Source organism: Eubalaena glacialis, chromosome 9 (assembly GCF_028564815.1).
Source record: "Eubalaena glacialis isolate mEubGla1 chromosome 9, mEubGla1.1.hap2.+ XY, whole genome shotgun sequence".
In the NCBI taxonomy this organism is placed as follows: domain Eukaryota; kingdom Metazoa; phylum Chordata; class Mammalia; order Artiodactyla; family Balaenidae; genus Eubalaena; species Eubalaena glacialis.
In genome coordinates this window covers 26,109,504-26,253,682 of record NC_083724.1, presented here as the reverse complement: position 1 = coordinate 26,253,682, position 144,179 = coordinate 26,109,504, and the positions used below count along the sequence as shown (strand labels likewise).

At 42.7% G+C, this 144,179-nt stretch overlaps 1 protein-coding gene across 1 annotated transcript; it reads left to right on the top strand.

Moving 5' to 3' along the window:
* Window positions 1–32,874: 32,874 nt before the first annotated feature.
* LOC133097291 (signal peptidase complex catalytic subunit SEC11A-like) lies at window positions 32,875–125,165 on the top strand. The gene is made up of 5 exons (XM_061199185.1): window positions 32,875–33,024; window positions 33,178–33,394; window positions 122,770–122,817; window positions 123,251–123,374; window positions 125,012–125,165. Exons 1-5 carry the CDS (start codon window positions 32,875–32,877, stop codon window positions 125,163–125,165), a joined length of 693 nt encoding a protein of 230 aa, XP_061055168.1.
* Window positions 125,166–144,179: the final 19,014 nt, after the last annotated feature.

The following is a 144,179-nucleotide window of genomic DNA, read 5'->3' as shown; positions in this document are numbered from 1 at the left end:
GAGGGTTGTGATTATGAATTCTTAAGGGAGATCCTCCCCTCTACTTTCTACCAGAATATGAGATGTGCAGTTTTCTTTGCAGTCCTCTTTGAAGCCAAGTTGATGGAATGGAAGCCAAGTGGATGTCTAGCTCACCAATGAAGGTGAGACATCTGGAAGCCCAACTTCATGGATTTCTAATAGACTCCTTAGAACCCTAGGCTTATCTTCTTTCATTCACTTACCATGAGGCAGCAAAATGATGCTCATATTCATCAGGCTTGGCAAATGCCTTTGAAGTGAAAGCTGGTTCCAGGGCTCTACCGGTCTTTCTGAGTTTCCACCTTTATTCAATCCCTGATATGAATATTCCTTTATTTCTTAACAGCTCATTTACTGGATGTCCTAGCCAGAGCAATTAGGAAGAAAGGAAAGAAAGAAAGAAAAGAAAGAAAGAAAGAAAGAAAGAAAGAAAGAAAGAAAGAAAGAAAGAAAGAAAGAAAGAAAGAAAGAAAGAAAGAAAGAGAGAGAGAGAGAAAGAAAGAAAGAAAGAAAGAAAGAAAGAAAGAGAGAAAGAGAGACAGAGAGAAAGAGAGAAAGAAAGAAAGACAGAAAGAAAGAAAGAAAGAAAGAAAGAAAGAAAGGAGGGAGGGAGGGAGGGAAGGAAAGAAGGAAGAAAGAAAAAGAAAGAGCGAGAGGGAGAGAGAAAGAAAGAAAGAAAGAAAGGAAGGAAGGAAGGAAGGAAGGAAGGAAGGAAGAAAGAAAGAAAGAAAGAAAGAAAAGAAAAGAAAGAAAAGAAAAGAAAAGAACGAAAAGAAAAGAAAAGAAAAAAAGGCATTCACATTGAAAAGGAAGACGTAAAATCATCTCTGTTCTAAACAACAGAAGAAAAATAGACTGAAAAAGAAAATGAACAGAAGCTCTGGGATGATAACAAAAGACCTAATTGGAGTCTTGTAAGAAGTGTCAACACAGAATCCTATACTCTGCAAAAATATCCATCAATCAACATGTTGCAATTGACACTTATAGAATGATACACATTCCTTTCAAGGGCCCACACAACATATGCAATAAAGATCCTAAGACATAATACAAACCTTAAAAAATTTAAAAGAACAGAAATCATATAGAATGCATGCTTTTACCACAATGGACTCAAAGCAGAAATCAATGACAGGAAGAGTAGAGGAAAATCTCCAAAAACTAAACTACACACTTCTAAATAATCCATGGGTCCAAGAAGAACTCTCAACAGATATCTTAAAAAATACTTTGAACTGAATGCAAATGGAAATGCAACATATCAAAATTTGTGGGACACAGCTAAAACAGTACTGAAATGAAAACTTATAACACTGATGTACAAATTAGAAAAGAATAAGAGGCTCAGATCAATAATCTAAGCTGCCATCTCAAAGACCTAGGGGAAAAAAAGCAAAATAACTCCAAAGCAAGCAGAAGGAAGTAGATAACAAAGACAATGGCAGAAATCAAAGAAATTGAAAACAGAAAAATGATAGAGAAAATCAATGGAACAAAGAGCTGGTTTTTTGGAAAGATCAATAAAATTGACAAAATTCTAGCAAAACTGGCAGAGGGAGAGAGAGAGAAAGAGAGAGAAAGGAGAAGATTCAAACGATCAATATCAGGAGTGAAACAGGGGGTAACATTACAGACCTTGCAAATAACCAATGAATAATAAGGAAATACTACAAACTATACACAGACATCGGACAATGTGGATGAAATGGACCAATTCCTTCAAAAATACAAAGCACCACAACTCACTCAATAGGAAATAGATAATTTTAGTAGCTTTACAACTATTAAGGAAATTTAATTTGTAATTTAGAAACTAAAAAAAAAAAAAAAAAATCTCCAGGTCCAAATGGTTTCACTGGAGAATTTTACCAAACATTTAAAGAATTAACACCAGTTGTACACAACGTCTTCCAGAAAATAGAAGAGGAAGAAATACTTCTCAATTCATTTTATAAAATATGCATAGTGCTGGAATTCTAGCCAGCACAGTAAAAAAAAAAAAAAAAAAAAAGGAAATAAAGGGCATACACATAGAATACGTGGAGATACCGATCTCTCATATTTTGCTGGTGAGAGTATAAAATGGTACAGACACACTGACAAACATTTTGGCAATTTTAAAAAACTTAATATGGCAATACTATGTATCTCAGCACTCCTGGGCACTTTTCTCAGGGAAATGAAGACTTATGTTCACCCAAAAACCTGTAGACAAATGTTCATAGCGGCTTTATTCATAATGGCTCCAAACTGGGAATAACCCAATTGTCCTTCGACAGGTGAGCTGTTAAACAACCTATGGTACAACTATACCATGGACTACCCAGCAATCAAAAGGAACAAACTACCTATACATGCAACAATGTGGATGAATCCCCCAGAGTATCACACTGAGTGAAAAAGCCAGTTCCAAAGGTTATATACTGTTTGATTCCATTTATCTAACATTCTTGAGATGACAAAATTATAGAACTGGAGAATAGGTTAGCGGTTGGCAGGGATGATAAAAGGGGTAGGGGCAAGAAGGAGGTGAGTGTGGCTATAAAGGGGCCACATGAGGGATCCTTGTGGCAGTGGAAATGTTCTGTGTCTTGATTCTATCAAGGTCAATATCCTAGTTGTGATACCGTACTATAGTTATTCAAGATGTTACCATTGAGGGAAATAGCGTAAAAAGTGCATTAGAGATCTCCCTGTATTATTTCTTACAATTGCCTATGAATCTACAATCTTCTGAAAAGAAAAAAAAGTTTTTAAAAAAATTAGATCAATTAGGATACCCAACTTCATGTGACAAAAGGACTTGCCAGCTGCTGCTTGACAACAAGTACATGGACCGATCTGACAGTGCCAACAGATGTCATTTGTGCAGCCTGTTTGGTAATTATATATACTTCATGGGTTCCATCGTAATTACAGTGGGACTCACACTATATTTCCCATGCCAGAAATCACCATATTCCCTGAGTAATTACTCAGGGTCAAACACCTTTGGCAGTGAAGGGTTTGCAACAATTGATGGCTGACAAACTGTCAAGAAATCAAAAACTCAGCTTAATTTGGAGGCAGGGTTGGGCAGTGGTCCACATTCCTTATATGTCAACTAAAATAGCTGGGGGAAGTGCAAAGAGTGTTCTAACAATAAGTGTGTAGTTTGTTTTCAAGAATGATAGATCCCAGATAGTGCTTAATTTCCCTATTTATGGCAAAAAAAAAAAAATAGCTCAAGGAGGACATGATGATAACTCATTTGCATATGGTCATTGCCCATCTTCACTTGTCTCCCAAAGCAGAACTTCGGCAGGAATCCTTAGCACAGAGTTCTCCAGAAGAGAGGCACTGCTTGGTTGACTGCCCGCTGGGTTCAGAGTATGTCACAGACTTCATTCCACTGAAGCCTCACTGAAGCCTATTATGACATCCATTTTCCAGAAGGAAAATCTAAGGCTCCAGGAAAGTAAAGCGACTTCCCTGAGGTTGCAAGTGGAGTTAATGAGAGCTGAATTTTGATCCTAAGTCGTTCTCACCACAAAATTCTATTGGTCATTTTTTTGCCCCGTGGTAGCAGGTGTTGCTCCAACTTCTCTAAGACATTGGTCTCAGAGCTGAGAATAACAGCAGGTCTATGAGCACCGTCAGCATTAAATAGAAAGGAAGCGCCTTGTATTGTGAAAAGAGCACTGGATTTTGAGATCTAAATCTCAGATTCTTGTACTGCCTTCAGCTCTGAGGCTTTTACATAGAGCCCTTCACTTCTGTGAGCCTCAGTTTCTTCGTTTGTGAAATACTTATTGCAACAATTAAATTAGGTAACAAATGAAAAGTATAGTATAGGGCTTGGCCCCTAGTTTAATACATGATGGATATTGCAGCTGCTGTTAGGAATTCCTTGAGCTTAGGACAGGGCAGGGCAGACACTCTGGCTCTAGCTAATCATTAACCCCTAGCTTGCAACAGGTACCTCTAGGCCACCTGCTTCTCAGGGATCTGTTCCAGGAACACACGGGGTAGGAGCCTCCGCATTTCCTCTGTGGAGGTTGCAGCCTCAGAGCCTAACGTAGCTCTCTTAGGTTCTGCCAATCCATGTTCTCCAAAGGGAACCTCACTGACCTAAATGTCATCTTCTCCAGAAGCCTTCCAGAGCTGGGATCCCTCAGCTGTTTGCTCCTCTCTCTCTCAAGCCAAGCTCACATGGCATTCATTGTGTGCCTGCCCCCCTATAAGGATGCCAAGGCCCTGAAAGCCGTTGTTGGCTTCAATGTTGTGGTTTTAGGCCAAGCACAGGGCCTAGAAAAGCGAAGGCAGGAAATGCATGTTTAAAAAGAAATTGACAAATGACAGGCATACGTATGATCTTCCGGAGGCTGTGCTGGCTGTGGACCGGTACTGGTCTGCGGCCTGTTAGGAACCGGGCCGCACAGCAGGAGGTAAGCAGCAGGCAAGCAAGTGAAGCTTCATCTGCCGCTGCCCATCGCTCCCCATCGCTCGCATTACCACCTGAACAAACCCCCCGACCCCAGTCCACAGAAAAATTGTCTTGCATGAAACCAGTCCCTGGTGCCAAAAAGGTTGGGGACCGCTGCTTTAGAGTGATTAATGTAGGTACTCACTGCCCTGGTGGTGTTTGATGTCAGAGGGAGAATGGGAATGTGGGTTGGCCCCAACTGCAGGCATTTTGTGTTGGGCAAACAGGAACCTTTCCAGCAGAGCCGATATAATCTTATCACACCTGTTAATTTTCATATTTGGCATTGAGTATGTAGAACTTTTCACATGAGACTCAAAGTGCTCTGACACCTGGGCTCACCTCTGTAACATTCTCTTGTGTTGTTAGCATCTATTTTTTATTTCCTTCCTAGAAGCAGAATCACAGCCTGCTTCTCAGCTTGAGCTCCTAGACTGTTGGCAGGACCAACAGTAGTGGCAGAGGAGGTCTTAACTCAGTTACTTCCACAATTTTCCGATGTCTTGGTAGAAGACAGAGGCCATGCTGGTTGCGGTTGCTGGTGGGGAGTGTGGATCTGGGAGAGTCCAGTATGGTAGAGGCATCCTTTACCTCTTCCTCTTTCCTCTCTTCCCCGCTGAGGAGACACTGTGGTTTTGAATCCCAGCTTGGTCACTCTCCAGTTATTGACTTTGTGCAGAAAAGTCTGTGAGTTTCTGAAGCCTTAAAATGGGGATAATAACAGTCATCCTTATAGGGTTGGGGAGAGGGTTTATCTATCAGCTCTGCAGTGTCTATTGACACTGCTACGTGCCTGCTATGTGCCAGGCACTGCTGTAAGTGATGGGAATACTTCAGGGAACACATTAAACAAAAATGTCTGCCCTCATGGTTCTTACATTCTAGAAGGGGGAGACAGGCAGGGAACAACACAATAAGTAAATTATATAGTATATTAGAAAGTGATAAGTGATGCTGGAGAAAGTTACGGCAGCAGGGATATGAGTACTGGGAAGAGGGGGTATGCAGTATTAAATAAAGTGGTCAGTGAGGCACGGGGCTCACTGAGATGACATTGCAGCAAAGACTTGAAGTTGGTAAGGAGGTGAGCCATTCGGATACCTGCTGGAGAGCGTTCCAGGCAGAGGGAATAGCAAGTGCAGAAGCCTTGGGACGGGACTGTCCCTGAGTGTTTGTGGAACTGCAAGGAGGCTTACAACTGCATATGAACGTACAATTACCTAACCCCCAAAATTTTAAAGATATTTTTAAAGTTCAATTTAAAAACTCAGATCAATTAGGATACCCAAGTTCATGCAATAAAAGGGCCAGAGGCAAGGTAGTAAAGGGAGAGAAGTGAGACATGAGGTCCAGGAGGTGGGGGGCAGAATGCATAAGACCTGCAAGTCATATGAGCATTTTGGTCAGAAGAGAGAACTGATCTGACTTGAGATTTAAGAAGACTCCTTTGATTGCTGCAGTGAAGGAGGCTGTAGGCTGACAAGTGAAGTAGCAAGGAGGCCACTTAGCCGGTGAGGGTTGGAAATGATCTGTGTAGAGAATATGGTACAGTGCTGAGAATGGAGCCTGGCAGGTGATGCGGTATCAGTAAATGTTAGTGTGACTATTCTACTGTTGATAACAGACCACGTTATGATTCTATTGTTAATAAGAGACCACTACCTGGTGTACCTGGTCTCCATCCAGGTGATGAATACACTCAACCACTGGTTCACCTTGGCCATGGAAACCTGATGTGCTCTTTAGAAGAACAGTCTCCTTTGCCAGTGGGGCAAAGTAATAAAACAAATCCATGATTTCTGTAGTTAGACAAGTCTATACTAGAATCCTGGCTCGAAAACTTTCTCTATGACCTTGGGAAAGTTCTTTCACATCTTCTTGAGCTACAGTCTCGTCTCTGGCAAACTGAATAATAAAAGTCCCCTCCATATAGGGTTATTGTGAGCACTCATTATAATGACACATGTAAAGTGTCTGGCAATAGTATGCACCCAAAATGCTAGTTCTATTCGCCATCCCTCATGCTCATTCATGCTGAACTTACTTAGAGTCTATATTTCTCTAAGTGGTGCTTATTTCTTTTAAGTATTTTCTGATTCAGAGTCCTTCTGAAATAAAAAGTCTTTAATGTTTACTAAACTTTCATGTTCGATAAAATAGTCCCTCTAATTTTAAAAGGATGAATGTTGGAGGTGTGTACTAATCACTCCTGGCCAAATGTCTGTGGGAAGCTTGTTTGTTCAGATTACAAGCCTGACCCAGCACCTGAGTGCTGGGCACATATTAGGTGCTCAATAACTGTTTGTTGAATGAATGTGTCAGGCTATGATCAAGGACCCACTACTCACGTAACTGATGGCATCTTACCCTAATGATAGGCAAAAGGGAAGCTAAGAGATAATTAGAATAATGGTACTTTGTACCCCTAGAAGTTTTCAATGTATTCATTAGATTGATTCTTACAGTTTTTAAAAAATTGGTCTTTTAAAATATGTTTCTTACATACACAATTCTTACATTACACAATTTTAGACCCTCATGAGAGGGTCTAAGAGCACTGAACATGAGAGCACTGAATTTGGAGTCCAAAACTCTGGGCTGCCATTGAGGCTTCTCTCTTGGTGCCTGCTGTGTGGCTTTAACATGTGACCTATAGTGTCTGGAAAAATAATTAAAATATAAATGATCCTACATCACAGTGAAGCTGAGAATATCCCAGAAGCGAATGGTCTATGAAAGGCCTTTATGGATCCAAACCAGTGTGTATGCGTGGTTGAGGGGGACCACTGAAGCAAAAACCACTCTTCCCCTTTTCATTGTTTAACACTGAGGTGAAGCTATGTGGGCAACACATAACTGTGGGAAATATTTATTTATTATAAATCATTTTCTTCATTTGATTGTTTCCTAGTATGAAAGAGATACATGCTTGTCATAACAAGACCAATGCACAAAAGCTCTCTTTGCCCACCCTACTCTCTCTTTTCCGTGCCAGACAGCCAAGGTCAACAGACCAAGGTGAATCCTTCCATTATTTTCTCTTTTCTCATTCATACACAAATATAAAGACACATATATAGGGCTCTATTTTTTTCCTGAAATAGAATCATACTATGCTTGTTAGTATGTACATGAATATATACGCACATATACAGATAAGAGGTTTATTTCATTGGTAAACAAATGTGGGATCATATTATACATACTTACCTGTATCTGGCTTTCCTCACTCAATAAGATCTCTAGAAAACTCCCTTCCTAGCTCAACTGGTATAGTTTGAATTTACTCTTTGTAATGACTGTTAGTTTATGGCTGAGAGAAACCATAATTTACTCAACCATTTCCCTACTGATGGGTATTCTTTTAGTTTCTAGTTGCGAGGCAAGTTACTTCGATTCTTTATGCCATTTCTTCTTCTACCTAATCCAGCTTAAAAGCTTTTGCACAGCAAAGGAAACCATCAACAAAATGAAAAGACAGCCTATGGAATGGGAGAAAATATTTGCAAATGATGCAACCAGCAAGGGGTTAATATCCAAAATATACACACAGCTCATACAACTAAATATCAAAAAAACAAACAACCCAATCAAAAAATGGGCAGAAGACCTGAATAGACATTTTCCAAAGGAGACATACAGATGGCTAATAGGCATATGAAACAATGCTCAACATCATTAATTACTAGAGAAATGCTAATCAAAACCACAGTGAGGTATCACCTCATACCTGTCAGAATGGCTATCATCAAAAAGTCTACAAATGTTGGAGAGGGTGTGGAGAAAAGAGAACCCTCATACACTGTTGGTAGGAATGTAAATTGGTGCAGCCACTATGGAAAACAGTATGCCGGTTCCTTAAAAAAACTAAAAATTAGAAATACCATATGATTTACCAATTCCACTCCTGGGTATATACCTGGAAAAAACAAAAACTCTAATTTGAAAGGCTGCATGTACTCCAATGTTCATAGCAGCACTATTTACAATAGCCCAAGACATGAAAGCAGTCCAAGTGCCCATCAACAGATGATTGGCTTAAGATGTGAGATAGATAGATATATATATAAGATGGAATATTACTCAGCCATAAAAAGAATATCACCATTTGCAGCAATGTGGATGGACCTAGAGAATTATTATGCTTAGTGAAATGTCAGACAGAGAAAGACAAATACTATATGATATCACTTATATGTGAAATCTAAAAAATAATGCACATGAACGTATATGCAAAACAGAAACAGACTCACAGACATAGAAAACAACCTTATGGTTACCAAAAGGAAGAGGGAGTGGGAGAGGGACGAAAAAAGAAAAGAAACTTACAGTGTTTAATGAATAATAAACCCATTGTTAAAGTCCCCCCAAAGTGGGGTTACTAATAGAGCCTAAGTATTAAATAAGAAAATGCATGTAAAACACTTAGCAGAATTCTTGGCACATTCTAAGTATTTAATAAATATTAGTTAATATTATTATTTTCCACAAAATGCTTTAATAGAGCCAGCAATCCTTTTTTTTTTTAGATTCAAACATTGAAAGACCTTGATATTTTGGCTCTCTTAGAGTTCTCATACCCAATTACAGGTTTCTCTTTTCTTATGTTTCCCCTATCCTTTCAACGGGACTCCACTGAAGTCTTTCTCTGTGGCTATTTTAATCGCCCCTTTTTCCTGTTATCTTGGCTTCTCCCTGGGGCATGGCAAATCTTCAGCTCAAAGTTTCTATTTGTCCTTATTGAGTAAAGTTTGTCGGAGAGGAAGAGGCTTCCTGGGCAAGGCAGAGGCCAGGGGGCAGCCTACCTTCTTAGTTGGAGGAAACATCTAAGGGTGCGGTCTACAGTCCAAAGGGGCAGACTAGTCTAGGAGGGAAGTTCAAGTCAACATGTGGGGAAGGAGGGCTATGGATGCTCAGGTGCGATGCTTCATTGAATGCTCAGTCACAAGAGCCCTTGGATCAGGCAATTACAGTATCAGCTGGAAGGTTCTTGGTCACAAACATTTGGCAAGCAGAACCCCATCCACTCCTGGGGCTCTCTGGAACAAGTCTTTACCTCTGGCCTGAGCCAGGTAAATTGGAAAAATCCAGACACATAGACTCCATGGTAACAGTGAAATAGCATGCTTGGCAGGGAGACTGAGATAGAAACCCAGTCATGTGGACCAGACTAATGCACAAGGGCTGAGGCACAGGACGGGCAGGCACGGGACACAAGAGTATGTCACCTTCCCTAGGGTTCCCTGAGGCTGGATCCAAGGCTCTCGGGTGTTCTGGGCTGGGCTCAGAGACAGAAGGCAGAGGTCACTGTAGCTGGGTGGGTCTGGAGAAAGAGGAAATAGTGCCATTGTCTTAACCAAACAATGCACACGGCTGTCTGTCGCCAGGCTGTACCTTCCAGACAGGTAAAAAAATAATGATACCCAGTGTGACACTTGCTGTAATAAATGTAAGTGTAGGGATTGTGGTAGCACAGTGCAGAGTTTATACTAGGCCCTCAGCAAATGTTTGTGAATTGACTACTGAATGAAGCCTCTGTGCTTCAGAAACAAATAGGAGAGAGCCTTTGCCTTTCCCTGGAGGAGTCAGGAAATCTTCCAGAATAGTTAGGATGGAGAGGGTCTTAGGGCAAAGAAGAAAGAAAGGAAATTTTCTGCAGAGGGGGCTGTGCCCCTGGGTAAGGAGATAAGAAGGAGTACGAGTGTCTGGAAAAAACCAGAAGTTTGACGTGGTTGGATCACTGTGTGAATGAGACTGAGAGGAAGCAGGAGAGAGAGTTAGAGAAGTAGGTAAGGTCCTGCTATAAAAAGCCTTAATTGACAAGCTAAGGAATGTGAATTTTAGAGCAAAGAAAATCACTGTCACCAAGAGAAGACAGTGAGAAAGTCAATCACATGGTCAAATACATCAAGCATGTATTTCTGAGAAGCTAAGTATGAGTCAGATAGAGACATATCAAATTATTTTTCTGTTCTGTTGCGGTACAATGTTTTTATCTTTATGGCTATTTGAATAAGTTTGACTCCTAACACTTTAGAATTTCATTCCTTGGTCCTTGCCACCCTCAAATACTACCAAAATAGTAGGGTGGTCATGACTTAGTATAAGAAAGCCTACCAATGAGGCCATCAGAAACTAAGAAAGGACTCAGCATCAGAAAGATTCAGAACACATCAATCAGGAGAGACGTAATACCACTCCTGGGGGCCCCTGAAAGGTTTAGCATTTTTATTGGTTATTTATACCCTGTGGCAAATGAATTTTGTGAGGGTCAGATTTGACAAGGTGGCAGGAGAATGCTAAGGATACTAGCTAGGGAATCAGAAAACTCGAGTTATCCTAATGCAAATAACCCAAGAGTAACATGGGACTTGGGCCCCATGCATTGAGAGACAACATCCTGGGAAGTTTACTGAATCCAGAAGTTTTTGGAAAATGTGTAAGTTCTCCTCTTTTTTTCACCAGAGTTGGGAACTGAAATGCCACAACAGGATGAGTAGATCATGAGGTGTCCAGTGCCACCCCTGGAGCTGGTGGTCCATGAGATGATATTTTGGCTACTAATTAGAGCTCACTTCTGCACATCAGGTAATATGGATACTTAATGGAGAAAGAACTATTTGGTCTTTTATATGCTAGGCTCATGGAGCTTTCATCTCCTCTTTCTGTTTTGTTTGATTATTTATTTGTATCTACTTTTGAAAGTAGTTCACTCTCACTATTTAAAAAGAGCACAACAAAATAGAAAGTAATAAAAGTAGAAAGAAAAAGGACAATTTTTTTTTACCTTCATACCAGAGACAAGCACTGCTGACATTTTGTAGTATTTTCTTCTTGCACTTTTCCTGTACAATTTTCCTGTAGTTGAGCTTATAAAACTCCCGTACGGTATAAGAGGACACCTAGAAAGAACAAGCTGAACATAAGCATAAGATATAGTAATAGCATATCTTTTAAAAAATTATGAAAATATAGGAATCAAGATAACAGTTGAGTCTAATCTAATAAAAATCAATAGAAACAATTACATTTGTTTTCCCTTTTTTATTGGCAGAAGCTAAGATTTATTTAGTATTCATTGCCTTAGTCCTAGAAATAAAACCCTGGGAAGTAGGCATTGCGTTGTCACTTTTCAGGTGAGGCTCAGTGAAATTAAGTGACTTACAGAGATCAAACAGCTGATAAGGGGCAGGCCTGGATTCAAAGCCAGGTCTGGTGGGCTCCAAAGCCTGTGCATTCCACCTCACCACTCCTGCCACTCTTTATACACTATGTGGCTGCTTTTGACTTCTAAAGTTTAAAAAAAAAAAATTCCTCTTAGGGGGACTTTTAAAATTATCAAGTTCCGTTAAGTTTTATTCTGAAATTCTATAATATATTTTAATAGTGGATGTTTATTATATCTGTGGCTGTCCCTCATCTTTTTTTAAAAATAGACTTTAATTTTTAGAGCAGTTTCAAGTTCACAGCAAAACCGAGCAGAAGATACAGAGATTTCCCACAACCCTCCTGCCCCGACACGTGCACAGCCTACTCCATTATCAGCATTCCCCGCCAGAGTGGTACATTGGTTACAACTGGTGGACCTGCACTGACACATCATTATCATCCAAAGTCCAGAATTTACATTAGTGTTCAGTCTTGGTGTTGTACATTCTGTGGGTTTGGACAAATGTATAATGACATGTAGCCATCATGATGGTACACAGCGTAGTTTCACTGCCCTAAAAGCATACTGTGCTCTGCCTATTCATCCCTCCCTCCACGTCATCTTTTGACTAGCCTTTCTCTGGGGGCATTCTCCTGATTCCCAGTGTAGTGATCAGAGATCAAATTTTCAGGGGCCCTGGCAGCTAGGTCACAGTGTGTTCTTGGTTTCATCAGCTGGATACATCCATACAGGACTTCAAATTGGCAGTGAGCATTTTGAGGAAATGGAATCTTCCCAGGCATCTCATGTACTCATGTGAGTGGTGGCAGAGGTGCAAAGTTTTCAGGGGAGCCAGTGATTGCTCGGGTGAGTCGGCATCAGGAATGCTGAGAGTGGAGGTTGCGATAAAGCTAAATTCTTGGAGTTTCCTCTTTGGTATTGGCAGTGGTGACAGTAAAGATCATCTACCCATCAGCCTTTCTATGGAGAGAGTGTGTGTATGTGTGTGTGTGTGTGTGTGTGTGTGTGTTACAGCTTTATTGAGCTATATTCACATACCATACAATTCACTCATTTAAAATGTACAATTCCATGGTTTTTTTTTTTTTTAGTATATGCATAGAGTTATATATCCATCATTGTAAGTTTTAGAACATTTTTATTAGCCCCCCCAAAAACTTCACATCTCTTAGTTGTCACCTCCCACTTGCCCATCCCCCCAGCCCTAAACAACTATGAATCAACTTTCTGTCTATTTGCCTATTCTGGACATTTCATATAAATGGAATCATACAACATGTGGTCCTTTGTGACTGGCTTCTTTCACTTGGCATAAAGTTTTCAAGGTTCGTTGATGTTGTAGCCAGGATCAGTACTTCATTTCTTTTTGCTGCCAAACAATAATCCATTGTATTGTGGTTTTGAACACTGTTCCTGGAAGTACAGCCACGAATCTGTTTCTCTAGCTTTTCTAAGGATTCTTTGACATCCTTTTAAATATCTTTTAATAAATCCATTTTCTGCTTAAATTAGCCAGGGTGGATTCTGTTGTTTGCAACTAAGAACCCTCACTGACACATTTGGGGTCTATTAAGATTGTGATTTAAAAGTTACTTAGACCAAGCCAACCATAAACTATATAGTCTCTAAGGGCCATTCAAGCTCTGGTGTTCTACGAGTCTATAAACTTGAGACCACATGAAATGGTAGCTGGCCTCTGAGAGGAGGCTCTCTTAAGACTGAATTTGGTTAGGACAAGAACTTCTCCTCCCTTTGTGCTGACTCCTTGCTGCCCACCTTCTTCCCTAGGAGATCCCAGTTCCCACTCATCTCCACACCTAGCTCCTCTACCTTTGGCCAGGGCTCTCTTCCAAGCCCCAGCCTCACATCTCCAACTCCTCAGTCTCTCTTGCCTTACTTCAAATCCCACTTGGCCAAGGCAGAACTCTTCACCTTTCCCTCCATACAGTTTCCTTTCTGCCCTCTTCATTTTCTTTGGTGGTGCCAGCATTCTCTTGGCCAAGGATTGAAATCTCACAGTCAGCTTTGCCTCTTCCTTTTTCTCTAGTAACTTGCTCTTTATGTCCCCAAATTACTAAGTCCTGCCTTTTCTTCCTGTGTGATAGGTTCCTTATATTCTTTCCTTTTTGTTCCCATTTAAACCACTGTTATATCCAGGCTTCCATTAGCTCACCGCAGATGCCTTAAAAGAATTTTCAAACGGGATTCTGCATCTAGTTTCTCTCTTTCTAATGCAGTGAGTGGACTCCAAACTTTAGATCATGTGCCCCTATCAGTAAAAATTTTGATATCTTTCTGTCTCTCTTGCTCTGTCTCTCTCTCTATATGAGACAGAGAGAGACACACACACACACACACAGAGAACATAAATATAATACTTTAAAAATATATTTGCCTTTAAAACATATACACAAAAATACTTTTTACAAGGATGAGATTTAGAAAATAGCAAGGAGATGTTATAAACATTTTCTTCCCATGCCACAGTGGATAATCTTGCCCATCAGCTGCCAAGACCGTTGCTCTCATTGGTTCTCTATGCTGGTGCCAGAGCAATCTTCACACTGCAGATCTGTCTAGGTTGGTTCCCTCTTCAAACCTTCTGAGGCTCCCTTCCGAGGTGAAATGAACTTCTAATCGCCTATTGCACTCCTTTCCCTCGTAGCCCCTTCTTCGGTTTTCGCTCAAGACAACTCTGCTCAGGCTGGCTGGTTGGTTTCTCTGCACAAGCCCGAGACAGTGCAGTCTCCAGGACCTCCTTCCTGCTCCTGCCCGCCCACCGCAGAGAGCCATCCCCATCCGTCCATACCTGAGCCTCACTCATCAGAACACACAACCCATATTGTGTCAAATGTCTGGTGAGTTTTAACAAAAATCTCTTAGATCTAGTTATTGAAACTTCCAATAATCAAATGACTTTGACATGCACGTGACATTTACATTTCTTATCATCAGCCCCCTTTCCCAAGGGAAAACTGAATTTCACAAAAGTTGAGGGACTTGCCCAAATTCACAAAGCTGTAGAAGCCTAGCTAGATCTGGTATCCAGATTTGGCTGGTTCCAGAGCTCATGCTTTTCCCACCATCCACTGTTCCTCTGGTAGAATAAGAAACAAAAATGACTATTCAATTTAGTCCAGCCCCTGGGGCCTCTCCTCAACCCTGCACGAGTCACCAGCCAGAGCCCCTTTTCCCTTCAAATTCAAGGTTCCCAAGTGGGGATAAGACATTCACACTACCCACTTCACAGGGCTCCTGGCGGTATTAATGAGCTAATGTTTGCAAAATACTTTGAGCTTCAAGAAAAGCCAGGCGCCAGAGAACTACAAAGGGTTATTAAGACGGTAGACTTTAAATCCCCTTAACAAGCTCCCTCCCCTCAGAGCTAATCTGCTGTGGATCCTCCTTTCCCTCCTAAAGCCCTGGATAGCTGCTCACCTCTGTATCTTGAGGGTGAGAGTCATGTCTTTTCTGCTTTCTCCAACTTTCTTCGCTTATAAATCCTTGAGCCACAGGTATTTTAATATGGCACGTGGAATCCTTCTAATGTTTAGAATCTTATCATTATAAGGGCCCTTCAAGAACAGGTAGCCCATGCTTAGATCAGGACAAAAGGCTCAAGGCGAAATAGGTGCATGCCCGGAGATCATGGCAGGATCGGAGGCCATGAGCCTTGAGTTACACACAGCCCACGCACTCAGGAGCGAGATTGGAGAGGCTACACCATCTGTCCCTCACTCTTTTCTCAACTCCATCAGTGGGATCTGGGATTGGGTCTAGGCTGGCAGGGTCCCCAAAGACATTTAGCCAGTCCTAGCCCAAGTCTAGATCCCCAGATGGGGAAGAGCAGTGTGTTGGAGGGAAAGAACACACACTGGATCTCACACACCCCTGAGTTCCTTCTCCAGCTCCCTCTCTTTTTCACTGTGGAATGTTGGGCTGGAATTGGTTGAGCGTGTCACTTCCATGCTCAATGCCCTTCAATTGTCCTCCCATTGCCTGCAGGGATCAGAGCTTTGGCAATACGGATGTTCTCTGCCTCATCGCTTGCCTTTGGCATTTCTGCCAATCCCTGGTGATTCTTCGAACACGCATGTTTGCATGTTTTCCTCATCCCTGCCTCTTGTCTTCTCACGTACAGCTCATTCGTTTCCTCAGAGCAAACTTCCTCATCTTATTGGCTTGGAGAACTCTTTTACTCAACCCGAAGTTCAAAAGTTCCCTTCTTTGTTGACCTTTCTAGAGATTCCTCCACCTATAAGTTAATTCTACAACATGCGTTGTGTGTCAGAATCCAGGGAAGCAGGGATGGGTGCGACCCGCCGCCCTCCCGGAGCAGATGTGTAACTAGGTGTCTGTAAGAGTGCTGTGACAGAGGAGAGGACAGAATGTGGGGAAAAACAGAGGGGCTGGGCATAAGATGAGTGTCAAGGAAAGCTCCCTGAAAGAGGTGGAGACTAAGCCGGAGTCTGAAAGGCATATAGGATTTAGCCAGAAGGAGGACAGAGGATGAGAAGTAGAGTGAATCAGACAAAGCCAGCAGCACATGTGTAGATGAAGGATTCTTGAAAGGTTTTTAAGTCTGTATGTCTCCCCCAACAGGATAACAATTCTTCCTTATTCACTAATGGAGAGACAGCACAGCTTAGGCTGTCTTAGGGATCAACAAACTATGGCCCAACACCTGTTTTTGTATGGTTTGTGAGGTAGGAATGGTTTTACATTTTTTTAAATGGTTGAAAAAAAAACTCAACAAAATATTTTATGCACATAAACATTCTATAAAATTCAAATTTCAGTGTCCATAAAGATAGTTTTATTGGAACACAGCCATGCTTATTGGTTTTCGTACTGTGTATGGCTGCTTTTATGCTACAACAGCAGAGTTGAGTAGTTGCGACAGAGACCAGATGGCCCATGAAGCGAAAATATTTACTATCTAGCCCTTTACAGAAAATATTTGTCGACTCCTGGCTTAGGCTGTGGAATCAGACTGCCTGGGATCCAATCCTGATCCCTCTTCCTACTGCTTGTGTGACACTGGGAAAAATTCTTAACCTCTTTGTGCCTCTGTTTCCTCATTGGAAGATTAAAAATATGGCTGTTATAAAACAACTGAGTTAACATGTTATTAAACATAAAATATTTAGAACAGTGCCTTGCATGTAGTAAGCACTCAATAAATGTTAATTATTATCACCACTGTGGCTCCAGAACCCAGCAGTGGGCTTGGCACACTCTATTATTACTCAAAGGACTTCTGTTGAAAGAATGAGTGAGTAAGTGAATGGAGGTGTGTTCTGCCTCATCTGATTTGTGTAGCCTTTTAAAAAGGCAGGGAAGGAAACCCTAGCCTCCAAATGCCTTATTCCACTTGCCTTTCCCCTTGCCAGCACCCACAGAGCATCTGCTAGTAATCTGGGTCTTGTGGCATTTTCCTTCTTGTGCTGTTAATTTTTAAATGAATTTTCAGGCTGTGGATGATGGAGGGAAAAGCAGAGGGTGTGGGGAGGGAACCCATAAAGTATGGACAGTAAGGAGCCATAATTGTGGGGTGTATGCATAAGAGATCGCGTTTCCAGAGAGTAAGGGGCCCCTAACATAAACAATTTCTACAAGGAAAAGAAAAGAAATAACCATTTCTCGGAGCCCCCTTGTGAGTCCCATAGGGAAATGGTCCTCTTTAGCGTTTGGAACTTGTTGCAGCCTCCTAGGGAAGCCAGCACCGGGGCCATGGAACAGAAGGGCAGCATCGCTCATTTGTAAGCTGAATGCTTTTGTGGCTGCAAGGCTCTCTTGTGGTTTGGAATAAGGCTCCTGTCCTTGGCGGGGCATTTGTCCTTCAAAAACTAGCCCAGAACGCTTTGAACACCTCCAGTGAAGCTCTGAACTCTTCCTTCAGGGAAAGTTTTATCTTTAAATTGACTGAAACTCCGATGAATCTGAGCCAAGCCTTTTGGGTCATTGCAGACCCTGCTTCTAACTGGTTTCATTTTCCACATTCACCCTAATATTACTTTGGGAGCTCCACAAAGGACAGAGTGTGTGGATTCATGTCTGCCTTATCTATGTATTCATAAAAGTTACTAGCATGGACCAGAAGAGTAAGTGCCACCAAGTATGTGTTGAGTTGGAAAACACACACAGACACACACACAGACACATACACACACACACACACACACACAGACACACAGACAGAGACACACACGCACACACATACACGTACACACAGACACATACAGACACACACACGCATACACACAGACACACATGCACATACACAGACACACATGCACACACACAGACACACAGACACATACACACACACAGACACACATGCACACAGACACACACACAGACACACACGCACACACAGACACACACACAGACACGCACACAGACACAGACACACACGCACACAGACACACACACAGGGCAGCTAAAGCATCCTTGTCAATGTACTGAATCCGCATAGGCTGAGCCCTGTCAAAGGAGAAACACCACAGCCGACTGGTGGGCCGACTGGTGACCCTACTGTGTTTACTTCCCTTGTTTTCAGCCCAACAGCCTATCCTGAGATGGGAAAGGATTCAGCGTGTAATTCTTACTCACTTACCTCCTGGTAAATCGAGAACTGGAATCTTGCTTCAATAGTAATTACTATGATTACAGTTCCCTGTGGAACTCGTAGGGTGAGCTCCAAACACAATTCCTCAAGCTTGTCAAATCATTGCATCGATTTGCTTATGAAAGGTAGTTCTAATCAAAAGGGGTAATTACAATATTAAGTACCAAGCCTTGGTGTGCAAACTCTTGAGTCATAAGATATTAAGCTTAATTTAACTGCACTGAAGGAGGCGTGCAGCATCATGCACTCAGCTTTCTGAACTGAGGTGAGCCCAAGCTGAAAACTTCACCCCAGGAAAGTGGACAAATTACTTGATCTATTAGCCACTCAACTATCACATATTATACAAGCCAGCACACCTGCCTTAGGGAGCTGTTTCCTCTCTGAAGTCTTAATACTTTAGGGGTTGCTGAACAAGATCCCACACTGCCTTACAGCCCTTTTGGGGCTGTAGCCACACTTAGACCCGGCCCTGCACCCCAAACCATCTATTCACTCATTCATTCATTCAATATATGTTGAGATTCACAGTATGCCAGGTCCTGTGCTGGGCACTGTGGATGCTGAGATAAACAAATAAGACATGCTCTGGGTCTTCAAGGAACTGACCATTGGTTTGGGAAGTTAGGCTTATAAACAGGTGATTAACCTACAATGTAAAAGTGCTATAATTAAAAAAATGTTCAGGAAGAATAGAAAAAGGAATGCCTCCACCTAACTTGAAGAAGTCAGGTAAGGCTTCAAGAGGAGGTACCACCGCAGCTGATTCTAAAAAGATGAGTGAGTGTGAGAGATTGTCCCGTGTCCCAAGCAGAGGGGCTAGCACAGCCAAGGTGTGACAGAGTGAAAGAGCACTACATACAGTATTTCAGAAATTGTAAATAGTTCACTGTGATTTTTAAAAATACTATGTACACATACATGTACATATAACACAAGTGCTTGGACAGAGGCTGTGACGAGAGGGAAGCTAGTAATAGGAGAGGGAAGCTAGTAATAGGAGAGGGAAAGCTAGTAATAGGAGAGGGAAGCTAGTAATAGGACGTCTGTCATATTAGTACCATCCAACCCCCTCCCCCCAGAAAGAGGGTCAGGAACCAAGTGCTATATTTTGAGGAATCTACACAAAAATATGGTGGCAATCAAGCAGACTCCACAAACCCAAACCCTGACACACGTCACACACGTAGACACAATCACCTTGCCCCACAAAGCACGCAGGTCCTCCTGCTGGGTGTGCCAGCAATCAAATGAAGTGTACCCTTTTACACATACAGAAAATGACCCTTGTACCCTCAGGGACACACCCTCATCTCACAACCAAGTCTGATCTGGGGTTCATTAGCAGCAAGGGAAGCTTTCCCATACAATAAGTGGAGTGATCAATCATACTAGCTGATAGATTGCCTAGCAGATAAATGTGCCGTGCTGCTTTTAATCACCTGTTTTCATTAACAATTGAATCATCCTTCAATTTGGCTAAGACACTAAAAAAAAAAAAAAAAAAAAAAGACGCTAAAAACAAAGACAGCACACATTTGAACCCATTTAGTTTAGGACGTCTGTGTTTTTGTTTTTTGTTTTTTTTAAAAGAACATGAAACCAAAGATTTCAGGAGGAGTGGAAAGAGACATTACATACTCTTGATGTTCCATGCTCTTAACATTTCTTAAGCTAATTTTCAAAGTAACACTTAGAGTGGAGAAACTACTGTTCCATTTTAAAAATGAAGACATGCCTCCATGTCAGAGAGACATGCCTCCTTTAATCAGAGAGCTTAAAGAATTAGCCAAGATCACCCAGAGAGTGGATCAAGGGCTGGAACCCAAGTCTGACCCCTACACCTGGACTCTTGCAGTAACATGCTGCTCTCTCTTCTGATGAGAACGAAGGAAGATAATTACATTATTTATTTATTTATTTCCTTCAGACATTTATGTGAAATAAATGAGCCTCTAAAAATCGGAAATGGTTAGCTACCGTATTCACAGTTCATTGAATATTTTGAGTGCTCAAGTGAGAAACGACACAACTTTGGAAATGACATGTCTTGTTTTTTCTCTGTTTGAAATGATTCTTTTCTCACTGTCTTCTCTCATTCACACATTTCCCTAATACACACTGAAAACTTTCTCTCTGTTCTCTGCTGGACAGCAATTCTTTTTTCTTGAAGGTCTCTCTTTCATGAAGTCACGGCAGGCAAAGCACATTATATAAGAATCTCAGCAGTGTGTAAACAAAAGAATTGCAAGCTCTAGCACTTTGAGCAACAGTGTAGAATCATAGAATTCTCCAGGTGAGAGATACCTAACCACGAACGTGTAGTGACACAGTAGAATTTGAACACGGGTAAAACAGAACCTCTGGTTGGAGTTCCTTAAGACCATTAACAATATAATTACATTTAAAAAATCAAATAAACCATTTAAGTAAATCATTCAGTATCTCATCGAATTAATAATTTATTTATTTTCATCAAATAAATCAACCATGGGCCTGACTGAGACATGGCCCATAAGAACTGCAGAAGAGCAGGTACGTGTCATTGCCTTCCTTCCGCTAGAACCCAAATGAGACATGTTTGAACCAGCCAATATGTTTACCACTGGTCCTGAGCCACTCTGCTTACCACCTTAACTGATACACAGCGACGTTTAGAAAGGAGACCCGCTGTGGATCCTTGGCTGGGGAGGTTCTGTGGCTAAGAAGGCCGAATACATGATAAGCCTGATCTTCTCTTCATCCAGTCAGCCTCACCATGTTGTTCCTTTGCTAGATTGCAAGAGAGAGGCTGGAGAGAAAGTATACTGTTGTGCCCAAAGCCATCCATCTACATGAATAATCATTCTGAGCTTGAGGTCAATGACCAAGATATTAGCCCCCAGCACAGGCCTAATGATTTGAGACAGAGATGTGGACCATCTGACTAGTTTTCAAGGCTTGAGACTTCCAAAGTAAAACTTGGTAGTCTTTTGCGTCTCTGATGTTAGGAACAATTGGAGATGTTTTTTGGTTTGATCAGATTGGAAGGATAAGAGTTCATTTCTTTAAGCTCTTCGAATGAGTAAATAATTGCCCAGAAATCTTTTTTTTTTTTTCTTTCACTTGAGACTTTCCTTTTGTTACCAAATGAACAAAGGCAATAATTACTGGTGCTTTCATTACTTCCTAACATCACAAGCAATGCTAATATCTGTCCTTATTTAGAACCACTTCTATTCCTAGGCAATGTTAAAAAAACTATGAACTTTCATTTGATTTTTCTCTATTTCAATTCAAAATGAGTTGGAATATGAGGAGAATATGTTCTTGTTCCTTCTGACTCAAGTTTAAAAACCTGACAAGTATAATTCCATCCTAGGAATGTTCCAGTACTGTTGAGCTTTTCCTTGGGAGGTTATCAGAGAGGCTTAGAGATTTGACAACAAGGTTACACTGGGTCACATCATTCAGACCTTTCTGAAAGCAGATTTTCTGAGAGGCTGGGATCTCAGATTGGCCTGTCATTTCCGGGCTTTAATATATAGTATGGAAAGAGAAGCGGGAGGTTAGTCAAGTGACAGTGTTTCCAGATTCAGGTCTGCTCCAGTCACTAACTCAGTGACCCTGGATAATTCATGCCCACTCTCTGGACTTCAGTTTCCTACTCTGTAAAGTAAAGGAGCTGTGCCTGATAGAAAACTCTCATAGTTATGACATCATAAGTTTAACAATATGGCCAACATTTACTTGAGCATCTACTATGTTTGGGACACTGGGCTAAGTGTCACAAATAAAAAGATGAGTCATAAATGGTCTTATCTCCTGAGCTTTCTGGATCTAGAGGGAGAGGCAGATATAGTTAGCATTGACATAATATGGATTTGAAATTTATACAATCCATTAGTCTATGAAATGTTCCCATTATATCCATTTACATGGACAAAATGGCTTTTGAATCAGTGGAGTAAGAGGAGATTACATTACAGAGGTGTTCAGGAGGACGGCTGGAATGAAAGCTTAGGGAGAGATTGATTTACTGGGGGAAACTCATTCAGTTCTCAAGGTTGTTTTTATCCTCATGCAACAGTGTCTCCTGCATAAAGGCAATGACAAGCTCTGGAGATGGAAGCTCCATAAACAAGCCTGCTATTAATCATTATCATAATGATCTGAACCAACCTGCTGAGCCTTTTGATGTTTGCTCAACTCCAAGGATTAAGATGCAAATTTGGGTGTGATCTCTATCACCACTGCATTAGGATCTGTGGTCCATTAATCTCAGGCTACAAATGAGCAGAGGTAACCTCAAATGAACACATGGCATTTCACCTTCCACCCCAGGGAGGGGACTCTATGCACCACCCCTGCCCGCTTGCCCTGGCTCCCACAAAACCTGGGGAGGGTTTTCTGAGTGGAATCCAGCCAGAATGGTATACTTTCCCTCTATTCCAGAGTCATCAAAAATATTTTCCTAGTGCTTCCCTTCAAGTTGAAACCCCAGTGGCCATGGGAACTTGCCAAACAAGATACTTTCCAAGAGGAACATCTCCACAACAAAATCTGTAAAAGATGAAAGAAGAGGGGGGAGGTACTCAAACATCAAAACTCCAGGCATGAACCCAAGATCTAAACACATGGCAAAAGGATGTCAGGTGATTGCTTTAGTCCTTTAGGAAAAGAGACCTGGGTTCGAGTCTTAGTCCTGCTCCTGCTTCATGTATGCCCAGATGGTGGGGCAGTTAGGACCACAGGATTTAGAAACAGGTAAATATCCAGGTTCTGTTACGTGCTCTCTGACCTGGCTCACGTAACTTGACTTCTCCGTGACACCTCTGTAAAACAAGAATATTAATATATACACCCTCTGTAGGGTGGTTGTGAGAGAACAGTATTTCTCTAACCATTAAGTATAAATTGTAAGGAAGGTGTCTCACAGATGGGAGCTGTCTGTGAGCTCAGAGCAAAGATAAAGGGAGCAAATGCATCACACTTATAAGTCTGTCACCTCTGCCCACTCTTTAGGCTCCCAGGAAGGTTCAGTAGGGTTTCCTCCTCCCCAGATTCGATCACCCAGCTTCACTCGCTCTGAGGATGTGACCATGCTGATGGGCTAGCCTGGGGTACATGGTCTGGCTTAAGTTTTGGGCTCCTTGCCGGGGGGGGGGGGTGATGATGTGAGAAGGTCAGATAGTTAACACTCCAAGGGTCTTTCCCAATGTAGATTCCTTGACATTTGCTATCTAGATCAAAGTATTTGTTTACCTCTATTGCTTCCCCATTAAAAGCTTCCCTGAGTGCCCTGGCTTTCCTTTAGGCTAAACATCAGCCAGTAGTTGGTGGGTATCAGTGATTTTGCAAAGACTTCTGGAATAGTCACCCTTGTACCTACCCCACAGTCATGTTTTCTTATGTCTGGCCTTTGTTTTTGAGGCAAGCTGAGAAACAAACCACCACAACAGAACAACCCTGAAACGGCTAATAGGGTAGCAGCCAACACAGTTTAATGAGAAAATGAGAGGAAAACATAAAGGCTATGCAAACCAAAGGTTAAAGAAATATTCTACCTCATAATGTATAAGAAAGTTTTGTAAACTGTTGAGTGTCTGTCTGTGCAGATAGATGTCAGGGGCGGTTGTTTTACCATTGTGATGTAGGCACTTTGGGTCTCATATTTTGGCAATCTGAATGAATGCGCTGCTTGCGAAAACCCTGAAATTTTAATGAACAGCCTGATTGTAAGCTGTCTTGGAACTAATTGAAGGAAGATGACTCAGTTCAGATAAGCAAAAGGTATATCCCCAAGAAATTCCCTTTTTGCATCTATCCCACCCTTTTCCCAGGCCTAGTAGAGTACCTGACACAAAGTGGGCACCCTGTGAATTAAGACTTTATCTCATTCTGTCAGTTTATCTAGGATACTTTGTAAAGATCCTTCACATTATCTTATATTCCTCTACTCCCACTAACCTTGCTTAAACATCCTTTTTGCGATTCTTTCCAACAGAGCAACACTACAGCTCACTTTTGAGAGAACACGGACTATGCAAGCTATGTTATGCCTGGTGGTTCCTTTAAGACAACCAAGAATTTATTCTGGCAGGTCTGTTCCCTTAAAGGATGTCTCCCTTTAAAACTCCCAGAATACAGACAGTGCGTGTGTGAACACATGCTCAGGTCCCTACATTTTATGGAAATGACACTGAATCATTTTGCAACAAAGGAAGGGCTTTAGATGCTTTCTGGAGGTGTGGCCGAGTGGCAGGATCTGGGCAAACCAGTCAAATGGGTGCGCCCCTAAGCAGCCAATGGCCTACCCTGGAAGGAATTGGGTTCAAACTGTGATTATGGAAGATCCTAAGCATTCCTACCTATAATCCAGGGATGTTATATTCTTCATGACCATGTAAGGAGGTTCCTAACCAGTGGATAGCCTGTTGCTCACCAGGCTGAGAGCTACTCATACCTTCGCACTTGGAGTCTCTTGGCCAAAGAGCCCTTTACAGAACTTCCAGCCTAGTAATTTTGGGTCTTCTTTCCAAGGAGCCCTAAAGTTCCCCAAAGCTGCCTTTGTGTCAACTGCAAGGGCAGAGATGGGACTACGTAAATTCTTGAAGTCCCTGCTTCACCTACAACAGTTCTGATTTTGTTCTCTTTCATATCTTGGGATCCTTTTAATGATTTATTTTAAGAAATGGAGTAGTTCTGCTTAAAAAATGCTTGAATACAATTTCATTTTTTTTTTGACATAGACAAACTGGGTCCAAGAGATGAACAGTGAAACTGATCGCTTCAAGGTCACCAAAGACTTCCGTGTTGCCAAATCCGATCCTCTTCCCAGTTGACCTCTTGGCAGCATTTGACCCAGTTTACCACTCCCTCCATTTCGAAATGCTTTCTTCTCTTGGCTTCCATGACAACATACTCTTCTAGAATTTGGCCTTTGATACTGGCTGCTACCTCTTGGTCTCTTTTGTGGGCCTCCAATACTTCATTTCCAAATGCTGTTCTTTCCAGGGCTCTGCTCGGGGACTATATCTCTTCTTCAACTGCATGTGCTTCCTGGGTGATCACACCTACTCCCATTGTTTTAAATGCTGTCTGAATGCCACTGATGCCTACTTGCATATCTGCAGTCCAGACCTCTCCCACTGGACTCAAGCACTGTACATCCAACTTTTTGTCTTTTGCACTCGGGTATCTGCTGGGCATCTCAAACTTAACATTTTGAAGACCTCTTGAATCTCTCACCTCCAGTGTGTACCTTGTCCATCTGTCCTATCCAGTAACTGCAGCCTTCCATGTCACCTTGTATATGGACTAGAGTAGTATTCCTGGCTGTGGAATGTGTGACCAACAGGATTGCCTCAAATACTCTGGACAAAAACTTAGTAGCCATCCTGGATTCTTCTCCTTCTCTTGCTCCTACATTCAGTTGATCAGTATCAGGACTCTGGTTCATCAAATCCTTCTCCACAGATGCCATCTGAACTTATGCTATTCGTTTCTCACCTACACTAATGGAACAGCCTCTTAACTAGTCTCATTGCCTCTTCTCATGCCTCTACTTCCCTCATAATCCATTATCTCTACAATAGAATTTTCTAAAAGTGTAAATCAAACCATATTCCTCTCCTGCTCAATACCTGTCAATAACCACCTGCTGCACTTAGTATAAAATCCTCATTCTTTCCTCTGGCCTATAGGGTCCCTGCCTTCCTCAATGACCTCAGGTGGTACAACTCTTATCCTCACTTCCCAAGTTCCAGGCACAAAGACTTTCTTCTGATACCTGGAGCACTCCAACCTCAGTTTCACATTGAACCCTTATAGTAGCTGCCCCTTATACCTGGAATGTTCTTCCCCTAAGTCTCAAGCTCAAGTCTAAATGTTATTGTTGACCTTCGGAGAAGCCTTCCTTGACTTACTTTTCAACTGTAGCCTTCCCAGACACTTTCTAACACGTTTTCTTGTTTCATTTCAATCATAGAACTTACAACTCTCCAACTTTTCTTTTTTCTTTCTCTTATTCATTGTTGAATGCACTTTCTCTCTCTAATCAAGGTCTATGAGAATAGAAACCTTGCCTATCTTGTGCATTGCTTTCTCCCCAGCCCCTAGAATAGTGCCTGGCACATGATTGATATTCAGCAAGAATATATTGAGTGAATGAATGAAAGTGACTTGTCCAAAGACACACAGCCCTAGTAGAAAAAAGACTCTGATCAGGCTTCTAGACCCCTACTTCACAGAGGGACTCATAAGATTAACTTCAAGCATCTCTGTTCAGGATAGTGTTTTATGGATTTACATAATGTTTTCTTTCTATAGAATGAAAGAAAGAAAGAAAGAAAGAAAGAAAGTAAGTTCCTTGAGTTATAATCTATGGAGTCATGAGGATATTTTACCACCTAGAAAATAATCAAAGTATTCAATAAACATTTATTGAGACGCTAGTACCTAGAACTCTTAGGCACGAAGAATAAAAGAATGAATAAGAAATAGTCCCCACTCTGTTCTCTAGACAGGGAGAGAGAGACACCTAAACAGATGATGACAGTACTAAAATTTTAGTGGACATAATAATAATAGCTAATACTTACTGAGCACTTATTGTGAATGGGGTACTCTTCTGAACGTTTTAAGAGCTTAATACATTTACTCCTCATAGCAATCCTATGTAGTATTTACTATTATTCCCTTTGTTTTGCAGCTGAAGAAATTGAGGCATAGATTAGGTAATTTGTCCAAGGTCAGAGAATGAGCATGTGTAGAGCCTGTTAATCTACTATGGAGTGCATCCTGTTAGTGGATGCACTATGCACTATGCTATACTGCCTCCCTCATAGAGCTGTGTGGAAAGTGATAGGAACATAGGGAATTATTCCCTCCATCCTTGGTGGAGGAAGGGAAATTCAGTGAAGGCTTTACTGTGGAAATAACATATGAGCTTGGATCTTGAAGGAAGAGGGGGATTCCCCCAAGGGTGAAGTTGTGGGAGCATGAAAGGTAAAGAGAACTGCTCGTGCAAAGCCACTGAGTTGTGAAAGGGCCTCTTTGTCTCAGAAACTGTGAAATTCAGTGTGGCTGGCACATTGTGAGTAGCAGAGGAGGGATGGGAGGTCAAACTGGAGAGACATGCGGGGGCCAGGATGCAAGGTTTCTTCTATTGAAGGTTAAGGAGAATGAGTTTTCCACCCAATGAGAGCAAGTGGAGACTTTTAAGCCAGTGAATTACACATTCTAAACTTGCTTTACAAATGCCACATCCTTCATGCAAAGGGTGGACAGGAGAAAGGGAAAAATTAGTAGACACTATTTAGGAAGTACTTGCAGTGGTCCAGACGGGAGATGCAGAGGGACTGCAGGGCATCGTGGCCCCTATCTCCTGCAGGTGAGCAAGGTGTGTCTGATGCTACACGTGGAAGGAGAGGAAGAGCAGCTGCTTGGGGCAAGCTAAGCATGTTTGCCTAAGGCGTGTCTGGGGCCATTTCTCCAGCAACCAGGGTGGTCAGCAAAGGCTCAGCTGCCCCACCCTCTGACTCCAGCCAGATGTTGCAAGGGCTCTGGGGACAGAGCCTCTTAGACACTGCTGTGGCTTCAGGCCTTGTTAGGAAAAGGCTGCTATCTTCTTGGTAGTGCCTGTGCCTCAGCCCAGGCGCAGAGTGAGGTCAATGCATTTTTCTCCTGCCTGTCTGTCACTGTTCTTTCACAACAGGTTTGAAAAACATGCTGAGGTCATAGGAGAATGTGTTAACGTGTTTGGTGGATTATTATCCTTCTGTCATTCCTGTAATTGGTTAGAGGGGATGAGTTCTTTTGGTATTTAGACAAGCAAGCATGGGAATTACCATTATCTCTCTCTACAGCTGATGCATGGAAATGATCCGAGAAGCAAATATCAGTATCAACTGATATTTCATCAGTTGTCTTTTCATAAACTTCCCTCACCTCTCTTCACCTGAGGATTTCACAGACCCTTATCTACATCCCCATTGCCCTCATGGTAAAACATTTGAGGACAACATCGGAGAGTTTAGAGGAAAAATGGCTGAAGGTGATTTGCTCCCAGTATCCCTTGCTGGTTTTGAAGAAATTATATATTTTTTCTACTAAGCACCTGGAAGACTGGATATTAGCTTTATTTCAACTCTTGATCACAATGTCTAAAAATATAGTAGCTGCTACTGATACAGTGATCATAGCAAAATCTCTCTGTCATTGACTTGGTTGTTTTTGTGCTTCAGTATATTGTGATTTTTATCTACATAAAACATGCTTGTAGATAGCTGCAAATGTTTTTAGACTTAGAGATATTTTACCAGCCTGGGGACTCCACTGATTTTGCCACATTAGGAAAGGATGTGAGCTATGATGTTGGAGGATTCCAGTACATTGAAGGACTGTCACATAGATTAAATATGTTAAAAGGACTGTGGTTAGGATTGTTTAGGGCAGAACTTTTAAAAATTGCGTTTGAAACACAAGTTATAGGAGTCATTTTAAGGAGAAAAAATTCCATTATGTACTAACTTTGGGATGTGGTGGGTATTTTTTTGTCTTGGAGATTCATAATATTACAGAGAAACAAAGGGTGGACAGGAGAAGGGGAAAAATTAGTAGAGGCACTATTTAGGAAGTACTTGCAGTGGTCCAGACGGGAGATGCAGAGGGACTGCAGGGCATCGTGGCCCCTATCTCCTGCAGGTGAGCAAGGTGTGTCTGATGCTACACGTGGAAGGAGAGGAAGAGCAGCTGCTTGGGGCAAGCTAAGCATGTGGCCAAACTTAGTAACCCAGACACGCCTTAGGTAAAACAACCAGGATCTGGGCAAATCAGTCAAATGGGTGTGCCCCTAAGCAGCCAATGGCCTACCCTGGAAGGAATTGGGTTCAAACTGTGATTATGGAAGATCCTAAGCATTCCTACCTATAATCCAGGGATGTTATATTCTTCATGACCATGTAAGGAGGTTCCTAACCAGTGGATAGCCTGTTGCTCACCAGACTGAGAGCTACTCATACCTTCGCACTTGGAGTCTCTTGGCCAAAGAGCCCTTTACAGAACTTCCAGCCTAGTAATTTTGGGTCTTCTTTCCAAGGAGCCCTAAAGTTCCCCAAAGCTGCCTTTGTGTCAACTGCAAGGGCAGAGATGGGACTACGTAAATTCTTGAAGTCCCTGCTTCACTTACAACAGTTCTGATTTTGTTTGGCCAAACTTTGATATGGTTTGATGTACACTTTTAGAAAAGTCTATTGTAGATATAATGGATTATGAGGGAAGTAGAGGCATGAGAAGAGGCAATGAGACTAGTTAAGAGGCTGTTCCATTAGTGTAGGTGAGAAACGAATAGCATGTGTTTTGTCCAATTTGGTTTAAACATAGCATTTGCTTATGCTTATAAAGACCATGGGGTGTGTGTGTGTGTGTGTGTGTAAAACAGTGCAAGGAATTTGTAATGAATGATTTTCTAATGTTTCTAAAAAATGCAAGGCACATGACCACAACCAATACTCTGTCCTAGGTATGGATTTTCCATTCAGGTTCTACTGACATTAGCTCTTTTCTTAGAGATCTTTCCAAGCTTTGAGTGGTCGGTTGTAAGTTCACTTTCATGACTTTTTCCAGTCTCGGGTCTCCCATACCATGTATCACAGGTGTGGGAACAATGTTCTAGGTTTTATTCTACCTCTTGTTCGCGTTCCACTTGCTAGTTAATTGGAGTACACCATCAGCAGGTCCCCTTCACACCACTTTCTCAGGCCATAATTAAGAAATTCAAATGTCAATTGCAAAGATTTTTCTCACATGCTTTTACCTTTTTTGAGCCAGTTGATAATTGTTTCAAAATCACTTCACTCTGGGAATGCCAACTTAAGGTTTCAGGGTATTAAAATACCAAAGTTGTATTCCTAGTATCTCAACCACCACTTCTCTGCCTCTATACGTCCCCCTTTCTTTCTTCCTCATCCAAATAATAAATGAGCTGCTATCTATTAAACATCTACAATGCACTTTATAGATTTTATCTCATTTGACCTTTATAATGGAGATTGGGAGCAGTAGCCCCATTTTACTGTTGAGAAACCAAGGCTCAGAGAGGTCAAGATACCTGCTTAAGGTCACAAAACTAGTAAGTGGCAGGATAAGAAATTGCATTTGGATTTGTCAAACTCCCAATTTTGTATCACTTTCTGTCCTCCTGTATCTCAAACTTGGGTATGGGTACCCCTGGATGAGAGCACATGTAAAACTGTTAGCAGTCATGGGGAATCTACTAGACCATCCACACTACACACTACCTAAACATTATGGGGAGGAAGTAAATATTTTAAAATATTCTCATGGTAAAACAAACTAGCTCATAATATGGGCTGGAATACATATTTTCAAAAGAATTTTTAAAGATGGAACTGAAATTGCAATGAAATCTGGTGCTTTTTGAGGGAGCTTTGAGCCAAGTTCCTACACTCCTAAGAATATCAGTTTGTTCTATATGGTTCTGTATACCATTAGGGTTACACCATGGAAAAGAAACTTTGCTTATACCTTGCTACTCCCCCTTGCAGAAAACATTATGTAAAATTCTAAACTCAGTTCTTGTCTAATATTTTTCTAAATTTTATTATAGTGGTTTCCTTCATTCACATGGTCCTATCTCTAGCTTCCAACCTCTCTTTTGATACATACCATTGATTTGCTTATTCATTAGTTCAAGAACTTGACTGTGCACCTATTAATAACCTACAGGATATCTCTACCTCCATGTGTGTCTAGAAACATCTAACAAAACACTTAAAAATGAAATTCCTTATTCACCCCTTCTAAAATGTTCCTTCTCAAAATATTTTACTGCTCTTTTTCCAATCATTCATGCTTGAAACATGAAAATTCCCTTGGACTCCACGTTTGCCTTCTTTATGACGTTTGTAGAGTTGGAAACATCAGCTGCCTAGTTGCCACCCTCCTTTTCCTTTGTGGCTGCCCCAGGTCAGTCCCTTATTGGTCCTTGCTTAGATCAGTGGTTCTCAGATGGGCAATTTTGCCACCCCCCCCCCCCACCAGGGAACAGTTGGCAATGTCCGGAGACACTTTTGTTTGTCACAACTGGCATCTAGTGGGTAGAGACCAGGGATGCTGCTAAACATCCTGTAATGTATACGACAGCCCCCTACAACACTGAGCCCCCGAAGTCAAAAGTGTTGTGGTTGAGAAACCCTGGCCTGGTCCATGGGAAAATCTTGTTCACTGGCTTCCTCCTCTCTGCTTCTGCTTCATCTTCCATGCAGCTGCCACCTTAAGGTTTCTAAAGCATATATCTTCTGATGTCATTCCACTGCTGACACCTTCAACGGTTCCTAGCAAACTTCTAAGCCTGTCATTCAAGATTCTCCAAAATAGGTCTAGTCTTAGTTCCCGCTCCCTCCCTTCATGCCACACCATCATACCACACTTCTTACACCTGGTCTTCTCCCCGGCGGTATCCTCTACCCTTGAAGCCTTTATTGTTCTCTTCCTCACCCTCACCCCTCCTATCACTGTCTATCAAAATCCTGCCCCTCCTTCCAGCCCAACCTCAAAGGCTATCTTACTTTCTAAAGCCTTTCTTGATTCCCCCAAATGGCATTAACTCTTCCCAACTCTTCTCTCTATGGGCTGCTGTCATCGCCAAGTTGTATTCCCCTGAGGACAGCAGCTGCACCTGGCTGCTTACACTCAGATCCCCACGACACGGAGCCTCACCTGGCGTGTTTCAGAGTGGCCATTAAGAAGGGAGAATTGGGAGGAATGCGGAAGGAAGGGGGCATTCACTCAAGGAGGGGCAGAGGGGAGCGTGCAGGGGCACAGGGGGTCTGACCACAGTGCTGAAAGCTGCCGGCTCAGCTTCATCTGTTTTCTGAACTTCCATCTTCCATCATGAGGTCACTGCAGCTGCCCCAGTTCACTCCTCCTCTCCCCCCTCTTCTTCCTTCCCTCCTTCTTTCCTTCTCTCCCTTCCTTCCTTTCTTTCTTTTAGAACATTCATTCTCAAAGAAAGGAGCAGTGATATTACTACCAAGGGGATAAAAATTAATTCTTAGAATATGAAAAAAACCTTAGCAATTACAATGGTGTGTGGCCCTCCAAAGCTCCACCCTACCCAAAGAAATCTTATTAATTTCTCTCGTTAGGGATAATTTACATTTTAAGTTATGTTTTCTCTTTGCAGGGGATGGGGTGGTGGCAATAATTTTATTTAAAGGTTGAGAAACATTGTATAAGGTGAAGGGTATAAGCATAATGTGCCTACACACACATATGTTTTTAAAACCCATGGGGAAAAAAATAAAACCCATGGAAAACTTTTTAAAGGCTCAATTCTTTCATTTGTAAATAATTAGAGAAAATATAAAGTATTGCAACTTTGGTTGTGATTCACTCACATACTACTCTCTCCGTTTTGTCAATAAGAAAAACGAGGCGCAGAGAAATGAGCGTATTCATTCATCAAGATCTCAGTGGAGGGGGTCCCGTCTAGTGTGAGCCTGGCCCGTGTGCCAGCCGTTCCTCCCGCGGGTCACATCTCGCCCTCTCTTCTGTCCGTGTCCCCTCGCCGGCCCCGCCATGGTATCTCTCGATATTTTGGACGATGTGCAGCGGATGAACAAGCGGCAGCTCTATTATCAAGTCCTAAATTTTGGAAAGATTGTCTCCTCGGCACTAATGCTCTGGAAGGGGTTAACGGTTAGAACTGGAAGTGAAAGTCCAGCTGTGGTGGTGTTCAGCGGCAGCATGGAACGTGCATTCCATAGAGGAGATTTTCTCTTTCTAGCAAATCGAGTTGAAGATCATCCCGTAGGAGTGGAAGAAATTGTTGTTTTTAGGATACAAGGAAGAGAGGTTCCTATAGTTCACTGAATCTTGAAGATTCATGAAAAGCAAAATGGACGTATGAAGTTTCTGACCAAAGGAGATAACAGTGTGGTTGATGACCGAGGCCTGTATAAACAAGGACACCATTGGCTAGAGAAGAACGATGTTGTCAGGAGAGCGAGGGGATTTGTTCGTTACGTTGGGATTGTGAAGATCCTCATGAATGACGATCCTAAATTTAAGTGTGCAGTACTCTTTTTGCTGGTCCATTGTGAGTAAGAAGTCTGCCTTGCTGTTCCTGGAAGATGCTGTACTTTTTGTTCCTGAATGTTTGGAGTAGATATCGATCTGTGGTTGGTGGAATGGAGAACACATGTTGGCGCTTCTTGGTAGCACTGGTTTGCATTAAGTTTATGTTTCCATGCCAGAGTACGTGTGGGCGGGTGTATGTGCACCACAGCGTGCACTCGAGGGGACTTTCAATCACAGAATTCCATATGTTGTCATTGTCACACTTTCGCATTTTTGTACATCAGTGAATTTTTTCTATTAAAAGGTTGAGCCAAAAAAAAAAAAAAGATCTCAGTGGAGTGTCTATAAAGTCATAGGGTTTTCAAGGTTTAAGAGAACTAACTCGAGTAAAGTATTGATACTTAGGAGCAAGACGGCACATGTTAGGCATCAGTAATATAGCCACTAGCATCAGCCTCATTATTATTGTTTTTACTACATTCCAGGCTCTGTACTGAGGTGCTGGGAATAAGATGATGGTGGAGAAACAGACATAGTCTCCACCCTAATGTAGCTCACACTCTAGTGGGTGAGACAGAAAATCACCAAAGGATGTATAATTGCAAACTGTGGTGAGTGCAGGGAGCCATGAGAACATATAACAGGAGGAACTGATTTAGTGGTGGGAGGAGGGGGGAGGAGGAATGAGGAGGGTTCCTGAGTGCAATGATAATGAACCGGGATCTGAAGAATGAGTTAAGCGGGTGAATGAGGATGTGAAAAGTACTCCCCTGGGAAGGACCAAAGTATATGGAGGCTCCTGGGAGGAAGGGAGCATGGAGTGCTTGAAAGACAGAAACACCAGCGTGCCTGGAGCCAGAAAGCAAGGCAGAAAGTGAGTCAGGATGAGTCTGCAGAGGCCTAGACCATGATAGGCGATTTAGTTTTATCCTAAGATAAATGGAAGCTGTTGAAGGGTTGTTTTTTTTTTTTTTTTTTTTGAAGGGTTTTTAAGTCAAAGATTGATGTGCTATGACTTAGGCTGTTGTGGAGAAAATGGATTGGGAGAGGATGAATGGAAAGGGGGTGATCAGTTAAGAGTTCTTGCAATAGTTCAGGTCTAAAGTGATAGCAGTGAAGATGGAAATAGGAATACAAATTCGAAGATACTTAGAAGGCAGAACCAGTAAGAATGGATTATATGTGGAGGGTGAGTGAGAGGGAGGAGTCATGGACGACCCCTGGGAGTCTGGCTTAGGGAACTGCATGAACAGTGGTAACATGACTGAGGCCACTAGTTAGTAAACAGCAGAGCCAGGCCTATAATCTAAGGCTTAGATCAATGTCCTATAACATCGTAGCTGGTTCCCAGTGGCTGGGCTTCATTTACTTCTGCCCAAGTTCCTGTTGAAACATTGTACTCTTGGATATGAACCTCTTAGAAAAGGTCTTCCAAAGTTGGAAGCATCTAACAACCTCGGATTGGATTTAGGGAAAGTGAATTAAAATTCCTGTAGCATGGGCAGGACACTCAATATTGCTAAGCTGACATCCTCATTCTGTTAAATACAGATAGTTAAAATACCCACTTCAAAAGGTAGTTCTGAGGTAGGGGTTAGAAGAGGTAGCGTCAGTCTCCAATGGGTACATCTGAACTTGGATCCTGGGCACCACGTTCCACCTTGCTCCTCAAGTCACAGTTGTGTCTTTTTCTTTGTAGGTTGTTCCTGTGACATGTGGGCCAAGAGGAACTTTGGGCTGGGTGTCTTTTAGTTCTGGTGTCCCAGGTGAAGTCAGCTGCATTTTCCTGCATGTTAGAGGCTCAGGAAATCTGTCCCTCACCATCACCAGGTGGGCCACCAGAGTGTTCTCTGTGCTTGAGGTCTGAAATCAAAATGGTAAGTTAAGAGCCTAAGGCAGATGGGTCTCAAAGTTTATAGTGCATAAAAGTCACCTTCACCTGTGATGGCTTTTTAAAATATAGATTCCTGGGTCCCACCACCCTAGATATTCTAATTCAGAAAGCCAGGATGAAGCTGAGGAATCTGTATTTTCATAAGCTCCCAAGGGTGAATCTAAGCCTGGAAAGTTGTCCATTTGGCTGTGACTCTTTGAGGGAAGAAACTCTGTCAGGTTCACTAACCCAGGGCCCAGTAGGGTACTAAATAAACATTTGAGTTCAATTGAATAAACACTGAATTTTGTCAAATTGCATTACTGTGTTGTGGCCCTATTTTCCTTCCCATCGATCCCAAGTCAATTGCTGAGGAATTTGCTAAGATTTCAGGAACGATAAATTTTAGAGAGAGGAGTGAGGTTCAGGAAAATGTGTGTATATGTATATGTGTGTGTATGTATATGTGTGTGATGATATGAGGAGTTACAGCAATCCGCAAGTTACTACCAACCAGGTTAAAAGGATTTGGGATTCTCATTTTTTTTTTTTTAATTAATTAATTAATTAATTAATTTATTTATTTTTGGCTGTGTTGGGTCTTCATTTCTGTGCGAGGGCTTTCTCTAGTTGTGGCAAGCGGGGGCCACTCTTCATCGCGGTGTGCGGGCCTCTCACTATCGCGGCCTCTCTTGTTGCGGAGCACAGGCTCCAGACGCGCAGGCTCGGTAGTTGTGGCTCACGGGCCCAGGTGCTCTGTGGCATGTGGGATCTTCCCAGACCAGGGCTCGAACCCGTGTCCCCTACATTGGCAGGCAGATTCTCAACCACCGCGCCACCAGGGAAGCCCGGGATTCTCATTTTTAAGGACCTGCTGCTGATGGGACTCCATTTCATTCATCCAATATTTTTGTGAAGCTATGTAATTAAAAGTAAATTAAGTCAGCCCCAGGTGGAACAAGGCACGTTATCTCACCCCAAGGCATCCTCCCTGGAGCCAGGTGGCTAAATTCCAGGGGGCCCCTATGCCCTGAAGGCAGCTGCTTGAGGGCTGTCCGGCTTCTTCTTGACCACATAGGGTTTCATTCCCTTCCCTATGCCATCTCTTCCACAGCAGCCCATCCATACATCCCCCCCGCCCCCTGCCCTGTCAGTATTGAAATCTTTTATTGCTTGTGAGAGTGAAATATTCCAAGACCTGGAGCAGAACATCCCTCCAAGCTTGCTCTTACTACCCCCACACACGTGGCCCCTGACCAGCTTTCCTATATAAACTCATGTCCTGATACATATTTGAAAAGCAAAACTTAAATCATACACTTGGTAGACATATGATTTTAAAATACCATGAACAAGAGGATGTACTTATAGGGAACTCAGGGTGATGAGCAAAAAGGCCTTTGAAAGGACAATGAAAACAACTCTAAGTAACTTATCTTTTTCCTTTATCCCAAACAAGCTACCACTAATGTTGATTCTCATCACTTACTCCTTTATTCCCACACTGTTCCACTTCTTTCTTCCAGACTGGTCCATGCTTTCTGAAGGAACCTGATTTTGCCTGTGACCTTTGATTGATCACGGGGTCAGTGTTGGATTATAGAAGGCCACCAGATGGATTGGAAGAAATTGAGAGCAGAAAGAACCAAGTTTGAATCCTGGATCCCATACATGAGTGACTATGGACGAAATCTTCCACTTTAATAAATACTTGTGTTATGCTCCATGCTTTCCAGATGTGGAATGAACATTAGGGCAGAGAGAAGAGTTTAGAACTGAGTCTGTGACTCAGAGGGGGCTGGAGGCCTGTCTTTTTATTAGAGGAGACGCTATGAGCAGGAGGTAGGCTTGCTGGCTTAAAGGAGTTGTTTGCTAAGGTTTATTTTAGCATCAGAATTCCTGCTCTCCCTTTAAAAAAATCTGTGTTTAAATAAATGTGTTTGTTAGTTTTTCTCAGCTGTATTCTGAAACTTTAGAACATACCCCATTGTACATCTGAAAACTCTTTCTAGAGACATTTGTCGGGTGGGCAACTCACACACTCACACACTCACACATATGTGGAAAGCCATTGCATGCAGTTTACAGAGCAAGTGAGGGAGTCCTAGCCTGAACTGAAGGTGCACCAATGGTAACAATCTTTCCTAATATGATGTTTCCCCTTGCATATGAGAGAGACTTGGTTCCCCAAACTGAAAGTCACTCAGCAGAAGTCTCCTGTTTTTCTAAATTGTGGTCAGTCTCTGGATGAATATAAAGCAGTTCTGAGATGCCATAGAGAGAAGTAAGAACAAGTACATTTCCACTGGCAACTTTTCTTGGAAATACAGTCCACTTCTATCTCCTCCCCACCCTCAAATTTCCCTGTCTGAATCCAGCCCATGCTCAGAAAACGCCCTCTCCTCTGTAATGTACTTTAGAACATGAGTGCTTTAGGAAAGGAATGACCAATCTCCCAAAGGTCCAGAGGTTCTATTTGCCAGAGAGGTTGGATTGAAGAACATTCTGGGCTCCACCCAACCCCACATGAGTAAGAAATGCAGTCTCATATAGGACAAAGGGAAGGCATCTTATCATACAGGATTTTACTGACTAGGAGTAAACTAACGATTTAACACAGAGAGGGTGACCTGAGAAAAGAAACTACTACTCTATCAACCTGTAAACCCTATTTCTAACATTCCAGCACCAGCTATACTATCCAAACATCCAGATTCCTAAGAGCACTTGTTCGGCCTATAACATGAGTCATTTATTGAGAACTACTCTTGCCTTATGCTATGTTAGGCACAAAGAAAACTGAGAAAATATATATTAATACCTTAGAATTGTTTCAAGGTCTGGGACATAGTAACCATTTAAAAGTGGTATTGTTGTTGTTGTTATTGTTGTCGTTAGTACTGTTCCTGGGCAAGTTTTCTGCCATGTACCAGTAGTGTTTGACATTATTGATTATTGTCTTTTTAGACCTTGCTTGTATTAGGTTCTCCTCCTACTTCTTGATCCATGACTTCTTTCATTTGTTTTTATAATAGATGTATATCTTTATCTATCTATCTATCTATCTATCTGACATCTCCCATATATTATTCCATTCTTTTCTCTCTGATTTTACTATGATGTAGGCTGGATTATAGCAGAAGCTTCTTTAATCTCTCTCCCTCTAGTCCGTGAGTTCATTGAGGGCAGGGGCCAAGGATTGTATCTTTCATATACCAAGTCTGATAGGAATTCCATAAATATTTTTTGAGTGCACATATGACCAATGAATTGATAAATGACTGAATAAACTAGCATGCTAGCCTTTCCACCACTAGTCTTTCTGTTTCTGGCTAGTCAGGCCCACTGCAAGCATACCGTCTCCTGAAAATTCCATCTTTATCTTGTAACTCCCTTGCTCAAAAATATAAGTGGCTCTCCATTATCCTTTAAGCCAGATTTCAAGCCATCCCCACCCTGTTATCTTGCTCTATCTGATGTCCTGTCCAATGCCCTCTCCTACTCTTGTGTGCATAACTCCAAGTGCCTGGCAGGTTGGACTCCTCTCAGGCACTGAATTTCTGTATACTCATTCTTTCCAGATCCTTGCTCATGACTTGGCCACCTTTCTCTTTGAATATCCAAACCTGACCCATCATTTAATGCCCACATCCTAGACCTTAGCAACAATACAGCCCATATACACAGAGCCCCTACTCAGAACTTCCCATACCCACATGGTTTCTGCTTGGCTCCTTGCCGAATGCTACCCTGTATTACTATCTGACGATCAATTTATAAGGTCCTGAGAGTAGGAGCCATGCCTTATGCTTCTTTGGATCTGGACCATTTTTAGGGAATCTTGTCAAAGTGAACTAAGTGCAACATGAATTTTACAGAAGAGAATTCTCTGAAGTATAAAGCTGAGCTTGGTCCTTCTTGTTTCCATCTAACCACTAAGTTTACTACTTTAGATATAGAGTGGATCAAAGTCAGTTCTTTGGGTCCCCAGTGTATATTGTATAACATGTACGTCCTAATAATGGTGACAAAATGGTAGCTAACATATGTGAGTACCATGTGCATATTTCAGTACTTAATACTCTCTGTGCAAGGCCCTGTGCCCAGTATCTTAATATTTTAATTTAATCATCAAATTCCAATGAAGTAAGTTCTATTATCCTACTTTACAGATGAGGAAACAAATCAAAGCTTCAAATATCATCAAGCCCTGACTCAGTTTCAGGCCCAGCACTAGATTCTGGGGATATAGGTATCAATCAAGCACAGTCTCTACTCTCAAAGAGTTTAGAGACTAGGAGAAAAGAGGAAAATGAATAATTATGATTCAGTTTAATAAGTGCAGTATCTGAACTAGTATTAGCCTTTTCTCTATCAGATGAAGGTGGTGACCAACCCTCTCCAATGTCCAAACAATTCCTTAAATTTCTTAATATCAGCATTTAACTTCTGCAGTCTTCCTCCTAATAACTTAAACTCCCAGTTTAGTCATGAGAAGACATCAGTAAATTCCAAAAGAAGGATATTCTAGAATATACTTGAGCAGTACTCCTCTAAATTATCAAGGTCATCAAAAACAAGGAAAGCCTGTGGGATTGTCATAGTCAAGCGGAACTAAGGAGACATAACGACTAAAGGTGATGCGGTATCTCGGTTGGGGTCCTGGGGCAGAAAAAGGATATTATATAAAACCTAAGGAAATTTGAATAAAACATGGACTTCAGTTAATAATTATGTGCCAATATTAGTTTATTAGTTGTAACAAATATACCATACTAATAAAAGATGTTAATAATGGAAACTGACTATGGGGTATAAGGGAACTCTCTGTACTATCGTCTCATTTTTTTTTTTTGTAAATCTAAAACTGTTCTAAAATATAAAGTCTACTAAAAAATAATAATGTTAACCCTTAAAATAAAGGTTGTGAGTGATTGTCAGGATAATGAGTCTAGGAAGGCAAGGAATCTGAGCAAAGGAGTCCATTTATGGTGGGAGGTAAAGAGGGGAAGATGGTGAGTTTGGTTTTGGAGCTATTGCCTTGGAGAGTCTGGCGGGAAGCCCAGGTGCCCAAAAGGCAGCTGAAGAGCTTGATTTGGAGTCTAGGGGAGTGGAAGAGGAAGACCTGGGTTGAAGACGCACACTTGGGAGTCATCATGCACACAGGTGAGAGTTGAAGCATTTGATATTCTAAACACCATTCTGGAGATCAGTAGCCAGCGAGTCTGTTATTACTGTGTGATGGATGGGCCAGGGAAGGCGGGGGGAGAGCCAGTTTGATTATAACTACAGAGCAGCTGCAGCTTTCATCCTAGGGGGGAGCCAAAGCAGCCTTGTGGGCACAGATGCTATGTTTTCCTTATTCTGGAAGGCAATTTCCCGAGATAAACTCTGGATATGATAATTATATTGGTGAGTAAGTTGATCTAGCCTCAACTGCATAGACAGGGATCCCACGACAAAATGCTTCCACGTTATTCGATACATTGGCTTTTCTTTAAAAAAAAAAAAAGGAAAATTTTAATTCTTTCTTCCATTGCAGGTTCAGGGTAATTATCTTAGTTGAAACTATTTTGATAACCATCTTTCTTGAGGACACAGCACCTCAGTAGTTTTAAAACCTAAGTTAATTAGCTATCTGATGTTAACAAAAGCTTCCATTTAAAAAAAAAAAAAAAATTCCTCAAGAGCTGCACCTCCCAGACTCTTGCTACAGCAGAAGAGTCTATGCTAAGTACAGTTTTTCTCATCAAACTGGCACTTTAGTGTAGTTAATCATAGTTGTCTGAAGCCTCTGGGATGGAGAAGGTACACCCCCCCAACGCTTACCCCCAAGGATGAAAGACTCGTCACCATGGTAAAATCCGTGTTTTTCACATGACAATCCTAGCGAGCTGGGTCTTACATACACTAAGATATTAACTTTGCTTATTGTCTAGTTTGTAGGAAAAGGACATTTCTTGGAAATTTAAGGGGGGATAGTCTTAGTTAACGCTAAGATAAGTATCCCAATGAGCATGAAAAGATGAGTAGAATTATCTTGATGGGGGCAAAATGACAAGGCTCCTAGAAATGTTCCTAGCAATAAATTCCCAGAAATGTAAACTCTCCTGACTATAAGGAAATGAAGTTTAGAAAAGACTGCTATATCCTTTATAATCTTTCTACCCCACCCCAAACACGCAAGCGTGTTTAAGGGGACACGTACACACATGCGCACACACACTTGACTTCTAAGCAGAGCAATGCAAGGGCAATTTCATCAGCTTTCTTTAGGTCAGAGAAAGAAAAAGTTGGTAGCTGGAAACGCTGCAGCTTTGGCACTTGGCAAAAGGCAAAGGGTGGGATCTGTGGCCACAGGCAGCCTGTGTCTGAGCTCCTGCTCTGTCTCTCACGGGCTCTGTAATCCCAAGCATGTTGTCTAGCTCCTCTGAGTCTCAGGTTCCTTCTTTAAGAAATGGGGATAGAGATGCTCATCTCAATTCAATGAATACACATCCAATGTCTTCCAAGTGGCAGGTACTGTTCTGGGGATACAGTCATGAACAAGAAAACACAATTGCCCCACTCAGAGACAAGTGCATTTCTGGGAGGTTGCTGTGAGTATTCAGGGATTCAGGATACTCGGCCTGCTTGTGGCTTGGAGCCTGTTCACTGAGTACACAATATTACTGTGCTTTTCTCCCACCCCGAGATGAGAAGTTGAACTTGAGTAAAAGGACAGTCGAACTAAGGGAATTTAGCAGCACCAGGCCTAGGACTGAAGGGTGTTAGTTTATGGAGCTTCAAAATACTTTAATAGTAAATACATTGAAAATCCAATGCGCTTTGGAGTCATAAAGAGCTGGCCCTGAAATCTCTGCTTTGTCCTTCACTACCTATATGATATTGTGCAAAGAGATTCTATCGTCTCTTTGAGGCTAAATTTCCTCATTTGTAAACTGGAGCTATTGTTAGCGATACCTACCTAAGGTTGATGTTACAGGTGATAAAGGAAATATTATATGTGAGAAGGGCTGGTTTTATGGCAAAGTGATATCCCCATGTTAGTTATTATTGATTATGTTCATTGTTATTAATGATTAAACTCCATCTATGACAACAGCCCCCATGTGGTGCCTTTGGGGCTGACGTATTGCAGCAGCAACGTTAACACATTTCATAGGCTCCAGGATGACATCCAATTACTGGAAAGATTTGTAAATAAGTCCCAACCTCGTTAGGAGCAGATCCAAGGGCTGTGACTTTCTTCCAAATAACAGCAGCAGAGACCACGGCACAGAGAGAAGGCCTGGGTACAGCCTTTCCCAAGTTCTCAAGAGCAACCTGTGGCTCCTACCTGGTCTCTTCCCCAGTTGACTTGATCCCTCTCCACATCAGGGATTGGGTGGAGAGCATTTAAGCACCACAATTGTACATCAATCTTAGAAACACCCCTCACCGGCAGTCAACCAGAATTCTAATCCGAGGCCAATTTCTTTTACTTCTTACGACCCAAGATGAGTTCCAGGCTCACCTGAGGAACCACCACTGAAGCACTTGGGGAACCTTCATAATGTCCACAAAGTAGCATTTTAATCCTGATAGTCCTGGATGCCTGAGTCAGTGTGAAGAATCGGTTTCACCATGTCTTGTAAGAGGCCATGTAAAGCTCATGCAAATAGGCTCTTGGAGAGTATCTCAGATGTTCCAGAGTTTTAAAGGTAGGCTTGCAGGAATTCCTCTGTGTTAGGACAATATGAAAGGACTCACTAGGGCTTAGTTATGCCAACTACCTTAGTTTCATGAATTCATCATACAGTTTCATACCCCAGTACCTTTGCACATGTTTTACTCTGCTTGTGGGAACAATTCCTCTTCTGCTTGCCTGTACATTCCCTATTCATCCTTTAAAACCTAGCTCAAGCATCCTTCTGTGAAGACGTTCCTGATTCCCACTCTCTCTCCACTTCACCAACAGGCCTGGCTTCAAGTCCCAGGACCAGGCCCATTTAGTGAGTTCTCAGGAAGCGATTATTGTTTTCTCAAATTCTTGGAGTTGACCTGGTTTCTTCTCCAGTCTCTGACAATTAGACCAAGTGCAATGCGAGAGGCTGGAAATCAACTATGCAGTTGTGAAACCTTTGATTGGAAGCAAGATTCTAGGTTGCTCAAATGTGAGTTATGTAACCTACACATTGTGCAATGGGCAGGAGGACCTCACTGTGAGCACAGATTTGGAGGTTATTTCTGTTATAATAGCACCTCTGCCTAATTTCTACTGAGGCATCACACCTCCCAGCCCCAGCACAGCTCCTGGTCCAAAGCAGGAACTTAACACAGATTTGCTATTTCTGGGGGACAAGAAAAGAAGCTCAAAGGGGAGAGGATCCTGGGAGTCCTTCCCTCATCTTCTCTAAAAGACTTAGTGACCTACTTGCGGAAACCCACGTTGGCTGCCCTGGAAGCCATTTCCCCATTCTAAGACAGTAATTAGGACAGAGGCTGCAATCTCATTACTGATGATGAGGTTGACTCTATGTAGCACTATGTGTTTGGATGAAAAATGCCATCACAGTTCAAAGTAGTCATTATTATCTTATTATGTTACTAATCAAAAAAAAATTTTTTGTGTGTGCTTTTTTATGGTATGAAAATCACTATTTTAATATTCTTAGAAAACAATTCCTGTTCCATATTCATTCCTTCTACTTTTTCTATTTGGATAGCCTTCTGCCAAAGATTTCTACCAGAAGAAAGAGCTGAACCAAGCACAACTAAATCTAAGACGGCTACACAGCAGTCAGGCTAAAGGAGATTAGGGCTATGGTCACCCCAAGATGTGGAGCCATCGGGGGGCCGTGGTTGTCAATCCATCTCAACCCTGCTCAACACTTCCTTCCCCTGGAGGACTCCCCTTGCTCCTCAACCAGAGGTGGCCTTTCTTCCTCCACACCTTGTTTCTCTGAAGACACTTACCATAGCTGTTTGTGTGTCCTAACACTCTTAGTAAATTAAGAACTCCTTAAATTTGAAGACTGCGACCACATGGTTTGGTGGAAAGAAGATACACTCTGGAGACAGACAACCTTGGGTTGATTATTTGGTTGCTGTTGATTAGCTGTGTGACATTAGATAAGTCACTCAAAGTTTCTGAATTGGCTTTATCATCTCTGAAACAGGGATAACACCACCTACTTTGCAAGTTAGTTGTGTTGATGCAGTAAGATCACGTAAACACAGGGTTTGGCAGTACAAGTGAGTGCTGTGGGATTAGACAGCCTCTCCCACTATCCAGCTCATCAGCTCTGTCAAGCTACCTAACCCGTGAAGCCTCAGTTTTCTCTTCTGTAATATAGGGCCAACAGGACCCTCCTCATAAGGTTTTGAGAGGATTAAATGAGCTAATACATATGAAAAAACTTTCCAGCTAACTTGACACAAAGAGAATGCTCAATAAATGTTGGCTATTATCAGTGCTTCACCCAGTGTCATTTCTCTCCCTTCCTCCTTGCTCTTCTGACGCATCCTACACGGTGCCTGGCAGAGAGGCAGGAGATACTGCTGAAGTGAAATGATGTTAGGATGCACAGTTCATCACATAAGCTTGGGTGTTCATTTCCCCTGTTCCAATATTTTACAGTCTCAAGGATTTTTCCTTGAAGTTAATTTCCACATTTAGAAGGAAGACCTCAGCTAAAATGTCCAGATATAGTTAGTTTAGAGGGGAAGGGAAATAAGTGTTATAAGAAAAAGAGAGACAGAGAGAGAGAGAGATTGGAGGAGAGGAGCGACTAAAATGGGAAGGGACAGAGAACATTCTGGAAGACAATTGCTAGGTTAACCTAGCACAGGTCACTATACTCCTCCTACACTCATGTGTCTTGGATTTTGGAGATATGCTCATTGTCGCTAGAGTGGGGATGGCTGGAGGATGGTTGGAGGTTGGCACATTTATTACCTAAACCAGGAAAGTTTAGCATCCAGGAATCTGTGACCAGGACAGACCCAGCCCCATAAGCATTTCTCATAAGAAGTGCAGTGAGGTCCCTGTTAGCCCCGCAAGCTGGTGGCCCCAATGGCCCAGAGCGTGCTTCCCCAGAAACCGAGTGTGTCATTCTTAGTCAGGGTTGTTCCCTCTCAGAGTCCTCTGGAGTCACGGCCAGGCCCCTCCACACCTGGTCTAGCAGCAGAGACCAATCCAGGGCAGCTGCTGGGCCGTGGGCCATGCTGTCCTTGGCCAGCTCCCTCTGCTTCCAGTGAGTCAAGCCTAGCATGCAGCCTGCAGAGTGGTTAGAGCCCTGGGTCTCTGCTACAATTAGAGCATGTGATTATAAATTCCAAGATGATTCTATTTGGGACAATTCTCTTTTCACCAAATCCCAAACAATTCTTAAAAACCACCCAGAGATCCACACCTGCAGCAACATTTCCTTTGTCTCAGAACCATCTCTGGGGGTGCCAGGGGCCAGGAAGAGAGTACCATCTTCCTTTTGTTCTTTGATTCCTGGATGTGAATAGAAACCTACGCTAATCTGGGAAGGGCTCCGAGGTCTAGGACATGGGGTGTTTACACAGGAGGTTTCACCATATCCAAACTTTCTATCAAAAAGTTAGGTAATGGCATGGACATATATACACTACCAAACGTAAAATAGATAGCTAGTGGGAAGCAGCCGCATAGCACAGGGAGATCAGCTCGGTGCTTTGTGACCACCTAGAGGGGTGGGATAGGGAGGGTGGGAGGAGGGAGGTGCAAGAGGGAAGAGATATGGGTACATATATATATGTATAACTGATTCACTGTGTTATAAAGCAGAAACTGACACACCATTGTAAAGCAATTATACTGTAATAAAGATGTTAAAAGAAAAAAAAAGTTAGGTAACGGCTTTGGCCCAACCATTGGACCCGATAACATTTCCTTAAGGATCCTGCAGGAGACCCCATCTCCTTATCCACACAAGAATGCTCCAGATTCTGGAAATCATGCTTTAGGGTAAAAAGCGGTTTAACTTTTCTAAAACTTGTAAGTACATTAGGTCATGTTTCACTTCCTTCTTTGACTTGTAACTCTCCCTAGAAAATATGGGGGCTTGGCATCCTCCCCCTCCCCAGGATGTTTAGGAAATTGTATATTTGTGGTTTCCTTATGTTAAGGAAAATTTCCTAATTTCCTTTCTTCCCTCCATCCCATCCTGGGGTTGGGCTTTGCTTGGCACACTTTTACTGAACAGAAGAAGGTCCTCATCCTATGGTCTTGCCTCCCACGTTTCTTGACTATTCTCTTCTCTACAACAAAAGCTCACAAGGAATATTCTTTTTATGCTCATGCTTCCACATAGCAGTCCCATGCTGGAAACAAACACTTCCGAATGTTTCCCCCCCTCCCTTTTTCTTCAACTATAACTTAAAAAAAAAATGAGATGTAATATACCTGCAATAAAGCTCACCAATCTCAGATGTACAGTCCAGTGATTTTTTGCATATATATATATATATATATATATATATATATATATATATATATATATATATATATATATATATACCTGTGTAACAACCACTCTGATCAAGACATAGACCATTTCCAGCTCCTGGGAGCCTCCTGTGTGCCACTTGCCTGTCAATATTTCCCCACCAAAAGCCATCACTATTCTGACCTTAATTTTACCTGTTCTTGAACTTCATATAAATGAAATTGTACAGCATGTACACTTTTGTGTCTGGTTTCCAATGCTTTTCTACTGGGAATTCACCTTCTTTTTTGACACGTGAGGGGCGTTGAACAAATATTCACTGAAATAAATGTATAGAAGATCCAAGTATGAATCTGATTTTTAAAAGAACTTGTATTATAAGGAAAAGAGTTTCAGGGCCAGATAAGATCTTCTCTAATAAGGAAAGTAAGGGCATTAGCAAAACCATTGCTCACAGGTAGTATTACAAAAGAAGAATATGAAAGATATTCTTCACATACTTCCTCCTCCTCAGCCCCCATAACGGTAAATTCTTTCTGCTGTTAGGTTCACATTGGATTATTATTTTTGGATTATTATTTTCGAGGAGGAGCCTGACCCCAGGGAAGGGGCACAGCTCTGAGTCAGAGCCTGGGTTGGCACCACTATGAGGATGGCACAGTGGAGAGAGTCGGGGGACCTGGTCCAGATGCTTACTGGTTGTGCGTGCTTGGAGAATCACTCAGCATTTCAGCCGCAGTTTGCTACCATAAAAAAACCTATTGAGTGGATTAAAGAAAATGATGGCTATAAATGTGCACTGAAAGCTACAAAGCACTAAGCAGATTAGTTCCATAAACTAGTTGTGATGGTTCATTTTATGTGTTGATCTGGCTGGGTCATGGTGTCCTGATACTGGGTCAAATGTTATTCTGGATGTTTCTGTAAAGGTGTTTTTTTAGATGATGTTAACATTTAAATTGCTGGACTTTGAGTAAAGCAGATTGCCCCCCATAATATAGGTGGTCTTCATCCAGTCAGTTGAAGGCCTTAGTTGAACAAAGACTGAACCCACCCTGAGCAAGAATGAAGCCTGCCAGCAGATGGCCTTTGAATTTGAACTACAAATCTTCCCTAGGTTTCCAACCTGATGGCTTGCTCTGCAGATCTCAGACTTAATAAGACTCCATTATCACATGAGCCAATTCCTTAAAATAAATATCTCTCTCTCTCTCCCTCCCTCCCTCTTTCTGTATGTATGTGTATATTTGTGCATATATATATATATATCTCCTGTTGGTTCTGTTTCTCTGGAGAACCCAGACTAATGTGCCATTTTTCATGTACTTTATTGATACTAATGATTTCTTATTTATTTTGCTGCTTCTTTCATTCCAGATGCTATCTAGTTTATTGTTTCTTTTCTGTATCACTGAAGAATATATTTAAATCACATTTTCTTTGTTTTGCTTGTTGTTAAATCTATTTCAAGTAATAATTTTTCTCATCCATGAGAGAGGAAGGTGGAAGTCACTTTTTTGCAGACACACTACACGTTGCACTCTGAGCTGGGTTGTTAGTGACATTTAGAGACATTACTTCTTACCACCCCATTAATTTCAGCATGCTATGCTTATTGGTCATGTATCTAGACCTACTGGCTCACTGCTAGGCACACTCCACCCTCTGTGACACCAAAGTCATGCTAAAATTTCCCTAGAAGTTTCAATGTAAACGCCAGTATTTGAATTGAGTACACCCAGCTTTGTCTGACACCTAGAATCCTTCTTCCTTCCCACCATAGTGAACTGATCAAATCAACACGTGAAACTTTCTGACATCTCTTTGGCCCTTCCCTAACACAAAGTTTCAATCCAGAATTATTTCTTCTAGACCCCTCCTTAGCTTTTCTTGAGGGCCTCCCAGGCAAAGAGTACACCCAGTCCTGGCTTACTTTCTATAGGACCTGAGGAAAGGGAACTAATAGGATTTGGGGGAGAAATTTTATCTTCTTCTTCCTTCCTAGTGAGGGCCCCACCCCAAATAATGGCCAGTTGTGTGTCTTTGATGACCACAAAGCGGGTCAGGGTGCTGTCAGACAAAAGGAAGTGGGGCCATTGTGGTCTGTGTCTTTTGTCATTAAAAATCCTTCTCTTGTTCTTGGATTGCTTCACCGATACATGCATAATTTCAGATTTTAAAAATTCCCATGTGATCAGATATCTTTAGCTTTATTACTTTCATCTGACTTTGTTGAATCATGACTATATGCGAATATGATGGGTAGAATTTCAGTTTATATCACTGAGTTCATCTCAGGTCTCTAAGAGCTCTCTTCTTCCTCCTCTTCTTCCTACCTCCTATCCCTTTCTTCTTCTAAAAAAAAGTTATGGGGGGGGGGAACTATTTCCCAGATTTTAAATATAGTTTTTCCTGATATGTATCAGTTCTGTATAAGCATTTCCTCTTTTATTAGTAGGAGACGTTCTTCAGGTCTTTGATCGCACACTGGTTTTATATCAATAGATTTTGAGACATGCTCATTAAGCCATTCAGTCATGTATTAATAGCCGAAAACGGCATCATTTGTTGCTTGGTCTTAGATGGTAACTTATTCTCTCCATGCCTCACCTTCTTCATCTGTAAAGAAGGGACAATAATATTCATCTTTCAATGGGTTTGTGGTGAGGATTACAAATAATGATTATTTTTCATTTACAATAAATGATTATTTATATTATTATCAGCTTTGAAGACTACAGATCCATTACATATATGCTTTTGTCTACATCAAATGTTTTATTTAAGAGAAAATAAATAATGTTTATGAGGTGCTTGATGTGGCGCTGGATATAACAGGTACTCAATAAATGGTGGTTACCATTGTAGTTATTACAAGTTCAAAATCATGGGTCTACGTATGAGAAGAAATATCTGAAACAAGCATTTAAAGCACTCAGTTCAAGCCCTGTGTGAGGCATCATAAGACATCATAAGCCTAAATAGCAACTTCCCACCCCAGGGGAATAAGTTTATAATCTAGCTGTGGTAGCACATAAACATGGCTGGCAAATGAAGGCACAGGCCCAGTCTGTGCTCTAGAGCAGTGCTTCCCAAACTCTTTAATGTCATATCACACAGAGGAAATAAGAATATAATAAGGTTGAAGGCGACTGGAAGTGTCTATATGGAGCTCGATTTTTAAAAAGTCACTAATGTTTTCTTTATATGATAAATTATGATGAAACAAAGTTTTAAAGAATATATTTAATATTACATTTATATAAAACTCCCAAATAAATGTTTTTAAATTTTTCAGTGAGTAATTCAGCTTGTGTTCATTAGCATAACTTTTAAAAATCTCAGCCCTTATGCTTGAAATGACTGCACAGTCCCTGACCATGAAATTTTAATAACTGTCTCTTCAAATTCTTGACCAGAAACTTTTCACATAGATGTGGTTCAAATTATAATACATTTGCATAACAATTAAAACTTTTCTACAGTTGAAATTGTATTTAAAGAACCTAACAACTCTTCTTCTTTTATTGGTAATAATGGATTGTTTATAATAATGCAAATGGATTTCAAATCCAATTGAACTTATGTCAAAGTTTCAAAATAATGATGAAGCTCTAATTTGTAAGACATGCAGGCATTCTTCGAGCACACACCTTTCAGCCAGCTAGTAAACCACTGTCAATGGAAACATCTTGCTTTACGGCTTTACTCTGATTCAGGGTATCTCAACGTTGGCACTAGTGACATTTGGGGGCAGATAATTCCTTATGTGGGGACTCTCCTGTGCACTGTAGGATGTTTAACAGCTTTCTAGCTGCTACGTACTAGAAGCAATAACCCCCCGCATCTCCAGACATTACCAAGTGTCCCCTAGGAAGCAAAATTACCCCGTGTTGAGAACCACTGCTCTGCGTATTAAATGAGAAACTTGTAAGGCACCTGCTTGCACACAGCACTGTGGTTATGACCTGGGTTCAGACCCATCTCTTTCCCTTGCAGGCTGGATGACCTTGGAAAAGCCACTCAAATCCTCTGAGCATCATTTCTTCACTTTAAAATGGAAGCATCATTCCTACTGGGTCTGTCTCACTGGGTAATTAATGAAAATCAAATGAGATCTCAGATACAACAACGCTAAGCCATCTAAGCTGTCAATACCGGCCTTGACACACTAGAACTGTGTGAGGGATAGTGTGGCAATGAGGCCTCATGGCTCAACTAAAATCCCTTCAAAGTGACTTGTGACGTCAGAGCGCTCAATACATTTTTGCGTCTATTGTTATTATCCCCATTCTTCAGGCGAAGAAGCTGAGGCTCTAAGAGGTAAAGGAGCGGGCTTCCCTGGTGGCGCAGTGGTTGAGAGTCTGCCTGCCAATGCAGGGGACACGGGTTCGAGCCCTGGTCTGGGAAGATCCCACATGCCGCGGAGCAACTGGGCCCGTGAGCCACAACTACTGAGCCTGCGCGTCTGGAGACTGTGCTCCACAACGAGAGGCCGCGACAGTGAGAGGCCCGTGCACGGCGATGAAGAGTGGCCCCGCTCGCCGCAACTAGAGAAAGCCCTCGCACAGAAACGAAGACCCGACACAGCCATAAATAAATAAATAAATAAATAAATTTATAAAAAAAAAAAAAAAGAGGTAAAGGAGCTTGCCCGATATTGCACAGCTCAGTGCATGGAGACAGGGTTGAATTCAGAAAACATGAACTCCAAAGTTGGTGTGTGTCTACGACATTCACGTGTTTCCCAGTGAACCCAAGCGCCATGATTAGAAATAAAAAGCAGCTCCTTCTGTGAGCAAAGGGGGGGTTGCCACTTATAAAATAGATCTCTGTCTTATGGTAGGGGTTGAAGGAAGTACCACGGGACAACAGGATAAGATAATTTAGATACGTTTCTCCTGCTTTCAATTCAGAAAAGCCAGATCTCCTCAAGAACTGCTTGAAGGAAGTTGAAAATGAAACGGCAGAGCCAACCCTACCTCCGTGCTATGAATCATTCACTCGGAGGGTTGAGTTGTGCCTTCCGCATCTGGGCTCTTTTATTTTTAACTTTGCAAGCCTCGGTTATTCTGGCTTCCTAGGGGAAACCCCTCTGGTGCCAGCAGCTTCACTTCAAGCCCTGGTCATCCTGTGAGCATCTGGCTGGCGGAAGGGGAGGCACAGAGGACGGCTGTCCTCTTAGCTGGCTTCCCTGAGGGAAAGTTCCTGATCTCTGGAGTTCTAAAGCCTGAGCCCAACCGCCACCATCACTGCATCCCCCTGTGCTCAAACACATTCAGTTCAGCTGCCTTGTAGAGGGAATTCTCCCCTCTGGGTCTTGCCTGGCCTTGCAAATTACACTGAGCTAGGGGTGACTTCTCAAGCTCCCAATTCGTGGTTTGTGGTTACAGAATCATTAGGAGGGCAGCCTCTGCAGGGTGCAGGTTACATCCAACCGTGCACCCCTTCTCTCCTAAGCCCCTGCTCTGGACACAGGATTCCCGGATTCCAGGCAGCCGAGGGTGGGGACAGTGCACGAAGATCAGCTGCAGCTCTTTCCAACAGAGTCCCAGCCACATGAAAAAAGAGAAAGTTTCGATTAGCTTGGGTACAGTGCCCTCCAGGAAGATGCCTGGCAAAGTCCTAAATGTATGTCAAGAGGTGGGATGTAGGGAGGGGAGCATCAGGTTTGGAGTCAGAGAAATCTGGGTTTGGAATCCCAGATCTGTCATCCATGAGCTGTCTACCTTCTACTAATCATTCAAAAGAATGAGCTTTTTCTCCTTTTTTTTTTCTTTCCAGATGCATATACATATTCAAAAAGACTAGTTAATTAACTTCTTCAACTCTGTACAATCAGGTAATTCTCTCAAACACAGTTGAGGTGAGAATGTACAAACAACACAGCACCCAGCACAGATGGGCGTTCAATAAGTGTTGCTTCATGTCCTTCCTTCAGCAACTCTTTGTTGAGCACCTGCTATGTGCCATTGTCCTGGGCCCAGTCCCAGATGGTCACTACTCTGCACTTTATAATGCTGCAAGTGTGGAATCTGCAGTCAGAACCCAGCCTTCACTCTAGTTCCTCTTCTTACCAGCCTGCAACGCCAGGCAAGTCATTTCCCTTCTCTGAGTCCACATCTCCTCACTTGTAACACGGGGAGAACACTTACAGGATTGTTGCGGTGATGCCATGAGATCACACACCTAAGGCGGTGCCTGGGACAGTGAATGAGTTAATACGTCTATCTTTTTTTTTTGCTTCTTCCTTTCTACTCATCTGCTAAGTACTTGAAACTGCTCAGAGGTGGGGAACTTCTAAAATGCTTCTGATTTTTGCCTAAACAGGTACAAATATTGCCCCTCACACTAGCTGACTGAATATTAGTAAGACTGGGTGTTCCTCACGCCAGCTGATACATACAGGTTACCCTTTCTGCCTCTGTTTTAGCAGCACTAAACTCTATTAAATCATCTGGAGAACTTTAAAAAATATCAGTGCCAAGGCCTTCCTGTGGAAGTTTCTAATGGACAGCCAGAAATGAAAACCACTGTTTCTTTTCCAGTTGTTCACTTTTCATTTCAAAAGGTCAAAGCTCAGAGAGGTTAACTGAGTTGCTGGAGGGCAATCAGCTAATATGGAGCCTGAATAGGAGTCCAAGCTAGTTGTCTAGCACAATAATCTTCCCATTACTTTATGTTCTCTCTCGTTGTCTCAGCAACCTTTAGGCATCTGGTTGGCTTTTCTGCTTTAAACTATAAATGAGGCTTGAGGAGGGCTCCCCAGAGTTGGTCTCCACAGAGCAGAAAGAGTAGGCCTCTCTGCCGGGCTTGGAATTTCATGGAGTATCTTCATTCCACAGATAATTCCTGAGACATCTGCCATGACCCACAAGCTGGGCTAAGCCTGATGATGCAGTGTGAATGAGACACAGCACCTGCTCTTGAGGAGTTCATGGCTGGTTGTTATGGGCTGAATTGTGCCCCCCTCAAATTCATATGTTGAAGTCTTAATCCCCAGTGCTTCAGAATGTGACTGTGTTTGGAGATAGAGCCTTTAAAGAAAAAATTAAGTTAAAATGAGGTCATTAGGGTGGGCCCTAATCCAATATGACTGGTGTCTTTTTAGAACAGGAGATTAGGTCACGGATACACACAGAAGGAAGCACATGTGAAGACAAAGGGAGAAGATGGCTATCTACACGACAAGGAGGAGGCTTCAGAAGAAACCAACCCTGACACCTCTTTGATTTCAGGCTTCCAGCCTCCAGAACTGTGAGAAAATAAATTTCTGTGTTTAAACCACACAGTTTATGGTACTTTGTTATGGCAGCCTGAGAAAACTCATACACTGGTTCTAAAAGGGAGACAGACAAGTAAGGAATTAGTCAACTAAAATACCCTGTAATAAACATCAGGATGATCATGAGCTGGGGTTGCTATAAGAGCCCAGGGGAGGTCCCCAACCCTGGAGGAGCGGTTGGGAGGCTGGCAGAGATGGCTCCACTGGTGAAGAAACACAAGCTGTGTTTTCAAGAACAAGGAGGAGTTTGCTGGGGGAAGTGGGAGAGTGTAATGCAGGAAACCAGACTAGGGAATGTGAAGGTGCAAAAGTAAGAGACAGCATGGCCTGCAGTGCCTGTGGGGTCAGGGGATAGGGGCATGCGTGGTGGTGAGAGATGAGGCTGTGAGATAGTCAGGGGTAGGTTATCCAGAGGCTTGGGCATGTCCAGCTAACAGGCCAAGGCTGGGTGAACAGGAGCCAATGAAGGTCATTTCCACAGGGGAGCACCAGGTAAAGTGGCTCTGATGGTCACATGGAGGCTGGATTGGAGGGGAGAGACCAAAGGCAGGGAGACCATCAAAGAGCTGCTACAGCAGTCCTAGAGAGAAATGTTAGGGGTCAGAACTAGTGCACAAGTCCAAGGTTTGGAGAGAATCTAGTGAGTCCCCTGGTGAAACAATGGTACAGAAAAAAGAAAGTGGAGAATTTTGTTTTAAAGACATTGTGATTGACTAGGTGAGAAAGAGAAAGGAGTAGGAAAAGTCAAGAATGACTCCCAGGTTTCTGGCTGGGACAAGTGGGTAGATGATGGTGTCAACTGCTAGAGTAGAGATCTTTTTCCCTCCTGTCTTAGTCAGCTTGGGCTGCCATATCAAAATACCCTGGACTGCGTGGCTTAAGCAACTGAAATTTATTTTCTTGGTTTTGGAAGCTGGAAGTCCAAGGTCAAGGTGGCAGCATGGTTGGTTTCTGATGAGAGCTCTTCCTTGTTTGTAGATGGCCACCTTCTCATTATGTGGCCTTTCCTCAGTGAGTGCTTACAGAGAGAGAGAGCGAGAACAAGCTCTCTGGTATGTTTCCTTATATGGCACTAATCCCCCCAGACCAGGGCCCCACCCTCATGATCTCATATGACCCTAACTACTTTCCACAGGGTACGTCTCCAAACGCCATCACACTGGGGTTAGGGCTTCAACATATGAATTTTGGGGGATACAGTCAGTCCATAACACCTCCCCACTGAAAAGAGATGACTAATGGTGCCATATATTCCAGCCATCTCCTTGTGCTGATTGATTTGAGCCTCTTTGATGATTTCAGGAGGAGGCTTGCAAGCATATTTGTTTACATTCATTTATCTATCCTTCCATCCATGGGGGAAGGTGGTGGAAAAGGAGCCTCAGTTGGAAAGTTTGGGCTAAACTGTGAGTTAATAGTGAAGACTTTGAGATAGCCTCATCCACCAGAGGGCAGACAGCAGAAGCAAGAAGAACTACAATCCTGCAGCCTGTGGAATGAAAACCACATTCACAGAAAGATAGACAGGATGAAAAGGCAGAGGGCTATGTACCAGATGAAGGAACAAGATAAAACCCAGAAAAACAACTAAATGAAGTGGAGATAGGCAACCTTCCAGAAAAAGAATTCAGAACACTGATAGTGAAGATGATCCAGGACCTCACAAAAAGAATGGAGGCAAAGATTGAGAAGATGCAAGAAATGTTTAACAAAGACCTAGAAGAATTAAAGAACAAACACCTAGGAGAATTAAAGAACAAACAAACAGAGCTGAACAATATGATAACTGAAATGAAAAAATACACTAGAAGGAAGCAATAGCAGAATAACTGAGGCAGAAGAACGGATAAGTGACCTGGAAGACAGAATGGTGGAATTCACTGCTGCAGAACAGAATAAAGAGAAAAGAATGAAAAGAAATGAAGACAGCCTAAGAGGCTTCTGGGACAACATTAAATGTACCAACATTCTCATTATAGGGGTCCCAGAAGGAGAAGAGAGAGAGAAACGACCCGAGAAAATATTTGAAGAGATTATAGTGGAAAACTTCCCTGACGTGGGAAAGGAAATAGCCACTCAGGTCCAGGAAGTGTAGAGAGTCCCAGGCAGGATAAACTCAAGGAGAAACACACCAAGACACAGAGTAATCAAATTGACAAAAATTAAAGACAAAGAAAAATTATTAAAAGCAACAAGGGAAAAATGACTAATAACATACAAGGGAACTCTCATAAGGTTAACAGCTGATTTCTCAGCTGAAACTCTACAAGCCAGAAGGGAGTGGAATGATATATCTAAAGTGATGAAAGGGAAGAACCTACAACCAAGATTACTCTACCCAGCAAGGATCTCATTCAGATTTGATGGAGAAATCAAAACCTTTACAGACAAGCAAAAGCTAAGAGAATTCAGCACCACCAAGCCAGCTCTATAACAAATGCTAAAGGAACATATCTAAGTGGGAAACACAAGAGAAGAAAAGGACCTACAAAAAACAAACCCAAAACAATTAAGAAAATGGTAATAAGAACATACATATCGATAATTACCTTAAACGTGAATGGATTAAATGCTCCAACCAAAAGACACAGGCTTGCTGAATGGATACAAAAACAAGACCCATATATATGCTGTCTACAAGAGACCCACTTTGGACCTAGGGACACATACAGACTGAAAGTGAGGGAACAGAAAAAGATATTCCATGCAAATGAAAATCAAAAGAAAGATGGAGTAGCAATACGCATATCAGATAAAATAGACTTTAAAATAAAGAATGTTAGAGACAAGGAAGGACACTACATAATGATCATGGGATCAATCCAAGAAGATACAACATTTATAAATATATATGTACCCAACATAAGAGCACCTCAATACATAAGGCAAATGCTAACAGCTATAAAAGAGGAGACCAACAGTAACATCATAATAGTGGGGAACTTTAACACCTCACTTACACCAATGGGCAGATCATCCAGACAGAAAATTAATAAGGAATCACAAGCTTTAAATAGACCAGATAGATTTAATTGACATTTATAGGACATTCCATCCGAAAAGAGCAGATTACACTTTCTTCACAAGTTCACACCAAACATTCTCCAGGATAGATCACATCTTGGGTCACAAATCAAGCCTTGGAAAATTTAAGAAAATTGAAATCATATCAAGCATCTTTTCCAACCACAACTCTGTGAGATTAGAAATCAGTTGCATGGAAAAGAACGTAAAAAACACAAACACATGGAGGCTAAACAGTACATTACTAAATAACCAAGAGATCACTGAAGAAATCAAAGAGGAAATCAAAAAATACCTAGAGACAAATGACAATGAAAACACGACAATCCAAAATGTATGGGATGCAGCAAAAGCAGTTCTAAGAGGGAAGTTTATAGCTATACAATCCTACCTCAAGAAACAAGAAAAATTGTAAATAAACAATCTAAACTTACACCTAAAGGAACTAGAGAAAGAAGAACAAACAAGACCCAAAGTTAGTAGAAGGAAAGAAATCATAAAGATCAGAGCAGAAATAAGTGAAATAGAAACAAAGAAAACAATAGCAAAAATCAATAAAACTAAAAGCTGGTTCTTTGAGAAGATAAACAAAATTGATAAACCTTTAGCCAGACTCATCAAGAAAAAGAGGGAGAGGACTCAAATCAATAAAATTAGAAATGAAAAAGGAGAAGTTACAATGGATACTACAGAAATACAAAGCATCCTAAGAGACTACTATAAGCAACTCTATGCCAATAAAATGGACAACCTGGAAGAAAGGGACAAATTCTTAGAAAGGTATAACCTTCCAAGACTGAATCAGGAAGAAATAGAAAATATGAACAGACCAATCACAAGGAGTGAAATTGAAACTGTGATTACAAATCTTCCAACAAACAAAAGTCCAGGACCAGATGGCTTCACAGGTGAATTCTATCAAACATTTAGAGAAGAGCTAACACCTATCCTTCACAAACTCTTCCAAAAAATTGCAGAGGAAGGAACACTCCCAAACTCATGCTATGAGGCCACCATCACCCTGATACCAAAACCAGACAAAGATACTACAAAAAAAGAAAATTACAGACCAATATCACTGATGAATATAGATGCAAAAATCCTTAACAAAATACTAGCAAACAGAATCCAACAACACATTAAAAGGATCATAGACCATGATTAAGTGGGATTTATCCCAGGGATGCAAGGATTCTTCAATATACACAAATCAAACAATGTGATACACCATATTAACAAATTGAAGAAGAAAAACCGTATGATCATCTCAGATGCAGAAAAAGGTTTTAACAAAATTCAACACCCATTTATCATAAAAACTCTCCAGAAAGTGGGCATGAGGGAAACTACCTCAACATAATAAAGGCCATATATGAAAAACCCACAGCAAACATCATTCTCAATGATGAAAAATGGAAAGCATTTCCTCTAAGATCAGGAACAAGACAAGGATGTCCACTCTTGCCTCTATTATTCAACATAGTTTTGGAAGTCCTAGCCATGGCAATCAGAGAAGAAAAAGAAATAAAAGGAATACAAATTGGAAAAGAAGAAGTAATACTGTCACTGTTTGCAGATGACATGATACCATACATAGATAATCCTAAAGATGTCACCAGAAAACTACTAGAGCTAATCAATGAATTTGGTAAAGTTGCAGGATACAAAATTAATGCACAGAAATCTCTTGCATTCCTATACACTAACAAGGAAAGATCAGAAAGAGAAATTAAGGACACAATCCCATTCACCATTGCAACAAAAAGAATAAAATACCTAGGAATAAACCTACCTAAGGAGGTAAAAGACCTGTACTCAGAAAACTATAAGACACTGATGAAAGAAATCGAAGATGACACAAACAGATGGAGAGATATACCATGTTCTTGGATTGGAAGAATCAATATTGTGAAAATGACTATACTACCCAAAGCAATCTACAGATTCAATGCAATCCCTATCAAATTACCAATGGCATTTTTTACAAAACTAGAACAAAAAATCTTAAAATTTGTATGGAGACACAAAAGACCCTGAATAGCCAAAACAATCTTAGGGGGAAAAAAACGGAGTTGGAGGAATCAGCCTCCTTGACTTCAGACTACACTACAGAGCTATAGTAATCAAGACAATATGGTACTGGTACAAAAACAGAAATATAGATCAATGGAACAGGAAAAAAAGCCCAGAGATAACCCACGCATCTATGGTCAACTAATCCATGACAAAGGAGGCAAAGATATACAATGGAGAAAAGACAGTCTCTTCAATAAGTGGTGCTGGGAAAACTGGACAGCTACATGTAAAAGAATGAAATTAGAACACTCCCTAACACCATACACAAAAATAAACTCAAATGGATTAAAGACCTAAATGTAAGACCGCACACTATAAAACTCTTAGAGGAAAACATAGGAAGAACACTCTCTGACATAAATCACAGCAAGATCTTTTTTGACCCACCTCATAGAGTAATGGAAATAAAAAGAAAAATAACCAAATGGGATCTAATGAAACTTAAAAGGTTTTGCACAGCAAAGGAAATGATAAACAAGATGAAAAGAGAACTCACAGAATGGGAGAAAATATTTGCAAACGAATCAACGGACAAAGGATTAATCTCCAAAATATATAAACAGCTCATGCAGCTCGATATCAAAAAAACAAGCAACTTAATCCAAAAATGGGCAGAAGACCTAAATAGACATTTCTTCAAAGAAGACATACAGATGGCCAAGAGGCACATGAAAAGCTGCTCAACATCACTAATTATTAGAGAAATGCAAATCAAAACTACAATGAGGTGTCACCGCACACCGGTCAGAATGGGCATCATCAGAAAATCTACAAACAACAAATGCTGGGGAGGGTGTGGAGAAAAGGGAACCCTCTTGCACTGTTGGTGGGAATGTAAATTGATAAAGCCACTATGGAGAACAGTATGGAGGTTCCTTAAAAAACTAAAAATAGAAGTACCATATGACCCAGCAATCTCACTACTGGGCATCTACCCAGAGAAAACCATAATTCAAAAAGACACATGCACCCCAATGTTCATTGCAGCACTATTTACAATAGCCAGGACGTGGAAGCAACCTAAATGCCCATCGACAGATGAATGGATAAAGAAGATGTGGTACATATACACAATGGAATATTACTCAGACATAAAAAGGAAAGAAATTGGGTCATTTGTAGAGACGTGGATGGATCTAGAGACTGTCATACAGAGTGAAGTAAGTCAGAAATAGAAAAACAAATATCGTATATTAATGCATATATGTGGAATCTAGAAAAATGGTACAGATGAACTGGTTTGCAAGGCAGAAATAGAGACACAGATGTAGAGAACAAACGTATGGACACCAACAGGGAAAGCGGGAGTTGGGGTGGTGGGGTGGTGGTGTGATGAATTGGGAGATTGGTATTGACATGTATACACTAATATGTATAAAATAGATAACTAATAAGAACCTGTTGTACAAAATAAATAAATAAATTAATTAATTAAATAAAATTTTAAAAAAAATAGTGAAGACTTTTTCTGACACAAGCATGGAAAACTACGTTCCTGAGGACCCACTCTATGTGAGGACACAATCTATGTGGGATGTCAGCTGAATTTCATGCACCCCTGTCCCAAAGATCTCATTTTGTAGATCCAGGGGAGACTTTCTCAGGAGGTCAGCTTCAGGTTATGGACATCTTGCTTCTGGATATGAAGGTCCTTAGGGATGACCCTATCTCTCTCCTATCTGGGACAGGTCTGCATCTAATTCCTCAGGCAAGGGATGGTCTGCTTACCTGACTTCTAAGTAGTTTGTTAGGATGAATCATGTCCCAATTCTCTAAGAGGGTTTACTTTGTTGGAAAGAGTGTTCTCTTTGATCTCACGGCTTAGAGTGTATAGGTTTTGTTCAGTTAATCATGTAACTGGCGTCAAGCTTAGTCAGACTTCATTTTTTTGAGGCTATATGGCATTCAAAGGGTTTGGGCACTGGCCCTATAGCCAACATGGTTTCACTTCAACAGCAACTGGAGCCTGAACCTTTTTTCCAGCTCTTTGATAATAATTGATCAATCAGTCTGGTCTATTCTAAAGTGTCCCTCAGATGTAAGAGGTGACTGAAAAGGTGGGCTTTTAAAAGAACACACTCTCTTCTGAGTGATTCCCACATGGTTGAAAGAGCCATCCTGATAGACTATTTTGCCTAATGCTTTCCAGTTACAAAGCACGTTCATTCTACCATCACCTTAACCTCTCAAATCAGCTCTGAGAGGCAGGAAGGGTGAGGTAGATGGGCTTAGTTTTGCAAAAGAGAAATTCTAACACTGATTAAAGGATTTACCCAATATCTTATGGGTTAGGTGTTATGAAACAAACTCACATTTCATAATGTGCCAGATTCTTTGCATACTAACTTAGTTAATCCACAAACCAACCAAGTGGAATAGATATTATTGTGCCCATTTGAAAGACAAAAACATTGAATCATGGGAGATTTAAATAGTGGTTTCAAAGTCCTCCAGACCATGGGTAGCTAAGGCAACAGTGATTCCCTAGTCTTCTATTAACTAATCCAGTGTTTTCATTGGTTATCCTGCATTTAAACTCTCCAAGCCTGACTGTAATGAGGAAAATGGTATTTCCACTTAGTTGGATTTGGGGTAAGAAGAACCACAAGTAGAAAAGTGGGTCATCCTCCCTATTTATAGATAGATTTTGATGTTTTCTTTCCTTCGTATATAAAATGAACAAGGCTCAGAGACATGAACCCACTGTCCCATGCACTCTGTCAGAAGTCTAGCATTCCAACAATCAGACATCGTAAACCAAGCGAGACTCCCCGAGCTTGATTGCATCGTTCGAGACCACAGGCCAGGGTAGCAGCCCCTACGTGGAGAAGACCACATCTTCTCTGATTATTGTTTATTTTCCTCCTCTCATGTGCTCTGTGGTCTGGCAAGGAGCTGGGTACCTCAACAGTGAAGCCACCACAGTGGCAAGCCTCCTCAGTTCCTGGTCCGAGTAAGCCCAGCTCAGTTTCTCAGGCTGACAGAAATTGTAATCTAAATGAACTGAAAACATTGAACTTATCTGACAGAGCATTTGTTAAGTCCAAAGACATGCAGACTCAAGGTCACAGAACAGGAAGACATTCTTCTGAAAACTGAAAGAATGGGGCAAAGGCTTTCACCTCAGCAGCCTCTGGCCTCTCTTCCTGACGCTCGCTCTTGGGACCTACAAGTGTTTGCTCACAGTTATTCGTGGGGTCACTGGATCTCAGCTTTTACTGGCTGTGAAAGGGAGAGAGGCTAGGGCTACCATAGGTCAAGAGCTCATGTGCTCCATCTCATTTAATCTCCATTTAACTCCTTTTCTGTGAAGTGGCTGTTGGAGCCCATCTTATAGTTGAAAAAACTGAGGCTCTCTGAAGTGCAGTACTTTGTCTAAGGTAATTGGCTAAACTTGAATTTGAGCCTGAATCCGGTTGCCTGCTAAACCTGTGTTCTCTCCATCATTCTACATTACCTGTCGGCACACACATAGCACTTTTCTATTCTATTCTATTCTATTCTATTCTATTCTATTCTATTCTATTCTATTCCATTCTATTTTTATCCTATTCTACTGTAAGTCATGGCTATTTAGAGCCAAACCTTTACTCTCCAGTAGAAATGAGCAGTTTAAAGGCAATTACCCTCTTGCTCAACACTTCATCCCTCACCAGACCCAGAAGGGGGGTGGAAATAGTTGGTACCCAATAATTGCTTGTTTTTATTGATTTAAACACTTAGATGTGCATATACACCATGATTGTTTTTGCCTAAAAGCCAAAACCCACAGGCCATGGGTGGGATTTTCCTGTACCCAGAGCTGATTACTCTCTCCACTCTAACTAGATTCCTTGCCCATCCTCTTGGGTAACAGAAGCACCACTCAGGCAGTGAACTCTTTTACCCAACATAGCTCTAATCAGAGGTGCGAAGGGAAGCTAGGTTATCTGGAGCAGGTTATATAGGATAGTGGTGCTTTGGACTCTACAAATTCCCAAATCCATGTTGCAAGGTCTGTTTTCAATCTTCAGGCATTGTAGGCATCTCCTGGGGCTATAAGAAGAATGCTCTCATTTCAGGACAGAGTATATCCAAGAGCCAACTTGGCAAGGGCCAGAGGGATATAAATTCAGAGTGACAACCTAAGGAACATGGTTTTAATAGAAACATACTTCTATTTCTTCTCCGATCACATGTTGACTGTCTGTTTTCATGGGGAGACCTGAACTAAAATGAGGATTGTCAGAACTGGTAATTGAGGGGCTCTGCTTTTCCCCTAAAGCTTCCCTGCCCTCCAGATGACAACTGTGAGAGATCGCGTGGGTGGCTGGGGACTTGGTGAAGTCAGCATTACAGAGCAGCCAGGGAAAATGTAGGTATGATTTGCTTTTTACCATGGGGTGCAATCCTGACAAAATTCATTCAAGATCATGTTAACAAATACACGGACTGCATTGGGCACATGTTAGGTGGCAATGTTTCAAAGGTGAACAAGATGCCTTCTGTGGAGCTTGTAGTCCCATGGAGAAGACAGACATGTAAAGAATTACTTATATTAGATATACTGCCTGTGTCACAATACACATCTTTGGACATAGGGTGGGAAGTGGAGAGAAAGCAACTTCACAGAGATAGCCTAGAAAGGCTGAACAGGAGTTTGCAGGATGAACAAGTGGGAAAAGAACATTCCAGAGAGATGGAGGCATTAAAAAACAATGGAATGTTTGGGGAATTAACATAATACAGTTTGTGAGGACCAAGGTTGTTTTTGGACATGGTAGAGAAGTAGAAGTCCCTGGGGAATTATATGGAGGCGAGATTATGAATGGCCTCATACACCACACCAAGAAGCTCAGACTGTCCCCTGTGGCAACAGCATGGGAGAGACATGGTCAGAAGTGCTCTGTGGAACAATTGCCATGGCGACAGCGTGGTAGGGGAAGGAGATGGGGATTCAGGAGACAAAAAGACCAGAAATGGGGCTGATGTGGCGGTGTAAGCAGGAGGTGATGAGGGTCTGAATCAGGACAGAACAATGGGACTGAAGATACAGGAAGGATTGGGGAGATAGCTAAGAGGCATCCTTCACAGATTGCTGTGATGTTATCCTGCAGAGAAGTCACTTATTGCCTACCAAAGACCTTGCCAGGGTACCAGGACCTCAGGATGGCTACTCCCCTTACTCTGAGATGCTTTGGTAAAGAGAAATGCAGAGTTTCAGAAAGGAATAGATCCTCACATACACACAGGGTTTACTGTTTACAGGGCTCCTTCATGTGCATTATCTTATTTGTCATTACAGGAGTCCTGTGAAGCACACATTATTAGTATTTAAAATTATGTTTTTGTTTTTCTGATTATAAAAAATTATAGAAATAATAATCATAGAATGCCTAAAATACCTAAAAAAAGAAGTAGAAAATTAGAATTGTCCTAGTACCCAGATTGATCATTAGTTAACATGTTGGTAAACCAGTTGCTTATAATACAATGTTAAGTGAAAAAAAAATACAAAAAATATATTTCAATTCCAATTTTATAACAATAACAACAACAAGAGATTTCTTTTTAGATTTTGTTGTGGTTACAAAATTGGGATTAAAATATAAATAAATTTTTTTTTCTTTTCTTAGCATTAAATTACAAACATTTTTCTATGTTGATAAATCAAATTCGCATGCCTAATTTTTCATTGCTGCATAGTATTCTAACACACAGGTGTGCTGGAATTTATTAATACAACTATCAGCTGATAGTTGTTGATGGACATTTAGGTTATTTCCATGGATGGGAATTTTTGCTCTCATGAATATGTTTTGCTGAATACCCTCTAACGTACATTTTCCCCTTTCATTTCTAATTATTTCCTTAGAATAAATTCCTAAAAGTGGAATCTCCAGGTCAAAGGATATGTGCATTTCAAAGACGATGTTAGTTGTCAAATTGTTCCCTGGAATTGTTTATTCCAATTCACTACACTTACCTACAGTGAATTAGCCAGCCTATGTTATCCACCTTCATCAGCGCCAATCATTCTTTTAAAAAATCTTTGTCAGTCTGATACACATAAAATGATATCTCATTATTGGGTTAATTTGAGCATACTTATCAGGTGTGTGGTTGAATTCTTTTTCTCATTTCATGGATAAGGGTTACTGACTTGCCTGTACCACGGATTCAGTAAGCGTCTGAGAATGGACTCCTCCGGCAGTGTTCTTCCCACTGTATGATACTGCCTGTTTGGCATGGGAAGGGTCGCCCTGACTTCTCCACGTTGATGGGGCTTCCTTTCATTGGGGTCACACCCTCAGGAGTCCTGGCCTGCATGTCAAGGCCAGAACATGACCTTCCTCCTGAGGGTCAGCAGCTCCCTCACCCTGTCAGAGGACCCACCACCAGGGTCAGTTCATGCCGTGCTCTGCGTGGAGGCCACAGGTATGGTGTGCGCTTAGGTGGTGGTTCCCATCGAAGCTGAGATGGAAAATGACATGAGGAACTGAACCCCATGTTCTTTCGGGAAGGAAAACTTGGGCTATTAGCCGTCTCTCGAAAACCCATCCTTGTTCCCTCACTGCTTTTAGGATCTGGTCCAGGCTCTGTAGTCTGGCACGCAAGGCCCTGAGAACCTGGCCCGGACTGCCTCTACCACAGGGTCCATGCCATGGTCTCTCACACCAGCATTGCATCGTTTGTCTACACTTCACGTTTGCCTAGAACTTGCCTGTTTCTTGTCCTTCAGGCCTCAGTTTCAATGTCAACTTATTCAAGAAGCTGTTCATCTTTTCTTTGCTACCAGAGCCCTCTGAGCTTTCTCCACCTATAGTCCTCCCCTGGGGATAGAACTGTCTGCTTACATGTCTGCCTCCCTTCTCGAAAGAAGGGAACGTGTCTTACTCATTCCTGAGCCAAACACCTGCACAGCCTTGGCCAGAGGTGGCACATCTAAAGGTGCGTGGACTAAATGGACCTTAGTCCACATAGAACTTACAGGATTCCATTTGTGATTGGTCATAGATTCCTTCATTCACTCAACAAGTGTTCACTGAAGGGCTTCAACAAGCGAGATGCTACTGGGCACAGCGATGTTAACGGACGCTCCTGTTCCAGCATCGAGGTGCTCATGTTTCCAGCAGTTCCAAGTGTTGGCAGCTCTCAACTGACTCTCTCTTTGGGAATGTCCTCAGCTGAAGAGAACCACCGAGCCCAAGGTTTCACCTCCTTCCTCAAGGCAGCCTTCATCCAAGACAGGTCAATGGGAGGGTGTCCATTGAGGCCCAACCCACTTGTCTCAATCTGGGACAACTCTGAGGGTCCATCCCCAGCTCCAGAGTTCTCCACAGGGCCAGCTGAGTCCTTTGTGGCCACTGCATTGCAGTTCAACTTCTGTCTGCCCAATCCTGTTTCCCCTACTCTCCCATCCCAATGGCCTCCCCAGTAAACTTCTTGGATGCAAACTTCCCTCTCAGAGTCTCCTTGCTGGGGAACCCACCTTGCAACAGTGATAAGCAAAACAGAATGATACCTGTTCTCACAGAGCTTTGGGGCTGGCTTTGTCCATTATACCCACCTTTGTTTCTCCCCAAGGATAAACCAAGGACATCCAGCCCCAGTACTGCTGTGCTCATGGTGACACCTGCCAGTGGCCCAAGTACAGACCCATGTAGCCACACCATTCCCTACGGCCATCACTAAGTCAAGAACGGGGCTGACTCTGCAGCTTGCAATCATCCACGTTTGTTCCATAAATCTGTCATTTAGTGTCCTCTGAGTCCCAGGTCCTTATGCTGGTGCCAGAGACAGATACTTAAGAGGTAGCTCTTGACCTCCAAGACCATTGTCTGGAGGGGAAGATGGGCAAGTAACCAGACCATTGGGGACACATGGAGTTAAGTGCCCCGGCAAAGACCTGCAGAGCGTGGTGGGAGCTCAGAGGAGGACGTGATGCTTACTTAGGGGGCATGAAGGATTCCCAGAGAAGTAGCAGGAGGAGAGCAGGGTAAGGATGGTATTGACAGGAAAGAGAGGGGAAATGAATTTCAGTTTGAAGACATGTGTGTGTAAAAGCATGACTAGCAGTGAGTGAAAAGCAAAACCAGGCATTACTTTATGGAGCTCCACAATTGAATGAGGTTGTCTGCAGGGACAATTATCCCTATCTTACAGATAGAGAAACTGAGACCCTGGGAGGATAAACAGCTTAGACACAGCCATTGGAAGGGGGTTACCTGTGACTTGAATCTGAGTCTTCTGACACCAAATCAATGGCTCTGTCTAGTGCCCTTGTTGGTGCCAGAGTTTTTCTTTAGCAATCAGCATTGTGCCCAATGAGGATTAAAAGCACTATAATGTCAAGGCTTGGCTCTTGAAGCGCTTATATATGGCATTAAAAAATTGATAATAACATGGGACAAATGCAGGAGTACAGGCCCATGCAAATGCCCTGGGGTCAGGGCAGAGTTATGCCCCAGAGAACTGTCCTTAGCCCTGCTTAATATTTGGTACCAGTGATTTGGACAAAGACATATAAAGTCCGCTTATCACATCTGTGGCTGACACACAGCTGGGAGGGATAGAAGAAATGATTGATGACAAAATCAAACTTCTAAATGATCTCAGTTGGCTGGAACGATGAGCCAAATCCAGTGAGATGAAGTGCAGCAGGGGTCCATGCGAGGGCCAGCATTTCCCTTCAAACAGTCAATTGTGCTAGAATAGGAGAGGGGAGCCCAGCCTGGCCCCCAGCTGTGAGGGAGAGATCCAGGGACTTCCTCAGGCCTCAATCTAACTTACCAAGTATTTAAGTTAAAAGTGTAACAAACTAGCACATCCATGGTCTGTGTGAAGATTATAATTATAGCTGTGGCTCACATTTAATAGGACATTTTATGAATTACCTCAGAGATGACTTAATGGGACATTTTATGAATCCCTCGGGAGGTGGCCTGGTGGTGGGGGACAGCATCTTCAGGTGGAAGAGGAAGTTACTTATGCATTGCTTCATCTGGACAACACTCCCTGTGAGCTTACCCTATGCCAGGTCCTGGACAACACAGAATATTAGCCTAGGAAGTGCTGGGACCTGGCAGAAGGACTTGCCCTTGCATTCTCCCACTTACCAGTTGTGTTACTCTGGGAAAGTCATGGAGCCTGGCTAGGCTTCAGTGTCCTCATCAAATGGGCCCACTCATTCAACCTCGTAGGGTTTTGTGAGCAGTGAATGAGATTATGTGTGTAGAATGCTGGACACAGAGCTTAGCCTGAAATTACTATTGAAAAATGATGCTTACTGTTAGTATCCAGGCAAATCCAGAGACATCTATTAATAGTCAGTGGGATCCCAGGTCCCTTGGACTTGGGTTTAGGGTCAGGTCTTCAGTCTTCGGGTGGGTTTCAGGAAAGGATGATTTTTTTCTGTAATTATGCCTTTCCTTTATATGTGTGTGTATGTGTGTGTGTGTGGTACATTTCAAGACTGAGGAAGAACTCAGACCCCAAATCACTGGGGCATTAAAAAGATGAGAGAGAGAGAGATGGTAATTCACTTACCAAAATGGTGTCCCACCATGGGCATGGGACCTCAGGCACAAGAAAGTATCTGAATTAGGGTCAAAAGTTAAAAACTATACTGTCAGCCAGGGACACACGGGGCTGATTTCCATAACTCTGGGCTGGGGTGTCCTTAATCTACTTTGTTTCAGGAAAGGTTGATCTTCGGGCCTCTGGGTCTGTTTCCTCATCTGAGACATGAGAGGGTTAGACCAAATTAGTGGTTCATAAATGAATGTGCGTGGAAAGGTACTGGCCCATGTTGAAGTCAAGTCCATGACATCCCACTCAGATAAATTCCCAACTGCTCCATGGTGGGCTACCAGGGAGATAGAGTGATTCTTGCCGTAGGGAGCCATGCAGAAAAAAACACTGGCAGGTCTTTTCCTGCCACCTTCACCAGCCAGACCCTTGGGCTACCTTGATGAGTGTTTTTCCCAGCTCTGAGGGAAGAAGGAGGAAGAAGCTGGGGGTTTGGTGAAGTTGAGTTGCTCACCCACTTCTCTGAGTATGCCCAGGATATTGTGAATTGAGTGAAGTAGTGAGAGTGTATACTTTCCATTTCCATCAATAAATCTCTTCAAAATTTTGTTTTTGATGACAGTATTAATAATGAAATTACAAAACTACTTGGAGACTCAAGTTCACTTTGTATTGTAACAATATTGCATATCTATACTATCTTGATTGACTTCTACCAAGTAAAATATTGTCTACAGCATAAATAATAAAGTATAATTTTATATTCTATTTTTATTTTAAGATTCACAGAAACTTCCTTTAAAACAACAGTGTTAGATTGTTAACTGTCTTTTCCTGGAAAAGATGGTTTTTTATGAGATTTCATCTTTCTTTTTTTGAGGGGAGTGAATGTTAAAGTTCTCATCCTTTTTTGAAATGTTTATAAAAATTGATGGACACTGTTATTTTTGTTTTTTATTATTTTTAATTGTATTACTTAGAAGAGTAAAAAGTTAATAACGTTATGATTTTTCCCCTCTTTTAAAAATTTCCTTGGTCTATGAAATACAAAAAAATACCTGAAAACTGATTTAGGAAGAATTTATGAATTTTATTCCTAAAGTAAGGAGGTAACTCTCCAGTGTGGCTTGAGAGGGAGTCTCAGTTCTCCAGAGTCTAATGTTGAACTCTGTGTCTAGCAATAGGCTGGGTACAATATGGAAGATATAAAAGGACAATCGCTGACTCCAGAGCTCTTGGCATCACACTTGGAAGATGAAACAAGGGTTGGAACAATTTGATGTCTAGATGTGGCAGTGACCCACAAGGGTTGGAATAATTTGATGTCTAGATGTGGCACACATATAAAGGAAAGGCCTGTTAACTACAGATGGATATACATGCAGTTTAGCTCGGCATTCAAGGCTCTTTGTGATCGTACTCCAACTTGCCATTAGAACCTTATTCCTCTTCCTCTCCCTTGTATCCTTAAACTCTGTGCTGGGAACTTCTTTGGAAGTCTGGAGAAATATATATATATCTCCTCCCCCCAAAATCTATAAGACCATATAGCACGTTACCACCACTTCTTAGAATCATGTTCTGCCTTGTTGTGCACTTATCTGTATATTTCTCTTGCTTCCTTTCCCTTTAGACAGACAGATGGCTGCATCAGAGCCGGAGCTAATGTCTTTCTCTCATCCTTCTGGTTCTAGCACAGCTAATAAATATGAGATGAGTTGAATGGAATTGAATGCTTCTCCCTAGTTCATCTGACTCAAATAATCCACACTAAATTACTGGGTCTTAAATTTGATCAGGAAACCTCAGAACATCAGATGTCACCTCCTACTTGCTGTCTCCCTACTTTAGACTCAGAACAAGCCTGAAATGGCCTTGTCTGAATTGGTTTTCTTTGGCTGAAGCCATGACGAGACCTGAGGTGTGAGTGGGAAGAAAAAATAAAGTCAAGTTTTCAAATCTGAAAACTGTTGGCATGGGTTTTTCTGATGTTAGTGAGGAAGACATAACCACCCGCATTTTACTGACTCGGCAAGCTCCTTCTTTTCGTAAGACAGTCCAGCATGGAGCTGCAGAACCTGGGGGCTAGACAAGGCAGTGGCCCTGGTTACCTGCTAATAATAGATGGATGTGCACATAGCTTAGCTTGGCATTCAAGGCTCTCTGTGGTCTTAACCCCAACCTTACTTCTCATCTTCTTCAGTTCACCAACTTCAGCTCAGTGCAGCTCAGCCAATATTTGCCATTCCCTGCACAGTGACAGGGAACCGAAAAGGCACTGGGGATATTAGGATGAAGAAGACCCAGGCCATTCCTCTGAGAGGAACAACGTTAAGTGCTTCTCAGAAAGGTGTGAAGTTAGCCAAATAGGAAAGGGAGAAGGCAGATGCAGATAAGACTCTGGATCACACTGCAGAAATTGGTGATGCCAAAACAGAACTGGACTTGTTCGTTGTAGGTCCCGTGGATGCCAAGTTAGTGCACTTTTTCATATAAATTTATATTTGTTTTCTAGTAATAATCATCTTTGATAAAATTACAGCGTTTGTTTTAATTATTTAATCTCTCCAAGCCGTGTTTATTCATCTTTAAAATGGATGTTAACATACATACACAGTAGCTACCTCAAACAGTGGCATCAATAGCGGATAAAAAGTGCTTCACACATTACCAGATATTATTTTATTTTCACCAGTTTCTGCATACGTGGTATAAAGTAGTGTTAGATAGGCTATAGGGAAAAGGAGTGGTGCAAAATAACTAGGACCTCTTCCAAGTCACATTCACGAATTGCTCGGTGACCCCACATAGATCACTTTATTTTTCTATCCTTCCCTCGTGCCTGATATAGAAGACAGGGGAGATTGTATCTGCCTTATATCTACCTCCTCCAGAGATAGAGAAGATGATTTAGAGTCCAGGAGACAGTGAGTACCTATGGGAAAAATGGAAGGCAAGATTTTTTGTCATTCTCTCTCTTCCTCTTGTTCCTTTTTTTTTTTTTTTTTTCGGTCTTTGCCAAAGGCAGTTTCTCATAATGTTTTTATTTTCTAAGGCTGGCAAGACCTCCAGCTTGGAAAACAAGAGTACTTAACTGTTAGAATGACCTGGTTTTGATTTCAAACTTGGAGAAGCATGACAAATATATTGAGGACAAAGGATGCATGTCTACCTTAGAAGTAAGCACAGCACTGGGCAGATGGCTGGAGTGGAAAGAGCATTAGGACTGGGGTCAGGACACCTGGGTTTGAATTCCTGTTCTGTTTTTCATTAACTATTTGACATTGAGCAAATCAATTTATTTCTCTGGGTTCTTACTTTTCTTATATATGAAGTAATAATAGCACTATCTATCATAGAAGGTTTCATGTCCACATAGGTACGCTGTATATTTGCTCTTGTAGCTCATGCATTTGGAAGATGATGCTGTGTAGAAGACTACTTAATCTCTGTAAATCTTTGATGCCCAATGGGGAAACATCACTGCCTTTTATTCTCGATCTTCACTCACTCCCATGATGATCTAGTGTTTCATGGTCTTTAGTATCATCTCTATGTTTATGACTCCCATCTACCTGGATACTCTGTGCTTCCACTTGAATGTCTAATAAGCATCTCAAACTTAACCTGTGCAGCACTGAAAACCCAGTCTGCCCTCACCAGCCTGCTCCACCTACAATCATCTCCGTCTCTGTGAACTGCAGCTTCTTCCAGTTGCTTAGGCTCAAAGCCTTGGAACCTTTCTTGACCGCTCTCTGTCAACCCCACATTCAAACTAGCAGCAAATCCTGGAGGAACTCACCACTTCTCACCACCTCCAATGTCATCATCTTAATCTAAGAAATCATTGGCTCTCACCTGGATTCCTGCAACAGCCTCCTGACTAGTCTCTCTGCTTCTGTACTTTCTCATAGAGAAACTCTTCTCAAAACAGCAGCCAGTGTCATCCTATTAAAAAAAAAAAAAAAAAAATCTGATCCTGTCACTCCTCTGTTGAAAACCTTTCTAAGACATTCCACTGCAACAGAATCAAGCCAAGTTCTTTCTTACCCTAACCCCCTGGACCAGTATGGCCAGGCCCCCATACCTCTCTGACTTCTGGCTGCTTTCACTCTAGCCACACTAGTCTCTGCTGCCGTAGAGCACCCCAGACTTTCACTCCAATGGCTTCTTCTGCTTTCAGTGCTAGCCTCCCAAATAGCTCCATGTCTCACTCTCTTGCCTCCTTCAGTCTTTGTTCAAATGTCACCTTCTCAGCAAGGCCTTCCCTGACCGTCCCATTAAAACTGCTCCTTGGGCTTCCCTGGTGGCGCAGTGGTTGAGAATCTGCCTGCTAATGCAGGGGACACGGGTTCGAGCCCTGGTCTGGGAAGATCCCACATGCCGCGGAGCAACTAGGCCCGCGCGCCACAACTACTGAGCCTGCGCGTCTGGAGCCTGTGCTCCGCAACAGGAGAGACCGCGATAGTGAGAGGCCCGCGCACCGCGATGAAGAGTGGCCCCCACTTGCCGCAACTAGAGAAAGCCCTCGCACAGGAACGAAGACCCAACACAGCCATAAATAATAAATAAATAAATAAAATAAAATAATAATTAAAAAAAGACAAAACTGTAGTTCCCAGAAGCTCTCATTATAAAAAAAAAAAACAACAAAAACAAACTGCTCCTTGATCCCTGCCCTCCTGGTCCCTTTCCCTAGTTTGTTTGTCTGCATAGCACTTTTTTCCTTCCAACATTCTAGAATGTAAACTCTGTGACAGCAGGTAGTTTTTATTGTTTTATTCACTGGTTTATTCCTTATTCCTCTGTACATGCCTAGCCGCTAGCAGGTACTTAATAATTATTTGTTGAATGAATGAATGAACAGGGCATGCTACTAAAAATAAGGAGCATCAGCACATGTAGTCCTGAAGACAATCACTGGTTACGTTATCTCCGTTTTACAGACTAATTAACTGAAGCTCTGAGAGATTAAATAATTTGCTTATGTTTATACAATGGGTGTGTTTATGGTCAGATTAAATCGGGCCCACAATTTTCAAATCCATATTCTTTCTATTACACTACAAAGCAGGATACATGTGAAAAGATCCTAAAATTTATGCTTTTTTTTTTTTTTTTAAATTTCTGGCCTTACCTCCTTGCATAGTTCCTTCAGGCTCCGGCATCTATCGGGATGGTTGGGTAAGAGAGGATTCGTGCCCCAGTGCACATCCTACAGAGATCTGTCCGTGTGCTGAGCCTTGGCTCTGTTCCCAGACAGAACATTCTCTGTCCCCTCTCAACTGGGGCATAAGAGTGTGGACAGCCAGGCTGGGGAGGGCTGGTGTCTCATGCGAATGTCTCTGCATCTGACGAGTCCCTTGGCTTCACGTCCCCGTCCCTGACACCTCCTCCCCCGGCAGGCGGGCTCCTGTCTCTGACCTTCTGAAACAAATTTTTGCCTTCCTTCACACAGCTTTTGTCTTCCTGCCCTTAGTTTGACGTTGTGTCTGGCCACACGGGCCATGCCGGCTATTTTTACTCACAGCAGCCACCAGCCCATAAGGTTCCCATTACCACAAACTGTTACCTTCTTTGAAACCATTTTGCAAATGAGTGGACTGCAGACAACCAGGAGGTCAAGTCCACGTGGCCACTCACAGGGCTCCCAGGAGTGGCCTGGGCAGGTATGTTGGTCTTGATGAATGTCCTTTAAAACCAGACTGGGTTGGACAAAATGATGCTTAATTCACTTTTTTTTAGATTCCCTTCTCCTTTTCCTCTATGTTCAGTTCTGTAGGTTTTTGACAAGGTCAAGTTTCAAAGGCAGGCTGCTTTTTACAGGGACATGAATTTGAGTTTTGTTTCTCCATTTGGGGAGCTTGCTCCATGATGGTCTCTCGATGGGACACGATGTATGTTAACCCCTCGGGGAGTGACACGCAGCCATCAGTGCAGAGTATACGGGTATATGATGGGATGAGGTGGGTCCTGAGCATCCCCTGGTTCTGAGAAGATGATGAGAGACTCCAGGGCTTTGACCCTATTGCTCACATCTCCTTTGGCCTGTAAAACACTTGAATTCACAAAACGTTTTGAGCACCTCCTTTTATTTGAGCCTCACGATCTTGCTGTGAAACTGGGTTTTTCATTTTCATTTTACAGATGAAGAAACTGAGCTGTGAGCGGCTAACTGACTTTCCCAAGGCTGCGTGAGAGTCTGAGATGGGAATCAACCTCAGCTCCCGGACTGCAGGCCAGAGATCAGGCCCCAACAGAACAGATGCCTGAGTGGCTTGAAACAAAACTGGGTAGGGCTCATTCAAAGAAGAAGCTAGCAGCTCACAGTGGGGCCTGATGGGGCTTGTTGCATCGAAACTGGAAGTTGGCATTGAGACCCAGGCTCACTGTGGTACTATAAAGCTGCCGCCACTCTGGCTGAATGACATTGAAATGGACGCAAACAAAGGGCTTCTTCCTGCAGTGTAGAATGTCACCTGACCAAGGCCCAGGAGCTATTATAATGCGCTGAGCTAAGCCTTCCAGAGCAGTGGGTAGGTGAAAAGAAGAGCTCTGGGCTGAGAATGAGATTGGAGGCCAGCCCAAGTCATTCTGAGATCCTTTCCAGCTGGACCATCTGTGATTCAGGACCCTCCTACCAGGCCCTCCATGGTATTCTTGGCTCCTCTCCCCCTTTTCTACCGTCTTCCAGTTCCACTCGTGTCCTTTCAGCTCCTCAGATGCACACGGCTCTTTCCTGCTTCAAGGTTTCTGGGCATGTTGTTCTCTTGACCTAGAACACTCTTCCCTGTTCTTTGCAAGTCAGACTTTTCCACATAAATGTCCCCATCTCAGAAAGTCCTTCCTTGGCCACATAAATGGGTTGAATAGTGACCCCCCCCCACCCCCCAAAAAAGATATGTTCACGTCCCAACACCTGGAAGCTGTGAAGGTGACCTTATTTGGAAAAAAGGGTCTTTGCAGGTATAATCAAGTTCAACCTCCTGAGAGGAGATCGTCCTGGATTTAGGGCGAATCTTAAATCCAATGACAGGTGGCCTTATAAGAAGAGCAACAGCATAGAGACACACAGGGAGATGAAGGTGATGGGCAGATGGATGCAGGGATTGGCGTGAGCAGCCCAAGCCAAGCAATGCTGACAGCCATCAGCTGGACAAGGCAAGGAAGGTGTCTCCCCTAGAGCCTTCAGAGGGAGTACAGCTCTGCTGATGCCCGGATTTCAGGCGTCTGGCCTCCGTAACTGTGAGAGAATAAATTTCTGTTGTTTTGAAGCCACCAACTCTGTGCTATTTTGTTACAGCAGCCCTAGGACATAGTACAGCATCTAATTTACGCAGCTCCCCACCACCCTCTGCATATACACAGGGACACGTATTCACTATTCAGTCCATTTTGATACTTTCATGTCAATGATAAATTTTTAAGTATACCATCATCTGGGATGACTTGAGCTATGTCCTTATTCCCACTTCTTGAGGGCAGGGACCACGCCCACGCCTGTCCTTCTCACATTTACGCAGCTCCTAGCACATTATTAGGTATACGGTACGTGCTCAAAAATATTTATGAAATAAATAAGATCTGAGTTTTCTGGCCTCATGTCTCTCCCAATACTCCACTCCTACCACACTCCTCTCCCCACTGCCTTCCCACTTCTCGGTTCTTTCACACACACAGCTCCCGTGGCCCAAAAGGCTGCCAGCCCCTTCTCTCCCTGGTGTACTCCAACTAGTTCTCCAAGGCGAAGTACAGAGTCTTCCAGTGGAGGCACGGCCTAGTTCCTTCCACGTGGCCAGTGTTCCTGTCTCTGCTGTAACATGTAAAAGAGGGAACAGGATGTCTGAGTACTTAACTGACTTCCCACAGGCTTCATGCTCTTTGGGAGGCCAAGACCTTGCCTTGTTCATATCTGTAACCCAGCACTCAGCACAAGGCCTAGCACTGAACATATACTTCACACAAGTGTGTTAAATCAATGCGTCCACAGAAAAGGGCTATTATAATCCAGTTTTTAAAATATATTTATTTTTTTTCAGATTTACAGAAAAATTAAGAAGATATTACAGAGTTTCCATATATGCTGCACCCAGTTTTCCCTCTTATTAACAGTATGGTACTTTTGCTAATTAATGAGCCAATTCTGATCTATTATTATTAACTAAAGTCCATGTTTTGTTCAGATTTCCTTGTTTTTTACCTGATTTTTTCTGTTGTTATTGTTCCAAGACCCCATCCAGGACACACTACATTTAGTCATCATGTCTCCTTAGGCCCCTCTTTTTATTCTTTTTCTTTTAAATGATTTAGTTTCAACTTGACATTTAAAAACATTTTTTTTTTTTTTACAGTTTTACTGAGGAATAAATGACATATATCACTGTATAAGTTTAAGGTGTACAGAATTAAGGTTTGATTTACATATATTGTGAAATGATTACCACAATGGGTTTAGTTAACATCTATCATCTCATATAGATACGATAAAAAGAAAAGGAAAAAGCAATTTAAAAATTTATAAATGTTATAAAAGATAAAGATTTAATACCTCTACCTCTCCTTTTTCATCCTCTCCCCCAAATTTTATCATACTTTTAATTATATCAATAACCAGCGTTCGCTTCATTATATCAATGTAAATATTGTTCACTGCAGAACCTATTAGTATACTGTGGTTACATGTCCCTATTTTTTTATTGAAGTATAATTGACCTACAACACTATTTTAGTTCCTGATGCACAACATAGTGATTCTATACTTCTATACATTACAAAATAGTCATCACGATAAGTCTAGTTACTATCTGTTGCCATTCACAAAGTTATTACAATATTATTGTCTATATTCCCCACTCTGTACGTTTTATCCCTGCGACTCATTTATTTTGTAGCTGGAAGTTTTTACCCTCTTAATCTGCCCCTTCCTTTCACTCATTCCCCTACCCTTCCTTAGGCTCATCTTGACTGTGACAGTTCTAGGCTTTCTTTGTTTTTGATGACCTTGATGGTTTTGAGGAGCACTGGTCAGGTGTTTTGCAGAATGCCTCCATATTGGAATTTAATGTTTTTCTCATAATTAGACTTGGCTTATGGGTTTTTAAGAGGAGGATGTCACAGGTGTAAAGTGCCACATCATATCATCACATCATATCAAGGATACATACTATCAACATGATTTATCGATTTTGATGTTGACCAACATGATTTATCGATTTTGATGTTGACCTTGATCACGTTGCTGATGTAGTATCCGTCAGGTTTCTTCACTGTAAAGTTATTCTTTTTCCCCCTTTCTATACTGTACTCTGGAAGGAAATTACTATCAGAAGGTACATTTCATTTTTAAGCTATACTTATGCTTTAATTTAATAAGTAGTGCCCTATGTCACATCCACCATTGATTAATTGTCACAACACTCTACACGGGAAACTGGGAGAGAGTTTAAACCATATTCCCAAGGTCATACAGTTAGTAAGAACAAAGATAAATTCAGTTTTATCTGACTCCAAAGTCTGACCTCCATGCCCTTTTTATACTGCTTCCCTAGAGTACTAATCCACTAAATTCTTTACATGGCCTTCTAAGTGTCCCAGGTCTTGCTCTGGTGAGAGTGAAATGGAAACCTAGACTGGCAGAGCAATAATTTACCATCTACACTGTCTCTGAAAGCCAGTTAACATGCAGATCTAGTCTGTGTACCAACATAAATTTCTTTATGCTCCCCCAACACCATGAGCAAGAGTCACAAACTCACATCAGCTTTGCTTGGGGAATCAGACTCCAGCTTTGGCAATCTAGCTCAGCTATATAACACATTCAAAGCTGGGAGGAGTGGGAGGGCAAAAAGTGCTTTAGGATTATTTTCAAGGGTACAGGGAAGAAATGCAATATAACATCCCAAACTTCAGTAAGTGACTTGAAGGCCCAAAGAGTGAAAGTGACTCGCCAAAGGCTACACAGGGAGATACTGACAGAGCTGGAACTAGAAACAATGTCTTCAATTTGGCTCAGGACTGTTTTAATTTAAGACAAGTGCTTCCAAGAAGAAGCAAAGTCATGGCTGATCATTGTTGGCACTTGGCAGGCTCCATTGGTAAGAGCAGGGTCTGAGAAATGGGCTTCCCATCACTGGTGTGCCATTGTCTTCATACCACCCTGGTGCTATTTGGGGGGCCATGTTGGGACATATAACTAAACTCCTATGAGCCTCATCTGTCCTCCATGAGTAAAATCCTTAGCCTTCTAGGTTAGCCAGGACTGACAGGTGAAGGAACCACAACAGGGTATATAAAAAGTTTGGAAGCGCTAAATAAAGAGGGGGGATTCAATGATCCAAGATCTGTTATCTTCCCTTCCAAAAAGGAAGACATCCTGCTTCTCACTGAGGCCATTTCCAGAGCTTGGATGTGAGACAGGATTGTAAGCCCACTGGTCTATAAGACCACAAACAGAAATCAGGTAACATGCATTGGACATGTTTCCTTTTACAGGGTTCTATGGGATTATAACATCAAGGGCTACTATGATAAGTCTAGGATCTCAAAAACTATTCAGAGTAGATTCCTTTTAAAATAGTTGTATAATAATAACCTCCATAATGACAAACATTTGCAGAGAAATTTCTCTCCTATATCATCCCATGGGTATGATATAGGTGAACCTGATATTCTGGTAAACTTGACATGATTGTTCATTTTGGTGAACTTGACAGGATTGCCCCTATTTTACAGAGGAATAAATTAAAGTTTAGAGAAGTTAAATCTCTTGCCCAAGGCTATGGAGCTAAAGCTGGGTTCAAGACTTCAACCATGATCTTTTGACAATTTGATGGTGATTATCTTTGTTTCCTATTTCTGTTTGTAACACACATGTATTGATTCTACATAGCCCAGATATTCTACTTAGGTAACAACCAAAGAGGTAGTTTTAGGAGATGGATGAGATATTCTTTTTTTTTGGCTGCATTGGGTCTTAGTTGCGGCACATGGGATCTTTCGTTGCGGTGCGCGGGCTCTTGGTTGCAGCGCGTGGGCTTCTCTCTAGTTGTGGTGCGCTGGCTCCAGAGCACGCGGGCTCAGTAGTGGTGGCGCACAGGCTCCAGAGAACATGGGCTCTATAGTTGTGGCACGTAGGCTCTCTAGTTGTGGTGCGCAAGCTCAGTAGTTGTGACGTGCAGGCTTAGTTGCCCCACAGCACGTGGGATCTTAGTTCCCAGACCAGGGATTGAACCCGCGTCCCCTGCATTGGAAGGTGGATTCTTAACCACTGGACCACCAGGAAAATCCCTGGATGAGAAATTCTAATTCCACAAATTAAAAAATAAAAAGGGGAGTGAGGAGGTGAAGGAGTGTGGGTGGATTCTTAGGGGATCTTGTTGCTCTAGGGAAGGCCAAAGATGCACTGGGGAACCGGCTGAGGAGGAAGAGAAGAATAAGGTATAAGTGAAGCTACCAGAAGGGATGAGTGGAGTTTTAAGATGGGGACAGAGTGGGAGAGGTCTTAACTTTATACCTCTTTGACGTTTTCTCTGCCTCTCTCAGGCAGACTCTGTTTCTCCTCCCTCTGTGCTCCCTTCCCTACTTGTTCTGGGTAGCTCTTGGCACTACAGCTGCTCTTACAGGGGTTCCCTCTCCCATTCTATGAGCTCCTTGAGGGCAGGAGCTGGTCTGATCCATTTCCATCAACCTAGCACTGCCCTGCAGAGAGCCTGCTACTATGTAGACATCAGACTAGTGCTGGTTAGTGAACAAATGAATAATGAATGAATGATGATTGATGAGATGGGTTGAAACAATCACTGGTCTACCTTCTTGGGACTTCCCTTTCTGTGATAAATCTCAAAGTTCTTTTCAAGTATGAATATAAAGGTTATGCAGAAGGAATCTCCAGAAATAACAATCGTGGAGGGACACAAAGGGTAACTAGCTCAGTGGGGCTGAGTGGGTAGAGAACCCCTTTTGATAATGGATCAAATGGATGCAGTGGGAAGACAACACCACCATGACAATAAGGTTTTGAGGGACAATGACTGAAAGAGTTGGGTACTGAAGAGAAAAATCTTAAGACTATAGAGACAGATAGAGATAATACAAAAAATGCAAATACTTTTTAAAAATTCTAAGCAATAATCTAACTTCAAAGTGAGAAGCCAAAGGACAGGGAGGATTAGACAAGGGAAGAGGCATCTTCCTTCGTCTCCAGGCACTGAGTCAGGGAGGGCTACACTTGGAAAGTGCCCCCTGCTCACTGAAGGGAAGGTTCTGAATATGAGGGAAATGAGGGTGTTTCCAGATGACAAGCAAAGTCCATCAGTCAGTACGTGAAGGCCACTCAAACTCCCTTTTTCAAGACTCCTTTCTGTTTAAAAACAAACTCCCCTAATATGTGGTTTCTAGTTATAGACATGACGACAGACTCAGCTCACCTTCCCCACTTCCATCCTCTCCCCAGGGCCCAGGAGTCAGGGATGAGGAGTGGGTGGAGGGTGAAGGGAGGAGTGACAGGGCTGAGGTTTCTCAGAGGACGATGCTGGGGGACAGGGGAAATAATACCGGTAAGGAAAGCCAACTTACTGTGTGCTGGGCACCGCATGGCATGTTTTTACCTAGATCACCTCATTTCATCCTTACCACAGCCCTGTGACATGGGCACATATACTACTCCCATTTTAGTGTTGAGAAAACTGAGGCTCAGAGAGGTTAAGTAATTTATTCAAGATCATACAGCTCATTTGTGATGGAGTGAGGATTTGACTCCAGGTTCTATGCTCTTAATTACCGTGGTGACTGCAACCCTCTCTTTTTCCCTGAGCGTCCGCAAAATATTGGTTGAGATCATGGAAACATACATCACTTTGGAAATAGAAGTCATTAAAACAAGAGATATCTAGGAAAAACCAGAGAATAAAATGCCTAGCACACTGCCTTACATATAGTAGGTCTTAATCAACATTTCCCTTCCTTTTCACCCGATCCCATATATAGGGCCCTACTATTATGGGTTCCTTTGATGAATAGAGAGATAGACCTATTAGTGTGTGCTTTGTCCTAAGGTTCCCTGGATGCATACGGGGTCTGGCTTTCAAGCATTCATTATACAGATAAGCAGGGAGCGCTCTCTGAGACGGGGGTACGGGCCTAGTGGATGTGCACTTCTGGTCCGTGGTGGGGTGCAAGACCCAGGCCGCCTGCATGCTTCCTTCTTGCTGTGTTGGTCTTTGGGAAAGAATTAAATTCTCTCTGGGAAAGAATGAAAACATTTCTTGAGCAATAATGCAAAGAGAAGATGTCCAGCTTCTGGCATCTTCCACTTGGCTATAGTGAGTCAAGAGTCTTGTTGAGAAGAGAACAAAAAAGATTTCAAAATCCCCAAAGCTCCCTTACTTGTCAAGAACTACTTCTAGCGTGTTACTCTGAACAACTTGGAATATGAGGTGGGATAGGCTGCTGGAAACACAAAGAGGAAGAACAAAGGCATCCATTGCAGGGGTTCATGGGGAACAAATAGGAACAAGATCTCCTAGTCAGTGTTCTTACTGCCCCTGCCTTTTGAGGGGGTCAACATTTGAGGGCAGGGATAGTAGAATATTCCACTATGAGAGAATCAGAGCATGTCTTTGCTTCTCTTAGTATAGTAACAACAGTACTGACAAGAAAACATTAACAGCACCTAAGAGAGGTCACACTGTGGACACTTCATATGTGCCAGGTTTGAAGTGCATTACATATATGATTTCACTGAACTCTCACAACAGTCTCATGAGGCAGGTACTAGCACTCTTCCCATTTCAGAGATGAGGGAATGGAAGCACAGAGAACTTGAAATAAATTTTCCAAGACCTCCAGCTACAAAGTGACGGAGCTGGGTTTCAAGTACTCAAAAAATGATTCAGAGTCCATGCTCTAAACCCCAAGACTCCACTGCTTCTTGGTCATGACAGGAAGTTATACCTATTTTGAGGTTTACTATGTGCCAGGTTCTACTGTAAATGCATTACAAATATTATCTCATTTGATCCTCAATAATACTACAATACAGGTATCATTATCATCCCCACTTTGCACATGAAAAAACAGAGGCAGAGAGAAGTTTTAAAACTTTCATAAAACCATACAGCTAACAAGTATCACAGCAGAATTTGATCCCAGACAGTCTGGATCTGAGTGTCTGCTGACATGGCTGAGCCTCAGGATTCTGTAGGCCAGGAGGACTAGACACTTGGGGAAGACCCTGGGCCCTAATGAGTGAGGGAGGAGAACTTGAGCCCATCAGCCACAGAAGGCAGCAGCCCTGGAAAACAGTTGGTCCCCTGGTTTGAAGACAGCACTTATTCCCCTTCTCTTCTGCGTATTCATCAAGGCTCACCTGGAGTAATAGAAGTATACCACTCCTCCCCAACCCCTTTCTCTCCTCCATCGTCATAAAAGCTCACCTGAACTAACAGAAAACATTCCCAAATGACTTGTCTGTGATCTCTTCCCCCTGCAGCCAGACTCTCAGGTGTCGCTTGAAACACAAGTCTGACCCTTTTACTTCTCAGGTCACAGACCTTCAATGGTTCTCATTGTCTAGAGCAGGAATCTGACAATGGAAATGGTCTATATCTGCATTGCCCAATACAATAGCTCCTAGACATATTTGGCTATTGAACACTTGAAATATTGCTTTTGCCACTGAGGAACTGAATTTTTTATTTTATTTAAATTAATTTACATAGCCTCATGTAGCTAGTAAGTACCATATTAGACAGTGCGGGTCTAGAGTATGAAGTCCCATGTCCTTAGCCGGACAAGGAGACCCTTCCGGACCTAGGCACTGCCTTCTCAGCAGCCTAGAGTGTTCTAATCACTCATCCTTCACCTGCAGCTGCTTGCAGCGTCTCAGTCCAGCTGAGTTGTGCTGTGCTTCCACGCTTTTGCACAGCACTGGGACTAGGGCAAGACAAGGGGGGCTCCTAGGACACGTGGTTTAGGAGGCACTCAGCCTCAGTGTCGTGCGGTACAGGGTCTGGAAAGCCCTTCAGTGCCTTCCCTTCTCCATCAGTCCCCACTCATCCTTCAAGCCCCATCTCAAATGCCGCCTCTACTGGGAAGCCTTTCCCAACGCTCCCAGCCAGAAGTGGGTCCCTTCCCCTCTATGTCACCTACAGCTTACACAACACTTTGCCATCCTCCGTCTCACACTCAGCCCCTGCCTATTTCCCCATCTTCTCCTCTGACTGGTCAGTTCTTTAAGACCAGGGACCATGAAACATTAACGTCTACATTCTCAATGCTGTCCTAGCCAGAGAAGGGGTTTATTCAGTGAATGCAAATCAAATTATTGAATTGGATTTTTGTGGCAATGGAGGTCTTCCATTCATTTGGCCTGATCCGCAGTGACAGTACCTGTGGTCCCCCTTCCCCTGCCTCAATTTCAGACATGCTATAATTTGGGGTTAAGCCAGGACATGTGATGTCAGCTAACAGAAGGGAGGGGAGGAGAAGTCATTCTTATGACTTTACATCTAAATTATCTTCTAGGTCCACCTCGACCTCTCCTCTGCAGGCACCCCATTCCCTCCAACCCCTGGCCCGTCCACCCACGTGGCACCACCTTCTCTTCCCTTCCTGTCACAACATGGCTGTGTTCTGTCGGCCTCAGCCAGACATTGGCCTCTGTCCCACCTCCTCTTACCTCCAGTAGAATTGGATACTATTGGTCTTGGCAACAACCTTGAGGTTACACTTGTTCCTCTACCAGCAGTAATTAGTTACTGAATAAGCAGCAAGAGAGCCTCAGGATAGGCCCACATGCAGAACTTTCAAACTGGGTGGAAAAAGTCAAGCGGTAATGAAACTTCTGCTCTGAATCACGTCTGGAGAATGAAATGTTAGAGAGAGCCAACTCCTGAAACACATGAGAAAAATAGGAGAATGGAGCACAGTTCTCTTGGAGTTTCTGCGTCTTTGCAACATAGGTGGGGGGGGGGAGAAAAATTCATGTGGATGGGCAGGGCGAGGAGGCTGCTTAGCTAAACCTCCCTTTGCTCTGGGTTTTGTTCTCTTTTGTGCGCATGGTGTTGACGGAAGTTTTATGTCTGTGGATAGTTCAGAAGAGGTAAAAGTGTTGAAGATTCCTCTAAAATGTGGAACACCTAATATGGGACAGGAAATTACAGCCACCTGGGTTGCCTGGGGTCAGGGCTCGTCTCAAACACACTCGTAATCAGAGGAGCTGCAGCCCAGAGTGGGGAGGTGCCTTGCTGAGTGCATGGAACACGTTAGCAGCCAGGGATTCCTCGCCTTGAACCCGGGTTCCCTGACTCTCAGGTGACTGCTCTGTCTGCTGTAGCTCAGCAACAGAGGGAATGTGGGTTTGGAAAACACAAGGTGACTTTCTTTCTTAACTGTCTCCCCTTGTATCCTTACAAATGTCCCTGGCAGAGAGGAGGGAGATTGAGACGTTCATTATCAGCTCTGAGGTCGTCACACCTTCTCGATGGGGTGGATTGGGACAAGCTCAGAAGCTAGGGTCAAATAACCCGGGGACAAGTCCGGGTTCTTCCACATTTTTGCTCCTGACTCTGAGCACATTACTTAACTTTCTGGGCTTCGGCATCTCATCCATGAAGTGGGGCTGGTAACCCTGATCTCCCAGACAATGTATGGGATTAAATGAGATCATGGATATACGGTACCTAATTCAACAGATCCGTTTATCAAACTGAGCAGTTGCCCCGTGCCAACTCTGGGGATTCAGAGGTGCCAGTTGGATGCCCAGGAGGTGGTAGACGTCCATCACGGCCAGCTGGTAGGGGAAGGTCGGGGGTGGGGATGCCAGTGAAGGCAGCCCCCCTGGCTGCAGACGCCCAAACCTGAAGAGTTGTCCTCACCCCCGGCGCACCCAGCTGCAGCCCCACTTCAGGCTGGGCTGCACTCCTGCTGCCCCTGCCCCTGCCCCTCCCCCTCCCCCCAAGACATCTGGAGCAGCTGACACAAGCACCAATGAGGTAATGTTTTTATTTGCTCTGTTTGTTTTTTGTTTATAAACCTGGGCTCCTGGGAGAAGCCAGATCCAAAGGCAGGTCCGAGATGTGAAGGTCAGCCCTGAGGCTGACACAGGACCACAGGGCCCCGGGCCCAGCTGGGGAAAACCCCAGGCCACCACACCTAACGAGCCTGTCCCAACTGCCCTGCCCTTGCACTATTCCAGGCTTCTCCTCCATGCCCAGGCCTGGGCGGGAGGCTGCTGAGGCAAAGCCGCAAAGGACCCTGCCCTGGAGACCCTCAGGGGCTCTCAGGAAAGGCCCAGAGGCTACTACACAATGCAATATGGTCGCGCTATGACAACAAAAGCTCATAGGATTATTGGAGGATTAAATTAGTTATAGCAAGACGGCAAGAAAAGTTCATTATATTACGGAAAGGGAAACACAGAAGCTATAGAAGCAGCAAGGAGGCTTGGAACCCAGCGTTGGGGGTGGGATGTGCTGGAATCCATGCTGGGCTCAGCTTTGAGGGGATCACAGAGAAGTGTAAAACTCAATCCCTGGCCCCCCAAAGCTCTTAGTTCTGATGAGAAAGAGGACATGTGAATAATCACACGACTGTATGAATCCTGCAGGAATACCCTCCAGTATCAGAAGCTCCTGAACTTCCTAGAGCCTGTCTCCTCTACCTGGACCTATATCCTCAGTATCATAATTATCCGTATCTTACACGGCCTTTGTGAGGAGCACAGAGAAAGTGCTTCAAAACTGTCTGTCTGGGAAATGGGGTCACTAATCCACCTGCTTCCCTCCCCCATTGGTTAAGGATTGCTCTGTGGGGTGTTAACTTCCTTGCATTTTCAGGTTTGCCCAAGCATAGGTACTGAGAAGGTACCCATGGGTGTCCTACCTCATAATGTTACAGAAACCCCAGGTGGTGGTGTAGCTGGGGGACAGTGCCCCAGACCCCTCCAGCAGTGGCTGGAGTGAAAGATGGGTTGAAAGGGTGTGAGATGGGCACAGCAGAGTGAATGCAGGCTCTCTGTGACAGTAGGAGTGTGTAAAAATGTGAGAAGGGAGAGGGAGTCCATTTAGGCAACAGCTGTGACGGACCAGGTGAAAAACAGACCACATCACTTGGAGTGAGTGAGAAGGAAGGGGAGGTACCGTTTTGGAGAGCCGTCAGGGAGGCAGGATTCCTAGGACTTGGTGACTGACGGTGGGAGATGAGGGAGAGGGAGCTGGAGTGGTTGCTGGGTGTCTAGCTGGTAACGCTGCTCACCCAAACAGGAAATTTAAAAGGTGAAAGAGGTTTATTTTTTCTTTGAAATGGAACAGGGGTTTTCCCTTTCCCAGGTGGAGAGAAAAGGAGTCCTCAGCTTTCCTGTAAGCCTCTACTAAGCACCTCACTGTCTGCATGAAACAGAAAGGGATTCCAAAATCACGCAAATAGGGCTGAGGCAGGGGCAGGAGTGTAGGCACAGGTCTTTGTTTTTCCCTCCTCCACTTACTCTTACCTCTACAGAACTACTACCTTCTGCCCTGTCTTATAGACTCATAGACACTCAATTCTGGAAAGACTCTTTTCATAGGTGGAGAATCTGACCACAATAAAGAGATATACCCAGGTTTACAAGGTAAGTAGGGATCAGAATCTCACCTGTAACCCAGGCCCAATTCTCATTCCTCTGCCCCTACCCTGTACCTCCCCTTTGTACCTCGTTTTTGTACACTGCCAGCTTTCTCATCTTGGAATGGGCCTACAGATGCTCTGAGGTTTTGGGTCAGCATTCCCTAACCCAGCAAGCAAACAAACAAAAAGACTTGCACGTGTGCAGCCTTTAGACTAGCTGATGCCATGTTTCAGGTGTTACCTCTCTTAAGCCCCAATTCTCTCCTGTTTCATCCAGGATAAAACTGGTCCACAGAGTAATAAAACAACGTGCCCAAGGTCTCATGGCCAGAGGTGAGACCCAGGCCTGAAATCAGGTTTCCTGGATCTCTCCTCATTTCTAACATGGGGTTAAAACCATGTCCATAGACGAAGCACACTAGCTCATAGCAGATTCTCATTAAATGTTGTTTTCCTCTCCATCTAGTCTGATGTCTTCCAACAAACCACGCTGTTGCTCCCATAGTTCCTCCAGCCTGCACATCCTGGAGGATTTTCTGGATTACTTTGCCCTTTATGAAAGGACAAGAATGCCACAGAGACTCCCTTCAGCTCAGACAACTTCTCTCACTGCTCTGAGCCCATGTCTCATGACCCTCAGGATAAAGTCCAGACCCCTTACCCTGACATCGAGGTGTCCCATGTGTACTCCAGCCCCTCTGATTCTGCCTTCTTTTTGAAACCATCCTGACCACGTGGGCACAGTTCCTTGCTCTCTCAGTTACAGCTCTGTGGTGAGAGCACTCAGTAAAGTCCCTGCCTGTTTGGGGAATTGTAACCGCTGGTAGACTGTGCTTCTTGAGAGTTAGACAAGCCTTATTCACATGGTGTGCCTCTATTGATTAGCACAGAGCCTTGCACAGGGTAGTTACTCAATAAATATGCATTGAATTAATGCAGCAATAGATAAGTACCTAAATTCAGGGAAACAATGAATGGGGATAATGATACTTGCCCTTAATGAAAATGCAGAATTACTGTGGTAAAGATACAAGATGTGTGAGAGCAGGACAATCTATGAGGTGCCAGACAAATATGGACCATTATTCCCATGGGTTTATAAAAAGGACCATGAAGAGTTAGCATGTGTGCTCACATGGCCTGTGTTGGTACTGTATGTGCTGCTGTTTGGATGGCAGGGTCTGAGGAGAACCTTTCAAAATAACCCTGTTTATTGTCATGGAGGGAACCACGTTGTAGTTTCTGAATAGAGGTTGGCATAGAAAAAGCACTCAGATCAATAGGCAGATTCAAGATATAGGGCAGTCTACCATTTCCACTTAGTGGGTCACCTGGAAATTCCAAAGGGCTCAAGTCGATCTTAACTTCTTAATTTCACTCAGCTTCTCGAAGACTCAATTTTCTCTACATTAAATGGAGACATAAGAGCAACTGCCTCCCAGAGTTGCTGTGTTAGGATCATGTAGATTAGACAATGCATGGCTGGAAGGTACCTGTCCTGGTGTCTGCCCCCTAGTAAATGCTGCCCTCAAGGATAATGGTATTGATGAGGCTGGCAATAGACTGCTCCCAGATCCCAGGCCAGCACCGGGCTTGTAGGTTGTGCTATGTAATGTTTGTTGAAAAACAAAGTCAGATATTCCAGGAGAACTGAATCAGGCAAGAGGGATACACATGTGGAGTGAGTTACTTGGGAAAACAATTGAAGCCAAGACTAAATGAGTTCATGAGAAATCAGGTTTGTTTCTTTGTAAGAGATGGATGAAAAACATGGTGAAAAAACAGGAAATTGGGATCCTGATGAACCAGAAAGAAGGGCAGTAATTGAAAAAAGCCAGATGGCTTCTTCTTTCTCTTAGCATTGGGTCCATCCCACAACAAACAGGGAAGTACTTTATATGAATGATATTGCGGTCATTCAACTAGGCTGGACTGCAAGGCATGCTGGGGTCTCGGGGATTCTTTGGGATCCCTTGTCTGGGTAACTGACAAAAAGGTGAGATAAGGCTGATCTCTGATGAGATATGAATAGTGAGGATGAATGAGGGAGACTGATTCTAAGTGCCTACCCCAGCGACAACTAATTAGACCAAAGATTCACTCTCTGGTTAGAATCTAGACATCAGGTGATGAGCAGCAGCCTTGAGAATCCGACTTGAGCATCTGCCTTGCAGGAAAACTCCATATTATTTGCTGACAAGGGGACCCAATCAGGTTCTCTCTAGAGAAGTTGTGAATACGACACTTAGAGAAAATTCAGTGAAATAGAGTAAAAATAGTGCAGAAAGCTGTGCGTAGAGGGAGAAACAACTGAAGCTAGAAAGAGAAACAGAGGGAAGTCCTGGAGTAGGGAGCCCAATGACAGCTCCTAAGGAGGACAAAAATTCCAGGCTGCTGTTGTTTCTTGGACCACAAGGCATCATGGGTGCTGTGCTCCCTGAGGCCTGCAGAGCAGCTGCCAGTTTCTGGACCTTCCTTACTTCCCAGAGTATCTTTTCACAAAACCTCTGTATCTGAGGCAGCCCAACTTTTTGTTATCTGCAACCTTAAAGAGACACCTGTCCATGTGTCCTGTTTTGGGTTTGAGTTGAACCTACACTGAGAGCTACAGGGAGGGTCTGCAGAGGCGAGCCCTGAACCAAGTGTCTTCATTCCTCCAATCTGCATGCATGGTTGACTCCAGGTCTGCCAGGTTTAGGAAACAGCTCCCTTTATTGACAAAAGGCCTGGGGTGGTAGGGAGAGCCCAGGCCTCAGAAAGAAGGCAATTTGAAAGAGACAGGTCCTTAGGACCCCAGCCAAGAGATCTAAGGTCTCAGACCAGGCATCTGTCCAAGCAAGAGATGGGGCTCATGTCAGGAGTTGGGGGGGGGGATGCCTGGGGTATCAGTGGGCATTGCTTGTTGTAGATGGGGGTGTGCTTTAAGCAGCCCAGGGGCACAGAGCTGCCTAGCGGCACAGAGCTGCCCAGTGGCTACAGCCAGGCTCACTAGACACCAGTCATTGTTGGCAGTGACCAGTGGCAGAAGCCCTCTCAGAGCTAACTTGCTATTGTACCATCTCCTCGATTATGAACAAAACTGCTGTGTAGGCAGGGTAAGGCTGGACTTGTAAGCTGAAGGTTTCATGGGTTGTTGGAGAGCCAGCCTGGGGAAGCAGGGGCTGACAGCTTCACTTGTGTTTATCCGTATTTTACAGACATTGGTTAGATATACCCTCTGCTCTTCTCCAAGGTGTGGTGTTGTCAAGGTCATGTCCCAGTCTTTTCTGTACTCCCAGCGCTCAACATGATGCCAGGCACATGAGAAGTATTTAGTAAATCACCACAGGATTTATGAATAAACATTTAGAGCTGGGGAAATATTGTCCTAAGAAAAGCACAAACCTCAGATACCAAATCTCATCCTCTTCAACCCAAGATCTTCTCAGATAACTATAGGTAGGATCTATTAATACACTACATGCTTGCAGCAGACGTTGCTATGACATGGAAGAAACAACTTCTTATCTGGGGATACTGGCTCAAATCCTGCCTCTAGCAGTTACCAGCTGGGGGCCTCACAGAGGGTTACCTAACATCTCTGGGTTTTTTCCTCATCTGTGAAAGTAGGAGATAATGCCTATTCATGGGATAACTGAGGATTTGGTGAGATGACACGTGAGAAAATAGCCCACAGCACAGCTCGATAAATGTTTGTTGAATGGCAAATGCCATTCTGGTGACTAAAGTTCACCGTGGCTCAGTTCTGCTTTTTGCCTTGACTCATTCCCCCGTTGTCTGTCAAGGACCATTCTGTGTTCAGCCTGGTTCTTTCACAAACTAAGAGGGACATTCACAAGGTGGGCCGGCATCTGGTAGGAAGCCACAATTGGTCACCTACTGTCTATCCTTGGGAGATAGGCAGTGATAGACAGGCTCTAAAAGGGGAGTCCTGGGCACTGCGCATCTGAATACATCACTGGAGCCACTTCTCAGAGAAAGCCTGGGCACCTCCAGAGGGGGGACTCAGCAGTGCCAGCTGACTGGCACCCCTGGCAGCAGGGGGTTCATATTTTAGCAAGCCTCTGAGCTTATGCAAGTATCATTTGGGTTAGAGAAGCCACAGGTTTAGGTTTGCTAACTACATAATTAAATAAGGCAGAATGTCAAGAGAGAGGCAGAGATGAAGGTTGTGGACTTAAAAAGCTGTATATTGAGAAAAGGCCATGATAACTTCTTTATATCTTCCCTGAGAAAAATGTGAACAGAGCAACAGATTTCAACTGCAGAGAGCCTGAGGACTCATGTGGAGGACTGGTGGAGGGCTGCAGGCTGGGACGCATCACTGAGGAGTGGGTGCATCATGCATTCATTGCCTGGACAGTCTGAGCCAGGCTCTCTGTGTGTTATCACTCATCCACACTGTAGTCCTACATAGTAGAGGTTACTATGCCTATTTTAGTGAAATGGAAACTGATACTCAGGTTTATTAAGCAATTCACCCAAACTCATGACATTATTTAGTCAGAGCTGGGACTTGTCTGTCCAAAGGGCATTGTTCTACTGAATCACATTGACCAGGGACTTTTCTGGTTTATAAATTACCTTTTAATGTAAATGGTACTTAATCTAGCAAAAGTCAGAGGAGAAGGATTGCAGGGTGAACGTTTTATTTAAGGAGGGTGTTGGGAATCTTCTAACCAACTTTCTGTTGTACCTCATCAACCTATGTATTTGGAATGTCACTGTAATTGCCCAATTGCCCAATGGTTCTACTGAGAGGCTCTATTCTCTTTGATCTCTCCGAAGCATGAAACTCTGTGGACCCATCTTTCCTCTTGGTTGGTTGCACCAGGCATGGACTTATGTGATAACCCCCTAGTTGTTCTATCTGCTCAAGGCCCTCTCCACTCTAATCTATCCTCGCAATGGAAGCCAAAGTGATCTTCCCAAAGTCTGGCTCTGCTTCACATCCCAGTTTTGCACTCAAATCTAAAGGGCTCTCTCTTGCAGGTCACACTTAGTCCAGTTCTGTGGTCTGGCATTCAAGGACTCCTGCAATTCTTTCAATCGCCAACCTCTCACTTGCAGCCTATCAGAACTATTTACTGATCTCTAAACTCTGCTGTTATTTCTCACCTCTGTGCCTTTTCTCATGCCATCCCTAGAGATTTCTCCTAGGGATAAGTATCAAAATCATACTGATAATTCAAGCCTGAGGACAAACACTGCCCCTTTCCCTAATTCCACACCCCTTCCCCTTTGCACTGAACACAGTACCTAGAAAACGGCTTGTGATCAAGAAATTCTTACACGATCATGCATATATTAATGGAGCCCCTACTACGGAGCACTGTGCTAGGTGCTGGAGAACTGCTGAGCTGAATTGCAGGAAGCCAAGTTTTTGCTATCTGGATAGACATGTTAACGTTTAGTCTCTTTTTGTGCTGCAATTAGCTAACATTTGTAGTGAACTTCACAGTTTAAAAAGTATCTTTATAGCCATCCTCTCATTTTATCTTCAACACAGTCTGGTGAAGATTCATAGGTCAGAGCGTCACATCTAAGCCAAGGTTCAGAGAGGTTTGAATGACTTGTTTCAGATCATATACCCAAGAAGTAAGGAACTGGCTTTTCAATCCCTTAAATTCAAATTGCTTATGTTTGTGAATCTTAATTTCTACAGAGCTTGAGGCACATGTCTTTCTTTTCCTTTTTTTCAAATTAATTTTTAATTTTTCAACTATGTAATGCATGAATATGATTTTTTAAAAATCAAATACAACTAAAAGTCTTATAACAAGGAATGGTAATTCTCGCTCTGTCCCTATTTACCAGTTCTGGCCCCATATTCAGACATTTCAACTACTTTAACTGTTATTTAATTAATATTTGTGAATAAAATTTGTATGCTGTTTCTTGATATAGCAATTTTAGACATACATTGAGCTAAGCATTATTTGTTGACATTATCCTGATATGGTAATTGAGTAATTAGTTCTCACACACCACCATCTTCATGGGTGTGAAATGGTATTTCACTGTGGTTTTGATTTGTGTGTCTCTAATGATGAATGATGTTGAGCCTCTTTTCATGTGCTTATTGTTTATTTGTATAACTTCTTTAGGGAAATGTCTATTCACATCATTTGCCCATCTTTTAAACTGGGTTTTCATTTTATTATTGAGTTGTAAGAGTTCTTCATACATTCTACATACAAGTCCCTTGTCAGATATATGAGTTATAACTATGTTCTCCTTATATGTGGGTTATTTTTCACTTTATTGATAGTGTTCTTTGAAGTATAAAAGTTTTCAATTTTGATCAAATACAATTAAATCTATATTTTCTACTGTTATTTGTGCTTTTGGTATAATACATAAGAAGACTCTGCCTAACACACTGTACTTTAAATGTACTCCTATATTTTTTTCTAAGAGTTATAAGATTATAGCTCTCACATTTAGGTCTATACAAATATTGAGCTATTTTTTGTATATAGTATTATTAAATTTATTTTTAGATGGTTTATATCATTCAATTTATAAAATTAATTTACCCTTTTTTTACTATTAATATTTCAATTACCTACTACAGTTATAGAGAGAAGTTATTGATTTCTATATATTCATTTGTATATATTTATTTGTAACCAGTAAGTTTTCTAAACTCTAATAAATGCTTAGTTTTTTCCTTTTGGGATTAAGAACAGAATTTAATAACTGATTTTTAAATCTCCTTTTTAATAGATTTATCTCTTTGTACTTTATTTCACAGACATACTTCTAGAACAATATTAAATCATAACAGATAATAGTGGACATCTGTGTTTTGTTCTTAAATTTAATGGTAATGCACCTGATGTTTAACTATTAAGTCTGAAATTGACTTCTCATATTCTTTACCATGTAAAAATTATCCTTCTATTCCTTCTGTATTATTTCAAGTTTAATAAGGACAGTATCATAAATTTCCTCATGATGATCATGGTTTTTTCCTCCTTCACCATCTGACGAGTGATGTAATACAGTTATCAACATTTTCAGTATTGAACTATCCTTGCATTTCTGAAATGAATCCTGCTTGGTCAGAGTGCATTATTCTTTTAAGATACTGCTGGTTTGGATCTGCTCACGTTTTATTTATTGTACTTGCACAAATGATGTTGCCCAACATCAATATATGCCAAATCCCCTTTCTTGGGCCAAGCCAAACTGTATTAGGAAAGTAAGGGGAGGGTATCAAGAAAAGGCTCAGGTGAGATTTCATGATCTCATTTCTATTCATTTTGGAGAATCTGGTCATTGTCCATCTGACAATGTGCTTGTTCTATATCACAGTTTCTCACTCCAAGGTCGTGCCCCTATTTTAGCAAAGCACAGAAAGAAAGTGCAGAAGCATTACAGGGCAGTCCCAGCAACGTAAAACTGCAACCCCACGGTAATTATACCACTATTTACCAAGTGTTTATAATATGCAGCACTGTACTTGACACTACATATATTATTTCCTCCTCTTCTTCTTCTTCTTCTCCTTCTCCTTCTTCTTCTCCTTCTCCTTCCTCCTCCCCTTTTCCTCCTCTTCCTCCCCCTTCTTTATTATTATTATTATAATTGGCTGGAAAACATATTGGGATATTAATTTGTGTTTTGCTTTTGATAAGAGGTTGGAAAAACGTGTCTGGAAAAAATATCCCCCCTCTTGACAGAGTTATTAAAGGCCTTCGTGTTGCAGGCCTGCAATAAGAAAGCATCTAAAAGACACCCTCATGCCTACTTCCACCTCCAGGCCTTTGTTTGAGGAACTTATTGAGGGAAGTTAGTATTTGGGGTGGAGAAGGAGACAGAACTGGCCCTACAAGGTAAGCAAAGGTTATCATTCCAGAGCCTGGCATGAGGGAGCATGCTGTGGCAGGTCCCACAAGTGCCCAGGATTATGCAGCATCCTTAGAAGTGCCAGGATCTCTGATGGGGTGGTGCACAGTGGTGCCAGAATTGACCACTGAGAGTGGGAGAGTCTGAGACCACTGCGATCTTTACAAAATAGTCCAATGCTCATGCTTAGCATGATAGCAAAGAGTTCCTGTTTGTGAATGGAAGTATTTTCATTTGAACATCTCAGTGAATAATTATGAACTTAAGAATAGAGTACATTCTTCCATCTTTCAGGCACCACGTACATAGCCAAGAAAGGAGACAGAGTTCCCCTAAATTCCACCTTACCAAAGAGTGGTTAGGGAGCAAATTCCTATATTTTATCTATACAACTCTCATTCAAACCTTAGGAAGATTTTTGTTTTTACTATTATTCTCATTTTCAGATAAAGAAACTAGCACATACCTGGAGAGGTTAAGTAACTTGTCCAAGGTCATGATATCATTCTAAGTTGACCTGAGTTCAGAAACCATGGCTCAGCAATTCTGCTATGCTACCTTAGTTTTAAAACAACAACATCAACAAAAAAGGTATTTCTTACTGAGAGACTATTTTGTGCCAAGCAAAAGGCTAAATGCCGTATGTATGTATGGATGGATGGATAGATGTGGATATATACATGTATGCATTTATTAATTTATTTATATAATCTCCAACCCCTATAAGAAATATTCAAGGATGTTCTTCCTATTATATTAATCATCTCATCTTATCATAAAGCAAAAGATGGAGAATCATTCCATTAGTTGTTAGACCTAGTGTCTAGCCCCAGTTCTGCTGCTAACTCTGTACTTCAGTTTTTTCATTTGTGACATGAGAACAGCAAAACTTGCCTTTCCATATTACTATGGGTATTGAGTGAGGTATTGGAAATAGCAGGATCTTTTTAACGGTAAAAAGATGTGCACACATGGACCTTGACTTCTATCGAAATTACAGTCTGTACTGGTCATTGCAACTGAGAGACTTTCTCAACAGTTACCAGGATACTGAGATATACATTACAATGCAGAGGGGACCAAGACACCAGGAGTTGGACGCTGGCCTTGGAAACTGATTGTTTACATTTGTTTGTAGTCTCCTTGAAGCAGAGGTTAGGTCATAGTTCTTCTGGGTCTGGCAAAGTCAGCTGGAAACTGCTAATGGCCAAGCCATCTCAACTGATTGCTTCTTTTCCAGTCCTTCCCTGCATTCGGGGAAGACAAACAAGATGCACTCTCATCACCACTCCAAGAAATCTCCCTTTGGTGGCTCTTCCAGGCAGCAGAAATGCTGGAACTTCCTGTTAGGCAGTCCATCCATAGGGCTCAGAAAAATGATCTCCCGGTATAAAGCAAGCCATCCCAAGAAATGTCCGAAGCCACTTGCTGTGCAGGTGTCTGCACTCAGGATATCAAGGCACATGTCTGTGTTCTGAGGTTGCTGCTTGGCATTGACCACAGCCAGAGTTGCTCAGGACAAGCTGCTAATCCAGGCTAGTGAGGGAGGGGTCTAAAGTACTTGTAAAAGAAAGAGTCACTACAGTCACCTTCACTGGGGTCACAGCTCCCCAAAAAGCAGCCAGACTTTGTCAAAGGCAATGGGGGTTCCCGGGGAAAAGTAAGTAGGAAACCACTGAGATTTAGAGATAGATTTCTTTTTCCATCAATATTGGGAAAGTGTGTCTGGAAATGAAGGTATTTTGGGGACCCAATAAGCACCATGAGGATAGAGACCTATCTTTTACTCTGTGCTCAAATGCCTGACATACTAGATGCTCTATAAATATTGGTTGGCCACTGAGTAAAGGAGTATTTTGGCAGTGAGTGAGGTGGTCCCATTTGCTTGAGTCTTTGTACGATTGAACAATTTCTTCTTATGAAGGAATAAATTCTGCACTAACCCAGTTTTTTTCTCATCAAGAATTACAATGCCAGGTGTGAAAAGAGAAACAGCCCTAGGCACAGAATCAAAAGTTCTGGGTCTGAATATTGATGCCTTCCCTGACCAATTGTGTGGCCATGGAGAAGTCAAAGAATTTTGAACTTGAATCCCCTTATCTGAGAATTTAGAGTAATAATTCCTCCCTCAGAGTTTTTGTTTTTGTTTTTTTTTCATAATTCGGATCACACATTTGTGGGGAATCTGCCAGTACAGTTTCTGAGAGGTGGCAGTTAACGGTAAGAGCACATACTCTGGCATCAGGGCATTAGAATGTGTTCACACCCTGGTTCTGCCACTTATTAACCGTGTGTCTTTGGGTTAGTTACTTAACTTCTCTAAGTCTCCTCTTCTTCATCTCTAAGAAAAAGAATAGTAATATCTATTCCACTGGGTAGAGGATAATGAATGTAAATACTTAACATGCTGCCTAGAATATGATAAGAACTTATTATTGTTATTATTATTAGAAAGAGGAAGTGATTTCTCATTTGCACATCAGTCTTTGATAAGATAAAAATGCTTATTGCTTCTTAAAGATTTTCCTTTCTTTCTTTTTTTTTTTTTTTTTTTCTTTTTTTAAATAAACTTTTAAGAGCATAGCCACTCCATGCCCTTGTGTTTCACTGCAGAATTTTAAGGCAGCATATCATTTTTTGTATTTTTCCCTTCTTACATCTTTTGGAATAGAACCACTAAAACATGAGAAAACTTTATAAACTGGATAACATCCTTTGCCTTTCCCAGATCTTCAGGATATAATCCAAGCTCGTGATGCAATTAAGAAAGAAATATAAACCAAGGGACACCGATCCCACTGAGGCAACATGCAGCTATTTCTCCAGTGTGATCTTGCAGAGAATTCTCAGGTCAGACAGGGTTCCTGTGCCTCAAGTTTCTCATCTCTCAAAGGAGACTCCTGACTCACAGTGTTGAGGCGAGGCTCAAAATACGTGGTATATACAGAAAAGCTTTTAAACTGGAAGACTGAGGATACAAGTGCTACAATGCGGTCCTCGGCGCAAATCCTTCACAGTCCCTTCTTCCGGGTGGTTGAAACACCCTCCAAGGAGCCTCCTCTTTCCTGCTTAATGAATCATCCACAGCTCTCAGAAGACTTATGATTTCTCCTCTACCATGATCTCTGCCCACATGCAATCGCAGCATTTCCATGATCTTCTTCTTTCACAGCTGACATCCCCCTTCTTATTATAAAGCAAAGAGGCTGCTTACGGAAATTCTGAAGGTCAGAATTCTCATCACATACTTCTGCTGCTTTGCGATCTTAATGAGTGACAAATGCATTCCCACAGGAAAGATCATTCTCTCCAGAGCTGGCTCAACACCACCACCTCCATTCCCTGCCTTATTCTCATTTTCCACTTGCTTCCTGTGAAACCCTGGGGAATGTTTGAATGAATCCTGTGATTAGAGGACATTGGGGAGAGGAGCAAGGTCTGAAGCGCCCAGAACTAGTACAGGTTCCTATCTTGGCTAGACAGGGCTCAACATTCAGAGGATTAATCAAGCCAGGTTACTTGTGGGCAAGACTGGGTCCAAATACCTGGTTGTCTGTGTTGTACCCTATTGTTTTACCAGATGCCGTGCTATACCTAACTTTATTCTCACAACACTGTGAGGTAGAAATAATTTCCCTGTTTTCCAGATTAGAGAATCGAGGCTCAGAGAGGTGAAGTAACCTATCTGAAATCACACAGCTGGTGAGTGGCAGAGATGGACTTTAAATGTGAATCTGCCTGACACTCAACTTCAGGTTCTTTCCCCCCATAGCAAACTACCTCCAGACAGTGAGTTAAGATAAGTTTTTGGGCCAAATCCTGGAAATATTTGCCTTGGTAGTAAAGACATTTTCCAAATGAAAATAGAGTATTAATGAATAATTTCCCAAGGAGACTGAAATGCTGGAATGCTTGCGATAGCACTAATGAAAATCAGCAAATGTCTCAGCTGGGCAGTTTTCCTCCCGAATCTTCTGGTCTCAAAGACCCAGAGGTTATTTCTGATTACATCAGCAGCTTCACGGTCCCAGCTTAGGAATCTCGAAACCACATATGTGACTCACTTGTCGTTGTTATAACAGTAGGAAACACATTAACTCGGCTTTTAAGAGCGTTCAGTGAAAAGCCAGGCTTCCAGAAACCAGTTTCTCGGTTTGTGAAACACACAGCCTAAGCCTTACTCCCGATGACAGTGTCGTAGTGTGAGGCTGTACATTATGTGACCTGACAGCTCAACAAGACTATCTGCTTTCACAGACACATTCCATTGAACTTATAGCAGGTGACTAATGAGTATTTCACCACCGTGACATTTTGAGTTGCAAGCCATGGAGATTGTCATTTGATTGGACAGTATATTAAAAATGTTTTTAAAAACCTGCATTACAAAATCATTCTGTGGAAGTCATAAACAAGAGTTCTTTCGGTCTCACTCAGGGCCGACAATAATGCTGGTCGATTACAGGCATATCTGAATGAAGGAAGATGTCACTTCTCTTTTTCCAAGTATATGCTGTTGATGTTTTCTTTATAGATTTTTCTGTGCTTAAAATCAGAGTTTTTCATAGCTGGATTACCAATGTGGAGTCTCAGAAATTCTTAACATTCTGTAATGTTAATGTGGGAGCCGAAGACCCAAAGCATATTCTAGGGGAGAGGAATTGGGTAGGACAGGAATTGTTAGACGTAGATACAGCCAAACTCAAGTTCAGTGTCAACTTCTGCTCCCTCCCTCCCTGCATGATCTTAGAACAGTCATTGAACTTCTTTGTGCCTCAGTTTTCTTGTATCCAAACTGGGGAAAACAATTTTACTTCACAGGGGAGTCTGTGAGGATTAAAATAAGACGATGGGCGGTAGGTGCTACCTGGTACATGGTAAGTGCTCAGAAATGTGGCTTCATTCATTTCTTTGTCTCCGTGGGAGCAGTGGACAACCAGATAAGCAGTGAAACAAGTTCTTGAGGCAAGATGCAGGGGCTGGGAGAGAGCAAAGGGGGAGGAATTTGGTAGGGCCAGAGTCACGGAAAGGGAAGGAGAGAGGAACTGGGAGCCACTCTCACTGAATGCCTACCACCATGTGCCAGGGATTAGAGTGGGTGTCAGAGGAAACGGGATGAATTCTGTTCAGAGACATGAGAATCTAACTCGCATGGACTGGTTTGACATAAGAGCTTTGCTCTTTGGGCTTTTCTCTCACCTGCTTTTTTAGGTGATATAAGGAGAAGGGGAAAGGAACGTACACTTTTATTTACTCAAGGGAGGAAATAAAAAGAGAGTGAAAGAAAAAAAAACCAGAACCTAATTAGGCCATTAAAACTCTGGTGAAAACTGAAATGGCAGTGCCCTGAGATTCCCTTGTCCTGTTCTAGGTTCTTGGGCATAAAATGATAGAGCACCAGGGGTCTAGTAGTTATTACTGGAAAATTAAATAAAAATATACCCACCAAGATAAAGACCTAATTTAATAGTTCTCTAGATTTGGGTTTGTTTACTGTAAAGAAAGTAAAAGCAGCTTAATTTGAGTTTGTATTTGTCTTTGCAGAGGAGTTTTATGTGGCTGATTTTGCGTATACACAAGCACTGTTTTCCAAGAGATGCCAGCAAATGCAGAACTGGGAAGACATGCTCCGGATTTGCTCACAAAAGTCTTTATTGTCTTTGGGGAGGTGATTCAACTGGTCTTGATGGGCAGCTAGATAGAAGACTCTAGTGAAGGAGGGGACATGACCAAGCTCATATGCACACAGAGGCTCAGCAAACAAGACTTCATAGTAGCCTCCATAAAGTGACTTCAAAAGATTTATTTGAACAGTGTCCATCAAAATGTGAACGTACACTAAAAAGCCACTATGGACCTAGACTGCATTATATCTACTCAGTGGGGTGTGTGATGAGGCAGAACTTTCCCAGTCCCACCCTACCCTGAGAACTCCGTTAAAAGTGTGTTGACCATTGTTTACGGTACAGATACCAAGTTACGTTAGAGGCACATAAAGTCTAAGGCCAAGCAAACTCATTGGGGGTGATGTGGGTCAATGAGTGGACACGTTGATGCTCTGTTCAGATCCCCTCAGATCCCTGTTACATTTTTCTGCACCCCTTCCCTGCCTTCTGGTGTCTTCGTTTCTAACAGATGCTACCTTTGGGCCGCTGCAGCCACTGTACCCAAGAGCTCCGAGAGCTGGAAATACCCAGGGGTTTACACCATGCTGGGGTGGCCCTCTGCCAAGGATTGACTGGAGTGAACAACACAAACACTCAGCCCCCTGGCCTTGAGTCTTGATAAGCTCAGGTGTAATTTCTACTCCAGAGCCTCCTGTGGGATCAGGCTGAGTCTGGACTTTGCCTGCAATTGCACCTTTGCTTGCCTTCTTCCTCTTCCTTATCTCGCTTCCCTCGCTCCTCTTCTAAGTTCTCCTGGGAACACTTCCCTAATAAATCACTTGCATTTGAATCGTGATCTCAGGGTCTGCTTCTAGGGAAACTGACCTAAGGCAATGAATGAACCCAAATGCTTCATGTTGAAATGGGGTGTGTGTGTGTGTGTGTGTGTGTGCACGTGTGCACACACACACATTCATGCAAGCAATTTTAACTATGGTAAGCCTCGTCTCATGGCATAAAGGGGGCCTGATTGGTAGGGGGATCTTGTAGCTCTCTTTGGAGTGATAAAATTGATTCTTTCCATTCCCATGTTGGGAGTGAGGCAGGAATCCCTAGGATGGGATTGCAGACTGTGGATGTTGAGAGAAATCTCTGCTAGGAGCTATGAGAGAGTTGGTGCTTTGACTCATAGTGAATTAGGAGAGAGAGAGAGAGAGAATGAGAGAGAGAGAGAACAGCTAGTAGCCTGGAGGAGTTGAGGGTCTGGTTGACGCACAGTGTCCTATAACTCCTACAGCAGCTACTGTTTTGAGCTTTGGAAGCTGGAAGAAGTCACAAATGTGTGGAGTATGCAAGTTTTCCTCAGGAATTCCTAGGAAATAATGGGGACCATGAGATTCTGATGTTTTTCAAGAGACAGCTATCAATTCAGTAGGCATTCAGACCACATCATGACACATTTCTAATAATCCAAACAGCCCAAAGAAATAGTATGTATGCTTATAGACTTGGCTGCCTCTGGGTGTCAGAGTTCACCATCAACAAAAACATCCAAACAGAGACAGGAGGGGCTCTGATCAGGAACACTGCAGCTGGGTGAGAGAGGTGATCAACCAGGTGATCCTTTCAGGAGATCAGTGATTCCATAACTGACTAGAGCGTGAGCGTGGCAGAGACACTGTGGCATTTGCTTCTTTTTCCCTATGAGAAACCATTCACTGACATTTGGTACAATCCTCATAACGTCCCCTACTAAAGCGTGACAAGGACTGAAGCTGGACAAACTAAAGGTTCAGAATTCTGTAACTCACCAAATAGGCAGGAAAATGATTCCCTCTTTCATCAGTAGCTGGCGTTTCATCAATTGTGCTGTCTACCCAGCTTTCATTACACAAAATTGATTACTAGAGGTTTGGGACACATCACAGGTAGGCTTGGCCCTGCCGTGTCTTTTCTCACACTAAATTATGAGACTCTCTGAGACCCATCCCCATTTGCCTCACCTGGCCCTATCTGCAGGCTGCTTCATACTGTCATTCCTACCACGTACACGAATTTCATCATGGTGCTGCTGGTCCGATGGGAGGATAAGTTTGAGCTCCTTGGACAGTGTGGAAGGGATAACAAGCATAGGCCAAGAAAGTGAAAAAAAAGGTGTTAAAAAATTGACATTGGGGTCAGGTGAACCCAGTCACCTCAATTTTTTTAACTTCCTCATGTTTGAATGAGTCTTTGAAAGAATACAGCCTATTTTGGCTCTGATCTGAAGAGAACTTAGCTTCAAATATATTATCTGTTTCCTCTTCAATACGAATGCTCACTCTGGGCTCTGAGCCGGGTTGTCTCCTCATGGAATAGTGGCTGAAGCCCGTCCCTTCTCTTGGAAATTATCAAAAGAGCTGAAAACCCTGCGAGGGGTGGGAGGTGGGGAAGAAACCTCTCCTTACTTTGGGGGAAAATAACAAGGGTAATAGCATCACCATCAGGATCTGGGATTATCAAGGCCAAGAAAAGGATAACTATTGATGGAAATTACCAAATGGTACAGAAAAGAACAAGGAAATAGCTTCATGAAGAATGGCCCGCTAAACTCCTGTAACACTTCACAAATCAGAGTGGTAATGAGAAAGAGAGGAAGCGGGTCTACGCCCTTAGCCTTCCCTGTAGACGATGCAGTCTGAAGAAGAGAGGGTTACACTGTGTGTGGAGGACTTGCTTACTCTCCCTCTCCATTCACCCGAAATCCCACTGGGATATTCTAATCTCTTTGGAACACGCTGCATTATCTGTACTTTTAGCACAGCTCACGTTTCAAATGGCAGGCTGCGGAGAAATCTGATTGTTTTACGGGCTCAGCCAAGAGAGGAGCTCCGATTCCTTTCTCTTGGCCAGGTGCCCTCTTTGAGGGAGAAGACCTGTGGTGTATAGAGACCAGCCAAGTGCTTAAAGATTTCAGAAACTTCAAAGGCAGGGGAGGAGCCAGAAACAATAAAAAGGAAAATGATAAACATTCAGCTTAAAGACGGGCTGAGTTAAAATCCCTGAGAAATTACTCTGAGCAGAGTTAGAGGCCATTCTCAGAGGCCCGTGGCAACATTCCATGGTGTTACACAACGTTCCAAGAAGCAATTATTAGCTTTGTTTTAGCTGTGATTAGCACAGTTAATGACTCGTGGAGGCAGAAAGACAATGAAAGTGGGGAAGATGAGCCCACAGAAAGGGGTTTCTTCTCCAGTCCCGTACTCTCCAAATAAGGGGAGCGCAATCCCACCTTCCAGAGGGCCTATCACGCCTCCACCTTTTTGAAAATTCAGTTTTGGAACTATTGCATAAGAAGAAACATGATTGTTTTCAAAGGGCAAAAGCCCTTCCTGTAGAAGAGCCTGATGAGATCTGTGTTATTAAAGGACTCATCACTTCCTGTGGGCAAAGCTATACCATGGGGCTTGACATCTTTAGGGTCATGCCTACACAAAGGCCAGGGGAGAGTGAAAGCAATGAGCAGAAGTGTTAGGTCCAAAATATTGGAAGAGCTCAGCCTGACTGTTCCAGGGATCTTAAATAGCTCAAGCAGAAGAAACAAAACAAAACAAAACAAAAGTAGACAGATTTAATTCAATTTAGCAACTGTTTGTGAGCATTTACTATGTGCCTGACACTTTTCTAGGGACATGGGATATACCAGTGAACAGGGCAAAGAGCCTTTCTCTCATGGAGCTGACATACCAGAGGAGGAGACAGATGGTAAATAAAAGTCACAGTACCAAGCTGTGTGTTGGAAGTTGATAACTGCTGTGGAATGAAGGAATGTTGAGCATGGGAAGGGTGCTGGGAATGTTGGGAAGTAGGCTGCAGAATTAAATAAGGGGTCAAGGTTGGTGTCGTTAAGATGGTGAGATCAAAGCAAAGACATGAAGAAGGCGAGGAAGTTGGCCTAGAGGTTTCTGGGGGAGGAGATTTCTGGAAAGAGAGAAGAGTTCCCTCAAAGAGGCAAGCCAGGAGCGTGCCCTGTGTGTGTCAGACGGCAAGGAAGCCAGTGAGGCTACAGCGGAATGAGGAATGGGGAGAGAGTGTGGAGTCTCAGAGAGATCAGGGATTAGGTGTGGTCCTGTAAGGTCTTTGAGGTCATTGTGAAGATGCTGTCAGGATACAATATTGCAAACATGAAGTCTGAATGCCTAGGGGACTTGAATAGCTCAGACAAGAAAAAAAAATATATGGAGAGAAAAAATCACACAGTCTCTGCCTTCAAGAAGCTCACTGTGTAGTGGGAAAGGTAGATAAGTAAACATATAATAATAATACATGTGATAAGTAGATAGCACAGTAGACAAAGACTGTGATGTAGGAATAGAGGGGAAGATCAATGATCCTGTTTGGAGGAATCAGGGAAGACTTCTTGGAGGAAAAGATATCTGAGCCAATTGGTTAAGGTCAAGGATAAGATGGTTGGACATTTTATATTACAGATGTGCCCGTGGGGACACTGAGGGTCCCAGCAGGTCGGTGGCCCCAGGTGGCCCAGTACCCAGCCTCCAGTCCAGGCTACTTCTTACCAGAGCAGCTGCCTTGCCCACGTACAGACCCAGGGGGAGTGCTCTTTGAAGTGACCCTCTTCCAGATTCCCAAGGCTGTGGAACGGAGAGCCTACTCTCTGTGCTTCTGATGTCACTGGCTGCGCTCTGTGGGAGCGTCTCTCAGTTAGATATGCCCCTTCAACAAAATCTAGACTGTGGACGTTATACAGATGACCCTGTACAAATGAATTTCCCAGAACAAGGTAAATCCTAGAGCAAAACAAGGAAGACCTACAATCAAACCGAAAAATATGTGGGTAATCTAATACAGGATTCACTGGAAATTTAAGGTCTTCAGGGTCAGTAAACCAGAGCATTGAAATGTATTCTTGGTAGAGTAGAAAGTTCGCAGAAGTTGCTATTAGGCAGACCTGGGTTCATATCCAGGTTTAATCCTTTGCTAGCTATGTGCCCATGGGCTTCTTTTCCTTCTCTGTTACATGGGATCATAATACTTGCCTTTCCCATCTCCCAGGACTGTTCTGAGGATCACGGATATGAAAGCATGTGCTAAACTGTAAAGTGCGGTACCCATGTTGCATGTCTCTGCTCTATAGGTGACATTTTGAAAAATTTTATTGGCTTATTTGGTCAATGAGTCCACAGCCCCTTTGTATGGGAAATTTGAAACCTCACAGAGATTCTTGTCTAAAGCCTTCATGTTACAGATGCGCAAACAAGGGCAGATTTAAGATTGCACAGCAAAGTAGAGGCAAAGCTGGGCCTGGATCCCTTGACTCATCTTTCAGTGCTCTTTATTCAAACAGACTACAGAATGTAACTAGCAGAGCATGTGAATGAAGGTTCTTCCTGCTTCTGGCTGAGTCAGAGAGACAGGAAGTATCATGTCCTCCTGGGACTCTTCCACTGCAGCACCTTGCATTTCCTTCCGCAACAAGTGCTTTCACTGGTTTTAAACGCATTTCTTTCTTTTCATAAAGGACAATTTATCAAGCATCTATGGGTGCTAGACTGACACAAGTGCTTACATGAAAACTGCTCTCTTTAATCCTCCCAGTAACCCAGTGAGTTGCTAGTAACACCATTTTGCAGATGAGAAAACTGAGGCTCTGAGAGCTGGAGTGCCTCTCCCAAGATCACATGGTTTAGAGGCAGCAAAGCCGAGTTGGAACCCACCCACCATGCCCCAATGTCTTTCCACTTTACCAAAACTGTATACACTACTTTCTCTTTTAGCCTCTGACAGAAATTAGAGGTCTGGATTAGAAAAAAACCTAATTAAAGAAACCAACTGAAAAAGTGGAACCTGTCTTCATGAACAGACTTGACTAACAGAATTAACATCACAGATTCGACTTCGGGGATGACCTGATTTTTTTTTTTTCCAAATTGCAAAAACGTGGAGCTAACAATATTCTCCACATACACAGTCATCACTTTTATCCAAAGCAGTTTCACAAATATGATGCAGATGAATTATAGGTAGGATTCACTAGTGAGTCTAACATGTAGCAATGTGGGAGGGCCTATTAGAGACAGTGTCTATGTAATAACAGAGGCACTGAAATCAGAACTGCTTAAATCAGAGACACTTGGCAGATGTGATAGATTCTTTACTATTGTAAATATATCAAAGTATAAAGAAAAGAGTGAAAATCACCCAAGCTTAGCTATCTAGAAGCAGTCACTTCTGACATTGTAGTACATTTTTTCCTTTTTGTCCTCAAACTTTGCTTTTTGAAAACATTAGCTGGAATTAGACTATATGTAAATTTGTACATTTTTCTTTTTCACTTGGTGTTATTAGTATTATTTACTATGACATAAAAGACACTTCAAAAATAATATTTAGTGGATAAATCATATTCCATGACTGGAATGAAAGAAAAACATATCAAAGAAATACCCTGGAGGAGTGAAAAATAAAGACAAAAACCAAATGTGGAAAAAGAAAAGGTGAGATGGGTTCCTGGTGTTGAAACAAAAGATAAGGTCTTCATGAGAGAAGACAGAATGGACGCTCTCATTTCAAGGATCTCTGGCCTCCCCAATTCTAGTTAACATTCTTGTGGCAACGGTTTGGTGGACTCAAATTGGCTGGGTGCCATAGTGCAGCGGTTGATAAACTTTTTCTGTAAAGGGCTAGAGAGCGAATAGTTCAGGTTTTGAGGGTCATATGTTCTCTGTTGCAACCACTCAATTCTGCCATTGTAGCAGGAAAGCAGCCACAGACTATATGTATGCAAATGATCATGGCTGTGTACCAATAAAACTTTATTTACAAAAACAGGCAGTGGGTGGGATTTGGACCTCCATAGAGGACTTTAATTTTTTATTAGTCTTGGTCTGGGATGGACTCTGTGTAGACCCTGTGTAGATACAGAAAAGGACAAAATTTTGGTTTTGCCATCAAGGAATGGGGAGAGATAAGAAAAGGGATTATTACAACGCAGCATGTTAAGAGCAATAAACAAGAGATCAAAGAGAAGGAGTCAAAGTACTCTCCTCTGAGCAATGAGGAAGGACTCACAAATGGAGGGATATCTAGCCTGAGTTCCAAAAATGGAGTGGGAGTTCCTGTACATATGCCTATTCCACTGGTTGTGTGTTGAGTTTCTTTTCCTATAAGGTTTGGGGGTGTCTCCATGGAAACACCCAAGTCCTGGACCAGGTCCAGGCCAGTAAAATTTCCCAGGAAACTGGTGGGCACTTTCCAGAGCAAACTTCACTAAACTATTGCCCTGGCTTATTTTTCATCCTTATTTGATCAATCTATGAAAATAGCCGGTGCCTCTTTGAAATCCTTCTGTGTCGCGTTTATTTGGTGTGTATACATGTTATACAAGGTACTAAAGATTAAATCACCGGGAGTTGTTTCAAGATACAAATTCCACCCCCAGCTATGGGGTAACTGTGGCCTCCATTTAATCCCAAAATGAGTGCCTACTATGTGCAAAAGGAGGTTTTCTTGGGCTCCTGTCCAGGATAATTATCGGCCCTCAGTTTCCAGCACCACCTACACCAGGAGCTGTAGGACAATTGTCAAAGAGACAAAGGGTCCTGGGATGTTTGGCTCAAAGGGAACTAAAGGAATGAGGAAGTGGAAGGAAAGGGTCGTTGTATGGGGCTGGGGTGGGGGGAGGGAGGTTAACTGTTCCTTTTGTGTAGGAATCCCGCTGAGGTGAGTGTCAATGATTCTACTTCTAGTCTTTTAAGAGTAACCAAGCTCTCCAGAGATTCTTGAAACAACAGTGCTCTCTAAATACCCAGTGTTTTTCCTATACTTGCTCGTTAATCCCTCCATCTCTGCCTAAACCAGCTGCTAAGAAAAACTTACAGCAATCTCAATAGATTTCTGTGAGGATAGTGATGAGGGAAAGGTATGAAGTTGGTGTGTCAAGAGTTCTAGAACTCTTTCTACTTAGGGGTCCAGAAGGTTTTTAAATTTACGTCTAATTCAAATGTGATTAAAATAGGAAAAGAAATTTAATTTAATGTTCAAGTTTCTACTTTGAAAATTATGAACAGGGAGCACAATTTTTTTAATAAGTAAATACTAGACATGCAATGAGAAGTTAAGAGAAAGATGTTGAGAGGTAGAGAGGGAGATGATATGGGAAAGAGAGAGAAAAGCAGGGAATGGGATTTATAATCAAAAAGCTAAATTTTCTACAGATGGTGAGAGGAAGAGAGTGAAGGCGGAGGAGAAATAATCAAGTCTTGGTAAAGAGAGAAGAGGGGTTAGAAGGGAGAGAAGACAGTGGGGAAAACAGCAGCCACATGCACGTTAAACTGGAGAAGAATTTACCATCTGAAATCTTCATGGGTAGAGCGAAGGCCCACTGCTTGCAGCTCCTCACATTCTCATCCTTAAAACTCCAGAGGCTCTGATCTTAATGGTACTGCCATAGCAGTCCAGCCAGGGGGAGGGTTTGTTCTGGGTTGCTATGGCATTACTCAGAAAAATATCATTGCAGATATTGACATGGAAGCAGCTCTCCCATGTTGACTGGTGAGGGACTTGTACCCTGGGTTACTGGTTACCAGTTCAATTTTCTTTCTGTGCCTTACATAAAAAAGGAGCAAGACCCTGAAGCTTGGGATTTAGGGTGGGCATTTTAAAGCATTTTTCAGCAAAGATAAAAGTCTCCCTTTATATCAAGAAAAACTGCATTGAAGCAATGAGGATAACTGCATCTGAGTCAGCACATATTTATTGAAGAACTACAGCGTGCCAAGCACTGCATTTGTCTCTTTACACACATGTCAACTCATCTTCAAAACAATCCAGTCAAGTAGTCATTATTATCTTTGTTCTCTTGGCGAGGAGACTGAGGCTTGGTGAGCTTATATGTGATTTTTCCAAGGACCTAAAGCTACTAAGTAGTGGGGTTGGGTTAGTGCCCAACACCGAAGCCCAAGTGCTTTCCACCATCTCGGCTTTACTAGCCTCTTGGAACTGCTACCAATCCACCAGGAGAGAGAACTTGGCTCAAGGGCCCTCTAAACAGGGGATCCTCAGGGGACATTTGGCAATGTCTGGTGACATTTTTGGTGTTACAACTGGCTGGGGGATGCTACTGGCATCTAGAGGCCAGGTATGCTACTGAACATCAGTGCTCAGGACATTCCCCACAACAAAGAACTACCTGGTCCAAAATGTCCATAGTGCCAAGGTCGAGAAATCCTGCACAAGATGGAAGGCCCTGGCCAGAGCTGCTCTCCTAAAAGAGCATCTGTTACAAGGATACTCAAATATAGTCAGACAGCACAATTTTTAATACTTTAAGAACCTTGGAGGCCTCTCAGGGCCAAAAAAAAAAAAGCGGGGGGGGGGGAGTCGCCTTTTCTACTCTGATTGTTGCATAAATACAAGATTTAGCTCTGCAATCCCCAATCAGTCCTTTTAATACAGTGTATTAGGAAGAAAAGAGAAAATGCTGACCAAAAATATTGCCGAAACTTTTCTTTGACTACAATTTATTTAAGCCTCTTCATCTTCTGCCTAAAACTCTGCAACAGTGACTTGATTGTTCTTCCTGTCTCCATTCTGGCTTCCCTCGAGTCTACCCCCTACCCATCATCTTTCTAAAACACAGGTAAGGCCATGCCACCGCTAAACCCTTCCAAGTCTCCTTCTTGCCCCCAGAACCAAGATGGTTCATCTTGCCTAGCCTGGCCCCTGGGGCTTCTATGATCCTGCCCCGTCTGACTCCCCCAAACTTTATTTCCAACAACTTCTTTTCCAAACATTCTTTATATTCCAACCAAGCTATAACACTTGCTCTTATGGGTTGGTGGTGGCCAGAGTCATAACCTATGTTTTCTTGCCTCTGTCATTTTGTTAAAGCAATTCCTTTTTCTTGGAATGTACTGTGGTTTGTCAGTCACAACCAACTCCTACATCAAGGTACAGTTCAAATGCCACCTACTCATCAAACTGTTCTTTAATTTCTGATATTACAAACAAATTCTTTCACCTCTGAAATCCCACAGCCCTTTCTCAGTACCTCCAAATGTGAATGTGTGTGCATATATGCAGATTACATGTGAAATATATGTCTACATATAATATATATTATACTATATATATCATATTGTACATATGTAATACATATAGAATATTCATACAATATATCATATATGCTATAGTAGTTAAAATACTTTTGGGTACTGATGCAAGAATATTTACATAACTCAATGGAAGAGAATAGAGAACCTAGGAATGGATGCAAGTGTATAATTTAGTATGAATTTAGTATGTAGTAAAAGGGCATTTTAAATCAGCAACCGACTATCCATTAAATATATGCAGCACTTTATACCATTTCAAAAATAAATTCAGGTGGACTAAAAACCCAAATCTTAAAAAAACACTATAATACTATTATAAGACAATATGTTCTTAGGATAGGTAAGCCTTAAACAATACACAAGAAAAACAAAAGGAAAACAGAAGAAATATTCTCAATTTAAATTTAAAAATTTATGATTGGAAAAGTTAACCTGAGCAAGGCTAAAAGATAGGAGATATACTGGGGGAAAATATTTGTTATATAGGAGACAAAGGCTTACTACAAATAATATGTAAAGAGCTTCAACCGTTCAGTAAATAAAAAATGGCCCAATCAAAATAATAAGTAAATGATCTCAGAAGGCAGTTTGCAGACTAGAAAATACAAATGGCCACTGAACACAAGAAAAGATAGTGAACCTCACTGGTAATCAGCAAGACATAAAGCTGTCTGCCACATCCCATGTTTAGTCCATATAGTTTACAAAACATGAAAAAAGCTAATAATATCAAGTTATGGTGAGGATGTAGAGAAATAGTACCTCTCATATACTGTGGGTCTGAATATAATTGGTAAGTTTATTTTCAAAAGTAATTTATTAAGATTTACTGAAATGTGAAATGTGTAAATTCTTTGGCATAGCAATTCCATTCTAGGAGTGGATCTTTCTGAAATATGCACACATGTACCAAAGAATGGAAACTTAAATGTGATTCAAAGGGGAAATGGTTAAATAAATGATGGCATATACACGCTATGGAATACTACGCAGCCATCACAAAGGACAAGACGGAGATATAAACATGGACTGAAAAGTTGTCTCAGTCATATTCTACACTGAACAAGCAAGACATGTTTGTGGATAAGGAGATAGATATGGACTGTACACTTTCTGGAAGACTGTATACCAGTGGTTAATTTTGGGGAGGGGTGTGAGATTAGGGAGAGAAGAAAGATTCTTCACTTTTATTTTGACCTTTCACGTTCATTTTTATTGCTTTATGGCTTGATTTTTTTAAAAAAAACTAGATACAGTATCACTTTTGTGATTTTGTAAATTATAAAATCAATATTTAAAAGAATAACTGCAGTCTGTTAAACACCTAGTTTCAAAGCATTGTGAAAATTGTCTTAAGTCTGTCACCCCATACAACTTGTGAGCAACCCACTAAAGGTCTGCATTAAATCATATTACAGATCAAGAAACTGAGTTTCAGAAAGTTTAGGCATTTACTCTCTGGACATATGAAGAGTAAACTGTGGAGCCACATTAGAACAAGAACTGCCTAATGGCAAAGCCAACATCCTTGACTGCAAGAGAGGACGAGAGTATTGGGGAAGGAGGGTGCACTGACAGCAGGGGTTGGAAGAGGTGGGCTGGAGCACACGAACCAGTCAAGGTTGGGCAGAGCCAGCGAGAGCTACAGGTGCAAACCTAGAAAACACCAAAAGGCCACATGGAAGGGTACACATGAGCAGTAATGTGAGCCCTGCCCAGTGAGAGGCATTGTACTGTAGTGACTATGTGGTGGGGAGGGCAGAATTCAGGTAAAGGCACAGGGTCAAAGCTCAGAGGACTATCCTATAGAAGAAGGAATTAATTTGTTCTGGAAAATTCTGAGGGATAGGGAGAAGGATAGAAATGGGCAGACTTCAGCTCAAAAAAAGGAATAGGTGTAAATATATATTTTTTAATATCCAGAAGATTCTGAAGGAAAAATTAAAAGGCTGGACTGACTGGGTAAGGAAAGCAGTCCCTGTTACTGGAGAAGTCCTGTCTTGGTCAGGGATGCCGTATGAAAAACTGAAGCATGACCGTGTAGCTGACCCCCAGTGTTCAAAGCCTATGTCAGTAGAACCGTGGGATATATTTTCCATGAAAATGAACTGGTATGGAATGCTATTTTTTTCTCCCTGTCCAGCACCATCCCCTCACCTTCTCCTTGTTTTATTTGAGAGACTACTTTTCCTTTATTGGATGCAGTCCTGGTAAATCCATCAAGATCCCCGCACCTCTCCTAAACCCCATGAAGCCAACCCTTCATTCCCCCTGGAATTTGAATCTTAAGCAGAGTCACACAAGGACTGCATAAAATGGTGAGAGTTTTTTTCACTCAAAAGAGAGTGACTTGAAAAGGCTATCTAGTCATCTGGTCTATTCCCTGGAGTCTCTAAAGAGCCTGTCCTATTGCAGGTCTAAGCAGTTAGCTACACTCTCTCATTCCAGTAAATTCCATGTCTGACCTAGGTTGGCCACAGTTGGCTTCCACAGAATCTTACCAAAGAACCTTAAGTGGTACAAGAGTATTTACAAGTTATCAGTGCCCAGAATTGGGCATTCATTCTTTTGGTCATTCATTCATTCATTCATTCATAGCCTTAGATTTGTTAGGCTCTGTTCTTGACACTGGGGATACAGAGTCGAAGGCATAAAAGAAAAACAAGTCCAAGAAGCTGAAGGAATCAACCAAGGAGGTCCATAATCCATCCTGCAGGATGGGGGGCAGGGCGGGGTGTAAGGAAAGATTTCTTAGGGGAGATGACTCAAATTAAGTTAAGGAATTAACCTGCTCCATGCCTGCTTCTTTCTCCATCCTGCCTCATTTCCACATTAGCAAGCCCATTTCCACTAGCTACTAGATGCCACTGAACTTGTGTCCCTGAAAGTACCAGTGGTAATAAAGGAGTTAAATAGATTTTCACAGGAAATGTTGGGCAGCTACACGTTTAGATAGTTTCTTTGGGAGAATGGTATGAGTTTTTAAAAAGCAACAAAAAATGATCCCCTGGAGTCCAGCCCAATTCTGATTTCATGAGGCAGGAGTCACTGTGTAATTGCATACTTTTTTATTACAAAGATAATGGAATAATGAAACATAAAGCACACTGGTAAAAATTGCAGATATGAGATAAATGTGGTCACATGCAGTATTCTGTCTCAATGAAGTAGAGAGGAGTGTTATCTCCTTGACTTCAAGGTTGTTCATCTTGCATATTTAACACTTTGTATGTCTGTGTCTCATTAATTATGGCTTTTCGGCTTCTGAAATGCCATGACACGTGGGAGATGTATGTGCATACTTGTGTTTATACATAATCATTAAAGGCAAGCAGGGTTTGGGGCAGACCTTTGAAATGATGATGTTAAACTATAACGTGATTTATTTGAGCAAACATTTATTAAGCGCCCTCTTTATGTCATGCCGTATTACTGGAATTGGGATACAAAAATGAAAAGGACATTCTGCCTTTGAGAAACTGTCTGTCTTGTGGGGAAGATAGATTCAAAAAAAGCTGCAAAGATGTGATTGAAATGAACTTAGGACCATGAAAACACAGGAAAAAGCAATTAATTTCATCAAAGCTACCAGGAAGACTTCACGGAGGAAGTGACATTTGAGAAGAGTCTGGAAGGGTATGGAGAAGGATGACCTAGGCAGCACAAGGACCTTTGAAAATGAATGAGCTCGGGGGGTTCATCCAGCATGGCATGGAATGCCAAGGCAGAAGGAGGCAGAGGGTTTTATCAGCACATGTGATGGTGTGTCTCCCACTCAGTTCTCTGTTAACGGGACTGTCATCATCATGGTCAGCGCAGCATGAGAAACTGAATCGCTCCTACTCTTCTTTCCTTTCCTACGTAAGAGCACATTTTCATTTGCCAATGTCTATAAATTTGATGGGTTGCAAATGTTCAGTCTTTCAATGAACATCCTCCATACACATTGTAATATGATGTTTCAGAATACTGTTTTCCAGGTCCAGTTATGGTTTTATATTAAGCACACTCAGGTGATCACTGAGCTTCTACCTGTTCAGAAAAGCTAGCTATGGACCACTGGATCGTCAATGTTTGTGAAACTTCACTCATTTGAGGGCTTTGGAATACTGCCTTGGAATTTCATATTATGAACAGTGACGGAAGATTTTATTTTGCCTTACCTATGAGAAAAATGATTAATAAACAAATGAATGATAACAAGCACAATTACTGTGTTGATATTTTACCTGTTTGAGGGAGAAAACTTTGAATGGCCACAGAAAGGAACTATTTCCAAACACAGATATGCAATTTACTCATTTAAAATGAATTCTTATTCATCCATTAAAGCTGTTCTGAGGACTTTTTAGACTTTTTACAGCACGTGTTTTAGCACTTGCAGCTAGACTTTCATGCTCGTTTAAGCCCCACAGCGTTGAATCATGCCTCTTTATGGCACGAAACACCATCTTGTATTATAGACGCTCAAGTGTATTGGAACTTTTCTACTCTCCTGTGATTTCCATTAGAGTAGAATTTACGTCTGGGTCACCTTTGCTTCCTCTAACCAACCGAAGTACATAGAACTTTATTATATGACTTAATTATATAATATTGTGTAATAAATATTTTATACAAAGAGGACTTTGAAGCAGGCTCATTATTTTTGTAATTATTGTAAGCATGTACTCTCTCCGCTAATTTTTTTTACTGCCGCACCATCCAGTTGCTCCAAATTAATGGCTTTTAAACCATGAGAGGTTCCTGTTTGAAATGTCTCCCAGGTTCAATATCTCATCATCATACCACTGCTCTCTGGCTGAATAGAATTGATGTGTCTTATAATTTAGATTTGAAGATTCCCCACCTTGCCACTACAGAGCTGCACGAATGACTTTGGATGAGGCGATTCAGCTCTCTGACTTCCAGTTTTCTTAATTGATAAATGGTGACCTGTTTGCCTTCACTGTAGGGTTGTGACAGTGAAGACAACAGGTGTGAATATGTGAAGGATGATACAGAAAATTATTAGTCATTGCCAGTAAATATTCAACCAGATCTCGTGCCTCAAGTTTTGGGTAGTACTTCCATTGGCAGAGAAGCACTAGGTCGGATGAAGTTTCATTTGTTTAAAAGCACCACTGAGGCGCCCTATCAGACACCAGGAATTAAAAAATGAATGAAACCAGTCTCAGCTCTCAAAGCTCTGTGGGGTTGGCAATTACATAAATCAATTACTGCAAAATATTGTGGTTAAACCTTCAAAAAGGGCATATTTTTCAAAGTACAGGGCGCACAAACAAACCCCTTGCTCTGCCTGAGGAAACAGAAAATGCTCAGAAGAAATAACGTTTGAGATGAATATTGAAAGACAACAAAAATTTAATGGTATAGTAGGCAGAATAATGTTCTCCTCCCTAAAAGATGTCCACGTCCTAATCCCTAGAACATGGAAATATGTTATCTTGCATGGGATAACAGGGACTTTGCAGATGTGATTAAGATTAAGGATCTCAGGTGAGGAGACTGGCCTGGATTGTCCAGGTGGGCCCAATCTAGTCACAAGAGTCCTTCAAAATGGAGAACCTTTCTTTTCAGGCCACAGTCAAAGAGAGATGTGAATATATGAGAACGGTCAGGGGGATGTGATGCAAGGACACAAACCACTGTTGCTGCCTTTGAAGATGGAGGAAGGGGCCATGAGCCAACCAATGCAGGTGGCCTGGCAAAGGCAAGGAAAGGGATTATGCCCTAGAGCCTACGGTAAGGACTGCAGTCCTGCCGACACCTTGTCTTTATCCAGTGAGATTCGTGTTGGACTCCAGAACTACAAGATAATAAATGTGTGTTGTTTTCTAGTCACTAAGCTTGTGGTAATTTGTTACAACAACAATAGAAAACAAAACGGGGAAGGTTTGCCAACATGGAAACGTGAGCAAATGCCCAGAGGCATACAAGCAAATGGTAAGTTCCAGTAACTGCAAGTAGTTCTATGTGGCTGGAATGTAAATTGTATGGAGGAGAAAAGACAGGAGAAGGGCTGGAGAGAATCAAACCCTGGTGATAACAGCAGCAATAACAATGGCAGCAACAACATAATTATGTTAATATCTATTGGGCATTTAATGTGTGCCAGATGCACATCTAAGAATTTTCCATGGATTAACTCTAAAACTCAAAAACATCCTATGAGATAGTAGCTATTATTATCTCTCTGAAACCAAGTCACAGAGACGGCTAAGTAGCTTGCTAGAGCTTAACACAGTCCAGTCCAGCCAAGCTAGGATTCAAACCCTGAAGTCTGGCTCGTTTCCTGCCTATAATCACAACAATCTAATGGGCAATGTTGGAGGCCTTGGAGGAGTTTAAACAGGAGAGAGACCATCAGAACTGAGGTGGGGAGTGGAGTGAAGACAAATAGAACTTCATTTCTTTATTATTTGTGAGCTCTCTCTCTCTCTCTGTGCTGGTCTTGTTTATCATGGAGTGATAGTCAGCAGCACACGAGTAGATAGGCAACTAGAAAAGTCTAAGGGGAAAAAAAGGGAATTAAGGAAAATGAAACAGAGTGGGCCAAAGAGATATTTCTCAAGGATGGATACATCTGCTGCAAATATTTCCAGTGAAATTGGCTGTTATTATTTCACAACTCCCAGCACCTCTTTCCTTCCTGCCTTTTAACAAGAATCAGGAACCACTTCCTTGGTCCACACTTCCTGTCACTAGCGATCATTTGGGGTGTGCGTGTGCATGTGTGTGTACGCGTGTGTGTCCTTAATTCTTAAAGACCAAAATGTTTTCGGATACAAATTGAAACATTGTTAGATCATTTTCAAATAAGCAGTATCAGTTTGTCTTCCTAGAAGATCCCACTGGTGGTCCCATTTGTACACCTGTCACTCCACTTGTACAGACAAATTCCCATAGATCATGGGTCTTCTATTTGCTCCTCACCCTTGTCTGCTTAAGGATCTCCTCAATGAATAAGTGAGTGAATGAGCAAATAAATGAATGAGTAAATGAATGCCCCTGGAAGCAGACCTTATGCTAGCTCCAGATGAACCAGGAGCTGCTCTGAACACTGTATGTAACAAAACAAAACAAAACAAAACAAAAAACAGGTTGCGTCTTAGAATCATCTGGAGATTTTAAGGTATACCAGTGCCCAAGCCCCATCTCAGGCCAAAGACAGAACTGTTAGGAGTGGGGTTTGGGTATGGTTATTTTTTAAATGGTCTACTCCTCACCTCAGGTGATTCTAATGTTCTCTATGATTGGAACACCATCTCTCTAAGCTTGTGAGAGCTCTTTCAACCTTCAAAGAGAAGAAAAGCCATGCCTTTGGAGTCAGAAACACAGGTTGGATTCTTGCCTCTCTCCTTCAGTAATTTGAGGAAGTTGTTCATTTTTTCTGAACCTCAGGCCTTCATCTTTAAACTGCAATTTAATACTTTTCTCATAGGGTTTTTGGAAGAATTAAATGACATCAAATAGGGGAAGCAACTGGCCCAGCTTGACACATAGTAGGTGCTTAATACCTCAGAATTCTTGTCTCCTTTTCCCACATTTCTTCCCCCAGAAATCCAGGTAGGACATCTGTGAGGAAATAAGCTGGGTTATCCCCTGATAATCTCAGTGCTTCTCTCCAGCCAGAAGACTTGTGCACAAACTCTATTTTTCACCAGGTCTTGAAGGGCTGTTCCCAGCGCTGGCCCACATCTTTCCTGGGCAGATGATGCTTGAACTTGAACACACTGTCCCCAGCTTACAGGAGTGCTCTCTCTCTTGCCCCGTACCAAAGAGGATGAGCAGGGCGGCCCCTCTTCTAGAGTGTAATGTCACAGTGCGTTCAGCTGTGCCCTGGCCCTGACCACCTTTGCACTGGGCATTTGCTAGCATTTGCTGGCCTGCTAGCCCTTCCACCTGTGAGTTCCAGCCTGTACCCAGTGATGCCAGCTGGTGTTTGCCAGAACCTCTTACTTAACGCCTTTCCAAGAGCTTGCCAAGGACGATTATTTGAATGCCTCTGCGGCAAAGATGAGTTCTGAGGAAAGACTGTCAATAGTTCTCTCACTCTCTGCAAGCATCAAGCCTTTGGCATTCTTCCAAATGATCTATATGTTAAAACTGCTTGAGATGCTATACTTTTGCTCCCAATTATGGTGTAGGCTTCTCCCCCACACCAAGCAATTTTCTGACACCAGTTGGGTGTCCTACAATTCAACTCAGTTCTGACTCTATCTACCTGGAGATGGCATCAGCTCCCACAGGTTAAGGGCTCAGTCCCAGTCCTACAAGACTGCCCCCCCTCCCCAATCACTTCAGACACCAATTGCAAGTCCAGGTTGTCACCTGTGCTTCTGACTGAGTGGCTGTAGGTCAGGAGTTCCAAGGACCCCTCCCTGGGTTTCATTAATTTGCCAGAGCAGCTCACAGAACTGAGAGAAACATTTTACTTACTAGGTTACCAGTTTATTATAAAAGGATGTAAGTCAGGAACAGCCAGATGGAAGAAATACATAGGGCAAGGTGTGTGCGAAGGGACGCAGAGTTCCCATGCCTTCTAATAGCAGGCCGCCCTCCCCAAATATCCATGTGTTCACCAACCCAGAAGCTCTCTAAGCCCTGTCCTTTGGGTTTTTGTGGAGGCTCTATTACATAGGCATGGTTAGTTAAATCAGTGGCCACTGGTGATTGAATTTAATGTCCAGTCCCTCTTTATGCCCAGAGGTGCAGCAGGTATGGGACTGACAGCTCCCACCCTCTTATCACATGGTTGGTTCCTCTAGTGACCAGCTCTTAGCCTTAAGTGACCTAGGGGCATTCCAAAGTCACCTTATTAACATAATAAAATACACCTTTACTGCTCTCATCAATTAGGAAATTCCAAGGGTTTTAGGAGCTCCGTGCCAGAGAGGAGGACAAAGACCAAATATAGACTTCTTATTATAAATCACAACACTGCAAATGCGCTTAGGAGTTTGTCCTTCACAGTGTCACTGTCATCTGAATAGTACTCATATCCCACTGGGGAAGGAAAAGCAAGTCAGAAAGAGAAAAACAAATACCGTAGGCTAACACATATATATGGAATCTAAAAAAAAAAAAAAAAAAAAAAAAAATGGTTCTGAAGAACCTAGGGGCAGGACAGGAATAAAGACGCAGACGTAGAGAATGGACTTGAGGACACGAGGAGGGGGAAGGGTAAGCTGGGACGAAGTGAGAGAGTGGCATGGACATATATACACTACCAAATGTAAAACAGATAGCTAGTGGGAAGCAGCTGCATAGCACAGGGAGATCAGCTCGGTGCTTTGTGACCACCTAGAGGGGTGGGATAGGGAGGATGGGAGGGAGACGCAAGAGGGAGGAGATATGAGGATATATGTATATGTATAACTGATTCACTTTGTTATAAAGCAGAAACTAACACACCATTGTAAAGCAAATTATACTCCAATAAAGATGTTAAAAAAAAAAAAAAAAAGCACTACCCTTCCCGCTACTCAGGAATGCCACATGGTGCTGGGAGACTTCCAGGCTAATCTGCCCATTCTGTACAAAACACTTTACAGCTTACAAATACTTTCACAGTCCTAACTTCCTATGATCCTCCCCCAGATGCCACTGGGATAACAGGAAAGAGATTGTTAGTACATCATCCCCATTTCGCCAAAGAAAACTGAGCTCAGAGTCAGACTTCAAAGCTAATTTTCCTCTCACCAAATCACATGCAAGATCACAGAAATGTACTTTACATGTTTCAGGCGATGAGTCCTGGGTTTCGTTTACATACAGGCATGTTGAACGGCTGTTTGCTCCCAAACGACTCAGTTGAGACAGGAACTGTAGCTCAATGGACACATGTCATTGTTGCTCTTGAAAAATGAAAAGCGCCACAACCTGGCTTTTTGCGCTGGCAGGTAAATGAAGTGGGACTCTTCCCTTCTCTCCCCAGATCCATGCGCATTGTCCAAGCTGTTCTAGATATATTTGTTGACAAGATTTCCAGAAAATTGCTGAAAGTCGTTACTCTTTATTTGCATGACAGAAAGAATTTCTCCTCTGCAGTAAATCCTTCCCTGGCTGGCCTTTGGGAGATAAAATCATCTCCCATTTGGAGATGCCCCGTGGCTTTCCTGGGATGTGTCTCCGTTTGGTGTGGAATGGATCAAGGCTCTTTCCCTAAGCCCCAGCTCTTCATGCCTGAAACCACAGACTCCTTTTCAATAAGACCAATAAGCTGAAATTTCTGGGGCCCTGGAAAACACACCACTTTCCCAACTCCAACTACTGGAGGATTGGGCTGGATCTCTGGATCCTGCATAAGCCAAAAAAAAAAAAAAAAAAAAAAAAAAAGAGAGAGAGAGAGAAAATCCATCCCTTCAGGGAGCCCTGAACAGCTGTCTTACTAGTTGTTTGCTGACAGTCAGCAGATCCTTCAGAGGCGCCGCTGGGATCTGAGAGAGTCTCAGCTTCCCTGTGTCCTGATGTCACAGCCCACCTAGGAAGCCAGGTCTGAGGGGTGTGGGAATCCAGAACACTCCAGATGCCTCTGAGATGGGCCTCAAGGAGAGATCTGCCAGTTGGTTACTGATAAAGAGGACAGATGACTGACCACGTGACTCTGCAGTCGCCAATAAGCCCAAATGGTGCAGAAGAACCAGGTGTAAGAGAAAGAATAACTGCAGGGTACACTCTGCCGCCCGCTGTGCAGGCACCACTCACCCATGTGGCCATGTCATTAATGTCACAGTGCTCTCTGAAGAAGGGCATGCTAGCCCCATTTCTCAGATACTTAGAGAGAAGTCAAAACAAAGCCAAACAAAACTCACCTCGTAATTTTAGCCCCCAAAGCCACTGAAGGATGGAGAGTATTGAAATGACTCCAGTTTATACCCCCATCGGCAAAAAGTGTGTTAGCAGACTTAGAAAATGTTTCATTGTTTCTAGACCCTGTGAAAGAATGCCCAATTTGTGGCTCTTTCCAAATGTGCTCCTACTCCACAGTTAGAGGCATCCCCCAGAGACCTTCAAGCTGCCAAATGCCAATTAGAAACTGACCTGGAACGTTTCTCTTAATTTTAGGGAGAAGCAATAACTGATACCAAAGCCTCTTTGTGATCGGCATCCAATCCTTGGCTATCTGTTGCTGAAGCATCCACAAGACAACTAGCTCTTGTTATTTCTTCCCAGACTCCAGGTGGTCGTTTCCCTGCCTTCCTGTCCGTGGGGAAGAGGACGGTAGGAGGAAAGTGTGAGAGGCTCCACTGAACCTGCTTCCCAGCTGCTGTGTGGAACTAACCAGGTGACAGATGATGTTCACAAACTCCACAGTGCTCTACAAATGCTGTTTATTAGCAGTAGGGGTGTTTTTTTCATGCAAAACCTGGGGTGTCTTCCCTGATCTCCCCAGTCTGGGTGAACCTATTCTAGAATGCTCTGTGTTTCTTTCCACCAGAGCACTGTTTTCATTGCATGATCTTTGCAATGTGTTTGTGTGTGTGTGTGTGTGTGTGTGTGTGTGTGCGCGCGTGAGAGAGAGAGAGAGATTCCCAGGAGTTTTGCTAGTCAGCTGATGTCATATCGATATCTTGGTGTTGCCTATGGCTGGCAGCATTCACACCATGAAAATTGGTAAACGCTATAACTGAGGACTTTTTTTTTCCCTCCAGAGAGCTGGTTGTTAAATATTTACCAACACACACCTGACTTAAGGTTGCATTCAACTGTGGGGACCCACAATCTTGCTGGAAACTTCTGGATTGTACTCTCTTTCCCCTTCCTTCCATGGTGCTATTGAACCCCTATAGCTGTTTTTGTGCACTTCTGGAGAAATTCTAGTGCTGTGTTCACAGAAGTCAAAGCAATTGACTCTTTTTTTTTTTTTTTTTTTTTTTTGTATAGAGCCTTTACATTGTTTGAAGTAATTTCACACACATTTCTTCATTTTGATCTGTACCACAACCCCGAGAAAGGCAGAGTTTGCATTCTTATTTCCAATTTGCAGATGGGAAATCTGCGTTTCGGAGTGGCTCCATGGGAATGATGGGGCAAGGTAAGGACCTGGGGATTTTCCCCACCACTTTGCTGCCTCTGAAAGTCCCTAGACAAAGCAGCCACTATTTCCAGGACAGACTGTGGCCGGCTGGGGAGAGCCAAACTGCAGCGAGAGCAGAAACGGCTTTTATGTGGTTTGGGGCTGCATTCTGTGATTCTTTATGTAGAAGCAAATTGTCCTTTTAATTATTGTGTGGGCTGTACTGAAATAGACGCACATTCCTTGAGCCACTGGCAGCAGCCAGAGTGGCCCAGGTGTTCAGCCTGAAGAGCCGCCAAGTTTCAATCTTGATGCTCATAACTGGGAGTGGTATCTGTATTTCTGTGCAGAAAGTTTTGTTTTGTTTTGTTTTTTAACTAAGCCTTTGGAATATTGTAAATAGGAAGCACAGTGGAATCACCAAGGCATTCGCAGCATATTCCGTCCTGAGAAAGGGCTGGGGTCACGGCTGTGGTGAGCAGTAAGCAGTGGGTGTCCACCGGGGAATTAGAGGACCAGGTCCTGCTCACCGTGCTCTGTCTCAGGCATGGGAATCTTACAACGGCTGCTAAAGGGTAAGCTCAGTTAGTTGAATGTCTGGGACTGTTATCTTTGGAAAATACCCTCCTATATTCTCATATAAGTTTGATAAAGGGAAGTATGTTAGCTTATACTCTATGTAGCCTATATATAGAATTGCGGATTCCAGACAATGAAAGCCCAGAAGAAGCTGGACTCCTATCATGTATTCCTCGTTGTCCTTCTGCCTTGGGGCCAGGGTGATCCTTCCCTACTTGCTGCCCAGCTCAGGTAACCATGCACACCCATCCCTTTGCTCCTTCCCCAGTGCTTTGCCACAAACCAAGCCTTGTCACCCTCTCCCCTTTTCCCTCCCCAGAGACCAGGTCCCCTCCCACCCCCAAACAACTTGAAAAGGAGGCACAGAGCTCACCTTAAATATGAATGACCTGTACCACAAGGCTCTGGCTCTCCCCCGCTGGAGGCTCACAGGATTCCCCAAGGGGGTGAGTGGGTGTCATTGCTTGGCCAGCGTCCCCTCCCTCCTCTGTCATAACATCCCCCAAATCTCTCATCAGGGCACTTCTGCTGCTCTGTGTCATGCTGTCTTTGTGGGACTGAGCATCAGCCTTCGTGGGATTTTTAGTTAGAGCTTCTCCCCTCTCCTGGCCAAGGGGAACCCCTGTCCCATCTAATCACTCAGACTCTCTCCCAGGTACTCTGAGCGGTAGCCCCACAAGGGGGAATACCACTAGCACTAGCGCCTCCCAGGAGAGGACACGCGAGAAGCCCATCCACAGCTTCCTGCAACCTGGATCCTCAGAGCTGCCCTGGATCCTGGTTTATCCCTGGCCTGATTATCTTTCCTGTGAATTCACTTGTATTCTTCTGATAAATTCTTTTTTTTGGTTTGATTTTCTCAAGTTAGCCAGTCGATCTATTGCTCGTGATCAAGACAACCTTAATTGGTAGAGTCCCAAATAAATGAGAATTTTACCTGCTGAGGCTGGGGACTCTAGTCACAGCCCATTGGCGTCTCTGGGCAGGTTTGAATGTAGACTAGTAATGGCACATCCCCACTGAGCTACAGTAAACCGACGTGGGGCGTGAGGAGTTGGGAATGAACCTGAAAACAATGTTAAACTTTGGGTTATAAATGACCAAGACCTTTACTGGCACTGAATGCGCACCAGCTGGGGACTTGTGTATCTTCCCCAATTGGTTTCTGAGTTCACTCATCTGTAATGTGACAGAGCTGGGCCAGATGACCAGATCTTGGGAATCTATGACGTTATCACACCGGGGTTTTCATTCATTTGGTAACCACAAACTGAGCACCTTCTCTGTGCTAAGCACTGGCCCAAAGAGATGGGTAAGGATACAGCCTCTGCCCTTGGGTGACATGGTTAGATTTTTGTTGGAGGAAAACGGCCCAGGCTGGAGGTATAGTGTGGTGATGTCCTGGCGTAGAATAATCAGGGCCACGGTCACGCCATGGAGGCAGAAGGGGCTTCAGTGACCCAGTGAGTAACATAGAGGGAGAAGTCCCCATGAGTCAGTTTCCTGACTTAGGTGAGGGTAGGTCCCTGAATTAAATGGCCCCTATTTTTTTTTTTTTTTCTGTGGTGGGTACTTGGGAGAGAATTGAGCTACTGAGCCTCAGAAGTCAGTCCCTTTATATTTTGTTTCTCAGGATAGTTGCACTTCTCCTGGCCGCCCCAGAAGAGCACCCCCTCCACCTCGGAGAACTCGGAGACCACACAGCAGACCTCCCGGACACCTGCTTTCCTCATAGTCCTTGTATTTTCCAAGACCGCGAGAAAGGCACACAGCAGGAAACTGCTTAGCAACTGCACGTAGCAAATTAGGATTCCAAAATATCACTGTGGGTATTTTCCTCCCCGCTTTGTTCTCCTGTTTTGTTTTCAGTTGTTCATGATTCAGTCATTGTTCCATCACACAACACGCTAACCGGTTCTGCAGGCCCTGGGATGGGAATTGCACTGAGGCCACAACTTGGTTTCCTGGCAGGCTGCAGGGAAAGATCCTAAGCGATCGCCCCATGGAGCTGGCCGGTCAGGGGCGGCCACAGGGGCTCCGGGTGGGCAGCTCCAGTGTGAGGCTGTTCTCAGGGCCCCCTGGGTTTCTTTGAGGCTGATACTGCCGAAGTTTCCTTTACTCTCTTCCTTTCTCAGCTTGTCAGGCCCCTCGCTATCATTCTCTCTTCTTATCTCTGCGCTCTGGCCCACTCCCAGCGTTTCCGTTTCCTCTCTTGGCAGGATGAGTCTCTTACCCATCAACTTCTGTCTCTGCCTCTCTGAACATACATCTGTCTCTGTGTTTCTGTGTTGTTCTTCCTCTCTCTCCAAGTTACTGTCTCTCTGTATTCTCTGCGTCTCTGTCTCTGTTTCTCTTTTCTCTCTTTTTGACCTCTCTCTTTCTGTTTTCTGTCTCTCTCTGCTTCACTTTATTTCTGACTCTGGGTCTCTGTCTTTGTCTCTTTCTGTCTCTGTAAGTTTCTGTCTGTCTCTCACTATGTCTCTATCTCTTGGTTTTTCCTTTCTCTCTCTCTCTCTGTTTCTCCCTGTTCTTTTTCTCCCTTTGAATTTCTCTCTCTCTCTCTCTGCCTCTCTTCTCTTTCTCTCGCCTTCTCCTTTCCCTGCCCCCATCCCTCTCTCTTTCTGAATCTTTTTGAAGCTCAGCGGCTTGGCCCTGTTCCCAGACGAAATGGGTTCAGTTTCCAGGAGAGCTAATATTGCACATTGAGGGTTAATTTTTCTCCCTCATCATCAACTTTCCTTTCATTTCAGAATCCCTGAGTCTGGCTAAAACGCTTCCTAGAAGAGGGCCCACGTGCCGTGGCAGAAGCCACCCAGCCACGCTGCACCCCAGAGAGCTCCGAAGAAGGAGGGATTGACAACTGCAGCATGCAATGTGCCGGGATTTCTCTGGCCGTGTGCCAGCTAGTCAGAGGCAATTAATATGAAATCAATAGGCCAAATCGACGTTTTCAGAAGTTAGCTCAAAAAAATCCCCGAAGATTAACCAGGCTGTGGCCTTTGCTATGAAATTGTTACCACACCACTTTCTTTTCTTTTGAAAGTCCAGATGGGCAGATAAATCCAAAGTGGATCAACCACATCTGTCATTCCTCCACACAAATTACACCCCCTCCCACCACTTCCCTCTTTCCTCTCCAACATGCAACAGCACTCAGAGCCTGGGTTGAATTCATATTTTATGCCGCACAGTATGTTTTGAATTCCCCATTGTATTAAGAGGAACCACATCGTGACCCCTCTGAGGCAAAGAGCTGGCAAATTCTGAAATCTGTTTTTTCCACAGGGGCGAACTCCAGCGGTGGAGGGGACTGCTTTCTTCCAGGCTCAGAATGGGCCAACTGTACCACCCAGCCCCGTCGGCTACCTTCTCCACTGTTCTGAACTGGTATTCGAACCGAAAAAGTTTATGTGGCTGTTTTCCATTTCCAAAGCCCCCTTTCCTACATTTGCTAGGTAATGTAGTATCACGCCCAGTTTAGAGGTGAGGTTATTACACAAATCCTTTCCTGCGGGGGGACAGGGGAAGGAGAGAGACTGGAGGGCTCCTTGGGTGAATGTCTCTTATGCAGAGCGGCCAGGGTGGACACTGCTGCTGGAATCAGCGTAGCCTACAAGGGTTTTGAGCCAAGTCTGAAAACTTAAGACTAGTACCCCAGGAAGTCTGTCTAAATGGGTCCTTGAGAAAAGGAGAACTCAAAGTAAATGTCAGAAATGGAAAAACTCTGGGAAGACCCAAACCAAGTGTAATGGGAACACAATATTAGGAAATGCTGAAGAGATTGATATCCACGCTGCATGGGTGGATACACGGGGGTGTTAAAAGGCTAAGGGCAGATAGACAGAATCTCAAGCAAAGTCAAGAGACTTTTCAAGCCCAAGTCCCCTAATTCCAAAACGTGCTCCTCAGGTAAAATAGTAAGTGTTTCCCGAAGTTTCTTTATGACAAGGCAGCCAAGTGAATGTACATTCTTTCAGGTCAGGGACACCTATTACGTTCCCTTTAGGATTATTAAGAAAAGTATAGGGAATCTGCTATTTTGTGTGAGCGGAGACTCTTGGCACAAATACTGAGGTTTCACATGAAAAACTAAAACTGTAGAATTCCAGAGCTGGAAGATATTTAGAGGTTGACGGGTTCATCCTCTTGGTTTGACAGACAAGGGACCAGAAGCTGCAAGATAGAATGTCATATACTACAAGGCCACACAGCAAGTGTGCTGGAAGGTGAGTGCACTCCTCAACCCCAACACTGCAAGTTCGTCATGTAGTTGTGACATTGCTTCACGCCATGCTTGGAGGACCGGGGAAGGAAAAAGATGTTGTCTGAATAGAATGACGCTCCTGGGGTTTGAGGCTATAAAATATGGTTGTTTGGAAAGTTGAGAGAGGCTAGACTTAGAGAAAAGTGACATGCGTTTTACATGGCTGAGTCAACACAACACGCAGAAGCCCTGGTCTGTCCTGAGGTTCTGACACTGGTGATCTTTGCGCTTTGAACAGAGTGCCTCTTTGCTCATGGTCAGAGCATGGCCTGGGTAGATTCCTTCCTCCTCGTTCCCTTGCTGGACCCCACCTTGGACCCTGAGAAGACCTGGCTGTGTCAGCAGCTGGCCTGGCCCTGCAGACCTGAGCAGGTTTGTCCCTTCTTTGCCTGGCCTGACTCCAAAGCCTGCTGCCTGGTCCTTGTCCTGATGTAGGACTGAACCGGAGAGTCTCTCTCATTATCCCTGCTACATGTTCAAGGTTGGCACTGGGAATCAATAGCTTCTGCCATGTGCCAGACGTGACCTTGAAGTGCAGAGTTAGACCATCATCTGGTTCAACCAGTTTCTCCCCACCCGTCCCGCCATCGGCCAACACCTGCATGCATGCACATGCACCTGTGTGCACATTTTACAGATTAGTAAATTGAATCTCACAAAAGAGAAGCAACTTGCTCCAAAGCACACTGTCCTTTGTGACAGAGTTTTGGCTCGAGATAGAGACTTCACTATAACAAGCCGCCTCCCTACTTTCAATTCTAATGAAGAGAATCCCTTTGGGTTATGGTTTCCACCTGCATTTTATAGAAGCACATTCTTAGTTCCAGTCTAAATGTTAGGTGATGTCAGCAGAAGAACAGCAAAGCCAGGCCTGGATCATTTCCTATGACTGCAAATTAATTAGAATACAAAAATATATTTTTGAAAAATGTTAAAAAGCCAATATTCATTAAATGTTCCCTAGTACTGTGTCCTGTTTTAAGAGCTTTATGTGTACTAACTCATTTAATCCTTACCATAGGCCCATGAGGTACGTACTAGCATTTTCCAGCTTTACAGATGAGGAAACTAAGGAATGTGGAGATTAGGTTACTTGCCCGAGACCACACTGTAGTAAATAGTAGAACTGGGATGCAGCCCAGGCGGTCTGGCTCCAGAGCCACACTTTTAAGTGCTATGCTCAGCTGTCAAAAATATTGTAGCAGCCGAAGAAATAGTCCAAATCAAATACAATTAGGTTTACTGAAGAGTAACCGCTAATCTCTGCACAGCTCTCTGAATGCAGCTTTGCATCTTCTCTTTCAGTGTATGGTCTCTCACTGGCTGCTCAGACCCCATGCAGGACGTGGAGTTTTGGAGAGGAAAGCGACTTCAGTGGTTTGTAACAGAATCAGTCCAAACTATTACTTCATCCCCCCATTTTACATAAGGGGAAACTGAGGCCCGGATGCATTAAGTGAGGTGTATTCCTCTCTCTGCAGGGAGTTTGGCACAGCGGTTTGCATGGGGCCAGTGCTGAACACGTATGAAGCTCTAAGACGGATCCAGTCCCTGAACTGAATAATTTGAAGCCACTGGACTCCTTAGACCCCTTGGGGGAGCCTGGGGTCTCCACTGCACTCATGCTGGAGAGAAGAGACTTGCCTGTGACCTAGGCAAACAGTATAGGAGAACAAGAAGAGAATTAGGATGAGGAATGAGGTACAGGGTGAGCAAGGCTGAGCCTCTCTGAGAATTTGAGGTGCAGGTTCCTGTGTGTAGGGGATGGACCCTTGATATGGACACCCTTGGGGAGGAAGGAAAGAGCAACAATCTGGTCCTGCAGGATGGAGGGTCTCCATCAGTCAACACAGTTCCGATCCCAGATCAGCCACTCTGGAGTCTTGTTTGCTTCATGTGTAAAATTGGGTTGAAATACTACTGATCATGCTATATTGTTTAGTGATTAAGATAATAGAGTATTTTCATATTGATGGTACATAGCAGGCCATCCGAATTTTTCCTTTCCCATCTTGTCTGTCAAACTCTATCCTCCTTGATAATGATCTAGAGAAGGCATGGGGCGAGGGGGAGATTTTATTTCCTTGCAAGAATGAAATAACACGAAAAGTAATTTTTAATGGTTTGCTGGCATTAGGGGTTTTCAACAGCCTCACACAACTGACAGCAAAGAGTAACTTAGGTGGCATTAGTCTCCTAGGGCTGCTATAACAAATTACCACAAACTGGGTGTCTTAAAACAAAAGAAATTCATTTTCTCACAGTTCTGTGGGCCAGAAGTCCAAAATCAAAGTGTTGTCAAGGTTTGGTTCTTTCTGGAGGCTCTGAAGGAGAATCCATTCCATGCCTCTCCCAATTTCTGGTGCCTACTGGCAATCCTTGGTGTCCTTTGGCTTGTAGACTCATCACTCTAGTCTCTGCCTCTGTCTTTACATGGCTGTCTTCTCTGTGTGTCTTCTTCTTTTCTGTACTTATAGGACACCTGTCATTGGGTTTAAGGCCCACCTTAATCCAGGAAAATCTCATTCTGAGATCCTTATCTTAATTGCATCTGCAAAGACCCTTATGCCAAATAAGATATGCCCTGAGATTCTGGGTAGACAGGAGCTTTGGGGAGGTGGTCCCTATTCATCTCACCACAGACAGATTCAACAAGAAAAAAGGATATGGATAAACAGGATTGGCTGTGGATCCTGTCTTTGCCACTCACCACTCACTTGCTGGGTAACTATGACCACATCGCTTCCCCTCTCTGATCCTCAGGTTGCTCCCCATATCACCTCTAATGAGACTGTGCATGAAAGAGAACTTTGTAAAATGTTACCCAAGACTAAGCAGGTTTTACAACAGGATAGTGGAGAAACAAGAACCCAGTGAGAAAAGAGACAGATCAAGTGGGGTTTTGCTGGCATCCTGTGAGCAGCTGCTAAAATTATTTCCCCCAAATGCCCCTACATAGTTGGGGTGCCCCACAGCCCTGTACTAAGTTGGCCAACTTGACGCCCTCTCAACTCAGCTGCTGTACCTTTCAGGAACTCGCATCTCTAGGCTTAAGCAAGGAGAGGTGATGCCCGAGCTGTCTGCCCCCTGGTCCACACTCCCTCAGAGGAACCTGCAGATATTATATAACTGCATTGATAAACAGCCATGTGACCTGAAACCCATTCATTCCGTGTGACTTGTTGGCGGGCTCTCTGTAAGTACTATAACTGCTGAAATGCATGCATTCCAGATGTTTATCTCCTAATCATGACTCTCTGATGTGCCACTTCTGGTAATGTACTTGTCCATGCTAATATTGTCTCTTCCCCTGGAGGCTCCACCAGGGTGGATGTGATTCACAGAGAGACAGAGCGTCTCTAGCATGTTTTTGTTTTGCTTTATTTTGTTTTGTTTTTTATTGGGGTATAGTTGTTTTATGAGGTTGTGTTAGCTTCTACTGTACAGCGAAGTGAAGTAGAATTCCCTGTGCTATACAGCAGGTTCTCATTAGTTATCTATTTTATACATATTAGTGTATATATGTCAATCCCAATCTCCCACTTCATCCCACCCCCTACCCTTTCCCCCCTTGGTGTCTGTATGCTTGTTCTCTACGTCTGTGTCTCTATTTCTGCCTTGCAAACCAGTTCATCTGTACCATTTTTCTAGATTCCACATATATGCGTTAATATATGATATTTGTTTTTCTCTTTCTGACTTACTTCACTCTGTATGACAGTCTCTAGGTCCATCCACGTCTCTACAAATGACCCAGTTTTGTTCCTTTTTATGGCAGAGTAATATCCCATTGTATATATATGTACCACATCTTCTTTATCCATTTGTCTATCGATGGGCGTTTAGGTTGCTTCCATGACCTGGCTATTGTAAATAGTGCTGCAATGAACATTGGAGTGCATGTATCTCTTTGAATTATGGTTTTCTCTGGGAATATGCCCAGTAGTGGGATTGCTGGGTCATATGGTAAATCTATTTTTAGTTTTTTAAGGAACCTCCATACTGTTCTCCATAGTGGCTGTATCAATTTACATTCACCAACTGTGCAAGAGGGTTCCCTTTTCTCCACACCCTCTCCAGCATTTACTGTTTGTAGATTTTCTGATGATGCCCATTCTGACCAGTGTGAGGTGATACCTCATTGTAGTTTTGATTTCCATTTCTCTAATAATCAGTGATGTTGAGCAGCTTTTCATGTGCCTCTGGGCCACCTGTATGTCTTCTTTGGAGAAATGTCTATTTAGGTCTTCTGCCCATTTTTTGATTGGGTTGTTTGTTTTTTTGATATTGAGCTGCATGAGCCGGTCATATATTTTGGAGATTAATCTTTTGTCCGTTGATTCATTTGCAAATACTTTCTTCCATTCTGAGGGCTGTCTTTTCGTCTTGTTTATAGTTTCCTTTGTTGTGCGAAAGCTTTTAAGTTTCATTAGGTCCCATTTGTTTATTTTTGTTTTTATTTCCATTACTCTAGGAAGTGAGTCAAAAAAGATCTTGCTATGATTTATGTCAAAGAGTGTTCTGCCTATGTTTTCCTCTAAGAGTTTTATAGTGTCCGGTCTTACACTTAGGTCTTTAATCCATTTTGAGCTTATTTTTGTGTATGGTGTTAGGGAGTGTTCTAATTTCATTCTTTTACATGTAGCTGTCCAGTTTTCCCAGCACCACTTATTGAAGAGATTGTCTTTTCTCCATTGTATATTCTTGCCTCCTTTGTCATAGATTAGTTGGTCATAGGTGCGTGGGTTTATCTCTGGGCTTTTTTTCCTGTTCCATTGATCTATATTTCTGTTTTTGTGCCAGTACCATACTGTCTTGATTACTGTAGCTTTGTAGTATAGTCTGAAGTCAGGGAGTCTGATTCCTCTAGCTCTGTTTTTTTTTTCTCAAGATTGCTTTGGCTATTTGGGGTCTTTTTTGTCTCCATACAAATTTTAAGATTTTTTTGTTCTAGTTCTGTGAAATATGCCATTTGTAATTTGATAGGGATTGCATTGAATCTGTAGATTGCTTTGGGTAGTATAGTCATTTTCACAATATTGATTCTTCTAATCCAAGAACATGGTATACCTCTCCATCTGTTTGTGTCACCTTTGGTTTCTTTCATCAGTGTGTTTTAATTAGGCAGTTGTGCCCCAGTCACAGCCAACACCAGGTGCCAGACCTGTTGCAAAGCTGTTCAGATCAACTACTATCCACTGATGTCTGTTCTGACCAGGCAGTCCTTGCTTTTGAGGGGTCTCAGCCTTCAGGGAGGGGACAAAACAGGCACGGACTGCTAATTAGCATGCAAGGTGATCAGTGCTCCAAACTAATTCTGAGGAGCAGGCTGTGGGCTGAGGAACTCCATCAGAGGCTCAAAGCTGAGTTTTCTCATGGGACGAGTAGGAAATGATCAGGCCAATGTAGAGCAGGTCAGCATTCCTGGCAGAGGACACAGCCTGGGCAAAGGCACAGAGGTGTAAAAGAGCAGGGAAGTTTTGCATGTGGCCGACACTGGGCTATGGAGAGAGAGTGGGAAGGGATGAAGCCAGAGAGGTAGGCTGGAGACATATCAATTGGTGCCTTGAAAGTCAGGCCAAGGGGTTGTTTCTGCAGACACCAAAGGGGGTATGGCCATGTTCAGTTGGGAAGGGACATGATCAGGATGGTGCTGTAGATAAGTCAGTTGCTGCAGCCCAGAAGACTGATAAGATGAGGCCAAGGGAAGGAAGAAGGGAGAAAAGCTCCGTATTCAAGATGATGGTGGCCTGAATGGGGCAGTGCCTGGGGAATGGGCAAGTAGAACTGATAGGATGAGAGAATTGTCCATAGGAGGGTGAGGCATTTAGGAATGAAGAAAGATACTGGCGTTTCTGGCTGGACTGACTTAGATGCATGAAGTCCTCTTAGATGAGGACTGCAGGAGGAGGCACAGTCTAGAGGAAGTGGTGGAAAGGGTGCAGTAGAGATGAGGAGGGTTGATTTGGGAGCCACCGGGTCATAAGTGTGTAAGCCTCCCTTCACGCTGACGGGGCTATGCTATGCCTTTAGGTGCCTAAGGGGAATATCAGTTTGCCTACTCCAAAAAGCCTGGTCTGACCATGCACTGCAAGGACTGCAGCTGAGATTCTAATCTCCTTGTCCTCCCTTTCACTTCCTCCTCCCAGCTTTCTCACTCCTCCCACCACGTTTCTTTTTGCATCTTTCTGAGGAAGACCTTGTGATCAGTTGAGGCTACAAACTGAGGCTTGTGGAGCGGTTGTGAGGATGCTTGGTAGGCCTGAGTAATTCACAGGTATTGAAAAACTGGTCTCACTGTAACAGGCAGTGAACCAGTTGTCCCGGGAGACTCGGCATCTGCAGGTCTTTCCTCTCTGCAATCACCCAATTTCTTTTTTTCTCTCTTTCTTCCATCTTCTTTCTTCCTTCTTTCAGTAAGTGTGAACAGAGCACTTCCTCTGTGAAAGACGGGGCTAGACTCTGGGGACACAGAGGCAGGTATGGCATGGAACGTGTCCACCAGGAGCACTGGGTCTAGTGGCAGAAAAGAAAGCAGACACTCACAGTTCCCCATACGGGGCCCATGACAGAGGAAAGCCCAGAGGAAAGGAAGAAGCAGTTTCAGAAGAGAGCTTCCACTGAGGAAATGACACTGGAGCTGGGACTCAGAATGAGGTTTCCCAGGGAGAAAAGGAGGAGGACATTCTAGGCAGAAGCACAGAGGACCACAGGCCATGCCCACTCCTTTTCTCTTCCTTTTCTACCTCCCCTCTCTCCTTTCTCCATCTCCCCCATCCTCCTCTCTTCCATATTTTTATCCCAACAAAGTATTAATGAAATGCTTTGACTATATATATGCCAAGTCCTGTGCTGAACACTTTACATATATTATTTTTATCTAATGCTACCTATGATGTAAAGGCAGCCCCACTCTATTATTCCCATTCTAGAGGTGGGGAAAATGAGGCTCAGAGATTTTAGGTGACATCCTACTAGATGGCTAGTGGGTGGTAAACCTTGGAATTGGATGACAGACACTTTCTCCCCAACTCTGTATACTACCCACCTCCTTTTAGACATTTTAGAAAGTGATAAATTTGTTTCTAAATGCCTTCTTGCCTTTAAATGAGAAAATAATGTGAATGGAGTAGGAAATGCACTAAATAGGAAGTCAGGAGACATGGTCCCATTATCTTTCCACAGGGGACCTGAGGAAGAAGATGAGGAAGGTCCTTCCCTGTGGCATCCCCTGCCCTATGCAAAGGAGGGTTCCATGAACAGAACAAAGGGGACCAACCATACAGGCCAGAGGCTTGGTGTGGCTCTTACACAGGTGCTGGGCCTGTGCTTGTTTAACGCTATGCCGTTGCCATCTTAAAATTCTTAATAATTTTAACAAGAGGCTCCACATTTTCCTTTTGCATCGAGCCCACAAATTATGGAGCTGGTCGTTCTTGGGAAACCGGCTTTGCTGCCCATCCCCTGTCACTTTCTGGCTGCCGCCCCTCCAGAGATTCCCCACCAGCTCCCCTGTAGCCCGACTGTTCCTTTGATCTGAGACACAGGCTGGTTCCTGGGTCCACACAGAATAGCAGAATGATGGTGTCCAGCACCAGATGTGATTACCCAAATCATTTCCTCCTGTGACCAGGACCTGGCTTAATACTTCCCAGGTACCAGGTGTTCCCCAAATATCTGCATGTGGAAGGGTTTGGGTGGCTCCATTCTTTTCTCTTTCGATAAAACAATTAGGTTATTTAAAATATGAAAAGCTTTGAAATCATGAAAGTACTTTATTTGAAGTTTGGGGAGAAAAGGACTTTGATGGTGAAAGAAAAGACAGCTATTTCCATTTTAAACAAGGAAAGAGCGGGAGAGATTTCTGTAAGAAGGTTATAGCTTGGACTCCATTGTCCAGGATACTAGTTAGGGACCCTATAGAATCACTCTTTTAATAAATTGGGACTTGGCTCAATAGGTAGAAGTGGCAGAAAGAAATCTTTGGACTCAGAGTACTGAAGAGCTTCTAGCATTCAGAAATTTCTGGATGGGGATTTGACTAATTCACAAGGGACAGAAGAGCCTATCTCTGAAGGCATTGAGCCTGCTGCATGTGCATGCCCATCCGTAGCAGGGGAGAGGAACTTCCAGTACCAAATGGCCACTTGGACCAGATGCAGTTTAAGGTTCTTAACAACCCTGGCAACATGTGTTTAGTTAATTATAATGACTCTGGAATACTGAGTTTTTCTGACCCAGTGAGTCTATCATTCTTCCTGTTTATACATTAAAGTTAAGGTCACCAACTTTCTTTTTATATTTCTGTAGGAGACAAATGAGGAGGTCACATTCCTGTATCTACCATCTAATATATAAGCAGGAGAATATTGATTGCTTCAAATTCCGTCATGATTCCCTGAAGTTGGGGACCTTCTCTGAAATGAATGAACGAATGAAGACAATGAGAAGCACTCAATGTAGAAACAAGCAACGTGGATCCTTTTAAGATTAACAAGATCAGAAAGGGTAGCGCCCAGGTGGCGGTCCTCACAGGACATGGGTTCCCACAATCCTAACCAATCCTCCCAACTCAGCTCCTACAGAGCCAGCTAGCCTCTGGGGTGTCCATCTTCCCACAAACCAGAGCTAACAGTATTAGCACACACCTGGCTGAGGGCCTGGGGAGAGGATGCTCATGAAACACTAATAGAAACTTCTGTGACCCTTTAATGTCACAGTGTCCCCGGCATTTCCTCAGGTATAAGCCATATCCTGGAAATAAGACATGCACAGGTACATGAAGACACAGCTGGAAAATGCTTGTGTTTATTCAGCTAAAAGCATGGAAAGCATGGGTCTGAGAGGCAGGAGGCCTTGGTGCTCAACCTGGCTCTGCCTTTGAAGACCGAGGTGGCTTTGGCCAAGTCCCTTCTCTTGGGGCCTCATTTTTCCCATTTAAAAAAGGCAGATAATAATAGTCCTACCTGACATGATTGAGGACTGAATGAGTTAACATTAGTAAAATGTGTAGAAAAGTGCCTGTAACACTGTAAATACTACATAAATAATGAAAACAAAAGAATCACTAGTCTTTACAGAAACCTTTTAAGATAGGCATTCATAACACCATTTTACCTGAGGAATCTGAGACTCAGGTATCAAGTGATGTACCCAAGGTGACATACCTGGAACCATTTTCCACTGCCACCAGAGCCAGATCAGCTATGAGATGACTTGCAATTCTGATATTCAGTGCTTCTGTCTTTATAAACTGACAACTTTGCCTGTATTTCATCTGTTCCTTGGTTCTGATGGGCCCAAGTTAGATGCAGGAAAAGTTCATGTTCAACCTCATCTCCAATTCCACCGATGATGTGGAAAGCCATTTTCAGCATCAGCATTTTGCTCAGTGTTAGATATGGCCACAGAGGCTGTGAAAAGCCCTAGCTCTGAAACCCAGAACTGCTGGGTCCACTTTATATCAGTGATATGGAGCCTGTTTCTCCCAGCTCAGCAGCAATTTTGAATATGTTCCAGCGTTGTCAAAATAAATGTCTAATCCTGTTACTCCCCTGGTAGTCCCTATGTAGGTCAATGGCATCAAAATCCTACAGCCTTCCAAGATACTAGGATGTCAGAGCCATTCTCCTCCCTCATCCTCATAGGTCATCAATCCTGTCTGTAAGGAAAGTCCCATCATGCTGCTTGAAATCCCTAAGTGAATAACCATTATTATAAGATACAGTCTAAACTTATCATTCTGAGCCCCGCCCCTCCCTAACTTCCTCTCCTATTCTCCCATCCTCCTCCTACATCTTCCCCCCACTGGCCTCCAGGGCAGCCAACCCTGCAGCCACGGAGAACCTCTTGTGTAGCTTGAACATACCAAGACCTCCTCAGCCTTCCTGCTCTACACTAGACACTTCCAGGAGAAATGTCCCATCCTTTCCTCCTCTCCTGTTAAGATGCTTAAATGCCCCTCTTCTCTAACTTTGGATCCCATCCCCTGTTGCCTTCTCAGGGACCTCATCTTGTCTCTGGTTTCTTCCTTTTTTTGTTTACTTGTTCCTTTCTATGAGGCTAAAAATGCTGACTCTCTCCCATTGTAACAAAACCTTCTTACTCATGTTTCCCTCCAGCTACCACCCTTCACAGCCAATATTTCCTGCCTCTAATTCTCTACCTCCTACTCACTCCTCAGTCCATATAATCTGACTTCTGATCTTTCCATTCTACCGAAATGACTCCTTCTCATGGTTCCCCAAACAATGTTTTTCCTAAACCTAAAAACCTAATCACTCCCAAGGCATGTTCAGTTTGCCCTCTCAAAGGTACTGGATTACTCCCTACTTCTTGAAAGAGTCTCCTCCTGAACCCTGAAGTTTGTTGATTTTCCTTCTATCTCCCTGGCCACTTTTCAGTTTCCATTGCAGACTGCTCTGCCTTTCCTTTTAACTGTCTTTTTCCCCATGATAAATCTACCAGTCATAATGGGCTAGGTTATGCCGCCCTAAAAAACAACGCTTAAAATCTTAGCAATAATCATTTATTTTTTGTTTGGGCTACATGTCCAATGCAAGGCAGCAGTAGGGCAGATCCAAGAACTATGGAGAGTCAAGAACTATTCCTCAGAAGAGCGTGCGGCAGGCGGACGGTGGGGAGCCAGTCGGAAACATTTGCCTTTAGTCAATTAAAATGGAGAAATTAAATAATCCATAGGAGGGAGCTTCAAGATGGCGGAAGAGTAAGATGTGGAGATCACCTTCCTCCCCACAAATACATCAGAAATACATCTACATGTGGAACAGCTCCTAGAGAACACCCACTGAACGCTGGCAGAAGACCTCAGACCTCCCAAAAGGCAAGAAACTCCCCATGTACCTGGGTAGGGCAAAAGGAAAAAGAAAAAACAGAGACAAAAGAATAGGGACGGGACCTGCACCAGTGGGAGGGAGCCGTGAAGGAGGAAAGGTCTCCACACACTAGGAAGCCCCTTCGCGGGCGGAGACTGCGGGTGGCAGAGGAGGGAGCTTCGGAGCCACGGAGGAGAGCGCAGCCACAGGGGTGCGGAGGGCAAAGCGGAGAGATTCCCGCACAGAGGATCGGCGCCGAGCAGCACTCACCAGCCCAAGAGGCTTGTCTGCTCACCCGCCGGGGCGGGCGGGGGCTGGGAGCTGAGGCTCGGGTTTCGGTCGGATCGCAGGGAGAGGACTGGGGTTGGCAGCGTGAACACAGCCTGAAGGGGCTAGTGCTCCATGGCTAGCCGGGAGGGAGTCCGGGAAAAAGTCTGGAGCTGCAGAAAAGACAGGAGACTTTTTCTTGCCTCTTTGTTTCCTGGTGCGCGAGGAGAGGGGATTCAGAGCGCCGCTTAAAGGAGCTCCAGAGACGGGCGCGAGCCGAGGTTATCAGCGCGGACCCCAGAGACGGGCATGAGACACTAAGGCTGCTGCTGCGCCACCAAGAAGTCTGTGTGCGAGCACAGGTCACTCTCCACACCGCCCCTCCCGGGAGCCGGTGCAGCCTGCCACTGCCAGGCTCCCGTGATCCAGGGACAACTTCCCCGGGAGAACGCACGGCGCGCCTCAGGCTGGTGCAACGTCACGCCGGCTTCTGCCGCCGCAGGCTCGCCCCGCATCCGTACCCCTCCCTCCCCCCGGCCTGAGTGAGCCAGAGCCCCCGAAGCAGCTGCTCCTTTAACCCCGTCCTGTCTGAGCGAAGAACAGACGCCCTCAGGCGACCTACACGCAGAGGCGGGGCCAAATCCAAAGCTGAACTCCAGGAGCTGTGCGAACAAAGAAGAGAAATGGAAATTTCTCTGTGAGCCTCAGGAGCAGCAGATTAAATCTCCACAATCAACTTGATGCACCTGCATCTGTGGAACACCTGAATAGACAACGAATCATCCCAAATTGAGGAGGTGGACTTTGGGAGCAACGATATATATATTTTTTTCCCTTTTTCTCTTTTTATGAGTGTGTATGTGTATGCTTCTGTGTGTGATTTCGTCTGTATAGCTTTGCTTTTACCATTTGTCCTAGGGTTCTGTCTGTCCATTTTTTTAGTTTGTTCATTTGTTTCTTTTAAGTATAGTTTTTAGCATTTGTTATCATTGGTTGATTGGTTTTTTGGTTTGGTTGCTCTCTTCTTTCTTTCTTTTTTTTAATTACTTAAAAATTTTTTTTAATAATTTTTTAAATTTCTTATTTTAATAACTTTATTTTATTTTATTTTATTTTATCTTCTTCTTTCTTTCTTTCTTTCTTTTTTTCCTCCCTTTTATTCTGAGCCATGTGGAGGACAGGCTCTTGGTGCTCCAGCCAGGCGTCAGGGCTGTGCCTCTGAGGTGGGAGAGCCAAGTTCAGGACACTGGTCCACCAGAGACCTCCCAGCTCCACGTAATATCAAACGGCGAAAATCTCCCAGAGATCTCCATCTCAACGCCAAGACCCAGCTCCACTCAATGACCAGCAAGCTGCAGTGCTGGACACCCTATGCCAAACAACTGGCAAGACAGGAACACAACCCCATCCATTAGGCATCCATCCATGCCTAAAATCATAATAAGGCCACAGACACCCCAAAACACACCACCAGACGTGGACCTGCCCACCAGAAAGACAAGGTCCCGTCTCATCCACCAGAACATAGGCACTAGTCCCCTCCACCAGGAAGCCTACACAACCCACTGAACCAACCTTAGCCACTGGGGACAGAAACCAAACACAATGGGAACTACGAACCTGCAGCCTGTGCAAAGGAGACCCCAAACACAGAAAGATAAGCAAAATGAGAAGACAGAGAAACACACAGCGGATGAAGGAGCAAGGCAAAAACCCACCAGGCCTAACAAATGAAGAGGAAAGAGGCAGTCTACCTGAAAAAGAATTCAGAATAATGATAGTAAAGATGATCCAAAATCTTGGAAATAGAATGGAGAAAATACAAGAAAGGTTTAACAAGGACCTAGAAGAACTAAAGAGCAAACAAGCAGTGACGAACAACACAATAAATGAAATTTAAAATTCTCTAGAAGGGATCAATAGCAGAATAACTGAGGCAGAAGAACGGATAAGTGACCTGGAAGATAAAATAGTGGAAATAACTACTGCAGAGCAGAATAAAGAAAAAAGAATGAAAAGAATTGAGCACAGTCTCAGAGACCTCTGGGACAACATTAAACGCACCAACATTCGAATTATAGGGGTCCCAGAAGAAGAAGAGAAAAAGAAAGGGACTGAGAAAATATTTGAAGAGATTGTAGTTGAAAACTTCCCTAATATGGGAAAGGAAATAGTCAATCAAGTCCAGGAAGTGCAGAGAGTCCCATACAGGATAAATCCAAGGAGAAACACACCAAGACACATATTAATCAAGCTATCAAAAATTAAATACAAAGAAAAAATATTAAAAGCAGCAAGGGTAAAACAACACATAACACACAAGGGAATCCCCATAAGGTTAACAGCTGATCTTTCAGCAGAAACTCTGCATGCCAGAAGGGAGTGGCAGGACATATTTAAAGTGATGAAGGAGAAAAACCTACAAGCAAGATTACTCTACCCAGCAAGGATCTCATTCAGATTTGACGGAGAAATTAAAACCTTTACAGACAAGCAAAAGCTAAGAGAATTCAGCACCACCAATCCAGCTTTACAACAAATGCTAAAGGAACTTCTCTAGGCAGGAAACACAAGAGAAGGAACAGACCTACAATAACAAACCCAAAACAATTAAGAAAATGGTAATAGGAACATACATACTGATATTTACCTTAAATGTAAATGGATTAAATGCTCCCACCAAAAGACACAGACTGGCTGAATGGATACAAAAACAAGACCCGTATATATGCTGTCTACAAGAGACCCACTTCAGACCTAGGGACACATACAGACTGAAAGTGAGGGGATGGAAAAAGATATTCCATGCAAATGGAAATCAAAAGAAAGCTATAGTAGCAATTCTCATATCAGACAAAATAGACTTTAAAACAAAGACTAATACAAGAGACAAAGAAGGACACTACATAATGATCAAGGGATCATTCCAAGAAGAAGACATAACAATTGTAAATATTTATGCACCCAACATAGGAGCATCTCAATACATAAGGCAAATACTAACAGCCATAAAAGGGGAAATCGACAGTAACACAATCATAGTAGGGGACGTTAACACCCCATTTTCACCAATGGACAGATCATCCAATATGAAAATAAATAAGAAAACACAAGCATTAAATGACACATTAAGCAAGATGGACTTAATGGATATTTATAGGACATTCCATCCCAAAACAACAGAATCCACATTCTTCTCAAGTGCTCATGGAACATTCTCCAGGATAGATCATATCTTGGGTCACAAATCAAGCCTTGGTAAATTTAAGAAAATTGAAATCGTGTCAAGTATCTTTTCCGACCACAACGCTATGAGACTAAATATCAATTACAGGAAAAAATCTGTAAAAAATACAAACACATGGAGGCTAAACAATACACTACTTAATAACCAACAGATCACTGAAGAAATCAAAGAAGAAATCAAAACATACCTAGAAACAAATGATAATGAAAACACGACCCAAAACCTATGAGATGCACCAAAAGCAGTTCTAAGAGGGAAGTTTATAGCAATCAATCCTACCTTAAGAAACAAGAAACATCTCAAATAAACAACCTAACCTTACACCTAAAGCAATTAGAGAAAGAAGAACAAAAAACCCCCAAAGTTAGCAGAAGGAAAGAAATGATAAAGATCAGATCAGAAATAAATGAAAAAGAAATTAAGGAAACGATAGCAAAGATCAATGAAACTAAAACCTGGTTCTTTGAGAAGATAAACAAAATTGATAAACCATTTGCCAGACTCATCAAGAAAAAAAGGGAGAAGACTCAAATTAATAGAATTAGAAATGAAAAAGGAGCAGTAACAACTGATACTGCAGAAATACAAAGGATCATGAGAGATTACTACAAGCAACTATATGTCAATAAAATGGACAACCTGGAAGAAATGGACAAATTCTTAGAAATGCACAACCTTCCAAGACTGAACCAGGAAGAAATAGAAAACATGAACAGAGCAATCACAAGTAATGAAATTGAAACTGTGATTAAAAATCTTCCAACAAACAAAAGCCCAGGACCAGATGGCTTCACAGGTGAATTCTATCAAACATTTAGAGAAGAGCTAACACCTATACTTCTCAAACTCTTCCAAAATATAGCAGAGGGAGGAACGCTCCCAAACTCATTCTACAAGGCCACCATCACCCTGATACCAAAACCAGACAAAGACATCACAAAGAAAGAAAACTACAGGCCAGTATCACTGATGAATATAGATGCAAAAATCCTCAACAAAATACTAGCAAACAGAATCCAGCAGCACATTAAAAGGATCATACACCATGATCAAATGGGGTTTATCCCAGGAATGCAAGGATTCTTCAATATACACCAACCAATCAACGTGATACACCATATTAACAAATTGTAGGAGAAAAACCATATGATCATCTCAATCGATGCAGAGAAAGCTTTCGACAAAATTCAACACCCACTTATGATAAAAACCCTCCAGAAAGCAGGCATAGAGGGAACTTTCCTCAACATATTAAAGGCCATATATGACAAACCCACAGCCAACATCGTCCTCAATGTTGAAAAACTGAAACCATTTCCACTAAGATCAGGAACAAGACAAGGTTGTTCACTCTCACCACTATTATTCAATATAGTTTTGGAATTGTTAGCCACAGCAATCAGAGAAGAAAAAGAAATAAAAGGAATCCAAATCTGAAAAGAAGAAGTAAAGCTGTCACTGTTTGCAGATGACATGATACTATACATAGAGAATCTTAAAGATGCTACCAGAAAACTACTACAGCTAATCAATGAATTTGGTAAAGTAGCAGGATACAAAATTAATGCACAGAAATCTCTTGCATTCCTATACACTAATGATGAAGAATCTGAAAGTGAAATTAAGAAAACACTCCCATTTACCATTGCAACAAAAGGAATAAAATATCGAGGAATAAACCTACCTAAGGAGACAAAAGACCTGTAGGCAGAAAATTATAAGACACTGATGAAAGAAATTAAAGATGATACAAATAGATGGAGAGATATACCATGTTCTTGGATTGGAAGAATCAACATTGTGAAAATGACTATACTACCCAAAGCAATCTACAGATTCAATGTAATCCCTATCAAACTACCACTGGCATTTTTCACAGAACTAGAACAAAAAATTTCACAATTTGTGTGGAAACACAAAAGACCCCGAATAGCCAAAGCAATCTTGAGAAAGAAAAACAGAGCTGGAGGAATCAGGCTCCCTGACTTCAGACTATAGGACAAAGCTACAGTAGTCAAGACAGTATGCTACTGGCACAAAAACAGAAATATAGATCAATGGAACAGGACAGAAAGCCCAGAGATAAACCCACGCACATATGGTCACCTTATCTTTGATAAAGGAGGCAAGAATATACATTGGAGAAAAGACAGCCTCTTCAGTAAGTGGTGCTGAGGGCTTCCCTGGT

Coding starts and splice junctions, on each gene's coding strand:
- LOC133097291 (XM_061199185.1), top strand. CDS start 32,875: ATGGTATCTCTCGATATTTTGGACGATGTGCAGCGGATGAACAAGCGG. Junction 33,025..33,177: donor GAAGTGAAAGTCCAGCTGTG/GTGGTGTTCAGC, acceptor TGAATCTTGAAG/ATTCATGAAAAGCAAAATGG. Junction 122,818..123,250: donor CATGGGAATGATGGGGCAAG/GTAAGGACCTGG, acceptor TTCCGTCCTGAG/AAAGGGCTGGGGTCACGGCT.